Source organism: Prinia subflava, chromosome 8 (assembly GCF_021018805.1).
Source record: "Prinia subflava isolate CZ2003 ecotype Zambia chromosome 8, Cam_Psub_1.2, whole genome shotgun sequence".
Classification (NCBI taxonomy): domain Eukaryota; kingdom Metazoa; phylum Chordata; class Aves; order Passeriformes; family Cisticolidae; genus Prinia; species Prinia subflava.
Window position 1 is genome coordinate 33,907,865 of NC_086254.1, and position 140,764 is coordinate 34,048,628.

At 50.2% G+C, this 140,764-nt stretch overlaps 3 protein-coding genes and 1 long non-coding RNA gene across 4 annotated transcripts; 2 read left to right on the top strand and 2 right to left on the bottom strand.

Moving 5' to 3' along the window:
* Positions 1-11,449: 11,449 nt before the first annotated feature.
* Positions 11,450-40,961, top strand: MYH7B (myosin heavy chain 7B). Its single transcript, XM_063404669.1, has 42 exons — positions 11,450-11,546; positions 12,453-12,556; positions 14,197-14,340; positions 14,423-14,579; positions 14,707-14,734; positions 15,711-15,807; positions 16,671-16,694; positions 18,733-18,825; positions 19,531-19,594; positions 19,690-19,788; positions 20,756-20,859; positions 21,730-21,868; positions 22,951-23,069; positions 23,833-23,982; positions 24,317-24,487; positions 25,468-25,647; positions 25,730-25,862; positions 26,298-26,374; positions 27,946-28,033; positions 28,447-28,564; positions 29,103-29,226; positions 29,584-29,720; positions 30,087-30,342; positions 30,847-31,089; positions 31,476-31,652; positions 31,997-32,142; positions 32,694-32,784; positions 33,705-34,094; positions 34,488-34,614; positions 34,934-35,052; positions 35,247-35,443; positions 35,601-35,950; positions 36,466-36,590; positions 37,492-37,607; positions 37,733-37,925; positions 38,003-38,206; positions 38,296-38,421; positions 38,545-38,715; positions 38,985-39,089; positions 40,250-40,345; positions 40,501-40,638; positions 40,843-40,961. Exons 1-42 carry the CDS (start codon positions 11,450-11,452, stop codon positions 40,846-40,848), a joined length of 5,823 nt encoding a protein of 1,940 aa, XP_063260739.1. The 3' UTR covers positions 40,849-40,961.
* A 327-nt stretch (positions 40,962-41,288) lies between these two features.
* TRPC4AP (transient receptor potential cation channel subfamily C member 4 associated protein) lies at positions 41,289-77,002 on the bottom strand. Its single transcript, XM_063404667.1, has 19 exons — positions 76,761-77,002; positions 65,989-66,117; positions 65,623-65,739; positions 63,070-63,127; positions 62,053-62,108; positions 60,409-60,537; positions 59,126-59,327; positions 57,439-57,627; positions 56,255-56,397; positions 51,941-52,072; positions 51,206-51,264; positions 49,165-49,266; positions 47,742-47,825; positions 47,360-47,450; positions 46,695-46,835; positions 45,444-45,552; positions 45,144-45,256; positions 44,718-44,924; positions 41,289-43,745 (listed from the first exon to the last, which is right to left on the bottom strand). Exons 1-19 carry the CDS (start codon positions 76,977-76,979, stop codon positions 43,608-43,610), a joined length of 2,418 nt encoding a protein of 805 aa, XP_063260737.1. The 5' UTR covers positions 76,980-77,002; the 3' UTR covers positions 41,289-43,607.
* A 1,012-nt stretch (positions 77,003-78,014) lies between these two features.
* On the bottom strand, positions 78,015-87,409 carry EDEM2 (ER degradation enhancing alpha-mannosidase like protein 2). Its single transcript, XM_063404668.1, has 11 exons — positions 87,210-87,409; positions 87,031-87,141; positions 86,919-86,958; positions 86,447-86,552; positions 85,286-85,411; positions 84,381-84,592; positions 83,152-83,293; positions 82,749-82,873; positions 81,912-82,056; positions 80,748-80,869; positions 78,015-79,843 (listed from the first exon to the last, which is right to left on the bottom strand). Exons 1-11 carry the CDS (start codon positions 87,326-87,328, stop codon positions 79,352-79,354), a joined length of 1,740 nt encoding a protein of 579 aa, XP_063260738.1. The 5' UTR covers positions 87,329-87,409; the 3' UTR covers positions 78,015-79,351.
* Positions 87,410-87,771: 362 nt separating this feature from the next.
* LOC134553034 (uncharacterized) lies at positions 87,772-91,361 on the top strand. The gene is made up of 3 exons (XR_010081018.1): positions 87,772-88,753; positions 88,844-88,983; positions 89,226-91,361. It is a non-coding gene; the product is annotated as an uncharacterized LOC134553034 (long non-coding RNA).
* Positions 91,362-140,764: the final 49,403 nt, after the last annotated feature.

Sequence of the window (140,764 nt, forward strand, 5' to 3'; positions counted from 1 at the left end):
GGCAGGGCTGACCGAGGGTCCCCGGGTGCAGCCCCATCCCTGGTGTCCCCTGTAGGTCCCGTGGGGCTGCCGAGTGCTCCCGGGGGTCCCCAGGGATGCCCCTGGCCCTGTGCCGGGGCAGGGAGGTGCTGCCAGGTTCTCAGCAGTGTCTGGGGTGCCCTGGGACACAAGCTGAGATTGTTCTGGCCCCGTGACTGGATTTGTGCTCCCTCTGCCGCGGTTCCTCGGGGACAGGGCTGCTCTCTGCCCTCGTGTCACACACAGCCAAGGCTGGGGCTCCTGTGGGCCTCCTCACCTGGGGACGCCTGGGAAAGAGCAGATCTCAGAACCCTTCTGTGGATTATAGGACATTCATTTCCCAGCAACAGAGACATTGTAGGAAATTGAGAGGGTCAATTTTCTATTAGGAACAAGCAAAATTTAGATGTAAATAGATCAAACCCAAGCAGGTCCTTTCTACTTTTTTGTTTCAATATACAAAAGAACTGTCAGTCCTAACATTGTCTGCCCTCTGAATAAGTGCAATGAAATGGAACAACCCTGTGTTGGTACCTCCAACACAACAGTGTGAAAAGAAACAAGATTTGTTGTCATCACAAGGCAAACATTTGTGTATCCACTGAAATAACACGACTTGAGCATTTTGATAACTCATTTAGGACAGAACTGTGAGGCTCCAACAAAAGCAGCAGGGCTGGAGCTGGTTTGGACCTGTGCTAGGAACGTTTGAAGCCATGGAAGGCTGGTGAGGAGATGGGGTGTGATGCTGGTGTGCAGCCAAGAGTGCAAGAGGTGGACACCAGCCTGACATCTGCATCCCAACAGGAGCCAGCCCTGGGCACTGGCAGCCCAGAGCCCCCCATGTGCCAGGCTCACCCCACAGCATGGGCAGCGAGGGGACCCTGCCTCTCTCCTCCCCTCTCAGCACACCCAGGGCTGCCTGAAGCTCTGGGGCCACAGCAGGAAGATGTGGAACTGCTGGAGCTTGAGAGGAGGCCACGAAATTCCTGAGGGAACTTTCCCTATGGGAGAAGGCTGAGAAATTTGGGCTGCTGAGGTTGGAGAAGAGAAGGTTGTGTGGAGACCTCCCAGCACCTTCCCAGAGTGTGAAAGGGCTACAGGGAAACAGGAGAGGACTCTGTCAGGAACTGCAGTGACAGGACAAGGGGGAATGGGTTCAGACTGAAAGAGTAGGGTTACATCTGATGATTTTTTTACTGTGAGGGTGTTGGGCCCTGGCACAGGCTGTGCAGAGAGGCTGTGGATGCCCCATCCCTGGGAACATCCAAGGCCAGGTTTGATGGGGCCCTGAGCCACCTGGTCTGGTGGAAGGTTGCTCAGGTTGGAACAAGATGATCTTTAGGGTCTTTCCATGTGAAATCATTCAAGGATTTGATCATTCTATGATCCCTATCCACCACTGTGGAACAGCCCTGGAATTCTAGTGATATCACAGCTCCCAGAGTGTCCCAGGTGGCACTGCCAGGAGCTGGAAATGACCACAGCACACCCTTCACCTCCTACCAGTGGTCACTTGTCATCTGCTCCCTGATACGCCCATCAGTTCTGAGCTGTTGCTGCTGCCTGGATCTCAGCACCAGCCCCAGCAGGACGTGCACTCCTGTCCCAGTGAAGGTGCAGTGCCATTCCAGAGAGGGGGGTACCCCTGACTGCCCGGCCAGGCTGGAGCCCTGTGGGGATGGTGTGGGACAGGGACCGCTCTGTGAGGCTGGGCTGCCTCACACAGCCTGACAGAGATCAAGAGGAGGAGATGGAAGTGGGTATGGAGGTGGATGTTGAAGAGTTTGTCAAGGAGCTGGAGGTTGATACAGAGGACGACATTGAGGAGGTGGAAATGGATGAACAAGGTGAGGAGGAGCCCATGATCCTGGGATGAAGACCGACCCCAGCAGCAGGACAGGCAGGTGCTGGCCATGCTGTGTCCACAGGCAGAGTGGGTCCCCTGCGGCCAGGCTGGGGCTGGGCTGGGTGGCCCTGCTCAGGGACACGGTGCCCCAGGGGGGCCCTGGATTGTGGCAGCACAAGCACCACCCCTGGCGTGCCCTGTGCTTGTTTTGGGCCACGCAAGCCCCATCCCAGCACCTGGGGCCCGGCTGCCAGCCCCAGCTGGGCTCAGTGCTGGTGGCAGAGTTCCACTGTGCCAGTGTGCGCCAGCCTGGGGGCACAGGGAGCAGCCCTCAGGGCCGGGCTGGAGTGGCCATGCTGCTTCCTTCTCTTCCAGAACTGACAGAGATGCTGGCTGTGGGAATCTTCATTTTGTACATGTGTTTAATAGGTTGTTCTTTGATAGTTTCCTGTAAATATCTTATGACTATTGTTATTCCATAGAGCCTTCTGTAAATATGTTTCAAAGGTTGTTATTTCATTGGGCCTTATGTAAATACATTTCAAAGATTGTTATTTCTTAGACCCTTCTGTAAATACATTCTATAGATTGTAGTTGTTATTAGGATTCTTACCATGTAAATAAGTTCATTGTTTTTGCTGCTCTTCTGTAAATAAATTGTCCTTGTTTGTCACACCCCAGCTCTCTTTGCACTTGCTTTGGGCACAGGCAGCGTTTGCACAGTTGAGGTTTCCACTTGCTCAGTGCTCCCGGGGGGTGCTGGCAGGGCCATCCTGGGGCTGGGGGTCCCACTGAGTCCCACTGATGCTGCCCCTGGCACTGGGCACTGCTCGTGTCCCCAAGGGCAAAGCTGTCCCCAGCAGAGAGGGGCCTCTGACAGCAGCGGCCCCTGCAGCGATGCCACCAAAGCACCAAGTGTGCCACTGCACTAGTGCCAAGCCCCACAGCACCAGTGCTGAGCCCCACAGAAACCCCTTTGCCCCAAACCTGCCCATACAGGAGGGTTTCTGACCCCCTCACCTGCAGAGACTGGGTGGATTAAGGATAACACCCAGGGGCAGCAAGGGGAAATCCCAGGAGGGCACCTTGAGGTGAGATGCACTAAGAGGAAGATGCAGAGGCAGCGCTGACCCTGGGGTGTGCCTCCAGCAAGCTGGACAGGGCCTGTTGTTACACCTGCTTTGGTCACCCTCCACAGAGAGTTCATCAGTGCTGGAGAGGCTGGGACATGACTGGCTCTTTATCCTGCTACCTATGCCAGGAGTTGTCCAGGTCATTTTGAGCTTTTTAGCTCTGTTCGTATGAAGAAATGAAGCTCTGTAGTTGCAGCTCTCCTGGGAGCTTGGAGCATAGCCATGAAGATCCCCAAGGGCTGGAGCCCCTCTGCTCTGGAGACAGTCTGGGAGAGCTGAGGGTGTTCAGACTGGAGAGGAGAATGCTCTGGGGAGACCTCAGAGCCCCTTCAGGGCCTGAAGGGGCTCCGGGAGAGCTGTAGAGGGACTGGGGACAAGGGATGGAGTGACAAAATCAGAGGAATGAGCTTCCCACTGCCAGGGGACAGGTTAGATGGAATATAGGGGAGAAATTCTGCTCTGTGAGAGTGGGGAGGCCCTGGCACAGGGTGCCCAGAGAAGCTGTTGCTGCCCCTGGGTCCCTAGAAGTGCTCCAGGCCAGACTGGACAGGGCTTGGAGCAACCTGGTCTAGTGGAAGGGACATGGACATGGATGTGGAAGTGACAGGGACATGGAATGAGATGAACTTTAAGGTCCCTCCCAATCCAAACCATTCTGTGATTCTATAGACACCCACCCTGTTTGTTTTCTGGGCACAGGAATCCACTCTTTCTTTTTCCTCCCTCCTGTCCCATCAGTCAGTAACTGTGGATTCACACCTTAATTAATACAGATCCAGGCTGTGAATTTGGCAACTGGTAATCCAGTCTTATCTCACTGGAAAACTGCCCTGGGCCAGGATCCAGCTCAGACCCCACCAGAAGTGAGGAACAAATTTTCATAAGGGTGCAGAAAGACAAAGTTTTCTCAAACAGAAGCATTTCCCTTCTCAATCCTCAGTCCTGTTCAGGGTCCTGTGTCTCCCCTACCTGATGTTTGCTGTGAGAAAGGGCATAAAAAGCTTCAGTTTCTAAGCAAAACATTGCAAAAATAGTCCAAGTTCATTGCAAAAAGCTAGGGAAGAAAGCTCTGCCCTTTCCTTGGGAGTTCCTGAAATGAGTGTACCCTACTCCAAATAGAAGTATTTTATAGAGAGCTGTGACTTGCCTTTTCTGTCTGTTTTCCTAATTCACTCTGGAGAATGAGATTTTTTCCAGAGTAATCCAGTAGCCCGGAGAGGATTTGTACATGCAGATTGCTCCTAATCTCTGCCACAGGGTCAGAGAACTGCAATGCAGCTCAGAGGAGGTGGAATCATAAAAAAATATGGCAGACATGGTAAGCATTTGGCATGTTCCATGCAACAAAAGATGAACAACAGCAACTGGGCCATTATCTTTATTTGCTAAAAATAGAGTCCCGCAAAGTTTAAAGAAAAGCATTGTGTATTTGTAAACCTCTCCTCTCCCTGTTAAAGAGCCTTCAAAGATGGGCTTTGTGGCTTTGGGCTGTCGCATCCCCTTTCAAAGGCTGCCCTGCGCTCAGACAATTGAAACTCGAGACAGCATCAGGCAGAGCGCGGCGGGGGGATGAATAGCTGTGCCATGACCCTGCTGTCCGCACTCGGCCGAGCCCGACAGAGAACGGGGCTCTGCAGCAGGTACATCCCCGGGATGCCCACGGCATGTCCCAGGTGTCCCAGCCGGGCAGGGCACCGAGGGCACGGCAGAGCCACCAGAGGCGGCAGCTCGCCTGCCCACAGCACTGCCGAGCCTCGCACGGGCAGTCCATACCCTGCAGCTGCCCCTCCACGGAGCTGCTCATCGCTCGCACACTGGCTTCCCTGGTACTCTATAACGAGGAAAAAAAAACCCACCAAAGCCCCTTTGGGTTCTGTTTTGCATTTCCAGCTGCAGAGAAACCAGTTTAGCCCAGTCTGAGGTTTTGAGCAGCTCTGTTTAACCTCAGGATATTTGGACATCAATGCAGAAATCAGTGTTCGCAATAGAGCATCCCCAAAGCCACGGCAGGAGGAGATGATGTGACGCCCAGCACCAGACCCATAAAGACAGAACAATAGGGCTGTTTTCATGGAAGAGAGTTCAGAGGTCTCCTCGGGGAGCCAAATCTCTTGCTGGCCCTTCATCCACAAGAAAAACAAGACAGCTCTGGAACCCTGGCTTCCCTGCGGTATAAGCACCAGCTCCAGCCAGGGTGTGACAGAAATCTATTGTCTCTAAGACTGTATTTCCATGCAAAATGCTCTGGTACAGCCAGCAATCCTCCTCTCTCCCACGTGTGGCTATTGTTTGAAGTGCAGAACAATTGAAGGGTGCTCTCATGGGCTAAAGATAGAATGGCAGCTGGTGCTGTCCTTTTCCCTGTAACTGAGAATAAAACAATGCCCGAGTATTGTCTGCATTGCTGGAGCGGTGACATTGGACTCTGCCAAGGGAGCATCTAAAGGATCAATGAAACCCGGGTTTATTTATAAGCGGGTAGTGTCATTTCTTCCCCAAAGTAATTTCACTTCCTTGGCTTTTCCACCAGACCCTTCTGTGCCATGAAGTGGCCGTGGAGTGAGGTATAAATAGCCCGGGCCTGGCTGCCAGAGGGGCAGCAGGGCCGGGGGGTGGCGAGCGGAGCTGCTGTGCCAGGCTGCACCTTTGCTTCCCTGAGCTGTGCCCAAGCCTCTACAGCAGCAGGGTGGGGACCAGCCAGGGATGAGGATCCCCTTCTGCTGGCAGGGAGCAGGACCCTGCAGGCACAGCCCCAGGGCTGGACGTGCAGGGACCCAGCAGCTGGGCCTGGGAGCAGATCCCCACCAACAGCAGCACTTAACTTCCTCAGGGAGCTTTGGTAATATCCTGAGTTGGAAGGGACACGCTGGGTTCAAAGCCCAGCTCCTGGCCCTGCACAGACACCCCAAAATCCCACCCTGGGCATCCCTGGCAGCGCTGTCCAAACACTCCTGGAGCTCTGGCAGCCTCAGGGCTGTGCCCATTCCCTGGGGAGCCTGGGCAGTGCCAGCACCCTCTGGAGAAGAACCTTGCCCTGATCTCCAACCTGACCCTCCCTGGGCCAGTTCCAGCCGTTTCCTCAGATCCTGTCCCTGTCACAGGGAGCAGAGATCAGTGCCGTCCTTCTGCTGCCCCTCAGGAGGGAGTTACAGATTCTAAGGAAGGTTATTTCACTTACCAGCCACCCATTAGCTCAGAGCACAGACTCTGTGTGTGTGTCCAGCTCAGCTGCTGTGCTGGGTGCTCAGGTAAACCCTGAGCCCAAAAGCCATGGGACAGAGCCTTGTTTAGGGACAGGGGATGGTTTACAGGGGAAAGCTCCTGTCTGCAGTCCAGACTAGAGACTGGATACCTGGAACCAGAAATCCACTGCAGTTTTGACACATAAAAGCCCATCTTGGCTGATGTGCCATAGTGAGGTGAGAATTTCTGCTGTCATGATGGGAGGACATGCAGGAATATTCCTCCCTCCCAGGTCTCGAGAAAGGTCCAAGCTGAGCAGATCCCATACAGTGCTCCCATGTCTGTTGCCAATTTGAACAATTGTCCCCTGCCATGGGATGGACTGAGCTCAATCTTGTGTGAGAGTTGATGACCCCGAGCAGTGGGGAAGGTTCCCATGGAGTGAGGGAGAAGGTACAAGAGGGATGGAGATAGCAGGGGCTAGGATGGGAGGAATGAGTTTTCTGGGCTTGGTGTGTATGTACAGGACAACACCCACCCATCCTCCTCCAAAAATCCCCCAAATCTGCTCCCAGATCTCACAGCAGATGAAAACTGGTGCAAAACCAGAGCAGCTGGGGCACTGCAGGGGCAGACTATGCCCACACAGCGTCAGAACTGCAGCCCAGCTCTGGTTCTGATCAGCCTCTGCTCCTCCCTTGCAGCCTCCAAGGCAGCTGCTGGCCATGATTCCCAAAGGCTGCCGTGTTCCAGGGTCTGTCCTGGCAGGCCAGCTGCAATTAAGGTGCTGTTAAGTATTCAGATGAACAGGGTAATGTTCTCTTTACTCTCATTGTTTTGTAGTGCATTGCCAAAACCCCACCGAAGGCACACACCCTCCTGTAATTTTGCAGTGTTCAGTACAACCTTCATTCCTACACACATGCTTCATCATGGCAATCCCCAGAAGAAAACCCCCAGAACCTCAACACTGAAAAATTCAAGGCGAACAAATAAAACCTCTCCAATTTTGCCAGTCTCCAGTGACCTCACTCTCTCCATGCCTGCATGTGACCTTGCTTGTTAACTCTATACACTAATTTCTCATGCCATGTCTCTTCCAGGAATTTTCTCGTTCCTGATGTTCATTTTGGAGGCTCCCTGTGTGGAGGATCAACCATCAACATGCCCGTGCTGCCCAGGGCTCGTGCATGGCAAGGCAGGAACCACTGCAGGTGCTCATAGCAGCAGCAGCTTTGTGTGTGTGTGCTCATGAAGGCTTAGAGAGGCAGCACTGCCAGCCAAGGGACAGCACTGTCCCCAGGGTGGGACATCCAGGCAGCACCCATGGTGGGAAGTGCCCAGGGAGCAGTGAGATGAGGGGATCCAGTGCTAACCCCATCCTAAACCCCACAGGAGCACCTTAACTGCGGGATGCCAGCAGCAGCATTGCTGCTGTCCCCATCTCCTGCTCACGTCGAGGGGGCTGTGCTGGGCTGGTGGCTGCTATCTGTCACCCTGGTGGGACAGGGCAGAGGGGCTTAGGGGTTTGCCTTGGAGGGGGCCCTGCACGGCCAGGCTGAGCTGCAGGGATGTGAGCGCTCTGGCAGCACTGGCCTGTCACCTCCTGCCTCGCTGCAAGCAGACATTCCCACTCCATGGAAATATGCCTGAAATAGCTCCTCTGCAGATTGTCTTTATCTAATCTGCCGCCTTTGCACCCCCCCTCCAGTGCATTTCAGGGAGCTGATAGTGGGGATATGTTAAGTGTGGAAACCTCTAGTGAGCTGCCTGACACAGGAGAGTAATTCTCCTTCCTGCCACTTATCAGAGCCTGCTAATGGGAAACATTCCTCCTGGGGGTCAGGGAGCAGCCAGGGGATTTCTCTGGAGAGGGTGGCTGAGCCCCTGGCACCCTCCTGGTTCTTCAGGGCTGGCTAGGAGCTGGTCTGACCACAAAATGTTCCCTGAAGGGGCAGCTCTGCTGTCTGGTGCTGGTGGTGCCCTGTCCCATGGGAAGAGGCTTGTCCAGCCCTTGGGGACTTGGCTGAAGAGCCCCATCCTTTTCCATCGTATCATGGGACACCAACACCAAGCACAGGGCCCAGGGGAAGTACAGGGGTGTCTCAGTGGTCAGGGGAGATGATCTCACTGCTGAGAGTGGGCATGCAGGGCTGGGGGATTGTTTGGGCAGGCTGTTCACTCTGGGCAAGAGCCACCTAAAGAAAACTCCCCTCTGCTCAGGCTGAAGCCATGAGCTCCTCGTTGTGCCCATGGGGTTTTGTGGGAGGTCCATAGGATCCTACTGCCCTGTCCCACCTGCCTGAGCAGGGCACAGCTCAGGCCTTGCCAGCCACACAAGGATGAGCTTCCCACCATCCAGAAAAACCACATCACAGCGCCAAAAACGCCCAAACCTGGCGGAAGCACCCTTCAGCAGCTGCTGCAGTGACCAATTCACATTTCCCCTTCCACAGATCTGCTTGGCCTTTGATGGACCCTGCTGGAACCTCTTCAAAGAGGGAGAGAAACCAGGGCGAACAGAAGGAACTGCAGGAGGAATCTCCGAAAATAAAATCGCTTTAAAGATAAGGCAGGGGAGGAGGAGAGCAGAGTGTGGGGCGAGTACATGCCCTGAGAAGAATGTGTGAGGCTGGGCCAGCTGGTGGGTCTGGGCCAAGGGCTCATCCCACTGCCAGGGCGCTTGTGGCAAAGGTACTTGGCACAGGACCCACCAAAGCCACGGGTCCCTCCAGGGAGTGGGTGAAACCTGGCTCTGAGCCCAGGACAGAGAGGCAGAAGACCACCAGGGTAACTCCAGAGGGACCTGTGGTCCTCCAGAGCCTGTGGCTCTTCAGGATGCTGGAACTGTGCCATCTTGGCAAGATTGAGCATGCCATGGTCAAGAGGGACCTCAGGATTGGTGTCCCCATGGTCTCCCCTGGGGGGATGCAGCAGATACTTTGGTGGAGTCCAGCTCTGCAGCAGCTGCTCACAAATCCAGATGAGGACCTGCACTCCTGAACAGTAACCTGCTGAGGAGTGCCCACATGGGGCAGGGAAGTGGACCCCATTTTATCCTGATGTACCCAAAGTCCTTTTTCATGCTACAGATTCCCCTCCATGGGAGCATTTCAGTTCTTGGGGGGTCTGGCACCATGCAAAGCACTGACATTGCACTGCACTGCCACTGAAGGCAACATCAACCCATCCCTGAGCCCAGGCATCCTCCCTGCTGGGGCTCAACCCACAGGGGATGGGTCTGGAGTCCTCCTCCACCCTGTGAATCTCCCAGACTTCTCTCCAAAGCAGGATGGGAGGGCAGGGACCTTTCTGCTGGGGGGTGCAGAGATGACAGCACTGGGCACCCAGACTGAGAGTTGTAGCAGCAAACCTGTGTGCTGGATGGAAAGACTGACCATGGTTGGGGCTCAGATTCAGGGCAGGTGCAGGGGCTGCAAAAATCTCTCTGCAGCCTCGGCTGTGTGCCCAGGCTGAAGCCACATGCCCAAAGCAGCCTCCAGTGCTGCTATTCTGGCTGTGACAGAGCCTGTGCCACATCCAGCCTGGGCACAGCACTGCACAGCTGATCCTGAACCACTCCTGCCTCAGTTTCCCCCACTGTCAGGAGGGTACAGCAGCCCCAAGTTACTTTGGGGTGTGAGAGGTGCTGAGTGGGGAATATCACACCCTGCAGCCACTGGCCCTGGTTCTCCAGGGTAGAAACCTCACTGCACTTTGGATGCCAGCAGCTAAATGGCTTTTCCTTGAGCTGGCACAGCACCGGGGTGTCCTGTTCCCACCTTGGGCAGCCCATGGTGGTGCTGCCAGGATGGAGGTGTGCTCCAGGCTGTGATCACCGTGTTGTACACAGCACCCTTGGGTAAACTGGTGTGCAGGAAACCCAGCAACTTCTCTCTTGAGAGATTATGAACTTGGCCTAGCCACAAAATAATTGCCCATGCCAAGGTGAGGGGTTCAGGGAGAAGAACCTGGAGGATCAAACCCCAGGGTCCTTCCCCTTCCAGACAGTCTGGAGGAGCTAAGCCAGAGTTGAGTGAGAAGTTGGGATGTTCCAGCAGGAAAAGCCAGCAGGCACACACATCCCACCAAGCAGCAGCTCCCCGGGCATGGCACAAGGCAGGAGCAACAGGATCGAGTGCTCAGGTGCAGGAGGAACTGGCAGAGCTCTCACTCCTCAGCTCCCCACTGGAGCAGGCAGAGCAGGCTGGGAGAGCTGTGCTGCCTTCCCAAGCTGCAGTCACTCACTCTGCCTTTGTACTCGCCTGACAATACAGGAATAAAAATAACCAGGCTGCATTTGCAGAGAGATAAAAGTGAAGTTTGCCTTTTGTGTCTGTCCGGGCAGTGGGACAGCAGCACCAATGGAGCTGTGTGGACATGACACATGGGAATTTCTGACATATCTTTTCCCACTCTGACCTTGACAGACACAATAAAAAGGGGCTTTGCAGCATGCACAGAGCCACTCGGTCCTAGCACCAAGGTCAGTAATACAGAGCATGTCTGTGTGCACGCGTGTCCCCTGTACTAACCCGCTTCGCCCCTGCAGGGTGGCTGATCCCAGAGGACAGGGGCTGGCTCTGGTGGCACAGGGGAGGGTGGGACAGACCTGGATCATGAGCATTTTTGTTGAGGACTGTGTGTTTTGCCAATTTGTGGCTCCATCCGTGATGGCTGCGCCGTTCCAGAGCTCTGCAGGGTGGCACTGCATTAGATGGATATTAGGAAGCTCAGTCATAAAAGCGCTTTTCCAAGCAGCTGCCACAGCAGCCTTCTAGAAGAGTCTTCCCAGGGATAATACATCCAGCCTTGCTTTTATCTTCCTGCAGTACCGCTCAGCAGAACAGCCCTGGGTCTTTGTGCAGGGCTCCAACGGGTCTGCAGAGCTGGGAAAGGTTTTAGCTGAGCTTATCAAGGAAAGAGGTGTTACTGACAATCCCACCTAAAGTGGGAATGTGGATTTTGACACCAAAGCGATTCCGGCTCACCCAGCTGGGACTTCCAGTGTGGGGATGACAGCATCAGAAGTGAAAGTATTCAGTAATTGTCTCACTGATATAATTTTTATCAGCTAGCATTGTTGTCACTGTCTTCTCTCACTCCCTAAAATTAAAAGCTAGTTTGGTGTCCGTGTCACTCTCGGTTCTCAACCCCGTGGCGGGCGCTTTCCCCATGTACTGACTCCTTGTCCCTCCCTGCTTTCAGCACTCAGGTGTCTTTCACTCTTCCTTTGCTGCTGCCAAGTCTCCCTCAGCTGGACAAGATGTCTCTGCTGGACATGAGCGAGTTTGGGGAGGCAGCTCCCTACCTCCGGAAGAGCTACACGGAGCAGCTGAAGCTTCAGACCATCCCGTTCGATGGTAAGAGCCCCAGGCTGCTCAGCACAGCCCCGTGTGTGTCCCTGAGCCTGCCCCTCTGCCATGGCTCTCTCAGAGTCCTCCCTGCCCCTTTCCCTCCTGTGCTGCTCCTCAAGGCATCACAGGCACTGCAGGATTCCCCCAGCACCCTGGAGGGCAAGAAGATCTCAGAATTGAGAAAAGCAGGTTTTTGATTTCCCCCTGGTTCGCTGAGGTGTGGGTGGAGGTGATCCTTCATCCCCCCCGAGCCTGAGGGGCAGGAGGGCTGAGGGACTGGTGTCAGAGCCTTCTGCAGCTGTTTCACTTTGGAGGTGTCCTCTCTACCCAGCCACCCTGCTCTTCCATGGCTTGCCATGCCCAGGATCCACAGCCCAGCTTGCTCCTTGCAGTTTGGCAGAAGAGAAGAGTTTTGCTTCCTCACGCTGTCCTCTTCTCATGACGGTCTGAGTGCAGGCACCCATGAAGCAGCAGATTTCTGTCAGGCTAGAAGCTGACCCCACCAAAATAAAAAGCTGCTAAACATGAAGGCAGCAAAGAAATCTCCACTCCTATGACCAAAAACATGGGAAGGAATAATCACTGTCCTTCCACATTATCAAACTGCATTTATGTGGCTTTCAGTTGACAATTTCACATGGTCGCCTACATTTCAACATGTATTATGTCTCCTCTCCTCTCCTCTCCTCTCCTCTCCTCTCCTCTCCTCTCCTCTCCTTTCCTTTCCTTTCCTTTCCTTTCCTTTCCTTTCCTTTCCTTTCCTTTCCTTTCCTTTCCTTTCCTTTCCTTTCCTTTCCTTTCCTTTCCTTTCCTTTCCTTTCCTTTCCTTTCCTTTCCTTTCCTTTCCTTTCCTTTCCTTTCCTTTCCTTTCCTTTCCTTTCCTTTCCTTTCCTTTCCCCATTTCTCCTCCAGGAAAGAAGCGAGCTTGGATCCCAGATGAGAAAGAAGCCTATATCGAAGTGGAAATAAAAGAAAGCTCTGGTGGCAAAGTCACTGTGGAAACCAAAGATCACGAAGTAAGCAAATACCTTTCCTTTTCCAAGGGAGAGCAAGTGTGTGTGGAGGGGGGATACGTGTGACAAGATCACGTCTGAAGCCCTGAGCTCTTGCTGATAACCCTGTCGTGCTGATAGTCGTGCCCCGGGGGGACACACAGGGCAGTGTCAGCACACGTAGGCCGGTTCCTTGCCAGAGTGGCACCAGTTCAGCATCTCCCACCGAGGGGTGGCTGTCACAGCCGGGGTGTCCTGCGGGACACGGTGGGGCTGGCCCGGCACAGCTCCTGGATGGGGAAGCAGCCCCAGCACAGCCCTTTGTGATGCTGAACCAGTGCCCGGCTCATCCCGGAGCCTGAAACAACAGGTAAGGGGCCATTGGCCAATTCCTGCGCCTTTTAGCCCAGATTTGCCCTGGGGTGAGCTGTTGGGAGGACAGGCTATGTCTGGTGGAGAGGCTCCAGCTTTCCCCGCAAAGCAAGCAAGGACCAGCTGGTATTTGTCAAGATAATATCCAGCGCAATTAGCTGCAAATGAGCTTAATTAATATTCCTTTCTTGGTTGTGGGAGTCTCATGACCCTGCAACTTCACTGCAGAGCAGAGACTCACACTGGTATGAAACTAGGGAAAAGAACAAGGACTTCACCAGGTGTAGATCATACACTTTGTTATTTCCATTTCTTCTGTAGTCAGAATAGCACTAAGAAGGGTTTGTGCTTGCTAAAAGTGGAAAAAAAAATGAAGCAATTGTCTTTGAAATGTGTCAAGGCTTTGAAAATATTTTTGTCTGAATTTTGGAAAGCAAGTAAAAAGATTTGCCCTCTCCAAAGTACAATTTATCATAGAGGAGTTATAAATTTTAGAAGTTTATTCTGATATTTAGAATTCCTTCAGATTCTGAGAACAGAGCAGTTTCCAAACTCTTTTGCTGTTTCTTCTTGAAGTTGTTTTTTAAATGATTTGTCATGGATTTACAAAATCAGAAACTGTATCAGCATTCCCTGGATAAGCATTTCCAGGAGAAAGTTTCAAGAGACATAAAGCCCTCCCTTATCCTTCTGTGTACCCTCCTGCCTTTAACACCACACGCTTCACCCATAAAAAAGGTAAACCTCTGAAAGATTTCATCTAATCTTTATTAACAAGACCATTTGCTAAATCCAGCTTCTTTCATCCAGGCGAGATACGTAACATGATATTTTCCCCGTGCTTGGTCTCGTGGGATTAAATAAATCCAGTTTTAAGTGATGGGGTATAGGCTTCAGCTGTTTGTTCAGATAACCAGGGATCTCTTGGAGCAAAAGGCAGCCCTGGCATGGGCTTTTAGACTGGGAAGGAGAACACAGGATGGCGGTGTCAAGCACATTGTGGGGGAACAACTTGGACCCCCCTGCCAGGCTCAGCAAGAGCCCCTTGCCCTGAGGAGGGAACAAGCCGGGCTGGCTTGTCCCAGCTGGGCTGTGTGGCCGGGTGCTGCTGGGGCTGCCCTGGGCTGTCACCCCAGAGCGCTGGGCAGCCCTGCCAGGATGGCAGCAGGCGCTGGGGCCAAGGCTGTCCCCAGCAGGGCACTGTCAGGGTGTCCTCTCGCCTGGCAGGGTTTGGGGCAGAGGGTGTTGGGTGAGGACTGGGGCCCCTCTGATGTGTCCCCCTCCCCTGACAGACACGGGTGGTGAAGGAGGACGAGGTGCAGCCCATGAACCCCCCCAAGTTCGACATGATTGAGGACATGGCCATGCTGACACACCTCAACGAGGCCTCCGTGCTCTACAACCTCAAACGCCGCTACTCTCACTGGATGATCTACGTAAGGGCAGCACCCATGGGGTGGGGAGGTGAGGGGGCACCGGGACACCCCCATCCCTCATCTCCCCCTCTTCCCCCTGCAGACCTACTCGGGGCTGTTCTGTGTCACCATCAACCCCTACAAGTGGCTGCCGGTGTACACGGCACCCGTGGTGGCAGCCTACAAGGGCAAGCGGCGCACCGAGGCACCGCCGCACATCTACTCCATCGCCGACAACGCCTACAACGACATGCTGCGCAGTAAGCCCTGCCCCGGGGGACACCCCATCCCCGGGGGACACCCCATCCCCGGCACCCCGGGGACCCCATCCCCGGCAGCCCGGGTCCCGGGACAGGGCTGCCCTAACGCCGGCTCCTTCTCTTGCAGACCGTGAAAACCAGTCCATGCTCATCACGTAAGTGCCCCTCCATCCCCTGTGCCTGCCCAGCCCCGCTGCGAGCAGACAGCCCCGGTGCTGTGCTCCCCGCATGGGCACCCTGTGCCCAGAGGAGCCCCCCCGGCAGTGTCCCCTCCCCGTGCCGGCAGCTGTCACCCTGCCCGCCCAGGCTGCCGCCGCCACCGTGCCAGGTGACAAAGCCGGGCTCCCCCGCACCCCGACAGCTGCGGGAGCCGCCGTGGGGCGCCCCGGGCACCGGCACCTCCCGGAGCCGGGGGAAAGCAGAGATGGAGGCCAAGGCCGGAGGGACACGGTGGCCGGAGGGGTGGCGGCGGGGGAGGAGGGTGACGTGGGAGGGTGGAGGCCAGGTGGATTTCAAGTGACATATAGATAAGGGCTATATAAAGGACTCTAAAGGACCCTTCGCCGCTGCCAGGAGCCACGGACATTTTTAGCCCGGGCCATGGCCTAATTAGGAAAGGCAGGGGCTGCGGAGAGATGCTTGGCGCGTGTCCGGTGGCGGCTCCGCTGCCCGCTCCCCCCGGCTCTTTGTGATCTGGGATTACAATGGGAGAGCGGCTCACTAACTATAGGGATGAGCTCAGCGGGGCCCGCCAGCCCCCCGCGCCCGCAGCGGGCACCATCGGGCCCCGCCACGCCGCTGCCATCCCCGAGGTGCCCCGGCAAAGCCGGGCGTGCTGAGCTCTGAGCGGCTCCGGACAGCTGCAGCCCCGGGGCACGGCCGAGCGGGCAGCTGAGCCCCTCCGGGGGCCGGGGCTGGCGGCCGGGGGCACACGGACAGCCCGGAGCTGGCTGTGGCTCCAAAGGCGAGCCCCAAACACAAGCACGTCCCGGGGGATTGAGAGCTCCAGCCGCCCCATCCCTGCGAGGCTCCGCTCTCCCGGGGCGGGGCGCAGCCCGGCAGGGTGGCTGGGATGAGTGGTGCCTGTTCTTTGCCTCATGCCATTGATCTGTGTATTTCTGTTACTCTAAGCGGAGAATCTGGTGCTGGTAAGACTGTAAACACCAAGCGGGTCATTCAGTACTTTGCCATTGTCGCAGCCTTGGGCGACACACCGGGCAAGAAAGTAGTAAGAGCTTCTTTTGAAACAAGTTCTTGTTTTCTTTCTTTTTCTTTTTTTCTTTTTTAATTATTTTTCCCTTCTTCCCCTTTCTTCTTGCTTTTTCTTCCCCAACTTTTTGCGTTTGGAAACGTGTTTTGGTCTGACCCACCCAGGGCTTGGCTTTTCCCTGACTTTTGAACAAGCAAGGCTTGAAATTATTCTGCTCAAGGGGAAATGGATTTTTATTTTTTTTTTTTAAATGTGGCTGCTCAGTCCGTGCAGCCTAGAAGAGGTGTTTTAGTTGTTCTCTTTCTCTTCTCTTCCTCCTTCAACACCCCAGGGATCTTCTTAAGGACCATTAGAGGGATGAAGTAAACCTTCCATTTCCCACCTTGCCTCTTTTAAGCCTTGCTTTTCAGCATTTTCTCCTTTTTTTCCCCTCCTTTTGTTAATTTTGACCCTTTTCTACCTTGTGCTTTTCTTGCTCTTGTTTTGAATCTTGCTTTTCTTTGGTGCTGGTTATTTTTGAGCTGCCTTTGCAATTGCTTATTTCTTCTGGATACTCTGAGGCTCCAGCCTGCTTTCCCCTCGTGGAAGCAAACTGGCTGCTTTGGGTATCAGACAAGCAATACTTCAGCATTATTTTCTTTCCTCTTCTTTGAGTTTGAATTTAACTGTTCTTGCCTTTTGATGCATTTCTTTATTTTCTTGAGCTAATCTATTTAACAACTTTTTTGGCCTCTCCTATAAAGTTTAATCCTCCAAGTTTTTTTTTCCTTGGACTTTTTTTTGGCACTAAATGGTCATGCCCTGCTTTTCTGACCAAGCTTCTTGTGGTTCTTGACTGGCTTTTCTGAATTTCTAAAGAAAATTTTCTCTCCTTTCTCTAGGCAGCTCTTGCCACTAAAACTGGGGTAAGTGTTGTGGGCTCTCTCATGCTGAGGACAGAGTTCTGCTGCACCACAGATCTGTGCTGGGGTGACGTGTGGGGCCTCTACCTTAGGTCTGGGAGCATCACCTGGCAGTGCTTAGTTCTCCACCTGGCTTTGTATCTCCCTCCTTCCCATAGCTGGAAGTTCTGCTGTTTCATTTCTTGGTGTCTTTCTGACTCCAGCCTCTCCTTCAAGGGATAATTACCCTTCAAACTGTAATTTCTATCCAGTGTTTGCCTGGGAGTGGTGTGGGCTCCTCCAAAGGTGAGGGGAAGCCTTCACACCCTGAAGATCCTCCTCAGGATCCCCAGCTGGGGTGGTGGAGCTGAGGGGCAGGAGAAGACCCTCTGCCACAGGCAGCCCTGTGCTCTGCAAAGCCCTGGACTGGCACTCCTGCTGCTGCAGGCAGCTCATGGCCTTGCCTGGGGGACACCTCTGAGGTGTTTGCTCCAAGGAAACCCAGCCAAGGTTCAGCCCCTGGGGCTCCCAGCACCCCAAGAGCTCAGTCCCACATCCTTGGCCCTTGGTTTCTTGGAGCCTTTAGCTGGTGCACGCCCTTGGCTGGGGATGTTTGTCATCACACGAGTGACCACTTGGACAAACAGAGTGAGGCAGCTCAGGGCCTGAATCTGTGGGTCTTGGGGCTGCCCTCAGAATCTCCCAGGCCAGGTAATTTTAGGCCAGGCTGAATTTAGAGATAAGAAATGAAGGGATACTCAGGTGATAGTGTCTTGGTAACCGTGTATTTCACAGCTGTTCCCTGTCTCTTTTGCCCTTCAAACACCTGGAGCTGCAGAGGTGGGGAGCAGTTGTGGTTCCAGCACTGGAAAGAGAGCGTGGCTCTGGGTGGGCAGCCCAGAGCTGGTGTTCCCCACCTGTTACATGGGGACATTTCTTGGAGACAGAAATGGCAAGATTCACCACAGGTCATCAACAAACAGCGTATTTTATTGTTCAAAACCCTCTTATATAGAGGGTTCAAATTTTCCAGGCTTGGACAGCTGATTAGCCAGGGTCTTGACACCACCCAGCTCCTTAGCCAGTGCCATGTCTGCATTCCAGATTGAACATGATTGGCTCAGGTCCCTGTTTGAGTTCAAATCCATCCTGTCATTGCTCACCCAGGGACTTGTTCTACTTCTTTTCTAGAACAAGCCAGGCTAGCCAAATTAAGTTTATGTTATAGACAGATTTATCTTGTCCAGCTACAGACCAGCTGTGCTGTGACACCCACCTGAGGAAAGCCCTGTGGATTGTAATGTGTCAAAGGATGGGCAAAGCTCTCATGAAAAATCTTGCAGGTGCCTGTACCACCAAGCTCTCTATCAGGTGTCAAATCCCACTGTCCTTCACGTGGTTTGGCACCAGTCTCTTGCTCCTCTCCTCAAATCCTTGTCCTGCTTTACCTGCATTAGGCAGAGGCTGTCTCTTTATCTTTGAACAGGGAAACACACATGGAAAAACAAGGTTAGGAGAGGATTCATCTTGGGCCTTGCTCAGGAGAGCCCCAGTATTCCCAGCAGATCATGCCAGCTGGGACTCGTGGTGCATTCCCATCACACTGGGACCCTGCAATGCACCTTGTTGGTGTAGGGACCTCATCTCACAATATGCTGTTGATGGGAGCTGTCCTAGACTTTGGTTTGGTGAAAAAGGAAGTGCCTGATGTCAGAGAGCCTGAAGTGATTCAGACTGTTGTGGTGACAACAGGAGCTTGCTCTTGGTTTGCATAGTGTAGCTCCTCAGAAAGGGGTGAGGACTGCTGTGTGCAGAGGGGACAGCAGCCTGGCACTGCAGCTGAGGTGAGGAGAGGGCCACAGAGGGCAGGCACTGCTGCACACCCCAGCTGTGCTGGTCCCTAAAGTGAGCTGCATGGCCTGGGCAGACAGGGACATGCCTGGGGAGCAGCAGGTCCCACGGACAGCTGAGGAGTGCAGAAGGAGCCCCTGGCGCTGCTCCTTGGGGACAGATCCCCTCTGGCTCTGTGGGAGCTGACACATCCTTTGGTTTTGTTCTCCAGGGCACCCTCGAGGATCAAATCATCGAGGCTAACCCAGCCATGGAAGCTTTTGGCAATGCCAAAACCATAAGGAACGACAACTCCTCGCGTTTTGTGAGTGCCTCAGCGGGGCAGGGGGCTGTGCCTGGCTCTGGGTGGATGCACAGGGGTCTGTGCCCTGGGAGCCACAGGCACGCAGCAGGCAGCTGGAGCTGCTTCCCGGGGACTGGACTGCCAGAGCCAAGTTCTTCTGGTTACATCAGTGCAGCAAATGGTGGCCAGCACGGATGGCCCTGGTGCCACAGCCTGAGGCTGGAGAGCCATCCCTGGCACGAGCAAAGCTGAGAGGGACAGTGAGCACAGCCTGGAGTGCTCTGGGACAGACAAGTGTGTCCCTTGCAGGAAGCAGCACCGTTTTTGCTAAGCCCAGCCTGGGTCTGCTGTGGCTGCAGAGCTCCTGTGCCTGGAGGAGAGGGGGGCACTGCTGGGGGACCCTGAGCCCAGCACAGAGCAGGGGCTGCAGGCAGGCTCAGGGTCACAGGGCCCTGCAGAAATGGTCAGGGTAAGAATAGACCTGAGGACAGGGGTTTATCTGCTGTCAGTGAAATTTCTGCCTGCCTGGTATTTAAACCCTTGGGCAATACTCTTTGAGCTTCTTCACATTACAAACCAGAGAACTTCAACCCTTTACAGAGCCCAGTGAGTTGCCTGGAATCAGCAGAAGCTCAAGAAGCAGGAAATGAATTCAGCTTCTAGGGGCTGTTCAGAGCTGTACCTCTGTAGCCAAGCCCAGCACTCACCTCCTGTGTGTGTTTTCAGGGCAAGTTCATCCGGATCCACTTTGGTCCCTCAGGGAAATTGGCCTCTGCAGACATTGACATCTGTGAGTAGCTGCACTGGGCAGGGAATTCCTGCCACTATTTGTGCTCAGCTCTGGGAAGGAACAGGCTCTGACCCCTCTGCCCTATTTCATTCTAGATCTTCTGGAAAAATCCAGAGTGATTTTCCAGCAACCCAAAGAGCGAAGCTACCACATCTTCTACCAGATCCTCTCTGGGAAGAAACCAGAGCTGCAAGGTAAGGCAGCCAAAGATGTAGCACAGCCCTTAGATGGCCTGAAAACAGCCCCAGAGAGCTCTGTTGTCAGCTTTGGGGTCCACAGGAATGAGCAGACCCAGCTCACCATGCAGCTTCTGCCCATGAATGCTTTGCTAGCTCTGCAGGATCATAGGATTGGTGGATAATTCCGGGTGGAAGGGATTTCAAGAGGTCATCTAGCCCAGCCTCCATTATCCTCACTGAGAAGGCTGAGAAGGCAGACTAAAGCCCTTTCTGCCACTGTGTAGGAGCAGAGGTCACCCAGGGTCCATCTGCAAGGTGGGAATGTGCTTTGCAAAGCTGCCTTGCACGGAGTCCTCTTGGGGTGCTGGGTACAGCACTGACCTCAGCATGTGCAGACTGAAGATTTACTCATTTTGGGATAGAGGGAAATGTTTTGCAGCCTCCTCAACAAGTGGGATGACCTGTTTCAGGTGAGCTTGGAAACAGCTGCAAGCTCTCTCTGGGCACTGGTGTAGATGTGATCCCCAGGACAGCCCCACCTGATTTGAGATTTTGGGGCAGCTCTGTGCTCTGAGCAGCCTCCTGGTGCCCCATCACACTCAGAAGCCTTTTCCCACGCAGAAGATGGCTGGCACAGCCCCCAGGGGTGGTCAGCTCTTGGATGAGGGCTCCTGAGCTTGGTGCTGAACAGTACCTTATTAGGCAGGTCTGAGAGAGCAGTAATCTTATCTGGAGTCACAAGGGCATGGTGGCCACTTCTAAATCAGTCTGCAGCCAGGCCACTTCCCAAGATAGCAAGCACAGAAGATGTGGACCCATGTGTGGACCTGCCTGTGCTGGAAGAGACAGTTCCTCCTCCAGCTGGTGCCCTCTGGTTGAGGCTGGGGAAGCCTTCCTGCTCCATCTGTGTGCAGGGCTGTCCCTCTGCCCAGGGATGTTCCTGCCAGGCTGGCCTCACCCTCTGCATGTCATGCCCCTACAGATATGCTGCTGCTGTCCCTCAACCCCTACGACTACCACTTCTGCTCCCAGGGGGTGACAACAGTGGACAACCTGGATGATGGCGAGGAGCTCATGGCCACAGATGTACGTGCACAGCCCTGGGGAGGGCACAGCCTCCTTCTGGGCAGCTCTGGGGATGTGTCCTGGCTTCCAGTGTGTCCCTCTTTAAATTAGTTGGGAATTCGCTCTGGTTTGTTGGAGGTTGTTGTGAGCCTAAAGAAGGGGCAGAGTGACTCTAGTCTCCACCAACAGCCTCATCCAGGCAGGGAAAGGAAAGTAATTCCCTGCATGAGGAAGGGGCTGTGGCATGTGAGCACTTCCCGTAGTGCCCGTGAGAAAGAGGATCACAGAATCATTAAATTTAGAAAAGATCCTCAAGATCATTGAGCCCAACCTTTGATTTATCCCCACTGTGACACCCAGCCCAGAGCACTGAGTGCTACATCCAGTCCTCCCTTGGACACCTCCAGGGATGGGGACTCAACCACTGCCCTGCGCAGCCCCTGACAATGTCTGACAACTCCTTCTGTGAAGAAACTCCTCCAGAATTCCTCCAGAAGAAGATGTCCAACCTGAGCCTCTCCTAGCACAGCTTGAGGTTGTTCCCTCCCATCCTGTCCCTTGTTCCCTGGGAGCAGAGCCTGATCCCCCCTGGCTGCCCCATCTTGTCAGGGAGCTGTAGAGATCAGTCAGGTCTCCTGCTGAGCCCTCAGCTTGGAAAATTTCCTCCTTGTGGATGCTAGGCCAGTGCTTTTGCTTCCAAATAGGTCTTGTGGGAGCTGGAGCCCCTTTCAAAGCCCGTGGACAGGATTCCTTGGTTAGGTGCCCACCAGAGAGGACACCCTGCCCAGCCCCAGGACAGGGAGAGCACCTTAGGAGACAGTGGGAGAAGGAACCCACCCTCACCTCAGCGTGGTGAATTTGTTCTCTCTCTCCTGCTTTGTGTCTCCTCAGCACGCCATGGACATCCTGGGCTTCAGCAACGATGAGAAATACGGCTCCTATAAAATAGTGGGGGCCATCATGCACTTTGGAAACATGAAGTTCAAGCAAAAGCAGCGGGAGGAGCAGGCAGAGGCTGACGGCACTGAAAGTGAGTTGGGCTCTGAGCTCCAGACCTGCCCAGGCTGGGATAATTCCCTATGCCTGGTCAGTGACCCTGACCCCAAACACCCACACTGTCTTAGACCCTGCTGGGTGTGCACCAAGGGCTTGTCCTTGAGCAGGAATATTTGGGACAGTCTCTCTGCAAGGTGGTCTCATTTGCATCAGACTTGTCTCAGCAGCACCACAGGGTGTCACACCCCAGCTGGGCTTCACCCTGTGCAGTCTCCTCCTGCTGTTCATCTCCTGCACTTCACTGGGCAGCATTCCAGGCAGGGCATCCACAGAGGATGAGCCAGACTGGGCTCAGCTCACAGCCTGCTCAGCTCACAGCCTCCTGGAGAGCAGTTAGAGTAGGACACAATCACTGTCTAACACTTTTCCTGGTTTGTTGTTCAGCAAAATCCAATGCAATTCACAGATCGAAGAACAGTCAGGCTGCAGAGCAAACCTGAAGGGAGAGGGTGACATTCCAGCATGTGGAAGGGTGAGAAGGGGGAGCCCTGGCACATACTTGGAAAGTTTCAGCAGGGATCCAGCAGAAATGACTACCTGGATCAGTCTTTGTCATGTTAACATTCATGAAGGAAAAGTTCTCATTGCCTCAGGAGTGGCAGCACAGGTTTTAGCTGCTACCTGGTAGTTAATGAAGGTTTTGATATGGCAGTGATTTCCCTACAGAGGTGATTTTCTAGCTACCATCTGCTATTAGGAGTTTATGAAAGACAATCATCTCTCTTCTGGGCAATTCAAACTCACTGTGTGGAAATTCAAACCTCCACTGGAGAATGCAAATAGAGACTCCCAGATCAAGAAGACTAAAACCTGATAAGCACTTGATGAGGTGCAGCAGGCCTCCAAACAGTAACTTCTCAGTCAGGAGGTTCAAACTCTAAGGCATCATAGACTATCCAAGATGGAAAATCACATTAGACACTGGAGGAGACTCTGGTGGAAGAACTAGTGTGGTTAGCACCGATCATCGTAAGAGCAGGTCATTTTTTATTTTGGTTCCTTTTTCCCTTCCCAGACCCTCCTTGTGCACTCCTCACTCCTTTGTGTGCTTTGCAGGTGCTGACAAAGCTGCCTATCTCATGGGAATCAGCTCAGCTGACCTCATCAAGGGGCTGCTCCATCCTCGTGTGAAAGTGGGCAATGAGTACGTGACCAAAGGTCAGAACGTGGAGCAGGTGAGTGACAGGACAGCAGGACACGTGTCCCCTGCCCACACTGGGGTACCACTGGGACTTCAGTTCACTGTCTTGGGTGTAGGGGGAGAGTCCAGAGCAGCAAGAGAAGGTGTATCCACCGTTCTTGGCTTTTAGGAGCAGGGAAAATGGGTGGCAGAGCTGGCTGATAGCTTTGCACATCAGCCAGGGCTGGAGGTTCAGTGCAGTGTCTTTGAAATGTGGGCTGGACCCCAGCCACAGGAGGTGCAGGTTCAATGGATCTGCTCCAGAGACAGTCACACTCCTGTGAAGAGTTCAGCCCTGAAAAGTAGAAAACTCTACATATCTAAACACTCATCTGAGTTGATCTTGTAGAAGACTCAAATATACCAAACATGTGTCTTGTCAGATTCCTGCCACACCCTAGTTGGGAACCCAGACCTGGCTTGAATAGTGCAAGCCAGTCCTTGAGCACAATTCAAGAGGACTTCAGGAGCTGATGTCTTATCCAAAGTGGGCTGTAGGCTCCTGCCAGGCACAAAGCTTCTGAAAATGTCACTTTAAACTGAATTTATAGCCTAAGACCTTGGAGGCAAGATAAGCCAGGTAGGCAGGAACACACCTGTGAGGAACGTAAAACTAATTTTGGAACTTATGCTGTAACCACGAACTCCTTGGATCTGTCTGTCCATGCTTTGTGTGCCAGGAGCAGCTCTCTCCCAGCCTGTGGCTGCTGCAGGAGCAGGGAGAAGCTCACTGTGTGCCCTGGGGTTTGCCTTGGCAGGTGCTGTACGCTGTGGGGGCCCTGGCCAAAGCCACCTACGACCGCATGTTCAAGTGGCTGGTGACCCGCATCAACAAGACCCTGGACACCAAGCTGGCCAGGCAGTTCTTCATCGGGGTGCTGGACATTGCAGGCTTCGAGATCTTTGATGTGAGTCCTGCAGGCCCCTGCAGTGGGTTCAGGGGAGTATTGTAAGGGCAAACTCAGTCCCCTGGTTTGAGAGCTCTGTCTCCTCTTAAGAAACTGCTGGCCTTGATGAGAAAAGGAGCTCTTGTCTGGATTGATGTATCTGGAGCAAACAGGCAATCAAGGAATGATTTAACATTGCTGTGGGCACATCTCTAGTGATTGCTGGCTACCTGCTCTGGTAGCAACACAGCTGAGCCTGGTGGGGATCACTCTTCACAGCCAGGCAAAGCACAAGAGTGAATCCCTTCACTTCTGGAGCTCCTCCTTCTGACTCAGGTGTGTTTTGTTCCTGCAGTTCAACAGCTTCGAGCAGCTGTGCATCAACTTCACCAACGAGAAACTGCAACAGTTCTTCAACCACCACATGTTTGTCCTGGAGCAGGAGGAGTACAAGAAGGAAGGCATCGAATGGGTTTTCATTGACTTTGGCCTGGACCTGCAGGCGTGCATTGACTTGATTGAGAAGGTAGAGCATGAGGCAGGGCACAGAAATGGTACTGCTGGGGGATGGTTCATTTGCAAAGGCTGCAGCAGAGAGGTGCTCTGCTACCAAAATTAATTTATTCCCTCCCCGGTCAGTGGCAAGTGCCCAACTTTTTTTCCTCCACACTCACAGCTCAGAGCCTCCAGCTGCTTGAGACCTTTTTGACACAAAATTTGACTTCATGAAAACATGGAAATTCTGTTTCTACCCACTGGGGAGCCACAAAACATGGTGCAGCCTTTTCCTCCAGAGGGCAATCATCTCTTCCCCTTTCTTCCTACCCATTTGCAGCCCATCAGTGCCTCTTACCTGAGCATTTGCTGATTCAGAGCAGCTTGTAGAAATTATTTCCACCATTGCATGAAGGAGAGTGGGGTTTTTTTCTGAGGATCCCTCCTTCTCAACAATTGTTGGACCAGGGCAAACTCCCATGTTGTGCAGGCCTGGCCAGTCCCACATGGGGCTGGGAGTCAGAGCCAGCCTGGAATATGGCAGTGACAGCTTGGCCTCCTGGCTGATGTCTTGCACCTGGATTAGGATGGGGTCTCCCAGGTCAAGCCTGTGCTCAGTGGCACAGAGAATCCCATTTTGGGATGGTTTTTATTGTTATTATATTCAGGAAGGCTGAAATAACAATATCCTCCAATCTTCTTGGAGGGCATATAGCCAAGTTTATTAAAAGGCACATCCTTTTTACACAGTATTCTGACACAATGGAACATGATTGGTCATTCAGAGCAACACCTTTTCATAAGCATCTTTGCAAGTAAACAAGTTGCAAAAGCAGCAGGTGCAGAGATTAGAAATTGTTTGGAATATCTTCCTGCAGAGCAGTGCCTGGGAAAGTCTGACTTGCTTTCCCAGGTTCTGCTGCTGCCTGATGCCTAAAAAAATTCTCTGTCAGCATCCACAGGATGTGGCAGCACTGAGCTCAGCCCTCCTTATCCCCCCTCTCCCTGCAGCCCATGGGAATCCTGTCCATCCTGGAAGAGGAGTGCATGTTCCCCAAAGCCTCTGACATGACTTTCAAATCCAAGCTCTACGACAACCACATCGGGAAGTCACCCAACTTCCAGAAGCCGCGGCCGGACAAGAAGCGGAAGTACGAGGCGCACTTCGAGGTGGTGCACTACGCCGGTGTGGTACGTCCTGGCAGCCCTTCCCAGCCCCACACCTTCCCCTGGCAGGGACCGGGCTGTCCTGACCTTTCCTCTCCGGGGACAGGTGCCCTACAACATCGTGGGGTGGCTGGACAAGAACAAGGACCCCCTGAACGAGACAGTGGTGTCCGTGTTCCAGAAATCCCAGAACAAGCTCCTGGCCTCCCTCTATGAGAACTATGTGGGCTCTGCTTCAGGTGAGGAATGCCCTCACCCCGTTTTTTACCTTGGTCTCTCCCTTCCTCTCCTCCATGCCCAGCTGTTGGTGCAGCATCCCTGTCCCTGGCAGCCCAGGCAAAGGGAAAACCCACACTGATCCCTAAAATGCTCCCTGGCCTCAGCAGGTGGGTCCTGGTTTAAGGGCTTGTGTGGGGCTGTGGGGTTGTTGTGGTGGCCCTGTGCCTTTGGGAGTGTGAAAGGGGTGTCTTGCTACGAGGAGCTGAGGAATACCCCAGAGCTGGGTGCTGTGGGAGATGTTTCTGATGGTTAGTGCCTTTGTCCTGCAGTAGGGCACAACCACCTGTGCTTTAGAGACAGCAAGGGCTGTGGGAATTTTAGGGGTGTTTGGGGGTGCCCTTCAAGGGCAGGCAGATGTTTTGCTGATGTAAGTAATCAATATTTCAACCCAACAGAGGAACCTCACAAGCCAGGGACCAAGGAGAAACGTAAGAAGGCAGCTTCTTTCCAAACAGTGTCTCAGCTGCACAAGGTGAGAGCCAGCCCCTCGTCCAGGGCCATGAGGGAAACGTGCTCCCAGGGTCCCGGTGGCACTCCAACTTCCCTGCCAAGACTCTTGGTTACTTGTACCTCCTGGGGCCTGAAGGACCATGAGAGCTCCTGAAGGACCATGAGAGCTCCTGAAGGACCGTGAGAGCTCCTGAAGGACCACCACTAGGCCAAAGCCCCCAACTCCCTCTCACCCCTGGGCAAGGGGCCTGTGCCTGGCAGTGCCCCAGCTCTGTCCCCGTGCTCCTAGGGCAGGACACGAGGCCCCAGGCTGGGAGAGCTCCCCCGGGGCTGGGCTGGTGCTGCTCCTGCCCTCGCGACGCTTGTGGCGGCCCCTCTGCCTTTGAGAGAGCGGCAGTTAAGACTTGTAGTGATGTTTAGATAATTAATTACATGAACATCACTTTAAGTCTGTGCTACTTCTCTCCTCACTCCTGTCAGCTGGAAGGACAGCCTTTGGGCAGAAGAAAATGGAGGAGGCTCTTGCAGGTCTCTGAGCAGGCAGCTCCCTGTCTCCCATTTTACAGCTCAGGATGTCACACAGCTCCATCCCGTGCTCACCACAGGAGTTATTTGTCCAACCCAGAGCTCAGCTAACTGGAAGGCAGCACAGAGAGTGTGTCCTGCCATGAGAGCCTTGTGGTGACAGGGCAAAGGTCACAGCCCTGAGGCTGCCAGAGCCCCAGGAGTGTTTGGACAACGCTCCCAGGCATGAGATGTTATTGTTGGGGTGTCTGTGCAGGGCCAGGAGCTGACTGGATGATCCCTGTGGGTTCCTTCCAACTCAGGATATTCTGTGGTTCTTTGCCAAGGTGCTTGAAGAAGGCAGCTCTGTGGCAGAGCTCCTGTTCAGGGAAAAGTGTGACTTTCATCCTTCTGGACAAGTCACTGGCCTTGGGCAAAGGTGTCTGCCCCATGGTGATGGGGAGCTGTGAGAAGGTGTTCCCATCCCTGAGCTGGTCCTGGACAGGCAGGGGAAGGCAGCTTTAAAGATCAAGGGAAGAGATGCCTTGGAGAGAAAAGGAGGTGCAGTGTGGCTCAGCAGGGCTCTCAGTCATGGCCAAAAGGGGGTGAAGCACTGTGGAGGTGCAGGGAAATCCTACATATCCTGACATCCTCTGTCTGCAGCCAGCGTGGACACCAGTACTGGAACTGCAGGCTGCTGAGCACAGAGCTCTGTACCAGGAATATGCTCAGTCCCGTGTCCCTGGCTCTCCCCTCCAGCAAAACTTTACCTACAAACTCTTGGGAAGCATCTGGCACAGCAAACTTCTGTAGCACAGCAAAACCTGCCTGTGCCACTTGGCCTGCCTGCCAGCCCAGTCCCCTCTGCCATGGGGACAGTCTCCCGCGCTGGCAGGAGGCACTGATCCTGCCCCAGGTGGGGATGCCCACTGCCAGGAGAGCAGGAGGAAATTCCCCCTTCCTCATGCCATAAGGGGCTCTCTCTCAGGGTCTGCTCCCTCCCTGCCTGTGGGGGAAAGGGGCTGGAGAGAAAGAGAAGCATTGTAGGGAAGCAGAGCTGTCCCCTCAGCCCCTGTGTCTGCCCTGCAGGAGAATCTCAACAAGCTGATGACCAACCTGCGCTCCACCCAGCCCCACTTCGTCCGCTGCATCATCCCCAACGAGACAAAGACCCCAGGTAAGGGACAGCTGGGGCAGTAGCTGGGGACAGCCACGTGTGGGAACTGGCAGGGATTCCTGCACCCACCCTCTCCCCAACCCTTTTCATACTGCCAATGAGCCCTGACCCCATCTCAGTGGTGAAACTCCTGTGACCCAGATCAGTCTCCTCTGCTGGGGAGAATGAGCTTTGCCAGGCTCCCATTTTAGCTGTGCAGCCTTGTGTAACAGCAGGCATGGATGAGTTTTCCAGGCTGAGTTCCACCATCCAAGGCCCAGACTGCAGCACTGGTGCTCAGCACAGACCTGCAGGGCAGGCTAACACCCGTGTTCAATCCACGGGGTGTTCCCAGGGTTCAGACCCAGCCTGCAGCCCCATTTGCTCTGTCTTCTTGGGCTGAGCACCTGCTCCAGGTGTGTCCTCCCCCGCAGGAGCCATGGATTCCTTCCTGGTGCTGCACCAGCTGCGGTGTAACGGGGTCCTGGAGGGGATCCGCATCTGCCGCAAGGGATTCCCCAACAGGATCCTCTACGCAGACTTCAAGCAGCGGTAACCCCCTCTTCTTCCTCACCCACACGTGTTTCAAGGGCAGACAGACTTGTCCTGGCTCTGACCTGCCCTCAGCTTGAGTAGGGCTGGTGTGAACCCCCACACAGCCCCAGTGCCTGTCCAGTTTGGGACAGCTCTGCTGTGGGCTCTGGGGTGCCAGGCATGGAGAGTTTGGGATGAGATCTGCATGTCTGAGGTGCTGAATGCAGGGCTGGTGCAGGGGGAGGGTGGCAAGGCTCAGGCCCAGATTTCCCTCTGCTCTTGGGATGGATCCTTAGGGTTCTCACCTTAGGGATCTATCCATGCTGCTTAGCCCAGGCCTGGTGAGGCCAGTGGCCTCCTTGCACAGTCTCCCTGATGTTCAGGGACTAAAATCTGCCAGGGTGCCTGCAATCCTGTGCCCTAGAGCAACTGGTTTACCTGCAGCTCCAGCCTGTGGTGCAGCCCCATGGCTCCAGTGGGAATGGGCTTGCCTGGGGCTCTGGGGTGATGGTGGTGCTGCAGTCCTCCTGCATGGCCCCCTCTGCTCTGCCCGCAGCTACCGTATCCTCAATCCAGCAGCCATTCCAGAAGACAAGTTTGTGGATAGCAGGAAGGCCACAGAGAAGCTGCTGAGCTCCCTGGAGCTGGACTCTGCACAGTACAAGTTTGGTCACACCAAGGTGAGAGCGAGCAGCTGATCCTTGGGAGGGTGAAATTTCCCCTCCTGTCACTCTCTGTGCCTGTCTCTGCCTGGCCACAGCCCTGTACTCTGCAGGGTCTGTGTGACCCTTGAAGGGATGCAGGAGGGTAGAGGAAGATGCAGGCTGGGAAGAGAAAGAACAGTTCTGAGCAGGTCTCTGCTGCCTGACCTCATCCCACCCACCACACCATCTTGTCCCTGCTGGGGAGCATGCTGTGCTCAGGGCAGACCTGGTTCCCTGTGCCATGTGTGGGTGCACCTCCGTGTTTCCCTGGCAGGCTGTGTTACCCCTGAGCCCTCTGTCCTTCTGCTGGTGACTCCACTCTCTTGCCCACAGGTGTTTTTCAAGGCTGGTTTGCTGGGCTTGCTGGAGGAGATGCGAGACGAACGTCTGGCCAAGGTCCTGACAATGCTCCAGGCCAGGATCCGTGGGTACCTCATGCGTTTGGAGTATCAGAAGATCATCAGCAGGAGGTAGAGCTGTGGGGGCAAAAGGCAGAACTTTGTGTCTCCTTGTCTCTTCTGTGGGGTTTGTCTGGCAGTGATTGGTCCTGAGGGACGGAGCCAAACCTGGAAGAGGTCTGGGGGGATCCAGGTGTGGGGAGCCTCTGGTTTCCACTGGAAGACTGAAAGGGAGGCAGAGGGAGGAGAGCTGAAATCCAGGCCACCCCACCCATCCCAGCAGTGCCACTACAGTGTACAGACAATGTCCCATTCATTCACCATTCTGCCATTTGTCCAGCTGCTGGAGAATGGAGCCACATCCAGGCCTGCAGATGCCAGGATGGGACATGATGGGGAATGTCCACCCCTGATGATGCTGTGTCTGTATTCCCCCAGGGAAGCCCTCTATACCATCCAGTGGAACATCCGTGCCTTCAACGCTGTCAAGAACTGGTCCTGGATGAAGCTGTTCTTCAAGATCAAGCCTTTACTCAAGTCTGCTCAGACTGAGAAGGAAATGTCCAACCTGAAGGAGGAATTCCAGAAGCTGAAGGAGGCTCTGGAGAAGTCTGAGGCTAAGAGGAAAGAGCTGGAAGAGAAGCAAGTCTCCATGATCCAGGAGAAGAATGACCTGGCTCTCCAGCTGCAGGCAGTGAGTGCCTCACGTTCTCTCTTGGGGGTATTAAGACAGTGCAGGGTCCATGGGTGGAAGCAAGAGCAGAATGTCCTAGACCCCTCCTTGAGCCTCTTGCAGTTCTGAAGCTCCCTCATTGCCACAATCTGTCTGAAACAGAACCTAACATTGCAGACCTGAAGTACCATCACACCCTGGGCCTGTCACAAGGATTTGTGATCCCCTGGCTCTGGGAAGGGTGTTCTCCTCCCAAGGGAGTGGGAGGGGATGGCAACATTTGTGCTGTTTTTTGTGCCAGCATGTCCTTCCTGTGGAAAGATTGAGTTGCTCGGTGGCCCTGGTTAGTGTGAGTGGTTGTCCTGCAAACCTTGATGACAAGCAGTGACTAGAGCTGTATTTTTGGTACACCTGAGCACCTTGGGCTTGCTCTGCCCCTTCCACAAGGGGAAGGCCAGGACAGGAGGCCTGAGAGCAGAGTCCTGGGGCAGAGGGTGAGCACTGGCTCTCCTGTGCCTCTCCCAGGAGCAAGACAACCTGGCAGATGCAGAGGAACGCTGCGACCTGCTCATCAAGTCCAAGATCCAGCTGGAGGCCAAGGTGAAGGAGCTGATGGAGCGTGTGGAGGATGAGGAGGAGATGAACTCAGAGCTCACCGCCAAGAAGCGCAAGCTGGAGGATGAGTGTGCAGAGCTGAAGAAGGACATCGATGACCTGGAGATCACGCTGGCCAAGGTGGAGAAGGAGAAACATGCCACAGAGAACAAGGTAATCAACCTGCAGGGCCCAGCCTCGCTGCCCTGGGGCCTCAGTGCTTGTGGGGACACCAGAGAAACATCTGGGATAAGGCTACTGGTGTGGGGAATCTGGGGCAGGACAGAGGGAAAAGGGGGATGTGAGAGGGAAAAACCCTCTGTGTCCTGCCTCTTTGGCCAGAGGGCTGTGGGCAAATGGTTCTGTGCTGTGGCAAGTGATCTGAGGCATGGAAACCCCACCTGGTGGGGCCAGCCTGGCCAAGGGGAGAGGGGCTGGCTGCTGGTGGGGAGCCAAGCTGCTGTTGGCCATGGATGGACTCCTGCCTTTCAAGGGTCAGGCTGCTGGGGTAGCTTTGCACCACCTCCCTCTAAGAAGATGCTCTCTACTTTTTGATCCAGGTTAAAAACCTGATTGAGGAGATGGCTGGTCTGGATGAGATCATTGCCAAGCTGACAAAGGAGAAGAAAGCCCTGCAAGAGGCGCATCAGCAGGCCCTGGATGACCTGCAGGCTGAGGAAGACAAGGTCAACACACTGACCAAGGCCAAGGTCAAACTGGAGCAGCAAGTGGATGATGTAAGTCATAAGCCAGTGAGAATAAAACAAGAGAAGTCTGAGTCACATCTCCAGGAGAGCTCAAAGGCTATCCCTGAGTGGGATCTGGAGTGTGGGAAAATTACCAGATTCCTCTTTAATATGGCCAGTTGATGAATAATCCCATTGAAATCCCCTGAAACAAGAGGTGGTGTAGAGCACCTCATAGAGAGCAGTCCTGGGCTGAGGGGATGGGACTGGAGACCAGCTGGGAAACACCTCTGGCTCCCAGGGGATTGCTGAAGTTCCCACAGCGGTGGACATGGGTAAGGGTGAGGCTACAGAAGGTCCTTTCCCTCCCTACCCCACTTCCCTTCACTCTCCAGCTGGAAAGTTCTCTTGAGCAAGAAAAGAAGGTGCGCATGGACCTGGAGAGAGCAAAGAGGAAGCTTGAAGGAGACCTGAAGTTGTCACAAGAGTCTGTAATGGATCTGGAGAATGACAAACAGCAGCTGGATGAGAAGCTCAAGAAGTGAGTGTGTGACACGTGCCTGGGCTCTGGGCTTGCCCTGCATCCCCAGATCCAGCAGATGTGTGGTCTCTGCAGCGGTGGCTGGGCTGTGGCTCTGGGCACTGCTGTGTGACCAGTCCAGGCACAAGGAGGGCTTGGCTTTCCTGGCACTTTGCAGAGAGGCCGAGGAGCTTGGGACAGGCTCATAGACCAGGGCATGGTAGACCCTCCATTGTACATGGGTGAGGAGGGACCTGCCTGCCAGGATCCAACACACTGCTTAGGCCTCAGCTGCAACTACAGACTTCAGTCATGTTCCCTTCTCATTGGGGAACTGGAAAGCATCTTGGGACCTTGGAGGGAAACCCTCAGAGGCATTTATTTGCCAGTTTGGCTACTTCAGCCCTTCCTGTGAGCCTTCCATGAGCTGCTGCTTATCCCTGCAGTCCCTTTCCATTGTGGGTTTGTTCATCCTCTGGCCGGGGTGTAAGAGTACAGGGAAATTTAGGAGCCAGAAGGACCTGTCAGAACAGTGTTTGTCTGACCAGAGGCTCTGTCTTCTGTCTGTACAGGAAAGACTTTGAGATGAGTCAGCTGAACTCAAGGATTGAAGATGGGCAGGTGATGGAGGCCCAGCTGCAAAAGAAGATCAAGGAGGTCCAGGTATGGTGGGAAGAACTGTTCTTACATCCTGGGAGTCCAAAGTTTCCATTAGATATGATGTGCTAGGTAATCTGCATGAGCCAGTCCCTCTCTGAGCACAGGGACATCTCCTTGGAAAAAGCTGGCATGGGTAGCAGGAGCCAAGCCCTCTGCCAAAACATGGTGGGTTGAAAATTAAAGAAAATTAAAGAAAGAGCTATTGAGGTGAGCACTATCACCAGCCTGAGGAACAGCTTCCAAGATAGCAGTTCTCTGTCCAAAATAAAACCTTTAATCCAGTAACCAAACTCTGAAAGCCCAAATCTAGGACACTGGGCTTCTTCCTATCAGAGACAGGTCCCCTGAGTCATGAAAATTCCCATGAAAAGAAGCTAATGCCAGCTGGATCCTGATGGTGGGGACAGAGGAGAGCAGGAGCTCCAAACATGCTACCAAGGAGCACCTGCCTCCCAAAACAGCCCAAGCCTGGTGGCTGTTTGCCTCCCATCATCCTCACCAGAGCTACTGCTCTATCACTGCGAGCCTAGCTAGATAAGGACACTCAGGAGACAGAGGTCTGGGTTCAAACAGAGCAGCAGGCAGAAGAGCGAGAGCCCAAGTTTATTTACAAAACTCAGTTTTATACATTTTCTATAGGGCCTGTGGATTGGAGGATGGAATTCCACCTCTCAATCCACATTGGTCAAGCCAACTGTCAATCACCTTTCTCCTCGCACCTAGAAATATGTAAACAATGAAAGACAGTTAGCAAAACATGGCCAGTGTTTATAGTAAAGAGCACGAGAAGCTGCACACTTGTGCTTTAGTATGAATGCTCAACAAACTAAGAAGAATCATAGCAACACTGCTCCACTGTGGAGAGCAGAGATGCAGGCGCTTCATGCAGAGCTTGGAGCATCTGCCCTTTGCTGTGTGTCCAGGCACGCGTTGAGGAGCTGGAGGAGGAGCTGGAGGCCGAGCGAGCCGCCAGGGCCAAGGCGGAGAAGCAGCGGGCGGAGGTGTCGCGGGAGCTGGAGGAGCTGAGCGAGCGGCTGGAGGAGGCGGGCGGCACCACGGCCACACAGCTGGAGCTCAACAAGAAGAGGGAGGCAGAGTTCCTGAAGCTGCGGCGGGACCTGGAGGAGGCCACGCTGCAGCACGAGGCCACGGCGGCCGCCCTGCGCAAGAAGCACGCGGACAGCGTGGCCGAGCTGGGCGAGCAGATCGACAGCCTGCAGCGCGTCAAGCAGAAGCTGGAGAAGGAGAAGAGCGAGATGAAGATGGAGATCGACGACCTGTCCTCCAACGTCGAGTACATCACCAAGAACAAGGTGGGTCCTGGTTCTCCACAGGGCTGGTTGGTCTCTCCTGTGGACATCAGTGCAGCAGGGTGCAGCGTGACCAGCACAGCCACGTCCATGGGATGGTGTCTCAAACAGCTCTTTGCCATGGCGAAGTCCGTGCTTGACCCATAGCTTGCCCCTATAGCATCACTACAGGATGCTTTACTTGTCCTAGTCAAGTCTGGAGGCTCTGGGATGATATTTCCTGGGAGGCTTGACTGCAGAGAGCCACTGTTAGCATAGCAGCGAGCTCTGGCTGGCTCCTGCTCTGTGCCTTGTGTGCCAATTGGATCCACCAAACAGGGCAGGCTATCCCGGGGGGGGAGACCAGTGCTCTGCAGCCAGAGCCGAGCTCAGCCAGGCTGTGCTTGGTGCCTGCAGGCCAATGCTGAGAAGCTGTGCCGCACCTATGAGGACCAGCTGAACGAGGCCAAGGCCAAAGTGGACGAGCTGCAGCGACAGCTGACAGACGTGAACGCCCAGCGGGGCCGGCTGCAGACTGAGAACGGTGCGTGCAGCACGAGCCAGGGGCACCCGGCTGCCTCAGGAGTGCTCTGACTCTGGGATGTCTGGCTGGGGGAGTGGGGTTCAGCTGGGCAGTCTGTCCTCCTCCTCCCACAGAGGAGTTGTACCTCAGAGCTGTGCCTCAGGAGGGATTCCTCACATCTTTTGCCATTAACTGGTTGCACCTCTGCCCATGAGCCAGCTTGGCATGGTGGGGATACAGCTGGGACAGCTGGAGGCCACAGGCTCTGGGGGAGTGTGGGCTAGCGCAGATTGCAGCCCTACAGCCCTGAAGTGGCTGTTTTGGCTCTGTTTGAACCCAGGGGAGCTTTCTCGGCTGCTGGAGGAGAAGGAGTCCTTCATCAACCAGCTGAGCCGTGGCAAGGTCTCGTTCACACAGAGCATTGAGGAACTCAAGAGGCAGATGGAGGAAGAGACCAAGGTGAGGTTTCAGGGCATGGCTCATCTCTGACTGACACTGTGGCAGTGGCCCAGACCCTTGGACTGGGGAGGTGGGACATACCCTGCACACAGGGCTGCTGTTCACCTGGGAAGGACAGAAGTTCCCTGCTGCTGCTGCCAGTCCTGGTGCCATGGCCAGTGCCATGGAGCCAGCTCCTGCTCTCTCTTCCTCAGAGCAAGAATGCCCTGGCCCATGCCCTGCAAGCCTCCCGGCATGACTGTGACCTGCTGCGGGAGCAGTACGAGGAGGAGGTGGAGGCCAAGAGCGAGCTCCAGAGGAACTTGTCCAAAGCCAACGCCGAGGTGGCCCAGTGGAGAACCAAGTACGAGACTGATGCCATCCAGAGGACTGAGGAGCTGGAGGAAGCCAAGTAAGTCCCATGGCACGAGTTGGTTCCTTGTAGATGGCACCTTTCTGTTCAGCAGTGGGGCTCTCCTGGGGTGACACAGCACGCTCCTGCCTGGATTAGAGGCTGTGGGGCGGGATGGCAGTGGGGCAGGGAGCGCTCACCCTGGTGCCACCGGCAGGAAGAAGTTGGCCACACGGCTGCAGGAGGCAGAGGAGGCTGTGGAGGCCGCCCACGCCAAGTGCTCCTCGCTGGAGAAGACCAAGCACCGGCTGCAGACCGAGATCGAGGACCTCTCGGTGGACCTGGAGCGCGCCAACTCGGCCTGCGCTGCCCTGGACAAGAAGCAGCGCAACTTTGACAGGATCCTGGCCGAGTGGAAGCAGAAGTACGAGGAGACCCAGGTGGAGCTGGAGGCGTCGCAGAAGGAGTCGCGCAGCCTGAGCACGGAGCTCTTCAAGCTCAAGAATGCCTACGAGGAGTCCCTGGACAACCTGGAGACCCTCAAGAGGGAGAACAAGAACCTGCAGGGTAGGACTGGGCTCAAGCACAGCCCTGGGACTCTGCCCAGGCTCCTGCTCCTGTCCTGTCCTCAGACATGTGGGATGGGGTCCCTTGTTGGCCAGGAGAGGACCTTGCTGCTCAGCCCACCCACTGGAGGGATGCAGCAGCCCTGCTGAGATGCTAGTGTGTGTCCTGCCCTCATGCTGGGGACACTCTGGGAGGACAGGCAGAGCCACTTGGCTCCTGTCCCCAAATGGCTCCTGTTCCCACATGGTTCCCGTTCCCAAATGGTGCTGCCGAGTGCCATGGCTGTGGCATGACACTGCCTTGGGCGTGTTGCTGTTGGACGAACATCTCTCCCCAGGTCCTTAATGCCTCTTCTATGCTCTCTCCCAGACTGCAGAAATGTCCCCAAGCAGAGCTTTGGCTGCTCTCCAAGGGGCTGGGGAACATCAGCTGAGCCTGGGCAGGGGGATGGGGACATCACTTGTGCAGGGTTGGCCTCACAAACTCCTTCCTGACCAAACTCCTGTCCCTGGCAGAGGAAATTGCTGATTTGACTGACCAGATCAGTCTGGGTGGCAAAACAATCCATGAGCTGGAGAAGGTGAAGAAAATGCTGGAGAGCGAGAAGAGCGATATCCAGGCAGCTCTGGAGGAGGCAGAGGTGAGTCCTTGTTTCCCGTATGTTCCTGCTGCCCCCACAAGCCACTGGCCCCCCCGCAGCTCTGGTTGCATGCTGCTGGGGAGTGACAGTCCTGAGCCAGGCTGTGACCCCTGGGAATCTCACTGATGGATGTTATAAATGACTCAAAACCCGGGCGGGAATGAGTAAATAAAATTTAATTTGAACCCATTAAAATTACAGAGCAAAGGGGGAACAGCGCTGGCAGTTGATGGCACCTGCGAACCAGACACTCCCCTCACAAAATGGTGGCTTCGCCTTTTATACCCTGAGAGTGTATCAGCCTCATTAATATTAATGAGCAGTCCCTCTGGCCCCTCCCACAGGCCCTAGCTTTGCCCATATATGGATACCTGGCTCCGCCTGTGACGTGTCAATCAGCCCTTCCCTGCCTTTCATTGGTGGAGCCCTGCTGGATCCTGATCGGTGGTGCCATTTTACCTGCCCGGTCTCCTGGCAACAAGGGTCCCTCACCCTGGCCGCCTCTCCCAAGGGGCAAATCCCCTCCCTCCCTCCCTGCCCCACATGTCTGTACAGCCCTCAAGGCCAGAGCTGCCAGGTAGTAACCACTAAAGGGGAGGGGAGATTGAAGGGAGAACAGAAAAGGGTTCAAACTATACCTTTTATCCTGGAACAACAAAAATGCATGTCAAAAGAACTGTAAACCCCAACAGAACTTCTCTCCGCCACACTCAACAACCCTTTCTCATTTGCTTGAGCCAGTCACCACCCCGTTAACGTGGGGGTCCTGCAACCACTGCAGGTTCTGGGGTGGCTGGGCCTGCTCTGGCCCCATAGCAATGGGGACAAGGCCAGGGTGGGGTGGGTGGCCGGGGACAGCCCCTTCCCAGGAACCGCCTTCCCACGGCTGAGCTGTGTCTAGGGAGCTCTGGAACACGAGGAGAGCAAGACCCTGCGCATCCAGCTGGAGCTGAACCAGATCAAGGCTGAGATGGACAGGAAGCTGGCGGAGAGGGACGAGGAGTTTGAGAACCTGAGGTGTGTGGGGTGAGGGGACGGGCTGGGACGCCGCTGCGGGGCAGAGGTGGCACTGTGGCCCTGGCAGGGCTGCCCCAGGCTGGCTGTCCCCAGGGGATGGGGCTGACGCACGGCCTCTCCTGCAGGCGCAACCACCAGCGCGCCATGGACTCCATGCAGGCCTCCATTGATGCGGAGGCCCGGGCCAAGAACGAGGCCATGCGGCTGAGGAAGAAGATGGAGGGGGACCTGAACGAGATGGAGATCCAGCTGAACCACGCCAACCGCCAGGCCACCGAGTTCCAGAAGCTGAGCCGCCAGCTCCAGGCCCAGATCAAGGTTGGCACAGACTCGGTGCTGTCCCTGCTGCCAGCCTGGCTGCCGGCTGTCCCCACTGAGCCCACGCTGCCCCACAGGACCTGCAGATCGAGCTGGATGACACCCAGCGCCACAACGACGACCTGAAGGAGCAGGTGGGGGCCCTGGAGCGCCGCAACAACCTGCTGCTGGCAGAGGTGGAGGAGCTGCGGGCAGTGCTGGAGCAGACAGAGAGGAGCAGGAAGCTGGCAGAGCAGGAGCTGCTGGAGACCACCGAGAGGGTCACCCTGCTCCACTCCCAGGTGAGGCACTGCCAAGTCCTGTGTCTGCACTGGTGGGAGAGCCAGGAGTCTGTCCAGCCCTGATCACACTGAGCCTGCTCTGTGTGCAGAACACGGGGCTGATCAACCAAAAGAAGAAGCTGGAGGCAGACGTTTCCCAGCTGAGCAGCGAGGTGGAGGATGCGGTGCAGGAGTGTCGCAACGCCGAGGAGAAGGCAAAGAAGGCCATCACAGATGTAAGAGAGTGGTGGGGACTGTGCTGCGTGGTTGGGGAGGGTCTCACAACATCTCCACTGAGCCCCTGGTCTGGCAGGGCTGCCTGGCCTTGAGCTGATGTCCCCTTGCTCTTGTCTTCACAGGCGGCCATGATGGCAGAGGAGCTGAAGAAGGAGCAGGACACAAGCGCACACCTAGAGCGCATGAAGAAGAACATGGAGCAGACCATCAAGGACCTGCAGATGCGCCTGGACGAGGCAGAGCAGACTGCTCTCAAAGGGGGCAAGAAGCAGATCCAGAAGCTGGAGGCCAGGGTGAGAAAGTAGGGGCAGATCCCTGGCTGTGTTCTTCAGGAGCCGAATCTGGGGGCTGCCCCAGTCGCTGTGGGACTCTGCCCCATCCTCTGAGGTGGTACCTCTGGAGGACCAGGGGACAGTCCCCAAGGCCCTCCCAGGCTGGCCCCAGCTCAGGATGGCTTTAGCCTCTGCTGTGGCTTCTCTGAGCTGGGAAAGTGACTTGGCTTTAGCTGGGCTGGCACTGGCGCTTGGGAGCCAAGTGCCAAGCCAGTCTGTGCCCCCTGCAGGTGCGGGAGCTGGAGGGAGAGCTGGATGGGGAGCAGAAGAAGATGGCAGAGGCCCAGAAGGGCGTTCGAAAGTACGAGCGCAGGATCAAGGAGCTGAACTACCAGGTACAGCAGTCTGGACACAGGTCCAGCCCTGACCCAGCAGCTCCTGGCACAATTCTCTTTGCTTGGCCTCATGTCACCCAAGAACCCATCCACCAAGCCCAGCCCAGCCTGGGCTTCTTCTGGGCTCTGTGTGGGGAATGACAACTGCTCAAGCTTCTCCCTGTCACAGCATCCTCTCCGTGCTCTGGGTCCTTCTGCCATTTCCCAGCACCTCCTGAGCTGGGTGATGGGACACTAGGAGGGGACCAGGGGATGGGTGCTGTGACACAGGGCCGGGTTGGTGGGGCAGGTTGGTGCTGTGTTTGTGAGCTGGCACCACCGGGACTCTGATAAAGGTGGAGGTGAGGGGCTGCTGGCTCTGGCTAAGGGAGCTGGGGCATTTGTGTCGCGGTGTGTGCTTCTGATGTCCCAGGGCGCACGGCAGCAAGGGGTGCGACACCTTCCCCTGGGGAGCTCTCACCTCCCCACCCAGGGACTCCGACGCTCTCAGTGATCGCTTCTGGGGGGCACAGAGATGAAGCAGAGACGAGACGGGTCTTGGGTAAACTGAGGAGGTTTATTGAAGGCGTGGACAACTGAAGAATAAAGCCTGAGAGCTGATCCTCAAGAACTAAAAACCCCAAGAACCAAGAGCAGGGCTCTGGCAGTGGGTTTTATGGAAGGGGCAGCACAAGGCAAAGAACCAATGAGGGTACTCTCAGGGAGGAGTCTAAAGCAGGGAATACAGAACTAAATCCAATGGGGATAACAAAGGGAGGGGAACAATACAGGATAACAAATGATACATCAAACAAGGGGAAATTGGCAGCGAAGATTCTAGAAACAGGGGCAGGGACACAAGGAATTGACAACTGGGAAGGGAGGAGATTAGGGAAGGGATAAATGTTTGAGGGCCAATGGGGAAACTTCTAGGGAGTGGCCAGCTGACAACTAAAGGAATTGACATATTAACAGTATGCATAATAATTAAGGTACCGAACCTAAAAATAGAACAAACTGATACAAATGAGGGACAGTGCCTGTCTCAAGGAGTGGGGGAGGGTGGGTCAGAGGAGACAAGCTGCATGTCACAAAGCATAATTTAAATCATAACACACAAATGAAATAAAAAGCTGGCCTGGAAACTCAAATCAAAAACCCACACCACAACACATTTGCAGGCTGAGGAAGACCGGAAGAACCTGGCTCGGATGCAGGACCTGATTGACAAACTGCAGAGCAAGGTCAAGAGCTACAAGCGCCAGTTTGAGGAGGCAGTAAGTGCCCATCAGTGCTCTGGGACAGGGGACAGGGCTGTCCCTCCCTGGGACTGCCTGCTGTGGCTGCCAGGGACCACGAGAGCAATGTGGGGAGCTCAGAGCCTGCTGCCCCTCTTGCCCCATGCACCCACCCCTCCCCTGTCCCTGCCCAGGAGCAGCAGGCCAACTCCAACCTGGTGAAGTTCCGCAAGGCGCAGCACGAGCTGGACGACGCCGAGGAGCGCGCTGACATCGCCGAGACCCAGGTCAACAAACTGCGCGCCCGCACCAGGGACGTCATCATTCCCAAGGTGGGCACTGCTGGGTGGGAGCGTGGGGAGGTGGGCAGGGGCTCCTGGCAGCCCTGGAGCCCAGGGAGTGACCACACAGCCACAGTCACATCCTGCTGTGGCGCTCTGCCTCACCTCCCACGGATGCTGGAGCTGAAGGGTGCCAGAGTGCTCCCTGCCTCCAGATCCCCCCTCTGACCAAAACCCCTTGGGGATTTTTTCCAGCACTAGGAGCCTGGCTGCCCTGCCATGCCCTGTCCCAGCTGCTGCTGTAGGTTGGAGGCAAGTGGCTGCAACAGTCACTGTCAGCTTTACACTGCAAGAATAAAAGATTCTGCCAGCACTGGCTCCAGTGTGTGTCATAGGGTAACCAGGGCCTTGGCCTCTGCCCCTGGGGTGTTGAGGAACATTTTTCACAGGGAGGCACAGGCAGGAGAGAAGCCCAGTCCTCCCTCTCACAGCTCTGTGGCCCTGGCTTAGGACAGGTTTTGGGGAAAGAGCCCTTTCCTCATACATCCCCACCAAAACACATCTCTAACTGCAGGGGGCCAGAGCTGAGCCATGAGGCACGACAGACCTCAGCCACTGCTCAGAACAGAGCCCCCTAATACAGCCCTGGAGGGGGTTATGGCTTTGAGAAAAGGCACTGGAAAGAAAGACATCTCCACTCATTTCTTTAAAATAGATTTCTTTAATAGTTTCCATTTAATATGTTTATTTGCAGGTAGCAAATCGGCATTAATCAGGGCAGCACGAACCTCAGCAATCCCTGGGGACAGTGCAGACTTCCAGAGGTTTTTGTTAGTGCCAGGGGTCCCATCTCCTCCCCACCCCAGCCCAGTGCCTGCTGCCACCTCCAATGGGTCTGGTCCCTCTCCCCATGAGATTCTTGAGGCCTCTGGCATGGACAGACATCCCAAAGGAATGTGGCCCCAGCTGGGAACTGCCTGTGAGCCTCTGTGCACTGGGGCAGAGCCTCTTCCCTGGCGCCCAGCACGCTGCAGCCCTGGAGGAGCTGCCAGGGGTTTCTTCCCTGTGCCCTTCTCTGCCCAGTCAGCCCAACAGCAAAGCCCAGCCTGTGCTCCCAGGGCTCAGCTCGGCTTCCCCAGGCCCCTGGGCAAGGCCAGAGGCAGCTGGGCCCCAAACTGTCTTTAAAACAGAGAGGGGAGGGAGACTGCAGGGTTACAGCAGCAATCAGTGGCTGCACCAATTAACTACACTGTGGAAAAGGCATCCCTTAACTTAAGAGCCTTTTAATTTGAAGCATTTATTTTAAGTGTACATCTATTACAGTTAAGAAGAAGCAAAGATACACCAAAACCACAAATACCCAAGAACAAAAAAAGTACAGATGAGAAAGAAATGAGCTGAGGGGAGGGAGGGGCCGGGTGAGGGTGACCTGGTGAGGAACAGAGGTGAAGCTGCCCCAGGGTACCCTCACCAGAGTGGGATGCAGCTGCAGGGAGGGACACCAGGAGCCCCAGAGCTCCTGCAAGGCTCCAGCTTTATGCACAAGTTCAGCAGCTCTGACCACCCCGTCAGAGCCCACAGCAGGACACTGAGGTATGGGAGAAGAGAAAGGAGAAGGGAGAAGTTCAGAGACAAGTCCTGCCCCTGGGGCTGGAACCTCCTTCACCCCAGCACAGGCAGCCTCAGGGTGGGTTTCATGCTGCGGGTGACGACGAGACAAAAGGGTGCAGCTCTGGAACAGCCTCACCCCTTCGGAGCCTGGACAGAGCTGAAGTCTCTCATCAAATAAATTAGAAAATGTTAAAAAAATTCAGATGTGTGTTTCAAAACTGGTTTCTTTCAGCTGTAGCTGCAAGACATGTTTTTGATTTAAATGTGGTGTATCTCATTCCTGGGTATCTGAATGTGTTGGAGCAACATGGTGTTGGTGAGCAGGCAGGGCATGTGCAGGCTTGGCAATCAAGACTGCCAAAACCCCATTCCCCTTTCCCAACATATCCTACAAAGTTACTTTCAACCAGGAGTGTTTATTCCCAGCACTTAACACATTCTGATTAAAACAGATCCAGGAAAAAAACGGACATCTCCAGTAAATATTGCACTTTCAAGATTAATGTGTATGTTGATATTAAGGACTGAAAGCAGAGACTGACATAAGACTTCCAGGCATAGCAGGTTAACATCAAGAGCAATGGTCCTGAAAAGGATTTTAAAACCAGATTAATTACCCAAGAAGGGACAAGCCGCAAGTTTAAAAAATTAGTACATTTTAATGCTAATGCTCCATGAAAAAGCCAACCCCTGTTGCAATTCCACCACTGCTGAAATGTCTCTGTTCTCCAGCACTGCAAAACGCCTCCGGACGGGCAGGATCTGCACGAAGGACAGCAGGAGCAGAGGTTCTCTCCTAATGCACGGATAGATTTAGTACCAAATGATCCAAAAGGCGATGGTAAAGAGGTGACTGGAGCTGGGGCTCTCGGGAACGAGAAGCACACACACGCACACACACTCATGCTCTAACCAACCCCAAAGCCCTGACTGCAAAGCCCAGCGGAAGAGTTGCACCTGCAGGGTGTCCTGGTGGTGGCTTTGCACGTGGCTGCTGGTGGGGTCCCGCTCAGATGGGCTCCTTGCACCTCACCCTTGGAGGTGAGGTGATTGCTGTGCTTTTCCACTCGCTCGTCCTGGCAGCCCCGAGAGAGCCACACCTCAAGCGGCACATACAGAGAACCCTCGTGTCAGCAAAACCCCTTCTGCCAGCCCCGCCGGGCTGGGAGAGAGGAAAAAAATAATACAGGCTGGTTTGTGCAGGTGATTATTTTTATCCCAGAACAACTGGAAGATACATCCCTGAATGTGTTGCCCAGAGAGCTGTCCGAGTCTCAGAGGTGAGAGCTGGGGGCGGCAGGGCGGGGACGCTCGGCAGCTCGGAGCTGCACACACACACTGCACAGCGCGTCCCTGAGCTCCCCGGCTGCCGGGCCCTCCGAGCCGGCCGGCACACCCGGAGGCGGGGATCACTCCTCGGAAAAGTCTCTGTCAATGTCCATGTACGCCTCGTCGATGTAGCTGACTATGGCACAGGGGGACGTCCGGTCCGGACTGAGCAGTATCGAAACAGTCTCTTTCCAGTAGGTAAAACTAATACAGGAGCTCTGTGGGCACACACAACACGGGGGTCAGTGCAGGCCACAGCAGGAAACATCTCCCAAAGCTGCAAATCACTTCTGTTCAGCCTGAGCTGCCCAGCCCCACAGTGTGACCAACACTTTGCGTTCCCCTCCCTCCCTGGGGCCAGCAGAAGGGCTGGGTGTTGAACAGTGACACCCTCTACAAGCAGCTGCCCGCTCTCCAGATGCAGACAAGGACTCCCAGTGCCTCTGGCAGCTGCTAAGAGCAGCTCAGGGTGACCCCAGCCCGCTGGGGCAGTACATCCATAATCCCAAACTTCTCCTTTGCTGTCCAGTCCAAACACAAACTGTTTGTTTCCCCTGTGGTGCTGCAGACAAGCTAGTGCTGAAGTAGCTCCCACTCCCGAGATGACACCAAAATCAATATATTCCCTGCTCACACACCTCCTGCATTATTTCCTCAAAGCCAAAAGGCCACCCCAGCAGCCCAACACCAGACCATCTGTCACCCACATAACTGGATAACTGGTTATTTCTACCCTCCAGTGACCCAGGACAAACTAGCTCTGGCACAGAAACCTGCAGGCTGCTCCCCTGGCTTCCAGCAGCTACATCAGGTATTTTTCCTGCACTGTTTGCCACACCAGGAAGAGGGAACAGACTGGCTGAGGTGCTAACTAGTCTGAGAACTGGATTCTGTCCTGCCTCCCCCTCCTGGCCATCCTGCCAGCCCTGCCTCTCCACCCCACTCAGCACTGGCAAGTCTCACTTCTTTGTGCCAGAGCCAAGACCTCAGGCTCTGTTTACAGGGAAGCCCAGCACCTGCCCTGTGGCAGCCTGACTATGAGGTGTGAATTCCTGACACCACAGGAATTGCACTGGGGGCAGAACCTCCTCCCTTCCTCCCTTCTTTCCCGTCCCAACCTCCCATTTTTGCCAGGGGACTGGCAGACAGGTGCTGTGATCAGCTCCTGCCATGCTAAGAGGGTCACATACATTTTCTAAGCAGGTGCTGTCTTTATCCTTGTTGAGGTAATGCTGCTGCCAGAATCGCAGGAGACTGTGGAAGTTGTTCAGGATGAAGCCAGGGTACTTTTCCGTGTATTCCATCTGTTGCAAGGTGCGCAGATAAAAAGGGAGCTTTTCTTTCCTTCGGGCCAGCATTAGGATAACTAAACTTGTGTTCAAACAACTGACATTTTCCTGGAAATAAAAATGACACAGCAAAAAAATCTAAATACCAAGATACCTGTTGTATACATGTCCCTCTAAAACAAGCCTGTGCAAAGCACACAGTGGAAGTGTTCCTGCACACAGCAAGGAAAAAGGGACATGGGGAAACCAGGCTTCTCCCTGCTCCCAGCCCTGGCTCACCACTCCAGTCCCAGAAAGGCAATTGCAAGGTCCCTGCCAGCTCTTTACCTGTGTGAGTGTCTGTACATGGATAATATTAATGAGACGGAAGAGGAAGGACATTCTCATGGACATCTGGGACATGTAGGACAACAGGCGGCACTCGGACAGGACTTCTGCCACTGCAGCAAGAGGAGAAACAGAATCACCGGCTGCTGGAGGGTCACACATGCTCATCCAAGCAGTAAGAACTGGTGCTTGAAGCGTGGCATTTCCTTGTCTAACCCCCAGACTGTCAAAGCCCAGATTTGAATTAACCATTCTCAGCACTGAAGAGCCCCCAGTCCCACCCCAATGCCTCCTGTTCACCTTTAGCGTCAGACTGATTCTCAAAGCGGTCCAGGGACAGCGTGATGCAGCGCACCAGCATGTTTGAGTCCACCAGAGAGCTGTTGATCTGATTTAAAAATATCTGGAACTGAACACAAACACATTTTAGTGTTGAATTTAAAAGATTTAAATATATTAGTACTCAGGGTCATTACCTTTTTGTTATCTCTAACAAGGTAAGAGGAGACATCACTCCCAGCCCTGCCTCACTCAGTTCAAGCCAACACTGGCACTTGAGGGCTGACCAAAGGATCCCTTAAAAACACCATGGAATGGAAAAATTGCATCCTGGCATCCCTAAAATCTCTTTCAAAGCTATGTCACTCCAATGAAAATGAGATTTCATACACTATTTGTTTGGAAAGAGAGAGGATTCCTGCAGCTCCATGTTTTCCTACGCTGATTTTGTACAAGCAGACAGCGCTAGGGAGGAGTACAGTGAGGAGTCACACAGAGTGAGAACTAAACCCAGTCAGAGATCAATAAACAGGAAGCACATAGGAAATATAAAGACATTCTCTAGAAAGTTTCAGTTGATATACTAGAGAAAAAACCCAAAAATAAAGACAGTTTTCTTTTAAATACATTTATACATCCCTTCTCCAAGGTCTACCAGACCTAACAGCAATGAGAGAAAAATTACAGTAAGAAAAGCAAGAGTATAAGGCCATTCAGAACCTACCCACCAGCTGATGTTATAATGCCAAAGTGCACAAGAGCATGAAACCACTTTGCACAGAGCTGTCCATTGATGTGCAGCTCAATTTTAAAGTCAATTACATAAGCCACGGCTTCTTAAAGTGCCTTAAGTTCAAATAACATCAAATTATGATGAGAGAGTGGGCAGTCTGTTTGCAGCATCAAGTATTTTAAGCCTTATTCATGAAGGAATTCCCAGTGCAGGCTCCAGTAAAAGATTTTTTGGAGCTGTCTCAATGTCCACAACTATCACGTAACCGCAAATCCGGCAACTTCACAGGAAATGTTCTGCTACCCTTGAGCCTGACCTTAGACCTGCCTGGCCATGGAACAGGGCAATGTTTGCTGACCAGCTCAGCACTCACTGACTCAGGACAGCTGCACTGCTGAGAACACTGAGGGACTTTGGCAATTCCCCTCTTAATGTTTATTGTGCCCCAAGCTCTAACGCCACACCAAAACCAAATGAATCTGAGTTTTAGTGCTGTGGTGTAATTTGAGCCACAGGGGGCAGTTTTTACAAATATTTACCTTCTCATCTGTGTTGATGTACTTGTTGAACCTCTTGAATGCATCAATATTGAATTTCATCAGCTCTCCCAGAAGGTCAAAGTAACTCTGAAGCACATCCCGTGACTTGCACTCACTATCAACAATGCAGTAGAGAATATGCTGGCAGGGAAGAAAACGTTATTGCCACAGCTTAGTCCAAGGCAGCAGCACAACACAGACTCTGATTTAATCAGTATTTAAAGCATCTATCTGCAAGTTCTGGGGTGATTGAATGTCACAACACCCAACTAAAGACAACAATTCAGATGAGTCTCCTGTTAAAGGAACTTCCCAGTGATGCAGGTTACACAAATGGCCACATCTGGCTGCCACAAGCAGAGTTTACAGGTATTTTTCATAAGTGTTCCCAATATTTGTCACAGTTACACAGGAATAAGGGGCAGTTTTTCATTTATTATTGTTGTTGCACCTGTTGTGATTTCTCCAGTAAATTGTGATCCTGACTTACCTCCCTGAGTGTTTATTTCCTCACTACTGCACGGGGGCAGCCTGAGTCGCCTTCATTTCCCTGCTGAGTTTTAAACCCAGCACAAATACTTAACACTACATTTTTATCCCCTTTGGGTTCCCTGCAGATAAACCCTTATTGATTGCCTTGGAGGATACCTGACAAACTTATTTACCTCCAGGAGTCCTCTCTTGAGGAGGAACATCTGGTCTGCATAGGAGGTGGTGCCTCGCAGAAAACTTTCAACCGCCCTTGCTTGCCAAAACCTGAGAAAGAGAAGAAAGGAGGTGTTAGTTCTGGGACAAGGGAAGTGATCACAACTGTAATTTAATCTAGTTTCCTGATCTGTTTCATTCTGCTCTGAAGCTGGAGTCAGACCTGTTGATCCTGCAGAAAATCACTGGCTGTGATTTCTTCACACCTGCACTGCCACCATGGCACGCACAACAGAGCTTTCCACAGCTTATTCTCCAACATTCTCAGCTGCTCTAGGCTGGATGAAACCAAAGCTACGTCCCAGGAATCTCATCAGCTCATCTGAGAAAAAGTGCACCCACCTGAAGGAGGATTCTGCTGGTTCCTTCTTCATGACCTGAAGCAGTCTGGTCAACAAACCTCTCTTCCCATCACAGACAAGGCTCCTGCAGCAGGTGGAGAAATGACAGCTGAGTGAAAGGCTGGGCAAACACTGAGCACTGAATCCAGTCACTGATCCACAGCTTTTGATGATCAGAATCTCACTACTGAAGTACACAGTACAAATATTGTGCTAGTTCTACCAGCAGCAGAGTTCTCCTCACTGCCCTTGGTAAATATCTGTACTACCTGCAACACGACTTCCAAGTAAGTCTGAAAGAAAAGCTTTCCCTCAGAATTTTAATGACATCAGAAATACCAATTCACACCTTGTGTGAATCCAGAGATAGTGAAAAAAAAATACTACATTTGAGCTTAGGAATGAAATAAACCCTTTTGTCCCCTCAAAAAAATGTAAAGGAAGGTCTAAATTGCATGTAGGAGGCAGAGCAGAGCGTGGAAAGCTGATTTCTACATGAGATTGTAGTAGAAGCATAGAGGCTGTACAACTGCAATCCTGCTTGTATTAAACAGCACCTTCAGGGGAGTATCCACCTGCATTAAACTCATACAGATGTAATGCCTTGATCTCACATACCAAGAAAAGCAACTTGAAAACTAAATGCTAAGGGTGAAAAAAAACCCAAGTTGTTCCCAATTAGACACAGTATTATGATAATAACTGCAATCTAGAAATCCTCTTAGAGATTCCCTTCTGGAGTGACGTAAATCTGCTCTGTGCAGACCAAGTCCCTGCTGATGCCCTGGGAGTATTCTGACAAACTAAATTCTGCAAACAACCTTCCCTCTGCTGAGCTTTATACACCAGAATAGTGTATGGAAGAGATTATTAGATCAAAACAGTCCATCTAACAGATATTCAAATGTAAACTGGTTTAATGTTAATCTAATTTAGTTTATTCTGATTATTAACTGCTCTTAAAACACTCTGAGCAAACACTTGGATGTGTTCATGCAGCCTGGAAATGGACATTTATGCATGCACACACTGCTCCTGAGTGCCAGAACTAGGATTTATTACAGGAGCAGTTAATGATTTGAGAGGTCACAGTTTACTTTCCAGGTTGGTCTGCAATGCCTGACCTGAGGAAAGCCAGCCAGGCAGGCCTAGAACATCATAGTGAAGTCTGAGCCATGAACTCAAACCCCTCTTTTCAGGAGTTTTAGATTTTTAAAGCACCTTATTCTGAGCACGAGCACACCTGAGATTTGCTAATGATCATCAACATCCCACAAACCTGGACACCTCCCACTGAAAGGAGTCACTGAAATGAAAGTGTGGTGGATGGACAGAGGTGAAACAGAACAGCTGATGTCAAACTTCCAGTCTAAGTGCTTCCAGAACTCTTGAACTGCTGACCCACACCCTCAGCCCCCTCTCACCTGTCAGTGTTGACAACTGCATCCACTTCAGGGATGTTGGCTTTATGGGAGATTGCACTCAGCTCGTTCAGCTCCTGGCTGTTCAAGAGGAGATACTTGTTCCTAAAGAGAGACAGGGGGGAGGAAGGAGAAAAGCAGGATAAATTCAAGAGGCAAAAATGCAATTCCATGGAAAGCAGAGCCACAGGCCGACAAGGGCTGCAGGGCTGGGCAAGCTGCTTTCTCCTGGCTGCTCTTCACAGCATTCCCACTCTGCTGCCTGTACCAAGCTGCAGCTTGGGAACACCTCCTCCAAAATTTACCAAATGTCACCTCCAACACTGAGCACCTTTGAGGTAATGGTTCTTTGCTGACTTGTTTGGGATCTTATGGTTTGTAAATATTTCCCTCTGGATAATGCTCATTTTTAAAAAAATCTCAGCAGCATTTTGCTGAATTTCAGATGAAAATAAATATTAAATAGCAAACTTTTTCACAGCTTCCTGAAGTTTCTCTCCACCCTACATTGATTGCTCTTTTTAAGTAATAAATCTAAGTAAGAAAGCAGCAACTGCAAAAAAGGACTCAGTCATCCTAGCATTTTATTATCCGAACAAACTTTACCCTGGAAATATTTTAAAACATCATGAAATGTAACGATCCAAATAAAAATGGATATAAACCCCAGGAATGTACATGAATTTTTTATCAAATACTGAACTTTTCATAATGAAAATAAATTGTTTTGTCTGTAAAGTGAACTAAATGCAGAATAAACTTGGCAGAGTAGAAATGCAGTCCAGGGGCTCCCTTTGCCCAATGGCACTGTGCTCCCTGAGAGCCTGTCTGCCTCCAAGTGTTCAAAATCAGCAAAGACTCCTTTCCAGGAAAGCTCAGGGAGCTGAGGGTGCAGTGATGAGTGCGAGGTTCCTTCTTGCTTCCAGCACTGACATCAGGTTAGTGCTCACTGAGGCTCTTGTGTAAAGCTTCCCTGGATGTGGCTTTAACAGCTTTCTGCACTGAGAACAGAGCCCTTCTCTCCCTGCAATAAACAGTTCTGCAAGTCTGGTTTGGACACAGTTTCACTGAAATAATATCAGCATACAAGTACTTTCCTCTTATCTTGTCCTCAGTTAACACAGCTTATCTATGATTTCACAGAAAGTTCATGTAATTATTTAACTCCCCCAAACAGATTCCACACATTCCATTTGCTCACATGTTACAGCTCCCAGCTGTTTTCTGCTCAAACAATCCTGAGATCTCTGTAGCAGCCTCTTAAGTAGTAACCTCACCTGTAGAGATTTTACTGGAAAACCTGGAATGGTTCCCAGCAAACAATGTCTTGCATGAAGGATTTACAATAGCAATTCCCCCGTCTATGTCCAGCAGCTCCCCACTCTCACAGCCAATATTCCACAATCAGAAAGGCTGATATTTGGAATCTATCCAACAGAACTAAAATCCTGCACAAAAATACCAGCCTGGCTCCAGGAGTGAGCAGCACCTGAAGTGCAGAGTGCCTGTAACACAGGAGTTTGTCAGGAAGTGGACACCACCTCCCAGGAGTGAATGAGAGCAGCAGGACACTGATGGAATGCAGGATGCAATTCCACAAGGCACAAGCACCAGCAACACAGCATTAAACAATTCCAAACAAACTGCACCACCCCTCCAACTATTCCAGCAGACCCAAGTTTTCCTAAGGATCCCTTTTGAAGGCAGAAAGAAGCTTTTCTCCTATTTCCCTGGCTCACTGTCAGCTCTCAGTAGAAGGCAAAAAGGAGAAAAGCTGGCTCCTTGTTCCTTCAGCCAGAAAGCGTTAACTCATCCTGTACATGTTTCAGCTCATCTCAACACGAGACAAAATGGGCTGGGTTTAACCACACCAGACATGCCCACCACAGAGCAAATTCTTAGGCTGTTTCAGCAAGAGCTGAAAGGAGCATAAAATTTAGGGACAGTACAACATCCCCTTCATGTGGAGCCTGCCCCAGGCCCAGGACACCACAGCCAGGCAAACAGCACCAAGCCACAGCCCCCCACAGCCTCTCATACTCACTCATGGTGGTCACTGAAGCTCTGGAGAAGCCTCAAGAATTGTATCTTTAAAGTAATGTCCTAAAAGGAGACAAGAAAGGTAAAACGCCCATTATTGCTTCAGTATTTTTGGCTATCATTAGTTACCAAGCTGGCATGAAACAGCTGAATGGAAAACCTTTCCAAATCAAACCCCTGTGGACAGCACAGCAAGTGACTTGAATAAACGGAGAGGCTGCATGTCCCAAAATAGAAAGGGAGATTTCCTTTAAGCCTATGCACGTAACACGTAATAATTCCTTTTCACTGCAAAGGCAAAAAACCTTAGAATTGTACTGACCAATTCAGAATGTCTAGGTTTGGAAAGAAAAAAAATAGAAAGATTCCAATACAAAAACCCAACCACCCCCTAAACCTCACTGTGGCACAATTTGTACTCTGTGCCTCTCCAAGGTGTCATTTCTTGAATTTTGGTTGTCTTCTACCTCTGGCCTCCAGGGTCCAGAAATTTACTCCTTTCTCAGTTCCCAAAATGGACACGTTCCTTATAATCAACAAATGAACTAGGAGAGAGGGGAGAGGCTACACTGGCCCTGCTAAATTGCTAGCATGAGCCAAAGATAGACTTCAGTGGAATCAATAATCCCCCAAAATCTAAATGCTACCACATGCTATACAAACACCCAGTTACTCAGCACAGCTCCTCAGAATTGCGTGCCAGGACAAAAATCCACTCCGAACTCCCCAAGTTTCTTACCGGGCTGCAGTCACAGTTCTGGTTGTGTCCGTGCAGAACCAGGGCTGAGGCTGAGTGCTTCCTCCAGATGAGTTTGTCAAACAGGTTATTGAGGCCAGGAATGAGTCTGAACTCTGCTATCATTTTATGAACCTGGGGAGCAAGAGAGGTACAAACACGTCTGCTCCAGCCTCAAACACAGATTCAATGTAGTCTGGCAACAGATGGGCACAACAATGTCATTCTCTGACAAAAGGATGTGAATTCTTGTCTCAAACAGCAAGTGTTTGTGTTAACCACAGTGCAGTAGTTTCCATTTGGTGGACATGAACAGAAAACAGGTATTTTGGGATAAAGCTCTTCACTAGTGCTTAGATTAACCACTGTGCCTCTGGAAGCAGCTTTGGGCATCAGGACACCACTTTCAGCACACTGAAAATGCATCCACACCAAACAGCTGAGCTGGGGATATTCTGCAGCCACTCAACCCCCTGAGTGTCCTTTCCCTCTCCAGACACAGGGGTGCAGCTCAGGCAGGCCTCTGATGACAACAAAACCCATCAATACTGGTTTAGTTCAGGTGACCTGGGCAGGAGTCCTGAGCAGAGTCCAGCCTTAACACAACCCCCACCACACTGCTCCTTCAGGTTAAAGTGAAGCTAAACTTTGGAGAAAGAAAACAAAAGTCAAATTGCTCAGATTCATTTATCATTCTGCCTGGTACATCTCTTTTACTCATATAAAAAAGCTAATAATTTTGGTGTGAACAGCTGTTTAATACTTTAAGTCCAAGCTGGGGTAGTTTTGATGTAAGGAATTTAGAAGATGAGGACTAAGGGAAATAGAAAGTGGGATTCTTATCAGCTGTAGGCCTAGGACAAGCATTATTCCTTGAGATGTGGTTACAAATGAAAACCACATGACTGGAATGTCCAACATTCTGCAAAAATTAAGTGCCCAAGTAATGGACATGTTCCTTAAAAGCAACAAACAAAATCACTAAAAAACATCCCAGATTTTCCCAAGATCCAGAACTGTACCCAGCAGCATTTCAAGCAGATCAATCTACTTTGTTCTATTTACTCAAATACCTGAATGAATCCAAGAATCTGAAGCTGATGCTCGTTTACAGGTTTTAATTCTAGTTTGCAGCCCAGCTGATGGCTCTTTGCACTCCTCTTGGCTGTAGCCACCAGCTGTCCCACCTTTATGGAAATCACATCCTGGACACCTCCAATACACACCTGAGGAGTGTCCAGCTCCTTCCCACCCCGCCCATGCTGCCCTGCCAGATTGCTGAGCTTGAAGTCCTCTGGTGCTCCATTGTTCTGAAACACTCTTGGACACTTTGGTTTAGTCACAAAAGCAGCTCTGAGGAATCTCTCTGAGCAGTGCTCCCTGTAGTGTCCCTGTCCCTCCACAGCACAGGCACAACAGGCGCAAGCCAAGCGTGTGAGTGCCTGCAAGAGCCTCAACCCTCACCAAAGGAAGAACTCTCTACACTCAGTTTTAACTCCTGAACCTCCTCCTTTCCAGACGACTCAGATTTCAAACCTGTGCAGTTTAGTTTGCTCAGCTCTGAATTCTCACCTGACTGAGCTCCTCAGTCACGTCACTGCCCCTGCATCACTCTCTCTCCCAGAGCCAAACTCATTACAATTACCCTGCCTGAGGATGCCAGACAGTGCCTGCTCTATATTCAACCTTCAAGCTACTTTGGCTTTTTCCTGCTGCCATCCAGCTCTGCAGGAGTTGCTCTGTTGCTTTCTCAACACTAATACTGTCTCTGCTACACTGAGTTTGTGTGTGCAGTGTGGCTCCCTACAGCAAGAGGAAGGAAATCAGTTGATGGCTCTTCACCACAACACATACATGCAGGACAGCCTAGAAAAATACCTAAGGAGAGCAATTTAGGGTGTGACCATAATGAGACGGCAGCAAAGGCCCAGATCTGCAGAGAAACACCATTTATTCCCAAGGGTGGGGTCATCCCCAACATGGCAACAGGAGGAGCCAAGTCACTGCTACCACAGTTATCAATTTATGCAAATTAGCCAGCAATCAAGCTTAAACCAAGGATTCAGAGATTCATTTGGGGACAGGTTGAGTTTGGGAGGCTGCACCTTGCTTCAAGCAAATGCCAGACCATTATGTTGATTATTACAGCAGACTGAAGCAGGTTTGTGATGCCCTTAATAAAATTCTATGCAAAATGAAGCCAGTCTAAAACCAGCAAGTCCTTTGCCTGCTCAGACTGGTACCACAGATCCTGTGCTTTTATTCCTTCACAGAAAAGAGAGACCAAAAAGCAGCTGAAAAGACCAAAATGCTTGTGTGAGGGTGCTATTGCACACTGCTGTGCCTGCATTCCAGGGCTTTCCACCTAAAACAGCTCAGCTCCAGTCCTTCCTCTGCCTGGCTCTCAGGAAGGGCAGGGGATTCACATCTGCCACACAAGTCTTATGCAGATTAAGGAATGAAGGATGCAGTGTTTTAAAGGCAGAGCATTTCACAAAACAAAAGGACAAAACCCCCTCAAACCAACTCCCCCGTAAACAAACAAACAAAACCAAACAAACAAACCCCCTAAAACAAACAAAGAAAAATCCCTGGCTCTGGACATGAAATGTTTGGGAATGCAGTAACTCAAATCCTTCAAGAATTCAACTCCAGTCCTGAATCAGTCCTGGGAAGAAGTGAACTGCAGGCCACCTTTATCCTTAGTTTCCCCATCTGCACGGGGGGAGAAATAACATACGAAGGGCAAGAGTTGTGTTCCCAGGAAATTAAAACATAAATTCATCTTCAAAGCCAGCTCCTTCAGCACCATTTTTTTGCTTTGTCACAACTGACAGGAACACACCAGAAGTGACCCAGGGAGGGAAGGAATCCAGCACCTCCAGCTCCCTCCAGCAGCAGCAGGATGAGTGCAGGCTGTAGGCAGTTTCTGCAATATCTATAAACCTGCATTCTTGTGGGGAACTCAGGCAGGGATGAATTATCTGCCTTGATACAATTGAAAAGAAAAAGTTCTAATAGATCCATGTTCTGGTTTCAGTTATGTTTTGGGCTTTGTTTACATTTTATTTCAGGCCTAACAGAAGCAGCATTTCTAAAAGGAAGACAACATGATTAGGAGTTGTTTATGGTAGTGACTGTGGTTTCTGCAAGAATTACTGGTTCCCTCTGCTTCCTCTTATGCAGAATCTGCTTCTTTTAATGCCAAGTGTCTGCTTAGAATCACAAAATTCCAGGATGGTTTGGGATGGAAGGGATGTTAAAGCCCATCTCATTCCCCTGCCATGGAGACCTTCCACCAGAGCAGGCTGCTCCAAGCCCCAGCCTTGAACACTTCCAGGGATGGGAAGTCCACAAGCTCTGCTGTAGGTTAGGAGGGAACAGGTCAGTTATGTTTGGGACTGAGTTACAACTGCCCCTGTACTCAGATTAAGAGATTTAGGAGACTGCCCTGGGGAGTGTTTGTGACTGATACCCTGGGAGGTTACTACCAGAGAACAAAATACTGCACATAAATGTGCTCCAACCCCTGCCCACAACACAGCCTCTCCTGCCTAATACAACAGCCTTTCAATAACTCACAGCAGTCTGGCCCTCCCAGTGTCCAGGACATCTGAATGGCCCTGCTATCCCAGGCTCTGCTGAGCTGAGCAGACTGCCAAAACTGGAAACAAGGATTGCTTTGCTTTTCCCTTCACAACCTGCTTTTGACCCATTTAAATCAAACCACAGGCGAGCTGCAGTGACTGCTTCTTCACGAGCCTGTGTGAGGCAGGGAACTTTTTTTTTTTTCAGGAGGAAGAAAGGCAAAGGAACAGATGAGTGGGATTTCCAGGCAGTGACCAGTGCAGACAGCACTGAAGTGGATCTTCCCAGCTGGGAGCTCAACAGCATGCTCACACTTTGCCAAGTCATGGCAATACGCTGCAAAAACCATCCAGAGAGTTTCCAAAAGTGGAAGCAGCCAAAGAAGGGTAAGGCCTGCAGGGGCTCCATCCAAACTGGGCACCAGGAGAAGGGAGAACACCTGACGGCAGCAGCTCCTGCAGCATCCAGGTACCCACACACTTCCTCACACAGGAGGCATCCTCCTGCATCCCTCCTGCAGCAGAGCAGAGCTGTGCAGAGCAGTGTGTGACCAGCCCTGCCCGAGGTGTTCCCAGTGAAATGCTCTTTTCTGCTCAGGGCTGCCAGGATGGGACTGCCCAGCTTTGTACCTTGAGCTTTTCCTGGCATTCCTGTGTCCATGAGCTCCTTCATGGGCACTCAGGTTTAAAGAGACACCAGCTGGGAGTGTGGGCATCCCCTGGGGCTCACCTGGTTCCTCTGCCTGCCCATGAGCAGCACACAGAGAACATAGAGCACCTCCAGCTTGTACATGATCTCGTGCATGATCTTCATGGACTGGGGCAGCTGTGTCCTGGTGGAGGTGTTGGCCAGTCCACTCTCATCTGAAGACTCTGAAAAAGATGGCAAAGATGTGACACTGAGGCAGCTTCAATAGGAAAGGATTTGGTACAGTTGTTATCTTTACACTGAACACTGCAGATGCAGGAGCAGCACATCTGCTGGAATTTTCTTATTAATTAAAAACAGTGATATACAGCAAAAAAACCAATTTAAATTACATGCTAGAGAAAAAATACAGCTGGAAATTTAGAGGAGATAAAACCAGGTTTTTAAAATTCTTTTTCCATAACAAACTAAATGGCAGCACCTCTCTAAAACAAGTAGGCTCACCTAAATGAATTAATAGACTACTGCACCAGGGCATGGCAGAAAAGTAATAAAAGTAGATGAGAGATTATCAGAAGCACTTACTATTAAATCTACTTTCATTTCATACCTCAGTACCAGTATTCTTAGGCCACAGTTAAATAAATTTCATAACCTTAGAGAGAATTATTTTGCTAAGAGCAGAAACAGGAGCACAAAGTACTGAGTTCTACCAGACATACACTGCATTTTTGTCATACCGAAGGGTGAAGAAATAAACCACACACGTGCTCCAAAGCATTTTCCTAAGGTTGTATCAACACTTCCACTAGAACAATTATTTTTTTCCAATTAACTTCTTTAATTTAGCTGAAACTACCTTTCCTTTTAAAGAAGGGGCCATTTGCTTGGTGTGAAGCATTTGAACTTCAAGTCATGAGCCAAAGTTTTAGAGAAAATGCTGGTGAAGCCACTTATCTCAGGAGGATTATTTGAATCACTCAGAGGAGGTTAGGGCTGAGGATGCACAGCACTTCAGTGTTAACTAGGCATGCAAAGACCACACACTGCTGGAGAATCTCTCCTTTGGCTAATTTTAATTCAGTAAAAACATTAGTGCTACACGAGAACAAAACAGGAGTCAGACCTAAATATTAACATGTGAGTCCTCCATGCAAGAAAAGGGGAATCAGGACCAGATGAAAGGAAAAGCAACACGTGGCAAACCCTGAGAAAGGTTAAGACATGCATCAGCTGCTGGTGGTGGAGGGATGCAAGTCAGGTACCTGTGCTGCTCTGCTCTGCCTCTTCATTTGCCACTCTCATCAGTGCATCCAGCACGAGGGCGTTGTCCAGCCAGGTGTACCACTCCTCCAGCTCCTGCAGGAAGCTGGAAGTCCCTGTTGTTTCTGACACCTTCCGTGTGGCCAGTTTGCACAACCGCTCGATGAAACCTGGAATATTCAGAAGTGTAGCTGAAAAAGAAAAAGAAAAAAGAGAGAAATAATTTTATTACAATTTAAGATCACCACGAGGTATCAGCACATCTGATTTAGGAATACAGAAGTGTATGGTTAAAAAGACCTGGTTAAAAAGATCTGAAGCTGGGAGAATTCAGTGCACTCTCCTCAAGGACTGGAAGAGAGCATCCATATCCCAGGAAGAATTCAGTGTTGTTCTCCTGTCTTATCAAGGAACTGATCTGGCTGAAAACTAAGCTGGCAGAAACACAGCAGCAGCCTTTGGAAGGGGCAGCTCCACCTCCCTTTTCTTCTTTTGTTTTCCCTCCTGTGGTGTTGGTCTTTGGTGACTGAACTGGCTCCCTGCAGCAGCAGGGAGGGAAGCTGACAGCTTTTCAAGTACTGAATCAGCTCCCCATGGAGCAAAACGGGAGAACTCACCACAGCAGCCCCAGGTGTGAGGGTTTTAACTGTGCAACTGCACCCTTAGAAAGAGCAGTGCAAAGACAGAATTCACTGCTCTGCAAAATGTTTGGGGAGGTGCATTTTGCCCTCAAGAACAATATAATTACAGGATCTGTTTATTAAAGATAGACGGCTTAAACTTCACTTCCCACTTGCAGGGCCAAGGAGCAAAGGACAAAGAATTGGCCATGAACTTTACGTGAGGGAGTTGAATCTCTGAAAGACCAGTCTCCCTGATAAAGGTTTTAAAATAGAATATACTGTACAGCCTTAGAATCAGTCTCTGACTGTGCCTATAAAAATGATTAGCTAAACATTTGCTTGGCATGGGCCTACATAAATATCTGCTTCAGAAGCCCAAAAGCTTTTTAGCACAGTAAGAGCTGAAAACAGCAGATTCTACATCTGATGGCACTTTAACTTTTTCAATTCCTACTCATGCTTCTAGGCAAGACCTCAGCACTGAGAAGTGCTCAGCAAAATCAGGAAAGCTGCACTGTGCCCAAAGTTAAGGCTGAGATCAGCCCCAAAGATCTGCAGCGCTGGTTTGATAACACTGGGCATCATAATTAATATTAAACACACTTCTCTTTTTGATAAATACAAGACATCCTGTTCAGGACAACATCAGATAAAATCAGAGAAGGAACTGCTCCAACAGCAACCACACTGCAGGCAGCTTTAGTTCAGGAATTCATATTTTATGGAGGACACAGAATTATTGAGAGCTGCTAATGGAGAGTCTATGGATGTGGCTGAGGCACAGAAAACAAATCCAATTATTTTAAGCCACTCAGAGTGCTGAAATGGCAGAAATTAACACCTATTAATACCTAATTAGCAACACCACATGAAACCAAAAGCTACAAGGTTTCAGTAACACAAAATATTGTTTAAAAGACACAATCTGAGGGGAGTGAATCAAGAAAAGTGCTTTTTAAGTCACAACACTTTCACTATCTTTCAGAAACATAACACTGTGGCACTGAGAAGAGGAAAACTATAAATTGCTGAGATTATTCTGATTTGTTCACAGCACAACAATTACCTTGATTAATTTCAGCTCGGGAAGGGCCCAAGTTTTTTTTCTGCTGGGCATTTTTGGCCAGAAGCGTGTGCTTGTCATCACTGCCCGTGTCGAGCTCGGAGATGGTGACAGCCAGGATCCTGCAGAAGTTGGCCAGCTGCTGCTGGTCAAAGCTGGACACCAGGCTGGCCAGGTTGGGAATATCATCCAGCTGGATCATTTCCTGCAGAGGCAACACCAGCTCAGTCACTGTGATGGTCAATAAGTGAGCACAGGCAGATCCTCCCTGGGGAGCTCTCTGGGTTATTCCAGTGTTAGCTGGGGTTTACAACTGTTGTCAGGCTTAGCAACTTCAAGAGTACAGATATCCAAATTCTAACTACTATTTTTATGCTTACAAAAAAATTGGGGGCCTTTTTAAACTAAAAACCCACAAAACCACAAGCTAATTTAATACATAAATTATGTTTAGGTATTAGAAGTTTCAATTTTATTTTCCAGTCCTGTCTTTTCTTTGAAACTCACAGATAAGGACTTCTAAATTATTTCTCAGTCTTTTCATAATCTGTTCTTTTTAACAAAAAGATGTTGAAAACAGTTTTCAGAAAAAAAACCCATTTCTGTTTAGATAAACTAAGCTTGTTTCCTATTTCAGGAAGGGCATCAACCTCAATCTTACTCTAAATAATAAAGTATCAGATTACAGACTCCTGGCCTCCACAAAATGTACACAGACCCTTTCTAATCAAGGTTTTCCCAAGGTTACACCTCGAGTATTTTACTTGAATCACATCAGGGCACTGAGCTGCAATGATGCTGGTAAATAAGTTCAATAACCACGTTTGTCCAGAAGATTTAAGTGCCCTGTGTCCCCAGTCTACAACTTCTCAGAGAGGTGACAAATGCCCAGGAATACCCAGGAAGCCTCCCAGATGTGAGGAAGACAAGTAAAGTATGTGAAATACAATCAGCAGGCAAGGATGAAAACTGAATTTATATGACATTTATCTTCTTTACTTGTGATGTTGGCTGTTCTTTAATGACAGTGAGGTACTCAGATCATGGGGACACAGCTCCCATCATTCTCTGAACTGGGTAAAAGCACTGCAAGTATGGCACCACATGAATAGTTTCTTTATGAGAAGTGACTGAAGTTAATTATCACTATGAACAGGCAGGTTTCAAATAAGCTGCAAGAAGGGAGAATTGCAGCTTAGAGGACTATCCTCAACAACTCTTCAAAGAAACAGCTGTCTCTACTGGGCTGAAAAGCATACAAATGATATAAAGAAGCAGTAACCAACCTTTTTAACTCCCAGGATATCTTCAATCAGCGTTGCAGTTTGTAGGAATGTCTTTTTGTTTGTCATCAGTGTAAACAGGAACAACACAAAGTCGTTTCTCTCTGCCAGCCGCCTCGTGACTCCTTCCGTCTGCAAATGAGCACACACAGAGCCAGTGAGAGCTGACCTGAGCAGCCACACGGCACAGCACAAGCAGGACAGCCCTGCAGATGATGTGGTGTGAGCCAGCTGCTCCTGGTTGTGTTTGTGGCAACCAAAACCAGCTCCAGTCCTTGTTTGAAGTCAACGTGGAGCCGGCAACACCGCCAGGATGAGAGGCCTCACCTTGGGGGCAGTTGTTTCCTTGTCTGAATGTAAAGCCAACCCTGCCTGCCCGGGCACACACCACAGGGGCCTGGCTCTGCTCTGCCACCCCAGCTGTGACCAGCTCCATGCCATGGTCTGCACACACAGCAGCTCCTGAACCCTCAGCACTGCTCTGTCTGAGCAACCCGGATCAAGCACTGGCCTAAGTGAACGGGGTGACAAACCCCAAAGTCAGGCTGAGGCATGAAAACCCAGGTTCAAGGTTGGCTTTCATCTCTGAGCTCTGCTGAGAGCACAGTCAGGCTTTCCTGGAACTCACAACTACACCCTCACTGCTTGCAAAACTGTGTCTTATCCATGACTGACTTACTCCCAGTGCTCACAAAACCAGACAAGCAATAGTAATTTCCCAGTATTTGCAGATAAGTATGAAAACAGCTGATATGACCCACAGACTATTTCTGTGATCCTGGACACTTCTCATCCAATCCCAGCAGTAAAACCAAAGTGAATTAAAACAGAGCAGCTAGTCTAGAAATTGCAAACTTGTTTTTAGCGTATCATGCTATTCTCAGTTTACAAAAGTTGCATTACCTGCAGTTAAAAAAATAAATCATCCAAGCCAAGGAAAAAAGTGTTCCTTCTCTTCCCCCTCCCCTGTGTACACAGATCCTTATCAGTGAGACATGATCTAGTAAGACTGAAACTCTGGAGATTAGACTGATGTTTTTGGAAGAGCTCCAAGCCACTAACTGGCTCCATTTTTAATTTCTGTTAAACAGTGTTCCCTAGGTTATGGCATAATGAGGTGTGTGATGGAGTAAACAATCCCGAGGATGTTCCCTCCATGCATAATCTGAGGCCTTTGCTTTTAGCTTTAGGATTTTAATGACAAGTTATTTCCAGAGGCCTTCAACCCAGCACCTTTCCTTTGCACTGATCTGCCACGACTGAACTGAACTAAAATCCAGCACATGAAGCTGCAGGATCAAATTTAAAACCCTTTGCCAGCCCCGATTCCAAACAAGACCAGCTGTAGATGGGCTTAACAGGCATCCACTCCCAGCTTCAGATTTTAAGCTGGAACATAACAAAGGCTGGCAAAGCTTTCCTACGGAAACACAGAGACTAAGATCCAAACAAGGGAACTTAAGTTTGACAATGTGGCTCAGAACACAAATTATTTGAGCAACACATCAAAATACAGAGTGATCCTGTATTTAACTGAAGGTATTTTAATGTAAAGCTTCAGAGTAAGTTTAAATGACACTTCAAAGAGTGTGTTTGTTGTCTTATCAAGTAGCACATGTAAAAAGTGACCAGAAGAGTTGTACTTACACATATACAGGTGTTGTACAGTATGCTTAAACAGTCCTTGATGAGGTCATCACTTACTGCAAAGGAGAGAGCAGACAGTCAGCAGCATTCCCTGCCAAGAACACCAGTGGCTGTGGGAGGGACATGCAGAGCTATGGGCTGGGTGACAGTTCCAGGCTGCCAGCTCACAGCATACATGCAAATGCCTTACAGGATAGAAACCACAAGAAACACTCTACACTCGACCCGTTCACACCCTAAATTATTTTTGTATGGGGAAAAAAAAGTGGCAGTTCATGCAGTTTTCTCCACTGGATACTTATGCTTGTTTTCTCAGCACCTGGACTTCATAGAAAAACTTTCAATCTGCTTTACTGCAGCATTTTAATATTTAAAACATGTTTTCAGTACAGACCTTCAATTGCTTAAAGCTCCAGTTCAAGTCACTTCACCTTTGAAGTTCCCTGGCTGGAGGGCACAGGGTACACCGTGACATTCCCTTCCCTCAGCAGGGCTCGGGGAACCAGCAGAATCCCAAACAGGGGAAATGAAAACACTGCAGCCAAGCTGTTCCAGCAGGAAAGCTGAGCTGAAGCCACTGCACCCCCTCTCCTTACAGCAATGTGGAAACGAGCAGTCACATAACAAAAAGCGTGCTGTTCTCCTGAGCTACTCATCTCACAATCTCTGTAGCTCCCATTACATAAACAATGTTTTGTGGCTTATTATTAATAATTGTTCACTGTAGCTGTGGCCACAGGAAAAAGAAGAGTTTCCAGTGATTGCAGATTTAGTGCTTTGAGCCAAGTGTGTTGTGCTGGGTGTGTGAATCTCCGGAACTGTGCCAGAAACAGGTGACTCTCCCAAATCCCAGCACGAATCAGTACCAGGGAGAACAAAGAAACCAATGATTCACTCCTAAATGAATCAACAGGAAATTGCTGGGATGGAAAGAGAATAACAGAAAAATAGAACGATTTCTGTCTGAAACAGGCAAAATTGGGGAAAAGAAAAGAGACAAACCACCTATTTACTTACTTTTCTGCTTCTTTTTCTGTGTAATGAGAGTTGGTCTCATGAGAATTTCTACTAAGAGCTGTAAAAAGAAGATGAAGAATTAAGAGAATGAGCACTGAGATGCAAATAACCAATTAATTTGTCAGTGACAAACCCAAACCTGTCTCTGCTGAAGTCAAAGAGGCGAATAATGAAGGCTCTACAATCAAACCCCCCCACTGATGTCAAAATCACATTGACAAATCATAGTTGCATTTACCCTGAAGAAACAGTAAGAGCTGTACAAAATAATCTCCCACTGACAAGTTTTAAAGAATTTGAGCTTGCAAGGAATGTAATTTCATATGCCTCCAGATAACATCAAGAATTGTGATCACACATCTCTTAAAACAGAGAATCTTTAGCAAAAATCTGCAAAGAGATGGAAATTTTGAAAATGCTTTTCCTAAATCTTGCTGGGCTTCAAAAACATTTCCAGTCCAGACAGAATTTAGCAGTTCCAGATTTTATCACAGCACCAAAAAGCCACTGCTTGTGTACAGGACCCTGTATGCATATTTACATTAATATTTCTATTTAAGGAATGTAACCATCAGCTTTTCAAGACCTGGCCTGTGGTTCTGACTGATGTGGAACTGATCTTGAGTTACTCTAGCCTGTACCACTGGTTTTGCTTAAAACATTTGAAAAAACAGCACTTTATTTAAAAATGAAAGTTGGAACAGAAGGAACTGGTGAATTCTGCAAGAATCCCTGCAAATGCCACTGGTTTTAAAATTCAGTTTAAAATTGTTAACAGCAATGCAGGCATAACTCACTCAGTGCTAACTCACAAGATACTTGAGAGTTTATAACCTGATCTATTGGTCCCATCTTAATGTTACCCTTCTTTTAATGAACTACTGATCCAGACACAGAGGAAACCATCTGACATCACTGGAGGCTACATGAAAAGCACTGACAAATAAATAAAAAACATAGGCAACTTTTAAGAGGAATATACATCTTCTAGCAATATTTGTAGTAGTAGCTGTAGTATTAATAGGGTAGAGAAAAAATGACTGCAGCAATACAGATCTTGTGATAATGGCTTGTGTTTTAGGAGGAGAATGCACACTTTACAGTTTGGGGTTTATGCTTTAATTGTTGGGTTTTCTGCCTCTCATCAGAGGCAGAAAGAGCAGAAAGGCAATTACAAGGTCGTATTTCTCGGGATGGGGTTACAATCAGGTATAAAATCAATCAGGTTTGTGTATTTGCACTCTCAGGTCTTATTTTATATGGATTCCTATAAAGGGAGGAGCCACTGAGCTGGTTTTGTTCTTCCTCCATGTAAAGGCTGTCAGAATCAAAAAAATAGTTTAACTCACACACATTGTAGCCTAGAGAGGATACTGCAAACTGAGTGCCCTTCAAAGCCACTCATGTTCCACAGCTCAAAATATTGCAACAGAAAATCAGCACGTGGCACACACAGCACCAGCAGATCAAACTTCTTCCCTTTCCAGTCCTAGAGGATTTTTGAAAACACACAGCACTGGCTGCCATCACTGCCTTTAATCACATAAACCCACCTCTTTTAGCCAAACCTCTGACCACAGCACCAGGTCATACTAATGGATCTGATATTCACCATCTCCAGCCCAAGGGGAAAAAACAACCAAGCCCCAACCAACTAAACCAAACAAAAAACCTGTCCCCAATACACACAGATTGTATGCACTATGTTAAAATAATTTCTACAGAAGTACCACTATTTCCCTTTAAAGACATGGGAAATTTAGAACATTTCCATGTTCTCATTTGCTTGGGTAGCTGAAAGCTTTTGCCCTCAACTGACAGCAGCAACTAAACCAATGCTCAAAACATAACCAGCAGCTTTAAGTAAAAGCAACCTAAGTGTGGCAAGAAATAAATAGCAAAATCTGTTTAGTTGAATTAAATAAAAAGGAGTGTCAATTAGCTCTACTGGAAAATAGAAATCATACATTCCTAATGAAAGCCAAGCCAGAGCTGGGCACCATAAAACTGAGCAAATTGACATTTGTACAATGTAGAATTAAAGCAAATAAACAAAATGATAGATTGCCAGAATGTCCACAGAAACCTTCCAGTTCTGCTTAAAAACTTTGCCACAGATGAAGCAATAACCACAGACAACCTGATTAAGACAGAGCCCTGGTGTGCCTAAACTGCCACAGATGCCCAGTGTTAAGTGAAATTCTCACTGCTCCAATGCCAATTTGTGTTTTATCTCACAACCAGGAATCATTTGAAACGCCTTCATTCAGAACTAAAGGTCTAATCTTCTTTAAGGCAAAACCAGACTGATTAAAGAAATAGCCAAGCATGCTATATCATGTAAGAACAAAACACCAAACTTTAGATGTAATACCTTGAAAAATACACCCTTTTCCTATGTTGATTAACAGAAAGTGGCACAATTCTAATGCTTAACATTAAATTGGTACAGTCATTCTGTAGCTTGCATTAGAAGCTTTAAGGACCTCACTGAAGAGATTTTTCAGTGGGATGATTTCATGCAGATCTTTGATACTGAAAAAACACACTTACATCAACTCCTCCGAACAAGTCAAAGGTGTATGTGTTTGGGAAACTGGACTCTTGTGCAGCTTTTCTGTCTTCTGTGACATAAACCATGGCTTCCATCGAAAGGAGTGGAGAAATTTCCTGCATGTAGGGGAAAAATAAAGAGATGGTTCAAAAAAAAACCCTGTTCATCAGTATAAACACAATTATCTTCTACTATCTGTGGGCTAATCACTACCTGCATCCCCAGTTCTTACTTACCACCCAATTTTGGACAGATACCATCATGCACACAGCTTAAAAAATTAATAAGAGTATGATCACAGTAGACTTTAAAGAAAGCCACAAGCAAATCATCTCAAGCTTTAGGAAGAAGGGTGCAGGCAGTACCTTCAGGATGCTTTGGCACTGGGAGAAGTCGCTGTTTGGGTGGCTGTGCTCGTACAGCTTCTGCAACAGCAAGGGGATCCCGTTCCATTTCGCTTGTTTATCTCTTTCCTTCAACAAGGCCTCTGTGATCTGCAATGAAGACAGAATGTGATTCCCATGTGTCCAGTGCTTCATAACCAGGAAAATAACCTTATCACCTTCCTGGGAAAAGAGCTTACAAATTCCAGCACCTTTTTCCATGCCATTTATCCAGGACAGGTAGCTGCAGAATTTTACAGATGCAAAGTATCTTAAGCAGCACAGGGCCTAAAGCAGATGTCATTTAGAGTACATAATCTCATTCTGTACTTCTGTATTGATTGTGTATTTTTAAATGGGAACACATTAGCCTCTAAACAATTCCATTAGCAGAACTGCAATTGACAGGTCAGTGAAGGAGGAAATGGGTGCCCTGACACTATCTCAAATTACACTGGTCTGAGATGTAGAATACTGAGGATGGAAAGGCTTCATTACTTGATGCATTCAGCCAGAAAGGAGTATTTCCTCAGCCAAGTCCCTGGAGTTGTTATTGGTCACAGCAATGACCCAAACCACGAAGATTTACAAGAAGGAATATATCAAAGAGAGAGAGAAAATTCCCTCTGTAGTCTTGGGCTGGTTGTAAATGGAGATCACCAACTAAATCAGCAAATAAGAACACTGGCATTATCCTGAGAAACAGACTGCAACCACAAAAAAGAACACTTGGCATTTGCTACAACAGCTGTCCAAACTTTCTTCAATGTTCCTTCTTTTTCCCTAAAGTAAAATGAAAAATTTAATATCCATCACTGTGTTTAATGCGTAAAAAAAAAAAGTATTAGCACAAGACTAAAATATTCAGCTTAAAATCCAAAGATATTTTGAAGTGCTCCAGGTTCATGTCAGGAGATCTGGCAAGGAGGAGTTTAGGACATTTAATTAAAAAATCCACCATCCAGTCAATGCTGACCAAACTTTAACTCCTTTCTTCTCTGATACTTCAGAGGAACCTACACCAACCCAAACATGGGGACTTATCCTTGTGCACAGGAGAAGGTAAAGCAGATTATTCCAGCAGGATTTTTGGCTGGGTTTACAAACGTTTTATGTGCCCTCCAAATAAAAACAACAAAATAAAGAAAACCCCAATCCTCTGGTCAGCACCTCAAGGCAAACCTTAGAAAACTGAATGTCCTGAGCTGGGAGGGACCCACAGGATCACCCAGCCCAGCCCCTGTCCCTGCACAGACACCCCAAAATCCCACCCTGTTCATCCCTGGCAGCGCTGTCCAAAGGCTCCTGGAGCTCTGCCAGGGCTGTGCCCATTCCCTGGGGAGCCTGGGCAGTGCCAGCACCCTCTGGGGAAGGACCTTTCCTGAAATCCAGCCTGACCCTGCCCTGGCACATTCATGTGTTTGCTTTACTCCCAGGCCTGAACCCCTAAGCTGCTCTCATTCTGCTCCTTTCTGTGGTTAAGTGACATTTCCCTCCCACCTGCTTAAATCTCGCTTCTTATTCTTTCAGCCAAGACATCATTCTCAGATTCATCTCAGTGCACAATTCCAAAAGGCCATTCAACTCCTGATTAGACAATTATATGCAAATATACTCCAACTTCTGACTGAGAATTTAACCCTTTTCTCTGCTTCTTATACAGGAAAACCAGAAAAATGATTCAAGCTGAAAACTCAGCCTGGCAATGTAGCTAATGTGGGTCCTCATCCTCTTGGTAAGATGTTCAAGTACTTGGGAGTCTTTTCCTGATGAAATATGTAAATTTTTAGGTAAATAAGAACTTCAAGGATCTTGAAGTACCAGGTTTGCTTGGTACAAGCAGTGATTGAAGCAGCATAAGCACACCTGGGACATAAAATTCTCTCCAGTTTTTACCTTTTCCCTGCTTTCTGAATCTGAGGAATCAACCAGCACTGCTGGGGAATGAAAGTTTCCTTCAGAAACTTCAGAGCAAGTGAAATAGCAGAGGCCTAAACCAGAAAGCCAAAATGACTTCTCATCATTTGGGCTTTGGGTCAGCTCCTGGGAAGTCACAGATTCCATTTCCCCTTGAGATATCGAGCACAGAGGGAGCCAAAGGAGCTCTGCCACTGCCCCATCCCAGGTTGGGAGGGGGACAAACCCACAGGCCGTGGGAGGAACAGGATTAATTGCTGGGCAAAGTGCAAAGAACACACAGCAAAATGCCAGGGAAGGAGTCCAACTCTCCAGCTCCAACTGATGTGGAAGATACCACAGGCAGAGATGACGTGCACAGACTGCAATTTCAGGTTCCAGTAGCACAGAGCAGAAGTCAGCACTTAAATGGTCTCAGGAAAGTCCAAAACCCTTTAATTAACATTAAAACCTTGTGTTGGGTTTAACACTACATTGTTAATCACATGTATGCTTCTTGGTTTGGGGCAGGATCCATCTGAGCCATCTCCATTTCTGTACTAGCAGGGTTTCTTCTCCCTGCCCCAGGCTCCAAGAGGCAGCCACAGGAAACTCTCAGAACTGAAATTCTGAAAGAGTGAAGCAAATGTTTCCTTGATGTCACCATCATTTAAGCACTTTCAAAAGGGAAAAAAAAAAAAAAAAGGTTTTCTTTCTCTTGATTTAACACATCTTTGGTTTCACTGCAAGCTCTGGCTTGTGGTCCCTGCTCTGTGTTTGAGGCTACCCTGGATCTGGATATTTCCATTGTGGCCGGATGATATTTGCCAATGCAAAGATTTTGGATTCTGGGAAGGGATTAAAATTCAATCAGACTTTGTGGAGCTGTCTTTCTTCACAGAAATTTTGGTTAAAAACTGCATCTCCTGTTTTCTGTGACAACAGTCAATGCTTTTCATTTATAAGCAAAAATGGTTTTCTTTTTGGGGAAATTTTACTGAATAGTCATCAAAATCAGCACTGGGTGTTTTGGGGCTCCTTTGTGGAATTTTTTGGTCTCATTCAAGCACAAAAAGTGCAATCTAACACTGATTTTCTTCATTCAGTGAAAAGCTCTGGATAAAATACCTAAAACCTTGCAACAAAACTTGAGAAGTTGGGTATAATCTAGCAAAAAGTAGAGGCTGTAGCAGCCCAGCTGGAACAGGTATCCATTAAAAGCCAGGACCTCCCCAAGTGCTGGCAGGTGGGTTTGGAATTGTCACACCTTACTGGTGTTAGAACACAACAGAATAAGGATCACTCCTAGGAAAACAAGAGCAGCAGCATATAAACCTCTGTAAGAGCCAGGTACAGCAAACCAAACTGGTACAAACACCAGGACTCTCCACAGTCACTTCCCAGACTGCTGCAACACATCCCAGTTCTGGCTCACAGAGAAACCTGAGCACAGCACACTGGGGCTCTCCAGAGCAGTTCTGTTCCAGGCAGTCCCTGCAGTGGCACACACCAGCTCACGCAGAGCTCCCAGGCTATTCCCCAGTCCAAAGCTGTCTGTACAACCCTGCTTTTCACCCGTGGTTTCCTGAATGCTGTTCCCCAGCCAGGTGATCACCACCTCACCAGGACCATCGGCAGGGCGGATCTGCTGCAAGGGCAATCAGAGACCTTGGAGAGGATTTAAATTCAGAGATAAAAAATGTGTCACCAGCCTACCCATGACTGCAAGGAAGAACAGACTGAGTGGTTTTCTCTTTAAAGACTCCAAAGGAACTGGAGCTCAGGATTTCCCAGGAGATTACTCCAAAGACTGATAACTACCATAGGAACACATTCCGACAACAGTTTCAATAACTTTTGTGCATAATTTTCTTTGACAGTATACAAAGGGCTGAAAAAAGACAGTGCACACAACTCTAGGTATTTATTTTAAACGTCTTTCTAATCCTAGTGTCTTTTAAATCCTTTCAAAAATGATAGAATAAGAAGCACAGAATGTCCTGACTTGGAAGCGACACACAAGGACTGTCAAGCCCAGCCCCTGGCCCTGCACAGACACCCCAAAATCCCACCCTGTTCATCCCTGGCAGCGCTGTCCAAAGGCTCCTGGAGCTGTGGCAGCCTCGGGGCCGTGCCCATTCCCTGGGGAGCCTGGGCAGTGCCAGCACCCTCTGGGGAAGAACCTTTCCCTGATATCCAACCTAAACCTCTCCGACAGCATCGATTTGCATGATGGTCAATAAATAATTATGGATAATACCTCCATCTTCATGTAGTTACACATTAATATTTGCCTAAATTCATCCCTTGATCAGTGTAGTCTCCCTTTCACTTGTCCCCCTCCACTCTGCTCATCCTCCAAGCACAGCCACTCCAACTGCACAGGAGCAGTTCCTTAGTTCCTTCCTTCCTTCCTTCCTTCCTTCCCCCTGCTCTGTGCCCATGCCCTACCAAGTGTTCAGCATTGTGCTTCCAGCATTGCCAAAACATTTCTCACCGCCCTGAGATCTCTTGGAGCTAAAGTTACTCCCAAATCCCTCCCATTCCAGAAAGGATTTTCCTTCTCACCTCTGTTCGTGCACTGTGACAATTTTCCTTGCCCTACAAAGCAAACCTCTGATTTTCCTAAGCTTCCCTCCACCCCTGTGCTGAGCTGTGGTCAGTGACACCTCTCCGTGTCTTCCCGAAACTGCCAACACACCAAGGGCCCAGCAGTGGTGAAAGCAGCAGAAACACCAGGAGCTAATCCTTCCTTTGCTCTCCAGGGAAGGGCAAACAGTTTCCTGATAAAATTGTGTCTCTATTTCACATTTTACCCTTCAAACATTTCACTGTCTTGCTGAGTGCTCGCTACAGGAGGGCGTTTGCTGTCATCTTTCAGAAAGCAAAACCAGTGACTCAGGTGTCCAGGCATCCTTCACAGCACTGAAGGGTTCCTGCTGTGACAGACTTCACAGCTATGACACATCACTGAGAAGGTTTTTTTAATTCAATTTCTCAGTGCAACCATACATTAAGACTGGAAGTGCTTTTAAAAAAAGCAGAATTTCCATTCTTGGGATTTTCCATGACCACTTCTGAAATATATATTTAAATGTCCTGAAAGTTTAAAAGGAAACAGGCACAAGATTATGGATCTCGACAAAGAGATGTAAGCACATGGTCTCTGTGTATTTTTAATAAAATTGAAGCCTTTCCATATCCTTTCCTTCAAGCCTTTTAAACTGTACCTTTTAAAAAAACCCAGGAAACTAATATTTGTGCAATTAAATGTTTAACTTTCCTCTGAGCAGTAATAACTTAGGAAGTCATCTCTGACGGACTGCCAAGAGAATGAGTATTCAGGATTTTGGAGAGTGCCCCACCATCCCAGCTCTGTATTGCATTTTCCTTTCCAGTCACTAACAGCCATCCATCAGCCTGGATAAGCTGTCTCCTTCCTCACACAACTTTTGCCACAAAAGCCTGTAACCAAGGCAAATGACCCTGCAAGTTTTGGAGTGAACAGCTTCTGCAGGAACACAGCTGTTGTGTTTGGAGCGATTCTGGAAAGCATTCCAAGGGGGAAGCTGAGAACTGCAGCCCTGCAGCTCCGGGGCAGAACACACTGCCCAGTCACCAGCAGGGCTCTGATCACAAACAGGGCACAGCCCCACAGATATTAACCCTAAAAGGAAACTCTGCTGGAAGAAATCCGTGTAGGAGGACTTATGTCCAGCCTTTTTCCAGCTCCTTGATTCTTCAAGTGCACATCAAGATTCTCTTAGCTAGATTTAGATTCTCTGTTTCTCCATCCTCCCCAGCCATTCTCCTGCCAACCCAAAAACCAGGCATGAACCCAGGGACACACTGTCCTAGGATAAAACATGCCACAGCTTCCAGCCAGGTCTAACCATTCCCACAGCTCCCACACTACAGCTCTGCTCAGCAGAACTGGAAGAAGAGCTGTTCTACCAAGACAAGGAACAGGTCTCCTGAATCTCCAATCCCCACAGCACTTCCCAGAGCAGGACAATTCTAACACAGACCTTTGACACCAGCAGCTCTCCAAGCCCACGAGAGGATCTACCAGATCAGAACAGAGCTACTAACATTTGCTTTGCTGACCTTACTCTCAGAGAAAAATAAATCAACTAATTATATTCAAATTATATTAACTTCTCAGTTACTTTTCCTTGGAATTTCCTACGTTTCTTCTTTAATTCATTTTGAAAGAAAACAAAATCTCTAGGACTATCTAAGAAAAAGCAGAGGGATAAGTAGTATCACATCTACCTTTTTCTTCTCACTCATCTTCAGCCACACAAAAAAATCATACACTAACACAGCTTAAGTCCAACATAGCCACTTTTTGAGCATTTCTAGTGCATGACAGAGCTCTGGTCCTGTTACATAACGAAAGCACGTCCAGGCTTTCCAACACTCCCCCACTGTCCTCCCCTGAAGAGGCCTAAGCCTGCTAACACCCACACAATTAGAGCTACTCAAGTGGATTATGTTCACGCAAATGCTGCTTTGTTGGTGCTGTTGTAAGGGGGAAAGAAAAAGCTGACTCAAAACCAAAATCTTTTCTCAGGGTTAGGAAGCTACTCCTGCTGATAACCTGCAATGGCAGGAGGTGGAAATCTGGATTTCTGAGGAAGAAAATGTTTTCTTTCCAGAGAGCTTTTTTTAAAAGTGGATAGGGACTATCCTGCTAAGGGAAGTGTCTGTTCTTAGGGATAGCAAAGCATGAAATATAGCTGGAAAAACAGACTCCTTTTTTCCATTCTCATTGTTTCAACTAAGCCTTGGCAAACCTGAGGGTGAGAGCAGTGCTGACGCTCAGCTCTTGGGACTGCACCAGGAGCACTTCAGTTTGCCAACAAATCCCTGGTTACTCCATTAGTACACTGCTCTGTCTACAGGGATTCCCAGGACTGCACCTAAATACCTTCTGGTTTCATGCCACATCCATGTTGTTCACAGCTGGCTTGCAGCAGATGAAGTGTGTACCCTCTTGCTAAGCGGATTTGAGCTTGATCAGCTGAGCCAGACTGTTCTTGGCTTTCAAGGAACAGCAGCACAAAACTTGTCCCAGAGCCTGTGACCCACGGCACAGCTGTGCCCCAAGAAGGACAACACACCAGGCCCCTCACAACCAATAACCTTCCTTATTAGAAATGTGGCACTCCTGGAAAGCTGCTCTGCTGCTGGTTCACCAGCACCTGCAAAGCCCTTTGCACTGCCTCTGTGCTCAGGGCAAATCCTGATCCAAGGTTATGCAATCTGATATCAACACTGAGGCTTGTGTGCAGGGCAGCAGCTGATGCCAGCAATATGGATAAAATAGATACAGGAACAAATAAAGGCAGTATCTACTGAAATCTGCTTTAGCTAATCAACTTCTTATCACACAATCATTTAGATTGGAAAAGACCTCCAAGACCATAGAGTCCAACCTGTGCTCGATCCCCACCTTTACCCCCAGCCAAGAGCACCGAGGGCCACATCCACTCGGATGGTTCCTGGACATCCCCAGGGATGGGGTCTCTGCCATCTCCCTGGGCAGCCCCTGACAGTGCCTGAACCATCCTTTCCAGGAAGAAATTCCTCCTGTTGTCCAACCTGAACCTCCCCTGGCACAGCTTGGGGGTGTTTTCTCTTGTCCTGTCCCTGTTCCCTGGGAGCAGAGCCAAACCCTCACCTGGCTGCACCCTTCTGTCAGGGAGTTGTGGAGAGCCAGAAGTTCGCTCTGAGCCTCCTCTTCTCAAGGCTGAGCCCCTTTCCCAGCTCCCTCAGCCACTCCTCATTTGGCTGACTCTCCAGCTCTGTTGCCCTTCTCTGAATAATTTATTATTAATAATAAAGCAAGACACCAACTGGCAAGAAAGCCAGCAGCTCTGGGTAGGTGATCCCAGCAGGAACACACAGGGATCCAGATTTCAGAGCCTCAGCTGACCTCAAAACTGCCAGATATTCAGGGGGCTGTTGCTGTCAAAAATGTTTTTATGTCTCTGTGAGATCAGACGAATGAACTTTTAGATGTAGGCCTGTCAACAGTGATCCTTCCCAGCTCACAGCTAAGCTCCTACTTTCCTCATACAAAAATGGATCTTGAGATCACCTAAGAATAGTACACAAAGCTTTGTTCAGGGTGAAATGCCATCGCTGCTCATGGCAGGCACCCAGCACGGACCTGTGCTCCTCAATCTCCCTGAATTAGCATCTTGAGAAGGGTTTCCCCTCCTCACAGGACACCAGCAGTGCAGTTCAGGCAGCACATGACCCAGAACTTCCTTCCAAAACACAGCGAGAAAGAGCCTCAAGGACACTCTCATGACTTGCTCTACACCCCAGCACAGCAACCTGACCTGCTCTCAGGCTCTGCAGGAGCAAATGAGTTGAGAAATGCAAGCAAGGGCTTCCACACTGCCACTGAGGAGTCAACTGCACAAGAACAGGGATATTTTGATAAATATAGAACTTTAAAATCAAACAAATAAAAAAACCCAGCCAAAACTGCTTTGTGCTTCTTCAAAAGTTACATCAAAGTGTTTTATATTTAGATCGACTACCATCAAAAAAAATGAGTCAAGATAAAAATACAGAGACACAGAATTTATAAAGTTCAAAATCATTCAGGGAGTTGTTATTCCCCTTGCCTTAGCTTAAGTGAATCACAGAATGGTTTGGATTGGGAGGAACCTTAAAGCTTATTCAGTCCCACCCCCTGCCATGGGCACGGACACCTCCCACTATCCCAACATGGCCTTGGACACTTCCAGGGATCCAGGGGCAGCCACAGCTGCTCTGGCCACCCTGTGCCAGGGCCTCAGCACCCTCACAAGGAAGAATTTCTTCCCAATATCCCATCCTTCCCTGCCCTCTGGCAGTGGGAAGACATTTACTCTTGTCCTGTCCCTCCACGCTTATACAAGGTGATTTAAAATATCCTCCTACAGCATTTATGAAGTGCTGGGAGCTCTATGTGTCCAAGCTTTAAAGCTCAGGGCAGCACAAGGATGCCAACATTTTTCAAATAAAACAAAACAAAGCCCAGCAACAAAAAACCCCACCTCATTCTTGGGCATTATAAGAAGTATGCAACCAACAGAAGTTTCCTTGATTGCTATAAAAGCTTAAAAGCCCCATATGAAAACAGTAGCACTGAATTTTTCAAGCAAACCAAAGCCCAGAGGTGGAAGCACCATCACAGAGACAAGAGAGGTGCATAAGGTTGGAACAGGCTAACCTGACTGAGATTGCAGTGGCTGAGGAGGTGTATGAAAGGAAGAGTGCAGAGGTGGACAGGAAAGGCAGTGAGACCAAGTTTGTCCACATGCTGTAGGAAATCCACTCCTAAAACAATCCCAAGGAAAAGAGTCAATACAGGTTTATATTCATGCAAATTACTGGCTTCTCTTAAGGATTAACCAAACTAGCAGTTGAGGAAGCAGGAAAATAAGGACAAAAAACCTGTAAAAAAACCACTGCTCTTTTACCTCTGCTACAGAGCAAAGCACAGACATTCACGATGAACTTAGGATTTTAGCTTTTATATTTGTCGTATATTTGTAACCCTGCAATTCTTTAGTGTGTAACTCCAAACTCCACACACAGTGTCAGCCACTGCTTTTCCCATTTTGGTCAGACTCAACAATTCCTCTCCTGGGAATCAAGGGCACCTCCCTGCCCCAAACCCTGAGAAAGGTAAACTAAAGTGAATTGGGGGAGCAAACTTGGGGTAAATGACTTCATTACCTGAAGATGTAATTGGGAGATGAACCCCCAAAATGCAAATGGACCAAACTGATAAAAGTGTGAAAACCTGTGACCCCCTGGTCCATTTTGGGTGCAGACCCTGGGGCGCTTCATCAGCCCTGGATGTACCTGAAGGCCCTTCAGTAAATAGAACTGGTTTTTATTCCCTTAATTCTGTCTGGTCTCTGTTCTGAAGTAGTCCTGAAAGGCATCAAACAAATCTTCTCTTAATAGTTGCTGAGAATCTTTGTTTATCAAGGAAAATGCTGTTGTCTGCACTAGTAAGTTAGAGAAATGCCTTTTTTATTCCATATTTCAGCTCAATAAATCAGCACCTGAACATAAGTTATCTCATTTTTCATTTTCCAAGTCTTTCCACCACTCTGCATTTAATCTGCAAGAAAAATGCCAATTATTCTCCAGAACAATAAATTAAGAGTCTATTATCCTTGAGCACATTCTCAAAAAAAGCCAACATCAGCGCACGGCAGGCCCAAGCCCGAGGTAAGGAGCTGATTTTATTCCTTGGTATTTCCCAGCACCATCAACTGGGAAAGATGACAAATAAGAAACAAACCTGGAGCAGCTTCTCATAAAACCACCTGCGTTACTGAGCTAAAATGTCTCCTAAGCCCTAATACCACGAGGCTGCCTTTGTCCAGGAAATACGTTTAAATTTCGATGCTGCATTGTTACAGTCCCAGGCAGAGCTTCCTTTCTTTGCAGGGAAGGCCACACCGACCGGAGAGGCGGAGAACGGCTGGGCAGACGCCCGTGCTGCTCCTCGGCGCTCCCGGAGCCCGGCCGAGCCCGGGCAGGCGGCGCACGGAGCGGGAAGGCCCCGGGACACCCTCGTGCCGCCCCTCCAGCACCGGGGCAAAGCCCGAGCGGCTCCGCGGAGCTCCGCAGCGCCGAGCCCAGGCTGGGAGCGGCCGTTCTCCCCGAGCAGGCCCCGCCAGGCCCGCCGGGCTCTCCCCGGCCGCGCAGCTCCGCCGGAGGCCCAGGCAGGAGGCGCCGCACCCCCGGCCCCGAACCCCACGGGCCCTCCAGGCCCCGCGGCCCTCCCCGCTCCTCCCGCCCGGCCCAGGCGCCGCGGGCGGCCCGCAGCGCGTTACCTGCGCCCCGCGGGTCAAGCCGCGGCCGCTGAGCTGGCCGTGCCGCAGCTGCGCCAGGATGTTGGTGGTGGCGGCGCGGGCCCCGCCGGTGGCGGTGCCGGTGGCGGAGCCGGGCCCCGCGCCGCCCGCCGCCACGGCCGCCATGGCCTCCGCGCTGGGCACAGCGACAGCGCTGCCGCCGCTCGGGCCTGCGCAGCCGCGGGCCCGCCACGCCAACATGGCGGCCGGAAGGGGCCGCGGCCTCCCCGCCCTGCCGCTGCTGGCGCCTCCCGCCGGCAGCCCCCGTTCCCACCGGGACGGCTTTATTTCCACCGGGACGGCTTTATTTCCATCGGGACGGCTTTATTTCCATCGGGACGCCTTTGTGTGCGCTAGGATACCTCTGTTTCCCTCAGCGAGGCCCAGCCACACCGTTTGCCGATTAAAGGAAAGCTCACCCAGAACTCAGATCACAGTTGGTTTTTGTTAAAATAAGGGCTTGGTGAGATGGAACAACACTGGAACAAGGAACAGTTGAGGCTGTTCTGTGTTGTTCTGAGTCACCCAGCTCAGGGCACTAATCTGAGATTAGCTCAGTTGGGCGTAATACCAGTTTTGGTTCCTGTCTGGGCAATTGACTCGGAGTTGGACTCTGTTATCCGTGTGGGTGCCTTCCAATCTGGGAATCGAATCAAGATCCATCTAATTACTCACAGTAGCTGTGCACTGATGAGCTCTCTCAGCTCCAACCATGCTGAGGAACAGCCTCATCTCCTGAGCCTACAGCCCCTTGGTTCTCTGCTGGAAGTTCCTGGATGAGGGTCCCCAAATGCCCTGGTCAGTTGAGAGGTGATGTTGGAGATGAGTTGGAGATCTGCCCCAGCCCCGTTATTTTCCTCCGCCTCACAAATGGGACAATGCTGCGTTTCAGGACCTGACCCAGCACTGAGCAAAGCTGTTGGAGAAGGCCTGGGGATTGTTTTCTGCAGATTAAGCAATGAAGAGTGTGGGAGATGTGAACAGCTGGAAAATAAGATAACTATGGTGACAAGGAGCCACCAACAAGAGCTTCATGCTGTCCAACAATACCTGGTTTTGGGTGCTCCTCTCTCAGAAGGGCTGCAGGGGCTCTGTCAACGCAGAATTTCTGCACTGTCCCAGCTGCCATGGGAAAAAGGACACAACTAGAAGCTCTGGAGCTTACCAGTCCTTTGAATACGCCTGTCCAACACTGCAAGTGTCTCTTACCATAGCTCATTCACAACTGCAACAGGATTTCTACCCCGAAGGATAAAATGCAAATTTTATTTAATTTTACAGCACTAGTACAGGTCAAAACAACAAAAAAATATTTTCAAGGCAACTGCACAGCAGCACAGAGTGGGCACTGTCCCAGTTGTATTTAAGTATCTCACAGGGATTTATTTATCCTGCACCTCTAGCCCACTCAAATAACTGTAATTTGTGTGTAGTTTGCTGCAGACTCCTCACTTTCCAGCAGGCTTGAAGAAAGTCCATCACTTTTCTGCCCTCCTTTTTGTTTTTCCTTTAGACAGAAAACCTCTTGGTCACACAGATTCCTCCTTTTCTGGTCACTGCACACACCATTTGCAGACACTAAAAATGTATTTAAAGGTTTGGATGTGTCCAGTCAGCTGAACATTGAGAGGTTCACGAGCATCTGTTCAGCTGCCTGCTGCACCAAGGCAGAGCTGCAATTTCAGCCTGGGCTGAGCCCCCTTCCACCCAAGCCTTGTGCAGGGCTCCTGTTCAGCTCAGCTGGGGCACCCGGGGGTGGCTGCACTCACTGAGGTCCAGTGAAATACCTGGGGCCCAAAGGGAAGTTAGAAACAGGAAGGAAATGGGGAAATTAAAGATAAGAATGTTAGATTCTTTAAAAAGAAAGCAAGCTACACTGTGGAATCAAGTATTTCCTAGTCCACCCTCCAGCTCAGTTTTTTGTCAAGACATTACCTGGACATTTACTAAAGTGGTTTTCAGGCTGGAGGTACTGACCCACCCTGATCTGAAACAGGGGCACTGAGCATTTTGCCATGTTCCAAGTGCTCCTCTCCCCCCATGCCCAACAGAACTGCCACAGCTACAAATCTGAGCCTTCACCTCAAAATAAATAGGTTTTCTCCACTGGGCAGCGATTTTTCAGCAGGAACTACATGTTTATAAAGTGGTCAGAGATAAAAGATGGAGCACATAGAGAGTTGTAATGAAGTTACAGTAATTCCTGCTTTTCCCCTTACGATGAGAAGCTCAGGCTCATTTTTATAGAGCAAAGTAAGCTGGGTTCTTTCTGTAAGCTTGTGAAACTCACAAAATGCAATAAAAAAAGGTACATTTAACATGTAGACCTTTCTTTTCCTGGACACCTGTTTGATATTCAGGCAACCAACTGCTTTGAGATCAGCAGCTCAACAGCATTAACAGCTGGTATCTGAGTCATGAAAGGAGCAGTAGCAAAATTTAATGGGAAGTTGTTCCACTTCATAATAGAATTCACATTGTGAGGTACCACACTTTCCATTATGAAACTATAAAAAATATATTCCTAGAATCTGAAACTAGTTCAATAACTCAAACTGATGATACAAAGAGGATCAGGTGTTATCTAGGAAGACCTGGCCCAGCACTGCAAGCTTGGAGTTAAAAGATTGACTAGGGCAGCTCAGGAGGGAGTGTGAGCTTTTCTTAGAGTTTCTCTTCTCTCCAGCTTTCTCTGAAGAGGCATCTTCAGGGTCTTTTGCGTTTTCCCCTTCCCCACGGTCAGGAGCTCTTTTCAAAGCGAATTTCTTGGTTTTCTTCCGTGAGTAGAACTCCCTCATCAGGTCTTGCACCTGCCACTGCTCCTGGCTGTGCGTGCTGCAGCAGTGCAGGGCGGCGGGGTCGATGGGGTGCGCCTCGGTGTTGAAGATGTAACCGCCGGCACTCAGGACACACTCCCCGTACGGCGTCACCACCACGTCGAAGGCGGAGCCGTCGTTGTGCATGAAGTTGTCTGGGTCGAACAGCAGGTACAAGTATTTGATTGTTTCAGCCAAGAAGAAGGATTCCATGCGATTGTCCAGCCTGTGGTCCCTCAAGTCTTTGATCTACAAGAGATGGAACAGAGTGGGTTACAGTTACATCGAATTCGGTAAGTTATGAATTGAGGGAGAAAAATAAATACAACTTGGAATTCATTGCAGTTAAACAGCACAGGATGACATCGACTCACCCTGTATCTTATCACAGAATGGTTTGGGATGAAAGAGACCTTAAAGCCCATCTCATCCCGCATCCCCTGCCATGGGCAGGGACACCTTCCACTGTCCCAGGCTGCTCCAAGCCCTGTCCTTGGGCACTGCCAGGGATCCAGGGGCAGCCACAGCTGCTCTGTGCCAGGGCCTGCCCACCCTCACAGGGCAGGATTTCTTCCTAACATTTAACCTCATCCTCAGTTCAGTCTGGACAATGAGAGGGGCTTCCCATCATTTTCCCACTAAAGAAAAAAATCATAAGGCTTTTACCTACTTACTCCCAATATTTTTAAGGAGTTTTTTGTAAAATAGAGCTTGATAGCATGTTTGAAATCCTCTATTGAATAACTTTATAGAACTCACTGCCTGCACTTCTCGTGTGTTTGACTAGATTTTCAAAGCATAGTGGGAAAACAGAATCACACACTTGGCAGGAGGAGCCACATGAGAGCCTTCCTGCTGAGCTGCAACACCAACTAGAAATGCAGGAGAAGCTTCTGATGCTTTCCCATGTTTTGGGCTCTGGGACAACAGCCCATGATAGAATTTGGCCCACTGTGAGGAAGCTACAACCAGAAACATGACCAGCAATTACCAGAGCAGCTCCACAGAGAAATACAAGGAGCTTGTTGGAAAAAACCATGTTTTGCCCCAAATGATTGCTTGACTCATGGCAAAACATCACTGATGAGAACACCTTCTGAAAGGTGATTTTCAGCAGCCCTTCAGCTGCCGTGGCAGATGATTCAGCACTCACAGTTGCAAACCCACAGTCCACCTTGCTGATTTTCTCTATGGACTCCACGGCGTCTCTGCCCAGCTCCAGGAGCGTGGGGTCTCTGGTGGCACGGTACAGATACATCGCGCTCTCGATCAGCTCTGCAAAACACCCAAATGGTTGCCAGCACAAAGACTGTCAAACCATGCACACAGCCAGGATGGGATATTCCTTGAAATCATTTAAAAATACATCAGCATAATCAGGTGCACAGCCTGGCTTCCCTGCTCCAAGCACAGATTTTCCTTTTCCTAAGGATGTGCTACAAAGAAATTCCCTCTAACCAGCTTATAGCAGCTCAGGTAAGAGTGACTAATGCTCCCTCCCACATTCAGCGAATGGGAAAGCAAGAGATAAAGAGATTAATACTCAGTTGTCAAAGTTAAAAAAACTGCTTCTGGAAAGGATTACAAACAAGAAATTCAATCCTCAAAATATAGTTTTAAAACAATACAATGGAAACACTCTCTACAGACAACATAAGCACCATGCTATGTTTACCTACTAAAGAAACAGGTCTTTATACTTTAACACCTTTGATAATTAGGGCTGATGAGTATTTTTTGTAGATTTGTCCAGCATGGATATCACCTGAACACTCAGACCAAAAGGAAGTTAATTATTCTCATTTACATTTATGGACCCACTAATCAGGTGTTTGTTTTTTTTTTTTTTTTTTGGTCAGAGTTGTGAAAAAATGAGAAAAAAGGAGACAATTTCCTTACAGTATTACAGACAACATAGAATCCCTCCTAGATGCAGAACTGCAACAGTCTATTCACACTCACTTTCACTTCCTAAATTTAAAGGACACAAGCAGTCCCTTTAACATTTCACATGACTGAGGCTCCCCTTGCCAGGCAATCTAACACTTAAACATGTCAAATCCCACACTGTGAACAAAATGCATTACCAGGCCACCTTTCTGTAGTAGCACTATGGTTTGCTTCCTGTTTCCTTCCTGTCTTTGTGAGAGGGGGGAAAACAAATGTGCAGCTTTAACTCTGGAAATCCCTGCTCAAATCCATGCAGGAACTGAGTCAGAGCAAAACTGGGGAGGACATTGTGGTGTTACTAACATTTGATCTCCCAGTCAGAGCTAAAGCAGGAGTTCATGTCCCTTTTCCTGTCAGTTCTGTTTACCAGGCCTGAGTGGATATCCTTCCCTCTTGTCCACTGTGTATCCCTGGGGAATGTTGTAGAACTCGGGCAGGCCCCCAAACTGCTTCCAGACCGTGTAATAGTTGAGGAAGGTGCGCATGGCATTATCCACATCCCCAATGAGGCTCTGGGAGACAGGAAACAGCAAAGAAACATGGCAGTGAAGGAAAACCAGCACAGGAACTGATGCACTAACACTGCTGCAGGCAAGGAAATACCCAGTGACAGAAATGGGCATTTCAGCAGGTCTGAGGGGTGTAACTGATACTGGGGCACGATGCCTTAAGAACAGGTAAGACTGAAAATGCTGCTTTTCTGGGGGATCACATTCCCACATCTGAAATAATATGAAGACTGATTTTGTTTAAGGCTGTGTTTCTTCAGTCGAATGTTTAGTCAATCACAGCATCCAATCTCTTAGTTAGGAAAACAAAGTCTCAGTCCAAACAAGAAGACTGATGAAAAAGCAAAGCTCTTGATGGGTAAAAAATCTCACAAATAAGACATTAGTGAGGAGACAGAAAAAGAGGTGTGAGTTTCTTTGTCCTCACATTCCCTTTTGGATTATGGGACCACTGTCAGTGGAGTTTGCTACAAAAAAAGTGCCCTCCCATCATGCTAAATGGGAGGCTGTAGATAAAATCAGCATTTTCTTCAACATCATCTTCTATAGGCTCAGGCTACTGCAGATTTCACCAGAGATCAAACCAAACTCTTAAACCTGAACAAATGAGGGTTGTATTTGTAACTTTTATCTTGAAGACTAGCCCCTGACAGAGTAACAGAATCACCAGATGCTGCTGGTGTGGCAGCTCTTACCTGCAGGCCTGGCCAATAGGCCTCCAGGGACTGGAACACAGGCATGGACACTGTTCCTTTGTACATCTGAACCCACAGGTACCAGTCATCAAACTTGGTGTAATTTTGGATAGCTTTGTTATATTCTGTAAAGAAACAGATGGGTAGGTAAGCCATCTGTAACAAAACAAAACAAAAAAAAGAAAATAAGTGCTTATTTTTAAGAATGAGAGAAGGTCCTTCTTCACTTGAGTCACGTTCAATGACTTCTCAGGGTGCACACTCTGGTAGCTCTCTTATCACAGACTGTTCAAAAGTATTTCAGCAAAGCCTCCAGAAAAGAGTCCTGAATGTGCCCCATTAGATCCTTCATCTCCTCCTGCCACAGGCGCTGAGCCCCTTCCCACAGACAACAAGCACTCACCTAAAAACATGGACATCAGCTCCTTGTCCTGCAGGAGGATGGCTCCTTTCACCAGGTACTCGAAGTAGGAGTCCACCCCTGCCCCAATCCCAGCATCCTGGGCCACCCACTTGGCAGTGATCACATCAATGTGGTTCCCCACCTGCAAGGAGTGAGGGACAAGGAAGGGACTTAAAGTGAAACAAGAAATCCTGGTCCTTTTTTCACACCATCAGTTTCAATGTGCATTCCAACCAGCATTTTCTCCATTACAGGACACATTTATCAGCATCAGAGAAATACAAACTGTAGAAAATACAAATTACATGCTAATAATGTATTTTATATATATAGTAAACATTTTATGTTTCCAGTATCAATGCTTCACTGGCCAAAACAACACATTAAAATGCACAAAAACATTTCAACATGAAGTGTCTGGTCCTAATTCTGATCTTACAAAAGACTACAGAAGGATGGAGAAGTGCAGATACAGAGGCAGAGGCTGAGAATGTCAAAAGCACAGGAGCTGCCATGTTCATATTTAAATAGATGCTGGCACTCTTCAGCTTGTGAACAAACCCATCTGATGGAGAATTAAATACACAATCCTGTCTTTCTCAGCAAACATGAAAAAAACCAGCAGTGACTGAAATTTGGGGTATAAATCAAAAATAAACAAATCCCAAAGCAAACAAAGGGAAACATTTCTTCATACAGCCTGTGGATAATTTGTGGCAATAAACACAGGGTATAAGTAATTCTGTTTCACTTCACATATGCAACACCAACACTTCAGAGAGGTTAAAAAAGCAGCAATAGAAAAGAGCAGGAGACAGTGAACATGGAGATAATACTGCCAGCTCTGGATATTGCTGAACCCCAGAGCTGTACAGGCTGGCAATGTCTCAGTGCAGTTGCCATGCTCTTGTTCTCTTCCCTGGGCCTCTGCCCCACCAGGCATCAGACAGACCTTTCATTTCATCTGCTGCTGTCACAAGAGCTGCAGCAGCCAGCAGGAGGCATTTGTCTCCCAGCCACATCTGGTGTGGGCCAGAACAATGGGATAATGTTGGGCTGCTGCAGGTGTTCAGGAACAATGTCAAACACGAGCCTTCAGCACAGTTAGGAGCACTGTGCTTATTTATCCAACTCCATCTCCTCTCTGTTGATGCTTTTTTGTTTAGAATTGCATCCACAAAGCCACACAGAAAGCAGCCCAGCACATTCCAAGTCCATTCCTCACTCACCAGCCCAATGTCCGAGCGATTTTTCCACAGTGCCTTTAAAGCCTTCCTGGCAACGTCCTCGAACACTGGGTCACCAGTGAGGTGGCTTAAGGTGGCAAATTCCACTATAAACGTGCCAATTCCAGCAGTACAGGTGACTGGGGTCTCCCCAGGGTTTACCCCATGCAGCAGGTTCACTGTGCCATAGGGCATCCCAGTTGGGGTCTGGAAAGCTGAAACACAGAATTTTGGGGTCCCAGACGTGCCCAGTGTTGTGTTTAACAGACTCTCAAGCAAACGTGCCTCACACCACACTGCACACAGGCAGGAAAGTGGGTCTGGAGGAACTGCAGAGAATGAAGTGAGAAGTAGAGTGTGATCCTGGGAGGCTCAGAGGGGGTATCCCAAGGTACACACAGTCCTGGGGAGGTCCTGAGGATCTCTTCCACCTTGCCACAGCAGCAAACTGCATCCCCACATATTTTACAGCACAAGCAAGGTGGTCACTAAACACACTGGCCAGCAAAGAGCAAACAGTGAGGCTGTGGTCACTCCATAGCTGCACACAAGGGAACAGTGCCATGCCACGAGGCCACACAGCCCAGCTGCAGCCCAAAAAGAGCACATGACGCAGCATCTTCTTGTCTTTACAAGCTGCTTTCTCACAACCTTTTATTTATTATTTATATTAAACGTATTTCCCCTCAACAAACAACAAGCATACAGATGTGTTAAGCACACACAGCACTTGGCATGCACACACACATCTTCCCCACAAACTAAACTTGGAGCAGTGAGCTTGGAGCTCAGGGAGCTCAGGGAGCACAGGACTGGTTTTGAGCTGGCTCATGCAGCAGTGCCTCTCCCACCACAGGCAGCAGCAGCTCACGACCCCAGCACGGCCACACGCAGCAGGCAGGGCTCACCTGGCAGCAGTTTGCGAGCTGCTTCCTCAGCCATCCTCAGGAGAGGCCCCGAGCATGGCCAGCCTGCTTCCACTTCAAGCCCAGCCTTCCTGGAGAGCAGGTGAGCAGAGAGGAGCCCTCCCACCACTGCAGGACACGGGAGAAGGCGTTACACCGTGTGGGGAGCACTGAGTCCAACTCAGACACACAAAAGGGAAACGTCACAAGGGAAACGTCCTGTCACTCCACACAGAAACGTGTGGAGTGACAGGACAAGGGGTGATGGCTTCAAACTGCCAGAGGGCAGGGATGGATGGGATATTGGCAAGAAATTCTTCCTTGTGAGGGTGGAAAGGCCCTGGCACAGAGAAGCTGTGGCTGCCCCTGGATCCCTGGCAGTGTCCAAGGACAGGGCTTGGAGCAGCCTGGGACAGTGGAAGGTGTCCCTGCCATGGCAGGGGTGGAATGGATGATTTTTAAGGTCCTTTCCCACCCAAACTACTCTCAAATTCTATGATATTTCTTTTTTCTGGGAAGAGTCAAGAATTTCAGTGTGACAACAGCTGTGAGTTAATAGCTATATTTAGCTATTACTTATATAGCTAATACGGCTATATTAGCAAATATTAGATATTTCACAGGCTTGTCTATGGTCACATAATGACCAGAGAAATTACACTGCTGCAAATTTGGTACAGCAATCTTTGGCAGGACAAAAAACAAAAGCATAACTAACAGTTTTGTGTCCTGGCAGTGTGTTTTAGCTGGATGGCACTGAAGCAGTCAGGCATTCAAGGTGCAAGACTCCAAAGGCCTTTCTGATTTTGAAGAAAAAAACCCCAGAATAATCCTAGAAATTGATAATCTCTACTCCAAAACAGTATGCAAAAGACAAAAGGATAAAATCTGTATGCTTTCAGTGAAAAAAAAATATTGTAAAGCTGAAAACCTCACACTAGAATACTGAAAGTGCCACATCTACTTCTGCTTTTGTTGAGACAGGAAGCAAAAAGGGATGTGCAAGGACTGAAAGGAAGTGACGTTTGTTTGGGGGTTTTCTCTCTGTTTATGGGTCCTCTGACTCTGCATCCCAAATTCCCTCTGACCACCTCCTCACCACCACCTCTGAGACTCGTACAGGAAGGAAACCCAACACAAACCCCACAGAAAACCCCACCTCACCTCGAATGTTTGTTTCAAAGACAGATGCGTTGACATCAATGTCGAAGTCCACCCCCTCCTGCAGCACGCTGACAACTCGCTGGAACTCGGAAACATTTCCCAAGATCTGCAGGGAAAAAGAGAATCAGGCTTAGAGTTCATGGAAAAACAAAGAGCAGTTCAATATTTGGGACTGATTTCAGTTTGGTTTTACTATTTTATGAAATCATTAACTACAGATATTACTAAAAAACTGACTGACAGTTTCATCTTGTTTCAAAATGCTTTTTTTCACACACTTTAGGTCTTTACTCCAGAGGGTGTCAGGGAAGGGGTGCTCTGCCACCCCTCCCAGGGGTGATACAAAGGAAATGGAAAGTTCTAAGGTCAATGAATAACTGACTTTTGGCACCACCACATAACACCCAGGTGTACAGGTGGCACACAGAGGCCTTGAGCAGGCTGTGGGCACTGCGGAATGGCACCTACTCACCAGCAGGGTGTCCAGGGCGTCGATCAGGGTCAGGGAGAAGCTGCGGAGGAGAGAAGCGAGGTGAGACCCGGCGGAGGGGGCGGCCCATCCCCGCCCCGGGGCCAGCCCTTACCTGCCCCAGGTGTCCTGCCCGTCGCACGTCAGCGGCCGCAGCTCGTCGTAAGGGAAGGCGCTCTCCAGGTAGTGCTCGTAGGCGTGGTAGAACATGGCCCGCACCCGCTCCCTGCGGCACAAGCACGGCGCGCTCAGCCCCGGCCCGGGCGGGCCCCGCACCGCCCGCTCCGTACTCACCGGTAGGAAGCCACGTCCAGCCCGCGGGCGGCAGTGCCGCTGCCCGCCGGGAGCCGCAGCGCCCAGAGGCACAGCAGCGGGCCGAGGAAGCGCTGCAGGGCCGCGCCGGGGCCCCGCATGGCCGGACCCTCACCCGAGCCCTCACCGGGACTCGCTCTCCTTCCCCGAGCGCCCTCAGGGCCGCCTCAGCCCTGGCCCCGCCCCTCATCCCCCTCCAGCCAATGGGAGCGGCGCTCGCCCCTCGGCACCGCCCCTTCCTGCAGCCAGCCAATGGAGGAGGTCTCCGCTTTTCCCGGCCCCACGCCCCACCGCCCCCTCCAGCCAGTGGGAGCGGCGCTCTCCTTACGCGGCCCCGCCCCGCCCGCCAGCCAATGGTAGAGTTCTCCGGCCCCGCCTCGCCGCCCGCTCCAGCCAATGGAAGAGGGTCTCACTCCCCCGGCCCCGCCCCAGCGCCCTCTCCAGCCAATGGGAGCGGCGAGCGCTCGGCGCACGCGCTGGCGGAAGCGCTGGGTGCGGCGGGGCCGCATCCGGGGCGGTGCGGAAGCGCTGAGGGAGCGGGGTGCATTGATGGGTTCTGGGGTGCATTGATGGATCCTGCGGTGCAGTGATGGGTTCTGGGGTGCATTGATGGGTTCTGGGGTGCAGTGATGGGTTCTGGGGTGCATTGATGGGTTCTGGGGTGCATTGATGGGTTCTGGGGTGCAGTGATGGGTTCTGGGGTGCAGTGATGGGCTCTGGGGTGCATTGATGGATCCTGCGGTGCATTGATGGGTTCTGCGGTGCATTGATGGGTTCTGCGGTGCATTGATGGGTTCTGGGGTGCAGTGATGGGTTCTGGGGTGCATTGATGGATCCTGCGGTGTTGCTGCCGCCTCGGCGGGGCTGTGGGGCCCCGGCTGCGGGAATTATCACCGGGCAGTTCCTGCGGTGCTTCTCTGGAGGCTGTAATTAGCCGTCTTGGTGGCAGGAAAGAGCCTGAGCGGGCAGGGCAGTGGCAGAGCGGGCAGCGCTTCAGTTGCTGCTCTCAAGCTCCAAAATAAAGATCTCGCGTGCTGTGACGCTCCCCAGAAATGAGGCGGTGCCACCCGGGAAGGTGCTGGTCCGGTGTGGGATGGGCCGTGGTGCCTGTCAGCGCTCCTTTGCGGTTCCTGTGGGGAACAGGGGCTGGAAATGGGGCAGAATATTCGTGAAGCAGCTGGAGCATTGCTGGCCTGTAAGCATCGCTCCTGACAAAGCTTCCTTACTTGTTTTTCTTCGTAATTCAAACCCAGCTCCGGGTGAGGTTGGTGCGATGCAGCAGGACCTGCTTTGGAAGCCAGTGCCCGAATGGGTGCAGGGGAGTCCTGCAGTGGTGCCACCCTCCTGCACTGCAGCCGGGCCTCAGATGTGCTGTGTTCCCCTGTCCCAGGGCAGAGGGGATCCGGGACACCGCAGCTGGAACCAGCCTGGTTCCTGGCAGGGCACTGAGGCCCCTGGGGCTGTCCATAACTTCCCAGAGAAGCCGTGGATCGGGATGCCCCCTCCCTGGAAGTGCCCCAGGCCAGGTGGGGCAGGGCTTGGAACACCCTGGGACAGTGAAAGGTGTCCCTGCCATGGCAGTGGGTGACATGAGATGAGCTTTAATGTCCCTTCAGCCCAGCCCGTTCTGGGATTCTGTGGTGAGCTGTGGCTCACACAGGAAAGGTTCCCACAGCTGCACTCCCAGCACACTCACGCTGATTTTGGCAGCCTGCAGTTCAACCAGCACGGTGAATTTCAACATTAGAGGCATTGGGTGAGCTCTCCCTACTCCGGCATCTTTAGACTTGGGTCATCCACACCAAATCCCCTGGTCTTCCCACCTGTGCCCATAAATGAGGAGGGGGTGACCCAGGCAGGGAGAGCAGAAACAACAGAAGTGATGAATTAAGCCTTTAGATGGCGGAGGTACAACATTTAGAAATCAAAACTAAAACACTTTTCTTGCAGGGGAGGAAGGGGCACAAATAACCCAACACTGTTATCTCATCTCTGTAGACTCATGGAATGATTTGCATTGGGAAAGACCCCAAGGATCACTCAGTTCCAACCACCCCACCATGGACACGGATGTTTAGCATCAAGAGGGGCTGGTTGTTGATATTCTTTAAGAAAATAACCCGGTTTACCCCTCTGCTCCCAGCCTGAGGCCATCCCACTAGGTGTCAGTGCACACCCAGGTACCAGCACGATGGCCCAGACAAAAAGCCACCGAGTAATTTTCAGCATACTGTTCATTTGCTGCAGCTGTAATTTGAGTTTCTGGGGCCATTTATCATAAAAGTGTCTGCTTGCTGATGCCATGGCTCAAGGCTGCGGGAGTATCTCACCGTGTTCCTGGGAGAATCAAACTATTGGAGCTGATTTCACTAAAAGCTGTCACAATACATTACTGGAATGCTTTTTATTAAAGTTCATTTTCCACTCTGTGATTTTACAGTGTTCTAGAGCACTGCTATTTGCTGTATGCTGGAACAGTAATTTCCCTATTGAAGTCAGTTATTCAATTCTCAAAGCTGACTGCAATTGTGTGAAACAGATGCGAGAAAAGCAGGGCTGGGCAGACACGGAGCCATGCTGTGTCCCCCTCCCGGGACCAGAGGGAGGAGCAGCGTCCCCATCCTGGCACGGGGAGGGCCGGGAAGGTGGGAATGCTCTGCCCTGAGGCCACGGAGGAGGTGGGCTCGGGGAGGCATCACAAGTGCCAAGTGCACTGATCAAAGGTCAAAAGAGGGGATAAACAGAGGGTGGTGTAAGTGGGACTGAATTCAGGGGTTGTTGGGCAAGAAACCAACGGCTGGGAGAGCTGGATCAAAGCTGGTTGGGAAAAACTTAAAAAACTTGAGTTTGGTGCAGTGGTCTTCACCCTCCTTACGTTTCTTTAGGCAGCCAAGCACCCTGTGGGTGGATTTTGGGGGGCAGACGGGGCTGTGTCCTCCCAGGCACCTCCTGGGAGCCACAGGCTGATTACAAACCTCACCTGAGCGAGGGGACTCTTGTGGCCACCACAAGCCCCACCGCAGATGGGCTGAGAGCAGTCTGTGGAAGCCAGGAGGGCTGGAGGGGACAGGGTGTCACCCTGTGCTCGGGGTGTCCCCCAGCCCAGGCTGCACAGCCCCTGGGGCTCAGAGAAACAGCAGCTTCCAGCTGGTGGTGTGGAAATCACCCATGTGCTCATTAATAAACAGAACTGGTGGGCTGGAGATGATTTGGAGGCAGGGATGGCTTTCACTGTGGCTATGGCATATTCTAGGAGACATTACTGTGGTTTGCACATAATATCTACAAGTTACATAGGCTGGGCTGCAATAAATCAAAGAAGATGCAGGGTGTGGTGCTTCCAAACGAGCAGAGCACATTGCTGAAATATTTAGGCTGCATCACAGTTAAATGCTTCTTCAGATGCCCCATTCCAGGCTTTGTCTTTATGGAAAGGCTCCTGGCAAAATCATCTGAACTTTGGTTTGGATGTGGGAGAGGCTGCAATTACAGGGGCGTTTAACCCTGGTTTATGACCTCTTTGGGCTGAGGATATGTTTACTACTTGCTATTACCATAAGTGGTGCTGCTGCCCTGCTTGCAATTCTGATGCCCATTAAGATGGAAACTGTATGTAAATCAGGATCCCTCGTTAATATTTGCAATTCATGGTGGGATGTAGCAGTTTGTCTGTCATAAGAAGAACTGTAAACAGGAAGTTTACGAACACTGAAAACTGTTGCTAAGGTGGTTCTCTTGAAATAATTTTCCTTTGCAGCTAAACATCAATTCTTAATTTTAGTAGCACACGTAGCAGGATGGAAATGATGATTGATTTTTCTCCAGGTGCTGTGGGCTGCTTAAGTTGAGATTTCACTATAAAAGATGAGACATTTCCAATTGGTTTTCATAAGTTCAGAATTGATTTTATTTGTTTAACACCTGACTAACATAATAAAGGAGAAAAATATAGTTGGACAGAAAACACAGAGAGCTGCTGGGTGCCTGGTTTCTGGCCTTCCTTTAGGTGATGTGATCTGAAGCCGTGCTCCTGCCCCAGGTCTCTTCCAAAGTGGGTCATACAGACGTTTTTGCACTGTGTTCACAAACAACTGTGGTTCTGTGTAGACTTTGAATGTTTTGTGCAAGTCTGGCTCGCTGTTGGGATCTTGACAAGTGAGAAAGCCAAAATAAAACGGGGTTAGCATCAGTGTGCCTTGGTTTTTCGTGTGGCACTTGTGGCACCCACATTACCTGACACTGATAAAGTCCCAAACTGCCCCACTGGTGTGAATGAGGCTTCATTTTCTTTATCCAAGACAGGATTTCCCCATGGGGAATGTGGCTTTGATATTTTTTACCCAGCAGATTTGGAGGTGTTCAGGTGAGTGGTGCCTGTAGGCAGAGAGGGGACAGGCAGAACTGTGACATAAATCCATCGTGTCCCCACAGCCAAGGAGCACATCCTCAGGGGAGAGGTGAGGCTCTGCCTGCTCCCAGCCCTTTGCACCACGATGGTCAGGAGGGTCTGCACAGGCTCCTACTGCATAATTTCCTCTTCTTGGTGGGCTTGCAAAGAAAAAACATGGACAAGAAGGGTTATTTAGCCTTACACATCGTGGGAAAGGAGTAATTAACCACCTGCTCCCTTCATGGTCAACCAGAACTGTTTTGAAGGCAGCTTTGCACCCCTGCTCTGTGTGCCCAGAGCTGCTGTCCCTCTGGACAGGGCTGTGAGACACGGCCCCACCACTGGCACTGCACCATGGATGTCCCTCCGTGTCCAGCACAGCAAAGACCTCTCTGCTGCTGCCTGGGTCCCTCTGGGCTCAGCACCCCTGCCCATTCTGAGGCCCTGGGACAGCCCCTGCTTTTGCTGTGCCACCAAGGGGTGTGATCCTGCCCCTGTGCCCAGCCCTGGGGACACCTCTGGGTGCTGTGCCCAGCCCTGGGGGCACCTCTGGGTGCTGTGCCCAGCCCTGGCTCCTCAGCACAGCAGGGCCAGGAGCTCCTGGAGCTGAGGAAGGGCCTGGAGCATCTCCGTGCCCAGGAGAGGCTGAGGGGGCTGGGGCTGCTCAGCCTGGAGAGGAGCCCCCTCAGCCCTGGGTGTCCCTGAGTGACCCTGGGTGTCCCTGTGTTTGTCCCAGTCTGTCCCTGTCTGTCTGTCCCTGTGTGTCCCTGTCTGTCCCTGTATCTGTCCCTGTGTCTGTCCCTGTCTGTCTGTCCCTGTCTGTCCCTGTCTGTCCCTGTGTCTGTCCCTGTCTGTCTGTCCCTGTGTCCCTGTGTCTGTCCCTGTCTGTCTGTCTGTCCCTGTGTCTGTCCCTGTGTCCCTGTGTCTGTCCCTGTCTGTCCCTGTGTCCCTGTGTCCCTGTGTCTGTCCCTGTCTGTCTGTCCCTGTGTCCCTGTGTCTGTCCCTGTGTGCAGGGAGGGCAGAGCAGCCCCAGGCTCTGCTCCAGGCCCAGCAATGGCCCCAGAGCCACGGGCAGGGGCTGAGCCCAGCAATTCCCCTGCACAGGGGCACAGCTTCTGCCCTGGGCAGTGCCAGCCCTGAGCAGAGCCCAGAGGGGCTGGAGTCTCCTCCCTGGGATATTCCAGAGCCCTCTGGATCCATTCCTGTGCCCTGAGCTCTGGGGTGGCCCTGCCTGAGCAGGGAGGTGGCACCAGAGGAGCCCCTGGGGTCCCTTCCAGCCTGACCTGTCCTGGGATTTTGTGTTCTGTGATGCTCTGGTCTCTTCTCCCAGGGAAAAGCCCATTCTGCTGCTGGCTGCAGGCACAAGAATGAGCACAGTGCTGCAGCTGACACAGCTGCCAACACGGAAATAATTTTAGAGTAAATCTGTGTGTCTTTATAAACAATTGCCGTGAGTGGTCCAGTAGTGTCTGTGTCATGACAGGAGAGTTTTCATGGCAGTTCTGCTGCTGTCTGAATACTCAGATGTCAGTGGGCTGGAGGCCTTCTTGTTCTCTTATTTGAAGATGGTATTTATATCTATGATATTTATTTTTTTTCTCTGCTAATGTTATTTAGAGCCTCCTAGAGAGCCTTGCAAGTGAGTGCTGGCTCTGTTTTCATGCCAAAATGTGTGTTGTGAAGCATCTGTCACCACTCCAGCTGTGGAGCTCCTCCGAGGCAGTGAGGTGACATGGTGGCAGTGCATTCCAAAAGGACAGGCTCCCAGAGGGGAGAATGACAGGCTGGCAGTGCAAAACTCCCTGCAGGGACCTCCCAGCTCTGCTAAAACAAATTGCTGTTCATCAGTGTGGCAGCAGAGCTCCTGAGCTCTGAAGGTTGATGTCCACCCTGGGGGTGACTGAGCACAGGACAAAGCCAACTCCTGAACTCAAGGCCTTTTTCTTTTACTGGTGTGCAAAAAGAAAGCAGCAGTGATACAAAGACACTCCTAGCCCCAACCACGGCACCACTGTCTGCAGCTCAGAGTGGGTAGAAAATGCCATGGTAAGGGGGCACAGGACCTTCTCTTGGCTCTTTCCTACAGTGTTTTGAGGATAAAATGCATTTAGAATTTATGTATAATTTATCAGCGATCAGCTGTAGCCTCACGAGTCCCCATTCCAGCCTGTGTCACGCCTGCTTTTCCATGTCAAACATCTCAGGGCTGTGGCTTGTGCATCTCAGTTGTGATTTCTCATAAATTGGATGAGCACCAACAGGCAAATAACAATAACAAGGCACCACCCTACCACAACAATGCCCTGCAGCTTCTGGGACCAAGTTCAGCAGGATTCTTGCCAACAAGTCTGAGTTGAATTTTACTCATTTTGAGACCTGGTTGTTTAGGCTTATTTCCTGTCTTTTCCACTTTCTTGTTTTTTGTTTGTTTGTTAATTTTGTTTTTTGGTGGAGAGGTGTTTTTTTTTCTTTTTGTTGTTGTTGTTTTTTGGGTTTTTTTTTTTGTGGTGTAACGAAATTCAGTGAAGGTTAACAATAGAAATGGGTTACAAGTTTACAGGACCGTGCTTGGCTGGTTTAAAGTGTCTTGGAGAAGATCTTCATGTATCATTCACTCAAAAATATAATATTCAGATTATGCTTATCTGTGTTTTAATCTAACAAGTCTTTGTGGATGATACCTTGTACCAACACACACTTTCTGAATTTTTGCACATGTATAGGGCTGAAAGAGCTGCTTTCATTGCTGAGGAGAAAATACGACCTTTTGGAAATTGTGGAACTTCCCTCTGCTCTCTGAAAATAGAAAAAAAAAATCCAATTAAAAACACTCTGAGAGATTTCTCTTGCAGATTAGGGAGGAATCTTTTAACCTGCAGCCAAGGCAAGCTCGAAGTGTCCTCTGCAAGGGTCCTCACTAGTCTGTGCAGCAGATGATAAATGATCTCTGTGTTAGTTTTGAGGGCCCAGCAGAGCACAGCAATGAGGATATGGGCTGCAACATTATAAGGTTCTAAAACTTTTGAGCTCTGCCTGTTTTCTTCCTTGTTTCAGAGACTTAAAGGGTCCAAGATCTTTTGAAATTTCATTTTTCTTAGTGACAGCTGAGATCTTTAACTGGATGGCATCACCTGGGCTGAGATAGAATCACAGAATTATGGAATGTCCTGAGCTGGGAAGGACCCACAGGATCACCCAGCCCAGCCCCTGGCCCTGCACAGACACCCCAAAATCCCACCCTGTCCATCCCTGGCAGCGCTGTCCAAAGGCTCCTGGAGCTCTGGCAGCCTCGGGGCCGTGCCCATTCCCTGGGGAGCCTGGGCAGTGCCAGCACCCTCTGGGAAAGAACCTTTCCTTGATATCCACCCTGATCACACAGCTTCATGCCAGTCCCTTGGATCCTGTCACTGGGTTGAGGAAACCAAACAAAACTCCTCAGAGCCACTGGCCAAAGTGCTTGGCCAAAGCAGTGGGAGTTGATGGGACATCAGTGCCTTCTCCAGGTGCTGACACACATCTTGAAATTTTAAGTAACGTTGGGATGGCACCAGAGCATCATGGACATGAGTGCCCGTGCTGCCTGCACTGCCTGGTGTGGGGCCTGTGGGGTGGATGTGGATCACCAGCCCAGCCTGAGGTTTGCCATGTCCCATGGGATTTATCACCTCCCAGGGCTGGAGCTGTGGCTTTTTAGGGTCTGCTGGTGTCACCTGAACCGCCCAGTTTGCCCCAGAAGCACCCGTGGCCTCCAGCCATGCTGCCAGCAGAGGTGCAGTGGGTGCTGTGAGGTGAGCAGCCAGCTCATCTCACAACTGCTGTCACTGCTGTGGGGCTGGGGAGCGCCGGCACTGTCACTGAGATCAGAGGTGCGTGTGCTCCAGAGGCGGGTGAGGAGCAGTCACCCTGCTCTGCAGCGCTGGCTGCGGCTACAAACACGTTCCCACTCGGGGCTGTGGTGGAAACGTCGCTTTCTGAAGGTTCTCATGAGAAGCAGGACCTGTCCTTCCCAGCCAGGCTGGCTCTTGCCTTCTCACCCATGCTGTGTCCTGTTCCAGACCCACCTGGGAGCTGAGGTTCCTTGTGTGGTGTTTCCCCACATCCCCTGTGAGACTGACTCCCATCCACCCCTCACTCAAGTGAGGGTCTCCCAGTTTCTTCTCACCACTCCCCATTTGTATAACTAAGGAGGGTAAATGCTCATTTGTTGGCTCCTGCCTGCATTTTCCCCCACCTCAGGGGCCGGGATGGATGTGCAGCCAGAGTAGGACATGGGAACACCACGTGCTCCTGGTTGGGATGCTGGTGCATGCCTTTCTCCATAAGAACGACCATGCAGTGCCTCTGCCTGAGTGATCTGGAGGCTGTTGACCTACCCAGAGAGTGTCCAGCTTGGGAACCCCCAGAGCTCACCCAGGAGAAGTGCTTCTCCACTGCTCCATGAAGACTTTTTCCCTTCCAGTCTTTGTCTTGAGTCTTAAAATCACAGAATGGTTTGGGCTGGAAGGGACATTAAAGCCCCTCTGGTTTCAACCCCTGCCACTGGCAGAGACACCTTCCACCATCCCAGGCTGCTCCAAGCCCCATCCAACCTGGCCTTGGGCACTTCCAGGGATCCAGGGGCAGCCACAGCTTCTCTGGGCATCCTGTGCCAGGGCCTCCCCACCCTTACAGGGCAGGATTTCTCCCTGAAATCCCCTCTAACCCTGCCCTTTGGCAGTGGGAAGCCATCACCCCCTGTGCTCTCCAGCACAACAAGACCTTTTCCTGCACTGCCACAGCCTGGCACTGGGAAATGCAGTCATACATCAAAGCCAGCAAATAGGAAATTAAAAATTGGGTTTTAAAAAAGGCTCCTGAGCAAACAAAGCTTCCAAATATTTCATAACTCCTCTTGTCCAGGCTGGCAGCAGCATGTGAGCTTTGGATCCTTTGACCACCATTTTTAAGGTATAAAAATGTAAGATGTATTACAAAATCATCATGATGTAGTGGCCCTTTCTTTGGGAAGGCTTAGGAAGGGCTTGGAGCCTTGGAAACAGATGGCCACTTTGCTGTGGGGATAATGTGCCCCAAATCTGACTGTACAACAAACCTTTGGAGAAATCTCATCTAGCAAACACCCCAAATGGAAGTCAGGGGTTGTTTTGCTTTTACCACCTACATCAACCAAAGTTGGGAAATAGATTCCCATGCATGCATCTTGGCTTGTTCCCGAGTACTGGGAGAGCTGGGCTGCAGTGAGGAAGAGGGAACAGGAAGGTATAAAACAAAGATCCCAAAGCACTTCCCATCACTGGAAGTGTCCAAGGCCAGGTTGGACGGGGCTTGGAGCAACGTGGGCTAGTGGAAGGTGGGGGCTTGGAACAAGATGGTCTGGAAAGTTCCTTCCAACCCAAACCATTCTGTGATTCTTGTGAGAAGCTGGTGCTGGGCAGCTGGGAAGTCACCAGGCAAAGGGAGCTGTAGCTGGGGTGGGAGCAGTGCCAGCAGGGGCTGGTGAGACCCACAGCTTCCTTGGCAGAGCTCTGTGAAGTTTCCATCCCTGCTAATAAATCACATAAGCATGATCATAATGACAAAGGAAATAATTACTTCTTCTTAAGAAACTCATCTCCTCTCACCCCAGGGCCCGTGTGTGGAGCAGTGAGGAGTTTGCAAGTCCCGAGCGTGGGAGGGAGCTGAGACTGACAGAACTCAGGTCCTGAGTGCCAGATGTGAGCGCAGGGGAGCTGCAGCAGCCAGGCCTGAGGTGCAGCAGCCAGGCCTGAGATGCTGCAGCTTCAACAAGGTCATTCAGAAGTCACCTGAGGGCAAAAACCTGTGAGCCAAATCCTGCTGGGTGCTAAAGCAGCTCTTGGTTATGTGGCTAATTCCAAATCACCCTCAGGTCAGCCAGCTGCCTGTGACAACCTGCTGGGCACCCAAAATCAGCAGTTTGACCATGAACACCACTTCTAAGCCCTTAGTGGGATGGCAGCTTCAGAGAGATGATCTGTGCCTGGCTGATGTATAAGCAATGACTTTGCTTCCTATGTGTCTATCTCAGCCCACCATTAGCATTTAAAATCATTCCTTACTGATAGGAAACAAAACACAGCTTTGAAAAAAAAACCTATCCTGGTGATGGGCTTTGTTTTGCATTTCTTTGTGACAAAAGTGATTAAACTGCTAAATCACAGCTGCGTTTCTCATAAAAAAGACAAAGCATCTTTCTATCCCTCCTTCATTTCAAGAGTTGCAGAAAGCTCTAGGTAAATGGGAGTGATTTGATCTATCTTGGCTTTATCATTGCATCTCCTACACCCACAGGTTCCCAAGCAGGGTGTATTTGCTGTCTCATGGCCTAAAAGCTTCCCGTGTTACTCATAACTTAAACACCGAGAGAGCGATAAGGGATCGGGTTTGGTTTGTTTCCTTTCAGAAGAAATGAACATTAATAAATATCTCATTACCAGAAAGTGTCATAGTGAAAGTACAGTGCTTTCTCCTGTTCCACAGTTGGCTCTTTAATTTTCACCACGGTTAAAGAGCAACCTGAAAACACTGAAAAATTATCCCAGTCACACTCAGCTGAGTTTTCAATAACTGCTTGATCAGATAGGGCCGAGCTCCTATCGCGGGAGATGATCTGATATGGGGCAGCAACTGCTGCAGATTTGCTCAGCACAAATTATTCCCCTCTAATGTCCATTGAAAGGTGAAAATCTGCTGTTGCAGCCCCCACGATCTTCAGTTTTTCAGAAAACTCCTCAGGCCCTGAGGCTGGTTTCAAGGAGCCCTGATCCTGCTGTGAGCCGTTTCCCATTACATCTCCTGTCACAACCATTGCTGCAGAGAGATTGCTGGAGAGGGTCTCCTCCACCAACTTGTATCAAGGAGAGGTGGATGTTGATGCCCCAAAAGTGTGGGCTGGCTGTGGAGGTGGCCAGAGGATCTGCTGCACTGGAGGGCTGTGGTGGAGGCTCAGGCCATCAGGTTCATGTTGTCTCCAAGGTGGGACTGAAGATGCCTCTACTGTGAAGGATGGCTGAGAAGGACACCAAGAGAGGTTGCCCAGAAATCATGGAATCAGAATATCCTGAGTTGGAAGGGACCCACAGGGATCATCAAGTCCAACTCAATGAACGTCCAACTCCAAATGAAGCTCCAAGGGGCGAAAAGAGAGGAGAGCATCAAGCTGGGGTGAGATGGAGCAGTGGAAAAGGAGCCATTGGTCAGGATTGTCCCCAGGCAGAGGATGGAGAAGACCCTCTGAGAGGAATCTCTCTGCTATCCTTCAGCTGTGCTTGGGACACCAGTCTCTTTGCATCCATTCCCTGGAGTGGAGAACAGAGAATGGACTCATTGCCAAAATCACCCCACAGAGCCTCAGAAAATGTCTTGAGCCAAAGAGACAACACAGCCTGTCCTGGATAAGCCCAGCAAATCCACTGCTGATTGGAAAAAGCCAGTGGCAGAGAGCTCCTTGGAGGGTGTGCTTCTGTGCCCTGTTCCCCATCAGGGAAAATCCCTGCATTTCAAACCCCACCAGCAGCTCTTGGCTGGTACTGGTGGTGGGAGTGATTCAGTGCCTGGGTTTGCAAATGCTTTTGGGCAAATCGTGTCCTCCAGCACCACAAGAACGGGGAAATGAATGTGTAACACACAGCCAGGAGTGGGGAGTGGAGAGGGGAGCTTGGAAAATGGGTGAGTGAGCAGAAAAAGGTCAGAAAGCAGAGAAAGGTCCATCTCCTGAAACTGGTAGAAGGGAAAGATCTCATGGCTTTTAGGCCAGTCTTCAGACACGACTCCAGATTTTAGAACATATAGGGTTGGAAATACTGTGGTTTATTTGCTACAAATTATTTACAAGGCCCTTCAGTGGGAAGTAAATTTCACAGGACAATGCCTCCAGGGAAAATAATATGTGTTTGGATGGGTGATTCATCATTCTGCATTAAGCCCATAAGCTCAGCTGACATCGAGGTATACCTGATAATCTCTTATCTAAATAATTTCCCCTTGAAATCCTCCATCTGTGCAGGTTTTTGCTGCTGATGGGAGGATAAACTGCTGGGCCAAAACTTCTGCTGGGAAAACTGGCCTTGTAGTGGCATGGTCAAGATGTGGAGATGCTGAGTCCTGCCCAGAAGACCTCACGCCATGCTGGGTTATGTGGAAGGCACCCGTGGTCCCAGGCAGCTCTAGCGAGGTGGTGGAGGGTAGGGGCTCTGTTTTTTTTTTTTTTAATGTGTGTCCTTTTAAAGCTTCTAAGAATGTCCCACCTGGTCATGTCTTGGCTCCTGAGCAGTACCTGAACAAGGCTAAGAGCAGAGCCTTCATCTAGCATGGCCAGCCTGGAATTGCCTTCATGCTGAGACATTTCACCAGAATTCTCCAAATCTCTTCTTTGGTGCTCCCAGTTTGGGTCACCTTCATGAACTACCCTGGGATGAGGCCAGGCCCCACTGCTGAGCTCCCAGGACATCTTCGTGCTGAAAACATCAAACAAACCCCATCCTTCCACAGTTTCCCTCAAACTCCATTTTTTTCGCCTTCCTCTCAGCATCCCCTTTTTTCCTGCTGTTACAGGCACACGTGTTTCTCCATCACGGGGCTCCAGGGCCTGTTCTATAGGGGAGGCAGGGGTGATGTGTTGATCATCATGGCTGTGTGCTATGTGTTGGGGCAGGACAGCTCCATGGGAAGGGGGTAGAGCTTGGGATGTCTGTTGTGGGTCTGGACATGGGTCCTTACAGCACCTTCCCATCCTTGAATTCACTGCTGTGCTGCAAACCAGGGACATCAGTGTGGAATTGGGCCCAACCTGCCGCTGAGGCCTGCTCATGGCTTGTTGTCTTGGGTTGAAAAATGTAACCAAAAATGTTGAAGTCTGTTAGGAGATATTGTTCTTTATCTCTTGTAACTCTAGGGATGGAAAGAGGGCGGATGCCTTCTGTTAATGGGACACCTGAGAACACCAGATAAGGCAGGGCCTCCTTATCTCTTCCTCCACCCCTCCTCCTCCCAGGGACATCCCCTGTGAATGGGCCATTGAAGGCTCTCACAGGACTGATAACATCACCTCATCCCATTGGGAGATGCTGCACCCAGCGGGAGGAGCCAAAGCCTTTCCACCGGCATAAAACCAGGAATCCCAAACACCCAGGGAGCTGTTCCCACTGGATTCCCCGAGGATGGCTGGACCCTTTCCTGAGGATCATCTCTGCTCCAACAGAGCCACATCTGTCACTGTGGGAGGACTCACTGCGGGCTGCTCCAACACCCTGACCAACAGGGTGTCAGGTTTGCATTCTGACTCTGTCAGTGCTCCTTTGTACTATTGCATTTGTCTTATTTTATTTTTATTTTATTTTTATATTTCTTGTTTGTTCTCTCTCTATTCAATTGTATTTCTGACTTGGAGTCTCACTGGCTTTGCTTTCAAACCAGCACACTTGTGGAATTGGGCCCAGCCTGCCACTGAGGCTCATGGCTGGCTGGCACCTGGCGTGCCAGGGTGGTGTGAGCCTTGTGCTGCTGAATTCACCAAATTAGTCACTAATTATAGCAGCCACCCACAGTGTCCCCAGCACCCAGTACCTGTGAAGGTCACGAACCCCATGATTCAGCCGTGAATCCGCGTGTACCTCTGGTGAAATAACAGGAAATATGGGCATAACGAGGCGTCAGCCACTGCTGATGGTGCCGATAGCGCGTTCCCTGCTTCTCCTTCGCCATGGAAACAGGCTCGGATGGCACCCAGAAGGGTAAATGCTCTGCAGCTGCTCTGTCCTGGGTCCAGGCGCTGGGTTTGCCTCCTCTCCTGGCTGGCAGGGATAGCTGAGCCCCACAGCAGCTGCCCCACAGCTCCCAGTGCACCTCTGCCAGCTCTGAGAGGCGGAGAGGCTTCTGCAACAAACGTCCAGCCCAAATGACACCCCCAGTCCTGGGCAGCCTGGAGAGGAGGAGGACAACTGGGTGCATGGTGCCCATCCCTCTGCCTCACACATCCAGGGCATCCCAGGGCCCCATCCACCCTGGGCCAGCTGCAGGATGGAGAGGTGGGAGCAGCTCCCCATGGTGCTGGTGGCTGGGTTCTCTCCACTGACAGTCTCGGGGCAGGGCTGCCAGTGAACAGAACCACTGGAGCCTTTCAGCTGGGGGTCTTTTGTTTTCCTCCTGTTTCTCCACAGGGGAAAGCTGCAAGCAGAGCTCTCCTCCAGGAGTTTTGGTGTGTCACGAGGAAGGGGCTCGCAGCCTGGGGCACATCTGGGTGTCTGCACGCCCTGGTAGCGAGCAGGAATGGGTCTTCTCCTTCCCTGCAGCAGCTGTAGCACAGGTGGTGGGCACAAAAGCTGTGTCTGGCCCTGTTTTGAGCAGGTTTCTCTGCCCCTAAGCCATTTCATGAACCTCATCACCCACACCCATGGAGCTGTTCAGCCTCCTGACTCTTCCCATCTCTGTGAGCTGCTCACCCTCTCCCAGCTTCTCCCACCTCTTCCTGGCACCCCCAAGCTGTTGCCTTCCCTCATTTTTCCCTCTGTGGCTCCTCAAAGCCCATCTCAGTTCCCTCTGTGGCTGCAGGATTATCTCTCCATTAATGTGCAGTTCAGCAAACTCAGAGCAGTTTGGAAGGGTTGGAGGGATCTGTGAATTTGCTTTGAATATAGCAACATGTTTTGGCTAAAAGGAACAAGAGAACATTTTGAAAGTGTCAAAATATTTTGTTTAGGCATTTTTTGAACAAAATGTTTCACTTGGTAATTGACAAAAAGGAAAAAAGAAGAGAAAATCAGTTCAAAATCTCCAAAACAAAATCTTCCCACTTTTATTTTGAGACGACACCTGCCTTGGAGAACTCAAACTACAAAGGCACAAAAACCATTTTCAATGGCAAATAATGTCCAGGCACCCAAGGGAGTTTCTTCAGTGAAAGTCAAAATATTTCAAAGGGAGTCAAAACATTCCTTGACTTTATTTTTTGCCCTGTTTCACTTAGGTGGGAGAAAAATATCCTGTCCTTGCTGGGCCTGGATCAAGAACTGATGTTGTTTTTTATGTTGGCTGCTAAGCAGAAATATTTACAGCAACAAGGTGATAGGGAGCTCAGGTCTGCTTCTTGTGTTAGAGAGGGAATTAATGCTAGGATCAGGTTGTCTGTGGTGATCTTTCCTCTCTGCCCCTCTACTTTGGTTTCTCATCCTGTAGGATGAAGGGTCCAGAGAAAATCTCTAAGTTTGCTCCAACCCCTGCCCTGCCCTGGAGATCCTGGAGCTGTTTCTGAAGGGAGGCTGCAATTCTTTTGTGTTTTTTCAGAGCCTTTCTTATTTCACAGAATCCCAGACTGGTTTAGGTTGAAAGGGACATAAAAACTGATCCTGCAGTGGGCAGGAAAATCTTTAACTGGACCAGGTTGCTCAGAGCCACGTCCAACCTGACCTTGAATCTTCCCAGGGATGGGTCATCCACAGCTTCTCTGAGCAACCAGGTACATTTCGTGATGGATCTCTCTGTCTGGCCCTGTCCTCCTGTCCTCTCCTCCCCAGTGGTGAGATAAAAGCCTGGGGTCGTAACCCATCTTCCCCTGCCCAGCACTGGGGGCCCTGAGCTCCTGCTGAAAACAACACACATCCCATTTTCTGCCTGCTTTTCCGTGGGCTCCAGCCATGCCAGCTGCCTGTTTGGCTTTCTGCCTGTGAGTCCCGCACAGCTTTTACAGCTGATGACTAATTCCAAGTAAACTTGCCCAAAGACTTGAAGGTGGGAAGTTCCTACCAGGAGACACAACTGGGAGTGGGGAGGAATGGGTGACCTTGGGGTGTTTTGCCTCCTGGTGGCATCTCCAAGGCTTGGGTGACTCTTCTGGTCTTTGTCACCATGAGCTGTAATATGAAATGCACCGTTGAAACAAAACTATTGAAAGACAAGTATTTTTGATTAAATAAACATAGGAGAAGTGACTGAGGGACCTGGGGGTGGGGCTCAGCCTGGAGAAAAGGAGGCTCAGGGGGGACCTTCTGGCTCTGCACAACTCCCTGACAGGAGGGGACAGCCAGGTGACCCAGGGGACAAGGGATAGGGTGAGAGGAAACAGCCCTAAACTGGGAGAGGTTTGTATTGGAGCTTAGGACAAATTTCTGCACAGAAAGTGTTGTCAAGCACTGGAGCAGGCTGCTCTGGGCAGTGGTGGAGTCCCCAGCCCTGCAGGGGTTCAAAAGCCCTGTGGATGTGGCCCTTGGGGACATGGGTTGGTGGCAGCCTTGGCAGTGCTGGGGGAATGGTTGGACTGGATGATCTTAGAGGCCTTTCCAGCCTAAATGATTCCATGATTCTCTGACAATCCAACCCTTCCAGTAAATCCCACCACCCTCCTTGCAGGGTGCCCCAGTGGGGTGGTTGGAAGGAGACCTTTGTGTGCTGAGGAACATCTGAGTTTGCCAGTGCACATATTCACTGTAAGAATTATAAACAGTTTGATCAACATTTATTAGTCATCAGATAATAGACACCCACAGATTTTTATCTGCTGTCTCTTGTGGGCTTTTAGGAGGTTTGCAGCAGTTTTGCAGATCACTGTCTGATGTTGTCACCTGGGACCAATATTTTTCTTATAGCTGAAGTTTCTGAAGCTCCACTTGTGCCAAAAATTCATGTATACATTTAGAAAAAGTTCTTCCAGTGGAGCTTAGTGAATGTTTTTGTACAAAACTCTCAGGTGGGGAAATTTTCATTTCATCTGAAGTGCAGCTGGTTTGTGAACCAGCTAAAGTCTCAGAGCTGACATGCACCACAAAGACTCAGTTTTTATTCTATATCACCTTTGTGTGCAAGGGACACTGAAGGGTGTTTGCAGGAGAAAGCACAAAGTGATGTGGATGTAGTTCAAAGGAAGACAACCAGAGGAAAACTAAGGGATCCATAAGTGTGAGAAATGTTAACATGTATAAACCTCTAATCAGCAATCAGAATTCACTTCCCATCCCTCTCCTCTCCTCTCCTCTCCTCTCCTCTCCTCTCCTCTCCTCTCCTCTCCTCTCCTCTCCTCTCCTCTCCTCTCCTCTCCTCTCCTCTCCTCTCCTCTCCTCTCCTCTCCTCTCCTCTCCTCTCCTCTCCTCTCCTCTCCTCTCCTCTCCTCTCCTCTCCTCTCCTCTCCTCTCCTCTCCTCTCCTCTCCTCTCCTCTCCTCTCCTCTCCTCTCCTCTCCTCTCCTCTCCTCTCCTCTCCTCTCCTCTCCTCTCCTCTCCTCTCCTCTCCTCTCCTCTCCTCTCCTCTCCTCTCCTCTCCTCTCCTCTCCTCTCCTCTCCTCTCCTCTCCTCTCCTCTCCTCTCCTCTCCTCTCCTCTCCTCTCCTCTCCTCTCATTTTTCTCTCATCCTGCAGTCAGTAAATATCCCTTTTCCCACTGCCCAGCAGATAAGGTGGCTGTTTGATAGCTGCTAAAGCTGCTGTGATTCCTTCGTTCACAAGTGGCTCATTTCGTCCCTGTGGGAGCTGCCCCATGTTAAGCTGCCCGTGGATCAAATGGTATAAATGCACTTATGGCCAGAGCAGCCTGGAGATGTCAGCACCAGCAGGGTTTTGGGGCTGTCTGTGGCCATTTCCTCACTCACTCAAGGCTGGTGGATCTGATATTTGTGCCCTGATGCTCTGCAGAGCTGCCCCGGCAGCTCCAGGTGGGCTCTGCCAGGACACCCCTCCTAGCTGGGCACTTCCCAGTGCGGGTAACTGGAGCAGGTCAGATGGGTGCTGAAGGTGGCAGCTGCCCAGTGAGAGGGCTCGGGGTGGCAAAAAAACCCCCATATTTGAAACTGGCACATTTATCATGTACCAGGATCTAGAAAGGAACAGGAATGAGGCATCAGGTCCCACTGGGAGGGAGGCAATCCTGCGGAGGTTGAACAGGAGGGCAGGAGGTAATGAAGGAGCTCAGCAGAGCAGAGAGCAGTGCTGGGGGGCTCTTGCCCTTGTTCTGGCTCTCCAGGAGGTCCTGTGTCCTGGCCCAGGGGTTAAATACCTTAAAGGATCATCACCATGAACAAATACAACCATCATCAGTGCTGGATCCATCAGCAGAGAGAGGTCTCTGGAGGCTGCACTAGAAGATCTTTAGTGGCCCCTTTTAAACCAAATTATCCTTCCAGCCCTGTGTCGGGGCTCTTTCAGCTGCTGGGCAATCAGATGTGTTCCCAAGACTGGATCTCAGGAGTTTCTTCCTTCCCTGGGAGCCTCATGGGCAGCTTGCCCTGCTCCCCCCAGCCTGAGTGCAGCAGGAGGTTCCACAGGCAGGGTGGGATCTGGCTGTTCTCCCCTTCAGATCTGACAGTGAACCAAGCAAATCCACTCATGTCCTACTTATTTCAGGAGAAACAAGTCCAGGCCTTCGGTTTTCCCTTGGAGCCCAGTCCAGGAAGTCCTTGCTCCTCAGGCTCAGCAGAGCTCCCACGTTTGGGATCTGCTTACTCAGACACCTCTGATGGACCAAGGGGTCTCACTCGCCCTGTGTGTCCAAACCAACTTTTCTCCCTCTTGAATTTTCATAGAGGAACTGGTTTTCATCTCAAGGCCTCAAGATGATTTTTTCCCCAGTTTTGTCACTCTTCTTTCCGGATTCCAGCCCATTTGAACCCAGCAAGAGCCATCAGTCAACGTGTGGTGCCTGTATATTCCCAAAGCACCACCAAGCCCTAGAGTTCTGCTGGATTTTGGCTCAGCTTTGCTTCACAGAGAGCTGGTTTGGTTCTGCCTGGAAGGGACAATACAGCAACTCATGGAGTTTGAGATGAGAGAGAAATCAAGTGCAAGGCAGCACTGGGGTTAGGTATGACATCCATAGAATAACAGTTTGTGTATATGTCTGTATATATAAATACATGGGCAAATAGATATTTATTTGTGTGTATAGAAATGCATGAAGAAACCAGACATATGTGTGTGTATATATACAGCATGGACAGATATATACGAGAGTCTATCTATCTATCTATCTATCTATCTATCTATCTATCTATCTATCTATCTATCTATCTATCTTTTATATATATATATATATATATACACACATATATATATATAATTTTTTTTTACATAACTGATATGATTTGCGCTGTCCCCCCCATTGCTGTGGCAGCTCCGGAGTTTTTCATCACACGGGATTTGCCTGTGCCCACTAGAGGCCAGTGTGCACCTTGAATTAAGATGCCAGTGCCCTAATTAATCCCCAGCCATCGGGAGGACCGTGTTTCCTGTGGGATGAAGCCCTGTCACACAGGAGATGGTGGCCAGGGCAGGGCAGGGCAGGTGGCTGTCCCCGCAGAGATGGGTGAACTCTTCCAGCCATGAGCACTGTGTAATCCTGGAAAAGCTTGGAAAATCCTGCTGTGCTGTCATGGCTTGAGCATGGATCTGCTCAGATCCGCTTCTCCAGCCCTGCAGAGCCAGGCAGGCACACTGCGTGTCCGTGGGGACAGCTGGGACACCGTGGTGGCAGAGCAGTCCCACAGCCTCCTGTGGCACTGCCCCGTGGACACCAGGCTGCTGCAGCCCAGAGCCCGGAGGGAGCTGGGCAGATAAACCCTCTGTGGGCAAGGTTTGGATGGCCCTGAAAAGTGAAATCAGTTCCCAAGGAAGAAGGGGAGCCCATTGCAGTTCTTGGGTGAACTGAAGATGGAGTGTTTCATGTTGTTTCACACAAGTTTTCACCTCCATGTGAGCAGCAGCAGCAAATTGAGATGCCTTTCTCCCTACGAGATCGTTTCGACGCGATAACAGCAGAGCCTTTGGTTAGCGCATGTCAAAATGGAACACGCAGCGTTTCAACTCTGCCCCAAAATCGGTGCATTCAGCCCAAATTTGCCAGTCCCAGATCCATCTGGGTGCCTCTTCACCAGTGGGGATGAGGGCAGAGAGGGGGCTGAGCCAGGGCGGGTGGCACTGGCCTGAGGGAGCTGAAGGGCAGCGAGGGGGGAGCGTTTTGCTGCGTGAGCTCCTTGAGAGTGCAGCTGTATTTTGGGAACTCTTCACCTGCAGTTGGTGTTTGTTAAAACCTTGTTTATTCTTTGGCTGCCTTTATCTTTAGGAGACAGAAAATGAGACCAGCGTTGTTCCTATGGGTAAAAACTTCTGTCTTTGGCCAGCCTTGGGGGAAAAAAGGAATGTCCAAAAGTACAACTTCATGTTTTATTAGAAGCCCAAAGCCAAATGCTCAGTCCTAAGTCCCTTTTACTCATTCTTTCCCCCTATGGAGCACAAATTAAGACAAGAAACAAAAGCAAGATGATATTTTTCCCAGAATCTTTCCAAAATGTATTCTTTCTGCCTCTTGCACTCCCATTCACAACTTGGATGAACTGAGATTTACTTCAACATGATCTGACTAATGTTAAAGTGCCAGGAATGACCCCAAGGATTGGGATGGAGAGTCCATCTCAGTGGTCAGAGGCAGACACCAAAAAAGCAAGAATGGTACATGTGTACATCATATCTCATCTTGACCTGTCCTCAGGTCAAGGGAGTTCTTCTGCTTGATTAAAAATGGGCATTTTCCCCTTGCCCCATGCCCCAGAGCAGCTACTGGAAGGAAAAACAAACCCAAAGATTTGGTACTGCTCATTGCCAGCACCCTGAGGCAGGATGCCCCTGAGGGACTGGGATCAGAGGAACTGCCAAAAAACAAAACAAAACGAATTATTTCTTTTTACAGACAATCCACTTGAGCAAAAGCCCCCAGGGGAGGATTCGGGGTCACTGTGTCAGGGCCAGAACAAGTGGGGAGCAACCCTGAGGAGAAACAACATTATCAGACCCTCTTTGCTCTCATCCCCACACCCCAAAGCACAGCCTGTGGTTTAGAGGGCTCTGATGGAGGGTGGGGATTCTGGGGCTGCATCCCAGCCAGGAATGTCTCAAAGCAGTGCAGCCACCCAGGGGTTAACCAGGATCCTCTCTCCATGCACAGCTTTCCTGCCAGCCTATCCACTAACAGAATTAGCACTGGAAATTTGTGCACTGTGCTGTGTAGGGGGAAGGAAAAAAAGAAAAAAAAAAGGAAAGAAAAGCACGAAATACATTTAATCTCTCATTTCAGGATTGCATTTGACATCTAAGTTAAATAAAATGTTCCTGAGGTCATTAAAAATCAGAAATAGTACAAGATTTGGGTTTACCATAGTTTCAGAATGAATCAGGTTTCTGAACTTGTTTTAATCTCTGTATAATTGCTTTTCTGTATATGGTAACCTTTAGAAAATGAGTTTAATAATTAGTCATCTCAAACTAGTTAAGGACAACATCCTGCCCTCAGTTCAGTTTTATTTTCAACAGAAAAACCAATGCCAAAGTAAATTCTTCACTATGGTTGGAAACATAGATTCAGGCTACATGTTCAGCAGGTGAAACAGCTTGCATTAAGCCCCATAAAAGTTTGAAAGTTCAACAATTCACATCTTGATGGCTTTTCACTCTCGTCTCCAAGAAAAATGGGAAGAGAAGAGAAAAATATGCAGAAGCAGCATCAACCATGGCTGGTGCCTTAGCTCTGCCCGTCCTGGGTACAGAGCCCCAGAAGAGAGCAAGGAGAGGATTTTACTGGATGGTGAAAGGACCTCATGCCTGGAACCTGCTTTTCCCAGGGTGGCAGGTCTGGGCAGAATCCAGGAAGTTTCCAGCTCCTTTGGGCCCGTTGCTGGTGCCTGCATTGCCTGCCTGGAGATCACCATGGCTGGGTCATGCTCAGGGCCCTCCTCCTGTTCTCACCACCATCTCCCCCTTTCCTTCAGCACTTCCCTCAGTTATGTCAAAGTCTCATCTCTTTATCCCCATCCCACTTCAGACCACCATGCAGGTGAGGATCTCCCCTGTGTTTTTTTAGTTTCCCAGTGCCCACAGCTCCTCCTCCCTGGTGGGTCTGTATCCTCCAGGTCAGTGGTTCAGCACTGTCACTGTGCACAGCTGCTGTGTCCCACAGAGCTGCCCTTGCCCTCAGGAGACAGAGCTGTCCCAGCACTGCCATCCTTCAGCTGCCCCCTCCTCTTCCCTCTCGATTTCTGGCAGTCTGGTGCAAATCTGGACCACAGCTTTCCTTCACTATCCTCCAGCAGACTCCCTTTCTCCATCATACTGGAAAAGGCACTGCAAACACATTCCTCTCCATTGTCTTGTGTTTAATTTAGTTTAAATTTCCAAAGGTGTGGACCTGCCACCATTTCCCTGGAGGGATTATTCCTCTGATAGATCTCATACTGGGAAATTACTCAAGCTTCCTGCTGCCCACCTTATATTCCCATTTCATCTTGTTATGACAAAGCCTCTGGATGGTTTTGTAGCAGCTCCTGGTTTGCTAACCAGGTCCTTCCTGCTAAAACCAATGGTTTCTATGGTGCACAAGCTGATGGCAAGTGCTCCTGGCTTGGAGTGGCCTTCCTGGCCATCCTGTTCCACTTGGAGGGACAATGCTGCCCTCCTGTTCCCCTGGTGCCTGCAGAAGAGGTTAATGTTCTTGGGAACTCCACGTTCCTGGTCCAGCTCCCAGCCCTGGAGCCCCCACTGAAGCCAGTGCAGAGCTCCCACCAGGGATGGGCTGGGCTGTAATCCCACAAATGTGCTAATATTTGGATCAGGAGCTCTCAATGCTTAAATGTCTCTTGCAGACAGCTGAGAGTGTGTTTTGCTAAAGTAAACTGCAATTACATTTCGTATCTTCAATTTAGCTTGACGTGATGCCTCTAGAAAGAAGAGAGGTGTTGTATTCTGGGCTCTGCAGCACAGGCAGTGTCTCTGACCCTCTCTTGTCTCCTCTGGAGCCCCCTCAGACCTTCTCCTGGGCTGCCTGGCCAGGAGAACAGAGCTGAGGGCAGCAGGGAGGAGCTACTGATGCACAGCTACTTCTGTCACAGCACAAAGCATCACCCAGCACTGACCAAGGAACGAAACCAGAGCCCATGTGGAGAACAGAGGAAATCCAGCAGCAAAGGTGGGAACAGCCACCTCAGTGCAGGAACCACGGGAAGCAGCTCACCAGAAGGCAGTGACAGCTCCAGTCTGGAGCAGCAGGATGAGGGAGTTTTCCCCACGCTGAGATTCAGACTTGCATTTGCTTTTCACTGTCTTCAAGGAATAAAGATATAATTAACACATCCTCTCTGTTGTCCATGCAAAGTGAGGGTCTCCTCCCTCATCTCAGGGAATAGCAACGGACTGGAGACAGGGTGATGAACTAGATCCACTTTTGATGCTTTCAGGAAGTTCTTTTTGGCTCAGAAACGTTAGATGAGCTGATAACTCCTGGTAAAAGTAGCAGTCAAGTTCCCTGCCCAGTCCCACACACTGATACTCACAGTTGCCTTTCTGCCCCACCTTCTCCTCTCCCTTTCTTGTTGCAGTTCTCAGCTTTTGCAGTGCAAGAGGCCACAAAGTTTCTCATCAGTCCACTGTGATGCTGGACTTTGGAAACAGCCATGCCAGAAGTAAAAGTCCCCTTGGGCTCATGGCAAGGAGCAGAGTCCCTCATGGGCCAATCAATAGTCCCTCAGTACACCCTCATCCTGTCAGTCCAGGTTACTTGCAGGAATATTTCTGTTGCCAAAGCTTTTTATGATATTTTTTCAAACTTCTCATAGCTTAGGCCAGTTTTTGACCACACTACTACCCATGGTCCTCACACACAGCACCCACCACACGTGGGGTGCAGATGTTCCGCAGATCCTGGACCACCCATTCAAACATTCTCACTGGAAGCCAAAAAGAAAGCAGGGGTTTGTGAATAAAGTGCCTTAAGACAGAAATCTAGGGTGCCTCAGAGGGTCGGGAGGGAGTGGGTCTCCCATAGGTCCCATTGCAACCATGAGATATTCTCAGCTATCCTATTTCTGTGGTAAAACACATCTGTGTTTAGATATCCAGTCTGTCCCTGGGTTTGTGGAGCTCCAGGGCTCCTCTGGAGCTGCAGTGGTGTGTGTTTGTATAGACCTCAAAGACAGAGCAGCTCTGGGCTTTTACAGGGGATTTAAGCGATGGGAATGCTGATACCTGGAAAAGCTGATGGTTGGCAGCAGGAGCTTTCTGGGCTGCTTGGTGTGAAACATGTTTTCGAGTCCAGGGTGAATGCTGAACATGAGGAAGAACAAAGCACTCCAGGAAAAGAGGCAAACACCCCCCCAGCAGGGCAGCACTGGAGCGTGGCTGGATGTGGATCACACAACCCCTGCCACTCCAGAGAATGTTGTGAGGGGGGGATAACTGTGGGATCACTGCCCAGCATGGGCTTCCCACACACCAGGGGTGAAAGTGCTCCCTGGTTGGTGCCCGTGGAGCTCTGGCACTTGCTCATGTCTAACTGTGTCCTGAGGCTGCAGCTGCTCCTCTGCTGAAGGTCTGGTGGCACAGGTACTGCCTGGAGGCACCACACCTCCCTGGGGCTGTCAGACATCCTGCTGCCAAAGCACCCTTCCACCTCATTCCCTGTGTCTCACAGCATTCTGCTCAGCAAGGCTCAAAGGCCCCTGCATGTGGAGGGTCCAGGTGTCCCACCTGGTGCCAAAATCACCGTGGGCTCGGATGGCGTGTGTGGCTGGTGGGGAAGGAAGTGTGGGAGGTGTGAGGGCGAGGCAGGAATGGGGCTGTCCTTGGCCTGTCATCACTCTGTCGTGCTCAGTGTCTAAATAAATGCCAACAAGCTCCAAGCGGTGGCTGGGGTACGCCCAGAGGAATCCACCAAAGTCAGGAAACACTGGACTTGGAAGCTTGGTCTGTGTGTGGAAGTAACGTCAGCACAGGAAGGTCCCTTCCCCCTCCCTTCCCTGTTTGCTTTCGCTTCACTCCTGAACAAATGAAGACAACAGCTGTGTTATTTAACAGTGTGTGTTTTACTACCAAAAGAATGGGCCTTTAAAAGAGGCAAAATGCTCTGTATCCTTCCAGGGAAATATGGAATTGCAGGTTTGGCCAGGATGACCCAAACAATAAAAGTGCAGCTGGAGCACTGAGAACAGAGTTGGTGGCAAGGATGGTTGGGTTTGGCTGGACTAACTGGAATGGTGATCAAAAGGACAATTATGCTGCTTTAGGAGCAGAGCCATTTACCACATATTACTATAATGGCAAACCTTAAGGATTGATGGATATTCAAAGACAGGATCCAACATAAAAAAGAATTTAAAAATCTCTATTGCTACTATTTTTTTAAAGGTCACTCAGATACCGTAACCATTGCTTCCCAATGAAAACCTTGGATGAAAACCTTGGATGGCATCCAGGAGCAGAAGTATCTGGTGCTGAGCAAAGCAGATGAGAGCAGCTCTGGGGGCCAAATTTGAGCTGACCTGGAAATGACCACCATGGGTACCAGAAGGGGTGAAACCACATCAGTGCACAACTACACACGTGTTCAGCCAAAATATTTCCCCTGTTCTCAGCTGACTTCTGGCATTTACCTCTTTGAGCTGCCTTGACCCCAAAGTGTAGCTTAGGCAAACGTTGAGTCTGGAGAAAAAGAGTGAGTTGAATATTCATACTGCGGTTTTGAGGAAGGTTGTGTGGAGAATAACTCTGACATGAATGACACAACACATCCAACATCTTGTCTGAAGCACTCAGCAAGGAAGCTTGAGCATGCAAGGCATTTTGAAACCTAAATGGGAACGTTTGCGTCAGCTCAGGTGGCAGTCAAAGGAGAGCTGATGCATCTTTGGGGTTAGTTTGATGCAAATGGGCACTTGAGGAGAAATGTGACGGTTGGTTAGCCAAAGGAGCGGTAATGTGTGCTAAAAAGGCCATTGTATTGATTGAAACGCATCTAGAAAACATCAGGCTGATGTAAAACATGAGTAATCAGCACAAGCTAAAGGCTATTTCATGGAGCTCACCAGCATGTGTTTGTGAGCACCCTTCATTAATAAATCAATGGAATGTTCAGGGTTCAAAGCAGCTCTCGGGAGCTGCTGGGGGCGGTGGCTCTGTCCCAGGCTGCTGGAGGAGGTGGCTGTGCCTCCAAAGGGCTGGTGACTGCCAGGGTGCTCAAGGGCACCAGGGGAGAGTGACCACTGCTTGTGGAGGAGGGTGGTCCTGGGACAAGATGTCACAGGGAGGGATCTGTCTGCAGCACTGGGGCTCACTCAGGGCCAGCAGCCAGCTCCTGCTGGAAGTTTGATTCCACAGAGTACATCCCTCACTCTTGTCCTGTATCCATTGCAGAGGAGATCTCGAGTGGCTCTTACAGAGGCCTCCAGTCCACAGATAGTCAGAGAGATGCTGTGGGTGATGTGAGCCAGACATGTAGACAGTTCTGCAGGTCACAGTGAGCTGTGATGTGACCCTTAAAAAGCCATGTTTTCTGATAAATTATTGAGTTTTCTCTCTACTCAACACTTCTGCTGCTAGTTACCTGATGGGCTCAGACATTTCTGTCTATGGGAACTTCTGTACATCCTGGGGACCAAATGGGCTCCCTGACTCCTGAAGGACAGATCCCCTTCCTCTCTCTGATTCTGGGAGTGCACAAACCCCTTGGGATGCTTCACAACAGAACTGATGGGGTGGATCTGTCCTGAGTCATGTGTAGGGCACAGAACCCCTGTGCTGATGCACACCCATGGGAAATATTTTTCACAGGGAGCATTCCTGTTGCAGCTACTCTGCATTTTTGTCATCCTGGAGCTTAAATTTTGCTCTCCCCCAGCCTTCAGAACTGACCTGGAATTCTGACATCCCCCCGTGGTCTCTTTCTCACTATATGATTTGTGTAAAATCCAGCACTACTTTCCACAGCTGGTTTTGGGAGGAGAGGCCACGAGTGAATGATTGGTCCAACCTCTTCCCCAGGTCATGGGGCACCAATTCGTGGATGTTTTCCTCTCAGAGCTGGAAGCAGGGCCAGACAGTGTCAGAAATAAAGGTGTTTTCTGGCTGCCCTCCCCTCCCCAGCACCCACCACTTGCAGAGCAAGGCACATTTCAAGCACTTTTCTGAGCTGCTGGGAAGCTCCTGTCCTGGCAGGACATTTATAGCTGCCATTTTTAGCTGCCACATCCTTCCACTCCTGGGGTTCTCAGCCTGTAAACATGAGCTCAAATATGCACTGGTGTGAACTGCAGGTTCAGTTTCCTGCCCCCAGCCTGCATCTCCTGGCTGCTTCAAGGCTGGCAGCAGGCCGTGCTGGTGGCTGGGGAGGGATTTTGGTACAAGAGCGATCTAAACAGCTTTGGGATCTTGGGAATATCGCCGGCTCCACACTGCTGGGTCCTCCAGCTTCCCCCTCCTGATGGTAATGCAGGCTGATGGCCCTGTCACGGCGAGGGGCTGTGACAAGGGCTGGCTCTGCCGTGGCCCTGGAGTGTCACCATGCTGTGGGTGTGTGCTGGGGCAGGGGTGTCACCGCCGCCTGTGACGGTGATGCCGTGGGACGCAGGGTCACCACAGAGAGATGGCAACAGGTTCTGATGGCTCCTGTGCAGGGACAGGAGGACTGTGACAGCTCTGCCACTGATGCAGGGGGCACGTGGTGGCGTTGCAGTGCCAAGCTGTCTTGGTTTGGAAAGACAGGTATCTGTCAGGGAAAACTGGAGTTTCCCTTGGAATGGAGAATGTAAAACCCCCTCCCTCCAAATTATTACAATTTTGCAATTAGGAGCTTTCAGGCAAAAAATATGGGAATAGGAGTAACAGTTCTTTACCAGGAATATTAAAAATGCAAATGCAGTAATACAAAAAAACAAGCAAGCAAGCAAACAAAGTCCTAGAAAGGCCTTGACAGAGTCAGGAATACAACCTGACACCCTGTTGGCCAGGAAGCAGTCCAAATAAATCCTCCTGGAGTGACAGATGTGGCTCTGGAGTAGAGATGATCTTGTGGTGTCGGTGAGATGAGTCCGATCTTCCTCTGGAATCCAGTGGCAAACAGGCCGCTTGGTGTTCCTACAGCTCAGTTTTTATCTGGGTAGGGAATGGTTGGCTCCTCCCCACTGGGTGTTCCATCTCCCAATGGATGATGGAATGTGTCAGTCACTGTGAGCCTCAATGGCCCATTAACAGAAGATATCCCCGAGGGTGGACAGTGGTGGAAGAGATCACAAACACTGCCCCACCTGGTTTAACAGCTGGGCTGTGATCAGAAGGCATCCGCCCTCCTCCCCCTGGAGTTACAAAAGATAAAGGAAAACATCTCCCCAGCTGGTTTCAACAGATAAAATGGAATACTTTTTTTTTTTTTTTTTGGTTACATAACCCAAGACACAAGCGGTGTCTGTCACTCGTGGTGGGGAAAGAAATGCAGGGAATGGGGTATGGGGTTGTAAGGAACAGCCTCCTCCATCCCAGAATCTCAGAATGGTTTGGAAGGGACCTTAAAGCCCATCTCATCCCACCCCCTTGCCATGGGCAGTCTGCCACCAGAGCAGGATGCTCAGAGCTCCATCCACCCTGGCCTGGAGCTCTTGTGGCTGTGATCTCCCTGGGTTTGCAGTGCAAAGCTCGACTTTCCTAAGGAACCTAGAAATCAATGTATAAATCCAAATTCACTCTGGTGCTCTTGGCTTCACACCTCTGTGGTGAGCAAACCACAGGATTTGTGTTTGAGCAGCATTTGGAGGCACAGAATGGCCTGGGTTGGAAGGAACCTTAAATATCATCTCATTCCAAACTTTTCTTTTCTGATATTTCAGAAATAGAATCGTTTTGTGGGAAAAACTTGCTTTTCAGTTGCACACATAATTTTTGTTGCAGAGAACACCAAAAAGAAGATACTTAAAAATGAAGCAACCTAATTTTGGCCCTTTCCCTCCTTCCACCAGCAATTCATGCAGGAAAATTGAGGTTTTACTTCAAGAACTATGCATTTTTAATGGATTTTATTTACATAATTTTTCTGTCTAATAAGATGGGTTTTAAATGCATTAACTGCAGCATAGTTCTCTCAGACCTTTGGAGAAAAGAAAGTACAATAAAGATTCCTGCCTTCTAATATTCTGGGTTTCAGGCAAAAAATTATACTATGAGATAGGAATGCTTAAAAAAACTATAGTTTCACTGAACAAGAAAATCCAGTTAGAAAAGAAAAAAAAAAAAAACTGTATTGGAAAACATCTATTTGCCCACAAAATAATGTAAAAATAATGAGTCCATATTCCTCTTTGATGTGTGTGGCACATGCTCCTTTAAGGAGAAATTCTGTATTTCAGAGATAGTGTGCATATCGTGGAATGAAACGGTTGTTATGGCAACAACTCTCAAAAGCAAGTACTTAACTGAGAAATGTGTTCCACATAGCCATAGAAAAATGAAAACATGAAAACAGAGACAGGAAGAATGGACAAACAGAAGCAGTATGAGATGGCAAAGCCATTTCTGATTTTCAGACACGCAGAGATGCAGAACTGAACCAGCTTTGGGGATTTTTTTTATTTTAATTTAAAGCCAAAGTTTAAAGCTGCATCCATTCCTGGAAGGTTTAATATGTCCTTTATTTGATGTTGGTGATCTAATAATTAAGAAGTGCCATATCATATTAGCCCACCTTTATTGCTGTGGACCAAAGGAGGGGATGGTGTTTATTTGCTGCTGTGTTCAAACACACCCCCAGCCCAGAGCACAGGGAGGCAGCTCTCCAGGGAATGTGCACCTCCAGGATCCCTGGGATGGCTGGATGCAGTCTGCTGTGGCTCAGAGCTGTGTCTTGGGACCTGGAGGTCAGAGGAGGGTGGTGTAACCATCTTCTCTCAACCACCTATGGTACCTGAAGGAGCCTACAAGAAAGATGGAGAAAGTACTCACAGCAGCCTGGAGTGCCAGGACAAGGGGCAACGGCTTCAATCTGTCAGGAAGAACATTTAGATTAGAGATGAGGATGGAATTGTTCCCTGTGAGGGTGCTGAGGCCCTGGCACAGGGTGCCCAGAGCAGCTGTGGCTGCCCCTGGATCCCTGGAAGTGCCCAAGGCCAGGCTGGACAGGGCTGGGAGCAGCCTGGGACAGTGGAAGGTGTCCCTGCCATGGCAGGGGTGGCACTGGATGGGCTTTAATGTCTCTTCTAACCCATTCCATGATTCTCAGATTCCCTGACCTCCAGCCAGGTTGAGCTTCAGCCCCACAGGCCCAGCCTGGTCCTTGCAGCCCCAGCCACCTCCCAGATCAGCCCAAAGCCCAGTGGGACAGGGGGACAGAGCAGCACTGGCTGCCCTTGGTGTTGCTGGTGTCTCATCAGCTCGACACCAGACTGCTTCCCATCCTACAGAGAAAACCCCTCTGGTGTTTCTCTTCCTGGGAAAATGGCATTCCTGAGCCCCAATCTACTCATGGGGTTAGCCCAGGACAAGGAAGCAAGGCAGAAGTCATTGTGGCCAGACCGTGTTTTGTTTTGGGATCCATTTCCACGTTTCTAGTTTGGCAACACAGACTCCTTCAGCACTGGCAATAACTTCTAACTTCATAATCTCCCTCATTTTATAAGAACACACCTGATTTTTGCATGAAGACCCCCAGGCAGGTCCCTGAGCAGCTCCTTTTGGCTCTGCTCTCCTGGCTGGTAACTTCATTCTGCACAGCCTTCCCTTCAGCTGGACCCACACCCCCTTTGTAACTCCTGTAACTCTTTCCATGGAGATTCTGAGAAGAATCTCTATTGAAAGACTGATTTCCCATCAGGCTCTGTATGCAATATTTTGTTTAAACCTAGACAGATTAGCTCCTCTGCTCCTCTCTATTTTCCTATTAAAATGATATTAAATTAGATTTATGTGCTCTACTTTTGATAAAACCTCCCTGATTTTTTTTTCATCTCATTTTGTATTTGCCTCCATGTCCTTAGAGGTCTATGTCTCAGTAAAATTTTCTAAGGTGAAGGGAAGGGCCTGAAACCAGAAAGGGAAACAGCAAAGTAAAAAAAAAATATTAAAAAAGTCAAATATTTGACATAACCCAAACTAATCTTCCCAATTTCTTTAACTACTCTATTCCATACTGGTTATGGGAGTGCCTACTGAGGTGACAGACCATGGAAACTGGCTCAGGGGCAGAGTGAGAGGTGCTGCAGTCAAGGTGGGCTTGAGGCATCACCAGGTGGGGGCTGCAGCTCAGCTGCCTTCCCTCCACATCCATCCTTATTTTTCCAGCATGACGGCCTCTTCCTAGCAGGAAGCAGACATGCTGGAAGCCTGAATTCCTGCAGGGAGACCTGAGTGTGTGGTGGGGAGACTCTGCCCAGCCTTGCTCTGGTGTCTTGGTTTGGAAAGACAGGTGTCTCCCAGGGAAAGCTGGAGATTCCCTTGGAATGGAGAATGAAAACCCCCTCCCCTCAAATTATTATGATTTTGAAATTAAGGGACTTTTAGGCAAAGATATGGGTAATAGGAATAACAGTTCTTTGCTAGGAATATCAAAAATAGAAATGTAGTAGCACAAAAACAAACAAACAAACAAACAAACACTGACAGTCAGAACACAGCCTGACACCCTGTTGCTCAGGGGGTTGGCAGCAGCCCAGTCCAGCCCTCCTGCAGTGACAGATGTGGTTCTGTGGGAGCAGAGATGATCCTGTAGCAGGGTGCAGTTTTCTTCTGAAGGTGCAGTGGGGTGAGATGGGGCTGCTCTTCCTCTGGGAATGCAGTGCACACAGGCTGTGCTGGGCTCTGAATCCCAGGGTTTATCCAGGTGGGAATGCAGTGCACACAGGCTGTGCTGGGCTCTGAATCCCAGGGTTTATCCAGGTGGGAATGCAGTGCACACAGGCTGTGCTGGGCTCTGAATCCCAGGGTTTATCCAGGTGGGAATGCCGGGCTCCTCCCCTGGGTGCAGCATCTCCCATGGATGATGGAATTGGATCAGCCCTGCAGTGAGCCTGGATGGCCCATGGACAGCAGAGATCCCCTGGAGGGAGGATGGGTCCTGGAAGGGATAAAGAACACTGCCTCAGCTGGTTTAACAGCTGAGGATAGAATACAGACTGCTGGTTGCATCTTGCATTGCAGCCCACGACATCTGGCTCTGCTGGACCCAGCTGGGTGTGCCTGGGATGGGATCCTGCTCCGGCAGTGCTGGCTGCGCCTGGATCCTGTGCTGTGACTGCCCACAGTGAGGCACTCAGAGCCATCACTGGTGGGTGCCAACCCCAGTTTAGCAGTGCCAGGTGTTCCTGTGGCCGCTCACACCCCGTGAGATCCTTCTCCAGGAGGAAAAACAGCAAAAAGCCTGAGACAAGTGGGGATGGCACCTGGCTGCAGTGCTCCTACCCCTCACCGACCTCCTCCAACCAAACTCCTGAGGGTGCTGGTGATCGTCATGTTCACATCTGGGGCAGGTGCATCACAGCCAAGCTCTCTCCCTGTGAAGCCTTTCCTGTGAGCTGCGGTTCCCTCTTGGAGCAGTGGGGAGAGGAGGTGTCTCCAGACCCCAGGAATCCCAAGACCCAGGAGGCTGACACTCCCCCAGAACATCCACCCCTCCCCAGTGACTTTTCTGGAGCTCCCTTCAAACCCCAAACTTCCTTTGGGAGACAGCCACAGACTGGCTGGATGAGGATTTATCCAGTGTTGTGACTAGCAGAGGGAAGGATTTCTCAATGTAACCCAGGGCTGCTGAATCCTCCTTGGCAAATAAGTCACTTACACGTCCCAGAGGCAAAGCAAGAATTTGTAAATGAAAACTTTTCCAAATAAATCTTTTGTAGGATTTACCAACCTTCTGATCGGATTTGTAACTCCAGACACAGATTTGTATACTTGGTGAGAGATGTGAAGGATTTAAAAATCCATCTCTTGAGTTGTGAAACAATCCAACGTTTTAGAAACCAGGTAGCTAAAGCTAAGACTAAAAGCACACAGCACTTGGGCCTGAAGGTTTAGTGACAGGATTTATACATTAGAACAGGGAGATAATGTAACTCAGGTGTATTAAATCCTGATTTATTAACAAACTCAGAAGTAATAGCTTTACAAATAACTCCCAAGACATTTAAAAGCCCTTAACCCTTGGAGTACTTGCATTTGTCAGGCTGCCATCTCTGGGAATGTCAAGAAATATGTCTAAATATATCAGGGAAAATTCAGCTGCACTGCAGACAAGCCCTGCAGCCTCTCTCACCGTGCTCCTTCTTCCACAGGAGCCAGGAGCGACTCCTTAGGGTCTGAAAAGAGATTTCTGCAGGTGCTGCAGTCACTCCTGTCACATTTCTGGAGGGCTCCTTGGTCCCATGGTGCTCACACAATTGTCATGTCTGCCTGCTTGGTGGCATGGGGCTCTGTCACAGCCCTCTCCTGGCATGTCCCGATGCCACCACAGCTTCTCTGCCTGTGGGGGACGAGGGTTGGGCTCAGGAACCTCTGTTGGGGAGGGCATTTTGGTGGGCTGAGGTGTTGGGGAGGGGGCTGGGAACACTCAGGGATCAGGACAAGCTGTTTCCATCACTGAGGCCTCTGTGAAATATGATTTTCTGGGGAGATTCTTGTGCATTTTATTTGTCCTCTCCATCAGCCTCAGGCTTTTCTGAGTTACCTCCTATCCAGGCTACCTGTTTTTGAGCTCCTTGGTGGATGGAGATGGGGAATGTCTCCTTTGGCAATTTCACCTTTGACAAATCTATTGGAAGACAAAGCTTTCCCCTTCAGAACCACCTCTGCTCCATTCACACTTATCCCAGACACACCAGTAGAATAAAGTGGCATTTCCAGAGCAGTTGTAATTTTTAGATAGAAAACCCACAATTACCTGAAGGAGTCTGTCAGAGCTGCTAATTCCCCTTTCCTCTTTCCTCTGTGCCCCATTAGCTTTTGTTTAGCATAAATGAGCTCTCAGAGCAGTGGCATGGCCCAGGGAGCAGCGTGGCTCAGGAGTGCCCTGGGCACTTGGCAGGCTCCAAACCCTCGGGCAGGGAGAGAAGCCCAGGGTGTTTTCAGCTGGTGAAAGAGCTCAGTGCTGTTTGTGTCCAAACTTGTCTGGAAGCAAAATGACCATTCACAACAGTCTGGTAGTGGTGTAAAGTGCACTAGAAAATGATTGTGAAAATAATAGCTACTTCTTGATGAGAGAGCCAAGAGCAGCAGCAAGGGCCAGAGTGCTGCATGCAGGAGGAGCTGAAAGGGAAAAGGCACTTGACACCCTCATAGGTTCAGCTTGCACAAACAATTAGACAGTTTTAAAACTTCTCTCTTATTCCTCTCCTGAGCTGTTCTCTCTTCCTTCTATTTGGCTTTTTCACAAATGGCTGCTCATTATTTTCAGGATGTTTTTCTACCCTGCTTTGATCAGGACTGGTTCCACATATTGTGGGAGCAGCCAGGATCCAGCCACTGTGGATGAGTAGGTGAAGCCCTGCTCCTCCTGCTGAGGGACACGGGCCACTGCCCCAGCTCTGCCACTGCAGCAGCTCCAAGGGTCTCTCCCTGACCCCTCCACTTGCTTTGTTCTCACCAGGGGCGGCAACTCCTCCTGAGGGGCAGCTCCAATCTCTGCTCTGTGACAGGGACAGGATCTGAGGGAATGGCTGGAGTTGTGTCAGGGGCAATTAGGGTGGATATCAGGGAAGGTTCTTCCCCAGAGGTGCTGGCACTGCCCAGGCTCCCCAGGGAATGGGCACGGCCCCGAGGCCACCAGAGCTCCAGGAGCCTTTGGACAGCGCTGCCAGGGATGAACAGGATGGGATTTTGGGATGTCTGTGCAGGGACAGGAGGTGAACTCAATGATCCCTTCTAGCTCAGGGCAATCTATGAATCCATGTTTTTACAAATATATTCAAGATTTGAGGTACTTTAGGGATGAAGTATCTGCTGTGCTTCCCTTTATGAGTTCAGCTTCCGAGTTTTTCTCTTTAGACATTGAGAGGTTTTCAGTTTCTCTCCCGAGTTGGCTCAGGTTTGTGGTGGACTAAAGCCCTGATTCAATAAAATATTCAGTCCCTGCTGAACTTTAATCACATAGTCAAGCTCAATTTTATTCAGAAAAGTTCTTAAGCATGACAAAAGATCCCAATTGTTTTCAATGATTTGGTAAATTTTGAGTGAAGGGCTAGGCTTTGTTGTCCTGCCAAATTGCTCAGCAGAGCTCTCACTGAAGGCAGGGCTGGAATTTGGGTCTCTCTGTGAGTGTATTTTTTGTGATGCTGGGCCAGAATGAAGTTCCCAAGGGCTTCTGATGCCTTGCAGTGAGAGAGGAAAGAGTCTGCCCATCCATTCACCCATCCACCCATCCATCCATCCATCCATCCATCCATCCATCCATCCATCCATCCATCCATCCATCCATCCATCCCTCCATCCCTCCCTCCCTCCCTCCATCCATCCATTCCTCCACCCCTCCATCCATCCCTCCATCCATCGCTCCATCCATCCCTGCATCCCTCCATCCATCCCTCCCTCCCTCCATCCATCCCTGCATCCCTCCATCCATCCCTCCCTCCCTCCATCCATCCCTCCATCCATCCATCCATCCCTCCATCCATCCATCCATCCATCCATCCATCCATCCATCCATCCATCCATCCATCCCTCCATCCCTCCCTCCCTCCATCCATCCATTCCTCCATCCCTCCATCCATCCCTCCATCCATCGCTCCATCCATCCCTGCATCCCTCCATCCCTCCCTCCCTCCATCCATCCACCCATCCATCCATCCATCCATCCATCCATCCATCCATCCATCCATCCATCCATCCACCCCTGCATCCCTCCCTCCCTCCCTCCCTCCCTCCATCCATCCACCCATCCATCCATCCATCCATCCATCCATCCATCCATCCATCCATCCATCCATCGCTCCATCCATCCCTGCATCCCTCCATCCATCCCTCCCTCCCTCCATCCATCCACCCATCCATCCATCCATCCATCCATCCATCCATCCATCCATCCATCCATCCATCCATCCATCCATCCATCCACCCCTGCATCCCTCCCTCCCTCCCTCCCTCCCTCCCTCCCTCCATCCATCCATCCATCCATCCATCCATCCATCCATCCATCCATCCATCCATCCATCCCTCCCTCCCTCCATCCACCCATCCATCCATCCATCCATCCACCCATCCATCCATCCATCCACCCATCCATCCATCCATCCATCCATCCATCCATCCATCCATCCATCCATCCATCCCTCCCTCCCTCCCTCCATCCACCCATCCATCCATCCATCCATCCATCCATCCATCCATCCATCCATCCATCCATCCCTCCATCCATCCATCCATCCATCCATCCATCCCTCCATCCATCCATCCATCCATCCATCCATCCATCCATCCATCCATCCATCCATCCATCCATCTCTGTCATCTGTCTGGGACTCTCACAAGTTTGAGGACCATGGGGCAGGCAAGGGAAGAAGAAAATGGTGACAATGGCACTTAACTGATTTAACTCAGAGCAGCCAAGGAGACTTTGGGTCATCCTGCTCTGTCAGGAACTCTGCAAACTCTTGGATGAGCACAGCAGCATCAGCCCTGCCTCTGCCTCTATCAGCCTTCTCATTGTTTCAGTGACGAGAAGGGAAAGGGTTAAACCCCAAGTAATTAATACAAGAACACTGTTCATTACTATAAGACGTTTGTGTATAGTTAAATTTCATTTCAGCTTTAATTAGACAATTTTTTTTTAATATAAAAGTCTTTGTTGTGTCAATTAGTTGATTGACTATCATCTGGTTTCTGGGTTAGTGAAACCTGATCCATTGTGAATGAATTTGTTTATCAGGGAAAAAGGACCAGGGGATGGAAAAAAAATTCAATTAAATGTCAATGTGTGGAGTGACAAGCAGTATTCGATAGGGCTTTTAGTTTAATTGCTTGTATTTCATTAAGAGATGTATTTATCAAGAGAATTCTTCATTTTCAAAAGATCTTGGATGTCTTCTTATTCACTTCTGGCTTTTTAGGTACTCTTGTAGTACTCAAAAACAACAGGGGGATATTTTTTTGATTAGAAGTACTTTATTGTGACACATCCTGAGACTGTTACATCACTGCTGTGTGGTGACAGCCTTTTGATGACATCCACATGCAAACTGAAGGGGACAGGGTGTGCCCCTACATCCTTTGACAGTCTGTCACCAAAGATCCTCCTCTCCCTTGGCTGCTCCGTGGAGGCCTGTGGGCACTCAGAACACAGCGTGTGCATTGCCAAAGTTTGTGTGGGGAGCAAACTGTCCAGCTCCAAGCCCTGGGAATGTTTTGGAAGGCCTGCTTTAAATCTTTTAAATCTGTAAATCCCTTTGGGAGGAGTGGTTTTCACTCGTGTTGTATTTGGATTCCAGCTTGTCGTTTGTGGTTGACAAATAAAAAGGAAATGAGCTTTGGAGAGTCTGGCAGGAGCTGTCCAAAGACAGAGTGGTTGTAACTCCAGGGCTGGTGTAGTTACACAGGGCATCCCTGAGTAGGTACAGCCACTCCGGAGTAACAGGATGAGAAAATGGTTTATTTCTGTAACTCTCTATTTGTTTCTGATCTGGCTTTTCTAAAAGCTGTGAGTAGATACGCCTGTAGCTGGGGTTGTTTGGGAGATGGCAACAGGATTCCAACAAAGCTTCCAAGAAGTAAAATAGTTATTTTTCTGGATGTCCAGGAGTTCCTGGATGCAGAGTGTGGTGATGGGGGCTCACCTGGAGGGGGGTGGGACATGGGTGCCCCATTAGTGTGAGGCCTGCAGCATCTGATATGTGATATCCTCCAAGGGGGGATATCAGAGCTTAGTTTGGGATATGTACTGGATATGTTCCTTGGGAAAAGGAATATCTTTTAGCCTGGATGTAGGAAAAGACCTGGTCAAGTGATCAATCTGTTGGGTATTTAAGAAAACCCTCAATGCTCTGGTCTAGTTGACAAGGTGGGGATCAGTAACAGCTTGGACTCCATGATCTTGGAGGTGTTTTCCAGCTGGAATGATTCCGTGATTGTTTATAGAGGAGAACTGGAGCAGAGGAGCCCCTGTGACACTGAGTCCTGCCCTCTACATATGCAGGAAACTCCACTGTGCATCACTTGGATGAGGGGTTCTGCACCTCAGAACCGATTGAATTCCTTACCCTTGAGACATTTGCTTTTCAGATACTGAGGCTTGGGAGCAGGGAGTTTCTCTCCATGGATTTGCTCAGTGCCCAGCAGAAATCCTGGCAGGGCCTCTGGGAGTGTCTGTATAATAAGTAGCTCTAATGAGTGCTAATTACACCCAGCACATGGGTGGAGGAAGCTCTTTCCTGAAACTCTTCAGTGTAGTTCAGAATTTTCTTCCTGGCCTGTGCTCTGTGCTCCTGTTTGCTTTGGAGTTACAGCCAGGGCACAGCCTGTCTTCAGAAAGTCATCATTTCTGCTATCCTGTGATGAAAATTGACATTCAAAGTCCAGGTAAGATGCTGGGAAGCCGCTCATGAAAAAACAATTATATCCTCCCTAAACATTTTGTCTGTGACATTACACCAGCATCATGACAATGACTGTGAAGCTGGGACTTTCACAGGAGCAAACCAGCAAAGCATGGAGAGAGCCTCCAGGTTATTCCCTCTGGGGGCAAACTATCACTGTACAAATGGAAAAACTCAAGATTTGGGCAGAGCAGTGCTGATATGGTTGAAGAGTCTCTATTTTACCCGAACCTACTGAAGACGGATTAAAAACTAAAAAGGGAAAAAAAGAAAGGAGAAATACCAGACGAGCCTTTCCAAGAAGGCTTTGTAGCCGAGGCAGAAGATGAAGTGTGGGGAGCCCCTGGCACAGGGTGCCCAGAGCAGCTGTGGCTGACCCTGGATCCCTGGAAATGTCCAAGGCCAGGCTGGACGGGGCTTGGAGCAGCCTGGGACAGTGGAAGTTGTCCCTGCCATGGATGGAGGTGGAATGGGATGGGCTTTAAGGTCCCTCCAACACAGACCATTCTGTGCTTCTCAGATTCCTCTGCTGCAGAGCCCATGAGCTGCTCCTGGCAGTGAGCCCGTGGAGAGGACTGCCAGGAGATGCTGCAGGCAGCCAGATCAGCGTGCCCAGCAGCTCCAGCCCCTCAGCCACCAGCGTTTTGTTCTCATCCCTAAGTAGCTGTGGAAGTTGTGTGTATCAGTAAATCTCCCTCACCCCGACGCTCCGATAAGGGCATTGTGTAATGGCAATTAATGTTTTCATTTGTTGTGAGAAAACTTAATATGCAGAGTGGCAGAAATGTTATTCATCCACTGTTAATTACGAGCTACTTACTGCAGGGAATCATGCAAAAACAAAAAAGTGTAATCAAATGCAATAAAGGGAAGCAGCTTGTGCTCTTGCCTTCATGCTGGCTGGAATTAGTGCCTGCCATCAATTATCACCAGTAATGCAGCATTGGCCCCGTGGGTGACCTTGCCTGGGGCTCTGCAGCAGTGCTGGGGACACGGGTGTGGAGTCCCTGCAACCCCTTACTCAATACCCAGGGTCTGGCCTTGGCAGGACAGACTTTAGATCTCCGCCCAGCCTGAGAGAGAGCTCCCCAATGGTGCTCTGTACATGATGGTTTGCCCTGGTCTCTCACCTTCCCAATGCCCCTGTCCTTTGGTTTCTCCTTTCCCCTGTGTCTCCATTGGTGGTGGATCCCAATGACCTCCCTGTTTTCCCTAAGGGCACTGACCTCACCTGCCCTTTGTACCTCTCCCCTGTCTCAAGGTCCTTGGCTGCTGAAGCTCATACTTAAACCCGAGCTGGGACATGTCCAACTCCTCTTGGACTCTGGACAACCCTTCAGCTGCTGGAAATAAACGTGGCTGGAGCTGATCTGGTGCAAGGGCCTTCTTGCCTCTCCCTGCTGAGCTGCCTGTGTCGTGTGTGGATGTGTGAGCTCTGCCTGAGTTTCCCCACGTGAGATGCTTATTGGGGTCCAGGCTTCAGCTCCACTCCTAAAGAGCACAAAGCAATACACGGGTGCCAGGGCAGAGGGGTGGGCAGGTCCTTGGGACCACGATCCTTAACGCAGCAAAACCACGGGGCTGGCTTGCGTGGTCTGTGCCTGTCCCAGTGTGAGCTCTGAGGGGAGCTGCAGGAGCATCCCAGCAGAGCCCAGCTGCATCGAGGAGTCCAAGCCCTTTCCACATGGTTGTGTTTCCCTCCTCCAGGCTGTGGGAAGCACCAGGAAGGGGTGGGAAAATGCTGGAGCTGTTGTCAATCTCTGATGCCAGGAGCAGGTCCAGAGCCAGTCAGGAGCTGGAGGCTCACCTGGCCAGCATTCCTGGTTTTCACCCTCACAGCCCTAGTCTGGCTCCCAGTGTGGGTAAATAGCTGTGTCCCCTATAGTGCCTGGTTTGGGATTCCCTGGGAAGAGGAAAGTGCTGCCCTTGGGCAGGAATGGGGCTGGTGAGGGATGCCAAGGGCAGAGCTGGGTGTGTTCAGCCCAGAGAGAGCGAGGGGAGGTTTCACTGCTGGCAGGGGAGAGGGTGCATGGAAGATGGGTCAGGCTCTTCCCAAAGGCACACGGTGGGACAACGAGAGGCACCAGGGAAGGTCTGCTTAGTTATAGAAGTAATTATGTCACCCCACGGTGGTGAAACATTGAAGCTGAGGCTCAGAAACTGGCAGGGTCTCTGTTTCCAGAGATATTTGGGACTCCAGTGAGGAAGGTCCCGAAGAACCTGCTGCAGCTGGACCTGCTTGAGTGTATGGGCTGGACTGGAGACTTTCAGAGCAGACTTTCGACCCATAAGGTTTGTTCTTGGAAGGCATTGTGATGGTTTTAATTTCCCTGGACACAAGATAGTTGGTGGTTCCTCATCCTACTGAGCTCTCCTTGTCCCTCTGGTGACCCAGGGAATGTCTCCATTGCGAGGCTGAGTTACATCAGAAGTCAATGAGACACAAAAGCTGCCTTGGGACGAGTGAGAATGACACAAAAACATTTATTTGAGATGGCAGGAAACAGAATATTGAAGAGGCAAGGCTGGGATGCTCCTTCCCTGAGGGAGCTGCTGCCTGGACAGCACACACCCTGCCCCTGCAGCCAGAACATCACCTGGACCAGCCTGGGGAACACCCTCCCATGGGGATAAATCTGCCCTGTGGGTGAGAAAAGGGGGAACTAACCAGGGTGTGATCTGCACAGCAGCACAGCCACTGATGAGGATTGTCACTAATGCATTTTTGAGCACTGTGAGCTCAGCAGCCTGACATAACGTAGGAAGCACTTTAATTCCCAAAGAAAGATTTTTTTTTCTTTCCCTAGAAAGTAATAAATAGCAACTGTAACTTCTTCGAGGCAAATTTCACTGCAGATCTGTGCCATATCTACTGAGAAACCTCCTTCTGAGTGTATCCATTATGGATGTAACAGGAGGAATGTTACCTGTGTTTGCATCCCCTGTAAGTACCTCTGCACTGAGACTTTACAGAGGGTCACACCTGAAATCTCTGCCTGGTGTCACAAGACTTGGATTTTGCGAGGTTCAGTGCAACCCCTTTGCCTTTTTCACACAAATATTCTGGCTGAGTTCCTCAGACCAAAAGAGAGGCTCACCGAAAACCCCACCAACACATTTGAGCCTTGAAATGGACACAGGTGCAAACATTATTCAGTATTTGAATAACAGCTCAATTCTTGATTACTTAGATCTTTCTAGGAATGACCAGGAAAAAAAAAAAAAGAAAAAAGAAAAAAAAAAAAAAAAGGAAAAAAAAAAGAAGTGAGATTCATCTTCTCAGCCCTCAGCTGTGAATTTTCTGCTCATCTCTGCTGCTGATACCGAGAGAGCAGATGCTTCCTTACTCTGCAGAAACACAGTGTGTGAAACAGTATTTTAGCAGCTTTATCTGATATTTTATATCTCACTGTCAAACATAGCAATGATTCCACTTCTATTTGGGTAAGTAATCTGAAATGAAGGCAGCAATAATCTCTCAAGAGAGCCAGGCACGGGACTAATTACTCCAGCTAGAGATTTGTAAAGACACATTTTCAGTGCTGGGATTTTATCATTCCACAGGGTAATTAAAAGACAGCCCTGTCAAAAGAAGTTTTGCAGTCTTAAGTATTCTTTCTCCTCTGTGAAGAATAACCCTTTCCAAGCTCAGCACTGGGATGGTTTTATCTCCCAAGGATGAGTGAGGGGTATCCGTGGTGCCTGCCCACCTGCCAGCTCAGTCTCACTCTTGGTGGCTGTTTCTGTGTCACAGGATCACAGAATGGCTTGGGGGAGAAGAGACCTTAAAGATCTCATCCCACCCCCTGCCATGGCAGGAACACCTTCCACTGGACCAGGCTGCTCCAAGCCCTGTCCAACCTGGCCTTGGACATCGAGTGTTGGGAAGGAGGGACACTTGGTCAGATTGTCACAGGCTCTAAGCTGGGGTTGAGCATCAGTGACCAGCCAGAGGAGGAATCCCTGCTTGGAATTCATTTCTTCAGAAATCATAATTCCAACTGAAAGAGGGGAAATTAATTATATATGCTGAAGGAATTGTTCCCTGTGAGGGTGGGCAGGCCCTGGCACAGGGTGCCCAGAGCAGCTGTGGCTGCCCCTGGATCCCTGGAAGTGTCCAAGGCCAGGCTGGATGGGGCTGCCTCAGTGGAAGCAGCAATGATCAAAATAGAGGTACAAAACAGGGGTACAAAAGCTGGCTGGCTGCCAGAGGGGATTTAGACCCAGCTTGGCAGACACTTGGAGGGACAAGTGACATTCAGGGCAAACTTTGGTTTCTTGGGATACCTCAGATCTCTGGTCAAAGAGCTGGAGTTCTTAACACCCACAACCTCCTCCAAGGCTGGTGCTGGGTTTTCCCAAAGCTGTCACTAGGCCATTGACTCTTCTGGACAGGTTGGATAATTTGAAAATCCAAGTGTGGCATTGCCTGCAGGTTCCCCTGGCCCACACAGCACAGTGTGGCAGTGACATGGAATGGTCCATGCAGGTGAAAGCACAAGGAACACATCTGCACTGCCTCATCCATGACATTCAGGCCATGGGTCCCTTGCAGCCCCTTTCTGCACCTTCCTCCTTGAATCTCCCTCTTAAGATGGGGTTTTAGTCCAATAAGGGTTTTGAAAGTTAAGGAGATAATTCCTAGAGAAACAAAAATCTTTGGAGCTGATTTGAGTATCCTTGGGTAGAAAAGGAAACCAGTGGCCAAAGTGTGAGAGCAAAGCAAGGCACCTACACCTTGCCAGCTTTTTTTTCTCCTCTCTGCTTGTGCCTTTTGATGCACATGGGGAGCAGGGGTATGGCAGCCCAGTGACACTGAGGTGACACATGCAGTGAGAAGGAATTGGTGTAAAATGCAATGTGTCACCAAACCAGCATCACCCATTCACCTGTTCCTTGGCATCCTACTGGTTTCCATCTTAATCCAAGCATTGTTTAATTGCCTACTGGTTATACTGAATTTATTTATTTTTAACTTGCCGTGAGCATGGAGAAATGGAAATTCAGCATTAGGAGATCACTTAACAGAGCAGTCCTTTTCAGAGAGGTTGATTCCTCATGGGGTTTTTTTCCCTGAAGAAGGAATCTGTGAAGATTCCAGGCTCCAGCTGTGCCAAATCCTGGCAGATGGCAGCTAAAGCCCTGTGGCAGGACTGGTGGGTCTGGTGTGCATCACCCAGCTTGATTTTCCCTCCCAGCAGCAGCATCCTTTGCTCAGGATCCTCTCTTCCTTGCATGGATCATTCCTTGGCTGGAGGCTTCTTGGAGATACAACAGTGGGAAAATCTGAGCATCCAAGAGCTGCTTGGGCTCTGCTCTTGAATGCTGGACCAGGAACTGGTTGAATTGGTAAAAACTGTAAAAAAGGGATCTAAAGGAAAATGCTATCTCTCCAGCTGAGTTCAGCTCTCATGGAATGACAGTCTCTGAGCATGGAAATGCACCTGGGGAGGGCAGGTCAGCCCTCTTCATGTCCCAGCAGTCTCCAGATTTCCAGTCCAATTTTAGGAGCCATGAAAGTGGAGAGACTCCACATTCCCATGGGCAAGTCAGACCCTCTGGTGAAAGACTAAAACAGCAAATTTAGGTGAGTTTCCCATTTTCTCCATCCCAGTTGCACCCAGTCAATGGGGCCTTGCTGCAAACATTAATCAATTCAGCCATTTATTTGTTTTATTTTTTCCCAAATCCCTATTTAGAAGCTTCCTCATATTCCTATGAAGACAATTCCCTATCACCCTCTTTATCTAGTAGAGAGTGCTCTGATCAACAGGAACTCTACGCTAGAAACAGCCTAATTAAGCAAAATTAACATTTTATCATCCAACACGAACATTTAATCCTATATTCATGCAGCCTGCTTTAAATATACTCCCTGTGCATCCCTTCCTGTAAGTCTCTCATGCTCTGCCAGCTCCACTCTGTTTTTATCCATAAGGAATTGAGCTGGTACCTGTGACAGGTGCAGAGTGTGGTGAATCTTTTGATCATCACACAAAGCACTCATCCTGATGTCCTTTAATCTAAGCAATGTGAAGAAAATCCTGTGCACTTGCTTTATGCTCCTTCCATCTCCCTGAGTTTCAACAGGAGGCTCCGCAGCTCCAGATCAATGGGCCTAAATTGTTTGTCTTTAACTTAGGTGGGTTTAAAGGAAAGCTGCTCAGCCCAGCTGTCTGTAGGTTCTCAGGATGGGAAGGGCTCTGTGCTGTTTAGTGATGGGGGGATTTGAGTTACCTTTGAAACTTGGTTTGGGTTTTTTTACAGCAGTCAAGTAATTAAACGGGAGAGAAAACTCACATCACTTACTGCAACATCCTCCCCATCTTCCATGTTGCACTGAAAGTCAGAGTGAAATCCTTTATTTTATCAATCAATCATTAAGAATTTCTATAATTCATGAATGTGGTTTGGATTTTTTCTTTTCTCCCCCTGGGAATTATCCCTGAGTAATTTGTGTGAAGTAGCCAATATTCCCATCTTGCTCTTGGTTCACATGGGTGGGGTGAGCCATCTGTGTGTTCCTGCCTCTTGCCTGGCTGGTTCTGGTTCCCAGCCAATGAGGCAGATCCCACTGGAAGATCCCACTTTGGGATGAGACACAGCTCTGTTTTTGGTGAAGTGTTCACTCACACTTTCCCCCTCCATCAAGTAACTGAACATGGTGGGGAAAGAAGAGGAAAGGGGCAGTGGAGGATCTGGGGCTGGTCATGGTGCTCACACAGCTTGGATGCAATCCCTATGAATCAGACACGTTCTGCAGGTTAAATCCCAACCAGTATTTTTTGTTCTTGTGTGCTTTCCTACAGCCTGAAGCCCATTGGCTTGAATGGACCCCAAAAAAGAGTTGTACCGTGAGGGAGCTCCATACAATCTTCCTATTCCAGCTGCCCAAAGAGGTGTGAGGAAGTTCTAGGAGACTCCCCCTGCTGAAAATACAGCCTGCTGTTTCACCTCATAGATAAAAGATCACTTCAAATATAAATATTCTGTCGTGAGCAGGGAAAAGCTTTCTCACCATGGGGCCCCGAATTCTTTATTTAGAAAAAGCAGATGCTGTTCAATTTAATGCTGCCACCAGGAGGTTACAAGCCAAAAAAAATCCCAAAAAAACCACCCCAACCCCAAAGTTCCCTCCATGCTTTGCAAAATGCCACAGAAAGCTTTTTTCCATTACAGTGGTCACAGGCCATTTTGCTCTTCACTGGTGACAGGGGACCATTAGAACACAATCCCTGATGCCTGCGTATCATAATGAAAATCATATTTCTTCCTGAACTGCTACATCAATTGTCTTTTTAGTAACCCGGGAAGTGCAGCTCTATGCAAACCAGGGAATGGTCCTTCACTCTTAATCTGTTCCCCTGCAAGATAAGTGATAACTTCTTAATGTAACTTTCCAGTCTGGTAAATAAGAAGTAGCTACAACATGATCCTGTGGTTTAAATAGAATCGTCTTCCTGAGACTGAGTAGCTGCTTTCCATCCTCCCCTGGGCAGGAAAACTGATTTTGATAAAATCAGAGCATCCCTCTCTGTTTCTCTCCCTCCCTCTCCTTCCCTGGCACCTGCCTGAAAATCTGCAGGCAGGCCCATTTGCATTTCTGAAATCGTGAGCTGTGGGAACCGGGCCTAAAAAAAAAACATACTGGTGGCAAGGTGCTGTCCCAGCTGCTGGGAGCAGCACTGCATGGAGCAGGGGTGGAGTGGGGGCTTGGACTGGCATGGGAGAGAGGGGCAGGGGGACTGGGGATGGTGGGGGGGGGAAAGGAGACAGGAGGGGGGACCCCACTGCCATCCCTGCCACCAGGCACTGGTGCCACCACTCTGCCAGCACCGCCTGCCTTCCCTGTGACCTGTCAGCTGAACTCTGTGTGACACCCTGTGGCCACCAAGTCACTGGCTGTGACTGCCCCTGGGGATCTGGTGCGTCCCAAATTGGAGGTGGGTGCTGGGGTAGGGCTGGGGGGTCCCTGGGAGGGCAGTTGGGATCTGGGATAGGCAGCAGGCACATCCTGACCCCCTTTGGAGACATCCCACCACCACTGCAGAGGTGCCCAATTCTTTGTACAAGGCTCCAGTGCTGCCTTTCCCTTGTGTGGTACAAACAGTTCAACCAACAGCAGGGAATTTGGAATCCCAGGATTTGGAATCCCAGCTTGGAAAAGACCTCCAACATATCACAGAATCACAGAATCACAGAATCATTGGGTTGGAAGAGACCTCCTCCAGGATCACTGAGTCCAACCCAGCCCTAACACCTCAACTAAACCATGGCACTGAGTGCCACATCCAGTCTTGTTTTGAACACATCCAGGAATGGTGACTCCACCACCTCCTCAGGCAGACCATTCCAGTACTTTGTCACCCTTTGTGTAAAAACCTTTTCCTAATATCCAGCCTATATTTCCCTTGGCTCAGCCTGAGGCTGTGTTCTCTCGTTCTGTCAGTGCTGCCTGGAGAAAGAGACCAACCCTGACCACAGGCACCTTTCAGGGAGTTGTAGAGAGCGATAAGGTCACTCCTGAGTCTCCTTTTCTCCAGGCTAAACACCCCCAGCTCCCTCAGCCATTCCTCACAGGGTCTGTGTTCCAAGCCCCTCACAGCCTCGCTGCCTCCTCTGGATGCACTCAAACATCTCAATGTCCTTCCTAAACTGAGACACCCAGAGCTGGACACAGCACTCAGTGTCCTTCCTAAACTGAGGGGACACAGCTGGACACAGCACTTGAGGTGTGGCCTCACCAAGTCCAACATCATCGAGTCCACCCCAGCACTGCCAAGCCCACCACTGACCCATGTCAGGAAGTCCCATCTCTCCCTGATTTTTGAACACGTGCAGGGACAGTGACTCCACCACTTCCCTGGGCAGCCTGTCCCAGGGAATTCCTGTTGGTGGCAGATAATTGGGTGTGTTGCATGGAAGTGGCCCCCAGTCCAATCCCTGCAGCATCTCCTAGGGGCTGGGGACACCTGCCCAGCTGAATGACAAAACCTGATTTTCCCCCTGGAGGTTTGAGGGTTTTGTGTTTCTCCCTGTTGTACTGCCCCAAGCCTGCAAATTTTAAAACAGAATCCAAGGCTTGGCTCCAGGCAACAGGCCCTGAGGAGCTGCCAGCCCTCCCTGGACACAGGAATGGTGCCAGCAATAAACACCCCCCTGGCTGCCCCTCGCCACTGCAGGCAGCTCCCAGAGGGGCCCTCTTCCCTTAAATCCCTTTCCCAGGCATCCCAACCACAAAAAGAGAGGCAGAACCCTGGCTCCAGCTTGGTCAAGGCAGGAGCACACTGCTGTCTTCCCTTTTCTGTCTTTTCCCTCTCATTCACATGCACCTTGAGGGACAAATAATTCAATCTGCTGGTAGATTGGCAAAGACTTTAATGAAAACACTATTTATTTTTTGTTGTCTGATACATCAGCAGAGACAAGGCGAGGGGCTGAGTAATAACAGGTCTGGCAGGGGCAGGGCAGAGCAGAGCATGCCACCAGCATAGGAGTGCTCCAAAATAGTGTGATTTCAGTTTCTGGTTTAATTGGAATTTATTTTAAGTGGGTTCACATCAACAAATGAAACAACTGTCATTGATGAACTGCTGCTGGGCAGGCTGGAGTAGATTTTCATCTCTAACCAGCAGCTCAGCAGCTCGTGTGAGGGGAGACGGAGGAAAGGCTATTAGAGACAGACATCAGTTTAAAATTCCTCATGTGAAGGAGAATGAGGGCAAACCATTAGAGAATTGTCACTGGGTAACTGATCCAAACCCAGGGCTCCCCTCAAAACCAAAATGCTGTTGTAGGCAGCTTGCTGTGTTACCTGCTGGAAGAGGAGTGGCTCTCACCAGAGCATCCTGACCCAAAAATTCATGATGGGGAAGAGCTGTGGAGACTGATGGCAAACAGATGTGAACCCCCAGGGTCCCTACAGCTGCCTTTGCAGGCAATCCAGGGAAATTTACCTCAGGGATTACAGAAAATGCCATTCTGCTCGTGGGCAAACTGAGGCACAGAAAAGCCATGCAAATTCCTCGAGCTTAACAGGTCTGTGGGACACCACAGCAATAATCTGAGTTTTCCTGAGGGTTGCTACTGCAGTCCAACACTTGCCTTATCCTTCACCCCTCCAGAGCCTCAGGGCCTCAGTCCAGGTTAATTAGAAACAGCCTGATGCTCCTGTGCCCTGGAAAAGCCCTGGGTGGGGTTTATGTGCCAGTGTGCCCTGGGTGGGTGCTGAGACACTCCCCAGGCCAGGAGTGACCCAGGGTGGGGAATCACAGGGACGAGTGTCCAAATCCTTGCTCATCATTCAGATGCCATTTCCCATCACATTCCACTGAGGCTTGGGAAGAAAATGTCCATCAGACCTCTGGAGCTGGTTCTCCCAGGGCTGAGGGCTCCCCTGGGCCGGTCCTTGGTCTCAGGGGAGGATGTTGATGCCAGACCTGGCTCCTTGCCAGTGGTGGGTACCAAAACCAGGGCTGGCCTGCAGGAAGGGTGCTGGGATAGCAGTGCCAGCTTCCCTGGGATTTGCATGGAGCAGCTGTGCTGGAGGAAAAGCACAGGAGAGGCCCCAGCCACCTCTGAAGCACTTCCCAAAGAGGAACCTGTGAGACAGCAGGAGCCACTGGGGTGGGCATGGAGAGGAAATGGAGGAAAGATAATTATCTATTTATGCCTATTATAAGGAAACTGTAATTCTTACATGGACAATCAAAAACAAAGACAGTTGGTCACTCTGGTGCTGTTTCCCACCTCCTTTCACTGCAGGTACAGGTAAGGGAGACGTGGGCTCTGTCCTGGGGAAGACCTGGGGCTGTCACTCAGCAGCTCCTGCTGCAGATCCCGACAGAATCAGGACAGAAAGGGAAATCATCCAAAGGATGTTTGACACAGTAGAATTTGTTTTTACCTCTTTCCTTTAGAAAGCAAAGCAAAACAAGTTAGGAAATTACATGCATGCTTTTGGAATGAGACAGTAGCTCAGGGTCATCTGTGTTTATTTCCAACATTTTATCTTATTTCCGTGGGCACTTTCTCAAAACAAGGCTTTTGGGTTTTTCCTTTTCCAGCCTGAGCTCTGAAAGGTAAGTTTAGGTCTGACCTGTCACAAACAACCCAAGATCACACTGCAAACACATTCCTGCCACTGTCACTCCCTTCCCCTGTCCACTTGCATCATGACTTTTCTTTCACTGTGTGCTCTCTTGGGAAAAGGGAGGATGCAAACACAGCCTGCATTACTCAGGACCACGCTGCTGACCCCCAAATTTAGATGACACTGTCTCTTCTTGTGATCAAATCAAGCATTGACCTGGCAGCAGCAGCCCAGCTGGGGTCCCAAAGCAATGCTGGGGACCAGGGCTGGCATCCTCCTCCCTGCATCCCAAAACTGATGGAAACAGAGCTGGCATCTTCCCTCCCTGCATCCCAAAACTGTGATGGGGCCCATGGTTGGCATCCTCCTCCCCGAATCAGCCTCAGAATATGATGGAGGTGCTCTCCTAAGCCCCACACTGCCCAGCCCACTCCTCCAAACCAAGCAGCACATCCTGGGTGGGTTCTGCAGGATCAGAGCTCTGGAAAGGTTCATTTTCCAGCTGAGGCAGTGCCTGGCCTGGCAGCAGCAGGAGGTGTCTCCTGCCTCCCTCCTGGAGAAGGCAGTTTGGAGGGGAAAAGAATTGGGAGCTATTTAATTTTAATTTATTTTTTTTTAGTAGAAAGAGGGGGGAAATTCTGTTGCGTGTGGATCTCTTTTTTTTTCTTGTCTTTATTATTTTTCTGGACTGAAATGGATTTTTTTGATATATTGAATATATTTAATATTCAAATGCTGTGAATTTGCAGGATGGAGCAGACAGAGACTGCCTCTTGCGATAAGAGACATTATTACTGTTGTGAAGAATTCCTTTAAGATTCCATCTTAATCGTTCTGCTATTGAAATGGAAGAATAAAGTAATAAAATTAGATGTTTTGAAAAGACTTGATTAAAAAAGTAATTATCCTGCCAGCTCGTGGATTCCCATGTCCTGCCAGGTTCCTGCAGCTCGGGCCCTCTCCTGGGCAGAATCCCGTGGGGATGGAACAGTTTGTGTCAGGCCATCTCCCAGGCACTGCTGCTGCTCCTCTCCTCCCTCTGGCCACGCTTTGGGGCTGTTTGGGGGCTGGTCCTGTGCCCCTGTCTTGGGTTGAAAAAGTAACCAAAAATGTGTATTCTATTTTCATCTGTTGAAGTCGGTTGGGAGATATTGTTCTTTATCTCTTGTAACTCTAGGGGAGGAAGAGGGCCAATGCCTTCTGTTAATGGGACACCTGATAACACCAGATAAGGCAGGGCCTCCTTATCTCTTCCTGCACCCATCCTCCTCCAAGGGACATCCCCTGTGAATGGGCCATTGAAGGCTCTCACAGGACTGATAACATCACCTCATCCCATTGGGAGATGCTCCACCCAGCAGGAGGAGCCAAAGCCTTTCCACTGGGATAAAACAGCAATCCCAAACACCAAGGGAGCTGTTCCCACTGGATTCCCAGAGGATGACTGGACCCATCTTGAGGATCATCTCTACTCCAATGGAGCCACATCTGTCACTCTGGGAGGACTCACTGCGGGCTGCTCCAACACCCTGACCAACAGGGTGTCAGGTTTGCATTCTGACTCTGTCAGTGCTCCTTTGTACTATTGCATTTATCTTATGTTATTTTTATTTTGTTGTTTCTTCTCTCTATTAAATAGTATTTCTGACTTGGAGTCTCACTGGTTTTGCTTTCAAACTAGCACAGCCCCACAGGTGGGATTTGTTGGGGTGTCCTGTGCAGAGCACAGGGTTGCACTGGAGCCTTGGGAGTCCCTTCCAGCACAGGATGTTCCTCAGTTCTGCCCAGCCACGGTCTCCCAGTCCAGGCAGAGCCCAAGCAGCCCCACACATCCCATCCTTCCCTGGCAGCTCAGTGCAGCTCTGGATGCCCTCAGGTGCCCTCCAGACCCTCCTGGAGGCAGGGAAAGGCACAACTTCCTCTGGGCAGCCTCAATCCCTGCTTTGAGGCTTCACCAGCCTGTGGGAGCATGCACAGGAGCCCAATGAGGTCTGGGGTGCTCAGGCAGCACCCCTCGCCTGTCCTTTGCAAGTGTCTCATGCCCTCATGCACCATTTCTGGGTGACAAGCTGGGGCTGGGGACCCCACCCGGGGTCCCACAGCCTGCACACCTCTGACAGGACAGACAGGATGATGCCCCCCAGGCCTGGGACACCCTCCTGGTCCCTGGGCTGGGGGCAGGGTGTGCCCAAGCCCTGGCCCCAGCTGTGCTGGGGGGACAGGATTTCCCCAGGAGGAGGAGAGGAGGGTGGCTGCACTCAGAGCTCTGCTGGGCCTCCCAGACCCTCCCAGCTGTAATTGTGCAGCTCGTTCATTCTGCATTCCTAATGGGGAAACACAGATGGTGACAGCTGAGTGCAAAATGCATCTATTAAAATCTGCTGCTGATTGTTCCTCATAATGGGCTTGGGGTTTTCTGGAATATGCTGCAGAGAATCCACACCCTCACCAGGAGTGGAACAGGTTACAGGAGACTCGTGCTTGTGTCTGTCTCTTGCCCATTGCCAGGCTTTTTTTTTTTGGCCATTATTCATTATTTTCAAAGCAGAATAACTGGAGATCCATTCATGCTAGGGGTCAATGGGAGTTAAGTCCTGGCTGGATAAATTCTCCAGCTGCAGACATGAGGCCTCCCAAGGAGGATGCCTGTCCCAGGAGAAGGGCTACCTGCACCCATGGGCTGCCCTTTAAACAGCTGGAGGCTCTGGTGGCACCTGAAAAACCAGGGTGAGACCTTCTGCTGGGCATCCTGAATGCAAGGACATTTAGTGTGAAGGATAATCCTGAGAAGAGGAACTCTGCCTGGCTCTGTGCAAAGATTCATTTTCACTTGTGAAGCTCCTTCAGCTGCAAGGGGTCGATCTTAATCACTTCAGGACAGAAGTGGAAATGTGTTTGGTCACAGAGAGATCTTTGGGAGCCAGGAGTGTCCAGTGAGATTTTTGGGAGACCAGCTCCATGCAGCCAGGCTCCTTCTGCTGGGGAGGAAAACACTTTGGTGCTAATTACTCACCACTTTCTCCCTGAGGAGCTTTGGTGAAGTGGAGAGGAGGGAAGGTGGCTGCTGCTGAGCATGGCAGGATGCTGTAAGCATGGAGGAAAGAAATGAGGTGCCCTCTCTCCCAAGCCTGGAAGCCAGCTCAGAGATTTATTATCCATAATGCCCCTTCATCCTCCATCACCTGCAGGGAGAGACCAGCACACCCAGGGAGGCATCAGCAGAACTCCCAGATGGGGACAAAGTTCGATGCCCAGTGCGGACACCCCCACTCTGCCCAGAGCTGGCAGCAGGCTGTGCTCCCTGCTGCTGGGCTGGCTGATTCCCCCTGCACACCCCACAGCCCTGCTGCCCCACCCCAGGGCTTTGCCAGCCCCTGCAGCTCTGCCTGCAGCCCTGCACCCCCCCCCTGCTCAGGGCCTGCCTGCACCCCTCACACCCCTGCCAGGAAAAGCCATCATTTTGCTGGGGAGTATTTCTGAGCTGGCGAGGGCTCCCCCAGGCTGGAGCCTGAGCAGGCTCTGGCAGTGCCCTCATAATTAGTGGTGCAGAGGACACTGCTCCCAGCCGCCTCCCCGAGTGCTTATATTTCACTTTGGGCTACATCCAGCCCTGGTAAATCCATTAATTACACTTCATACAGTGACATTTACTGACGAATGAAAGATTTCATTATGTCTGCCTGCCTCCTCCAGTTCAGTGAGACCCCAGACAAGCTCCCCTGAGCCCTGCCCCGATTATTGAAGTACCAGG

Bases quoted from the DNA above. Each gene is read 5' to 3' on its own strand.
- MYH7B (XM_063404669.1), top strand. From the start codon at position 11,450: ATGTCTCTGCTGGACATGAGCGAGTTTGGGGAGGCAGCTCCCTACCTC. The intron at 23,983-24,316 runs GTGAGTCCTGCA...TTGTTCCTGCAG, and splicing joins CAGGCTTCGAGATCTTTGAT to TTCAACAGCTTCGAGCAGCT. The intron at 36,591-37,491 runs GTGAGTCCTTGT...AGCTGTGTCTAG, and splicing joins CAGCTCTGGAGGAGGCAGAG to GGAGCTCTGGAACACGAGGA.
- TRPC4AP (XM_063404667.1), bottom strand. From the start codon at position 76,979: ATGTTGGCGTGGCGGGCCCGCGGCTGCGCAGGCCCGAGCGGCGGCAGC. The intron at 49,267-51,205 runs GTGAGTATGAGA...GTCTCTCTTTAG, and splicing joins AGCTTCAGTGACCACCATGA to GAACAAGTATCTCCTCTTGA. The intron at 47,826-49,164 runs GTGAGAGGGGGC...CACCTGCTGCAG, and splicing joins GCAGTTGTCAACACTGACAG to GAGCCTTGTCTGTGATGGGA.
- EDEM2 (XM_063404668.1), bottom strand. From the start codon at position 87,328: ATGCGGGGCCCCGGCGCGGCCCTGCAGCGCTTCCTCGGCCCGCTGCTG. The intron at 84,593-85,285 runs GTGAGCCCTGCC...TCTGTGTTTCAG, and splicing joins AGCTCGCAAACTGCTGCCAG to CTTTCCAGACCCCAACTGGG. The intron at 80,870-81,911 runs GTAAACAGAACT...GGTGTTTTGCAG, and splicing joins AGGATATCCACTCAGGCCTG to AGCTGATCGAGAGCGCGATG.